Consider the following 143,092-nt stretch of genomic DNA (forward strand, 5'->3'; position numbering starts at 1 on the left):
CAATTGCACTCGTCTCACACGCTAGTAAAGTAATGCTCAAAATTCTCCAAGCCAGGCTTCAGTAATACGTGAACCATGAACTTCCAGATGTTCAAGCTGGTTTTAGAAAAGGCAGAGGAACCAGAGATCAAATTGCCAACATCCCCTGGATCATCGAAAAAGCAAGAGAGTTCCAGAAAAACAGCTATTTCTGCTTTATTGACTACGCCAAAGCCTTTGAGTGTGTGGATCACAATAAACTGTGGAAAATTCTGAAAGAGATGAAAGAGCTAATGAGTGGTAAGTCGTAATTAAGTGGCCGCTATTCTTATCAACAATAGTTACAGGTAACAGTGGTGTTGTGTGGACCTTATTGGCCCTCACCCTCATCTCCCTTATCTCAGTCTCCCGTGGCCCCCGCCAGTGGACCTACTGAGTGGCCATTCAGCCATCCTAACAGATGAACAGACAAGGCACAGCAACAAACAGCAAACTGGTAAGGCATGCTCTGCATCCAGACAATGAGCACAAAGTGCCCCCACTCTAGGAAGGTGTGCTGATGGCGTGGTTTTCAATTAGAGTGACAGAACAAGCTGGGGCAGGCGGGGAGGTTGGAAATATTTGGAAACATTTCTGGCTGCACAGAGCTGAGGAATGCTACTGGCATTTGGCCAGGGTTGATCAATGTCCTCAAATCAATGGAAACCAAAATAGCAATAGCATCCACATCAAGAACAAGTCAGAACAGGACCAGACCCCAGTGTGATGACTAGGCGTAAGACAAGTCACCAGTACACGGACTTGAGAACAAGTACTAAGAGTGAGGACCAGTATCTACTACACTGTGGCCCAGAGAGGGATGTTTATAAAGGACCCTCGAGATGAGCATCTATGGAAGGAAGGGGGCTTAGTCTGTTCAGGCCGCTATAATTAAACACCACCAGATGGGTAGCTCAGAAACAAAAGGAATTTTTCTCACAGTTCTGGAGACTGGAAGTCCAAGATCCAGGCACCAACATGGTCACATCTTTTGGTGAGGACCCTCTTCTGGTTCCTAGCGAAGGCTTCTTACTATGTTCTCACAAGATGGAAGGAGCTAGAGAGCCCTATAGAATCTCTTTTATAAGAGCACTAATCCCCTTCATGAGGGCTCTACCTTCATGATCTAGTCACCTCTCAAAGGCCCTGCCTACTAAAACATTACCTTTGGGGTTATGACTTCAATACACAAACTCTGGGGAGACACAAACATTCAGACCAGAGCAGGGACAGGAGCAAGACTGGGAAATGGGAGAAATCAAGCTGACTCTGTGGGAAGTGCTGGAGCTAGCTGTCGTCTCAAGTTGGGCCAAGATGTCAGTGTTTTCACATTCCCCATTGGTCAGTCATTGGATGTGCGCTGCCCTGTAGAGGGTGACTCTCAGGCAAGGCCATTCTCTTTTGTTAGGAGTTCATGAAGGGGCTAACAGCTGAAGGCCATCTGTTGACAATACTCTTAACAGCTCAGTTATTAATAGTATTAATAAGATCCATTGGAGAAGGAAATGGTAACCCACTCCAGTGTTCTTGCCTGGAGAATCCCAGGGATGGGGGAGCCTGGTGGGCTGCCGTTTATGGGGTCGCGCAGAGTCGGACACAACTGAAGCGACTTAGCAGCAGTAGCAGCAGCAGATCCATTAAAAGAGGATCAGAGTGGCATGTAACAGATGAACAAGTATGTAGAGTAACATGAACTCCCAGTGGCCAGTACCACAACACAGCCTCCTAGATCAACTTTCGGCACAAACACCTTCATCAAACACATTAGTTTCTATGTCTAGAGTTTGGTTGATGATCTATGAAGTAGGGAATTTGCACAATCTCAAGACTATGCCCTGTTAACCTAACTTAGAATGGTCTGAAAGAAAGAATCAGTCAATAGTGATGAAATTACCCCAACTCTCCAGCAAGACCCTAGGTGTCACAGTCTGTTTTGTGTGTTCAAGCCAAGAAATAGGCATTTGACACATTCAACCTTGCAGCTCAGACCGCCATGTTGTTATGCTAAAGAGAACCAAACATGGCTTTGTTTAGGAACTGCTTCTCCTTTCCTCAATCTTGTCTGGAAGGGATGAACAACAGTCTTTTAACATGAATCCCTGTCGTAAATATTCAGTTGGAAGGAAGGAGTTTTGACACTAGCTCTGGTTTATCCAGTGGTCCAGCATTGCCCTGAGTGTGTTTGCTCAGCGGGAACTCTCTCAGTCTACTTCATTCTAGTCAATCTGGTTTTCCCAAGATTTGGATCATGTTCTTATCTCCCTCCACATGCTGTCTGGGATCTTGTTTTCATCAGAACCTAAGTGATACCAGCCATTGAGTATCACCAGCATAGCTTCCGCTCAGAGAATCTTGCCACAGGATCCCAGTTCACCTTGCCTGATACCTTAATTTGGATTTTGTGATTTGGACTTCTGGTCCAGCTTCCTTGAAAACTCATCAAGTCAGTTCTCCAACCCCTGCCCCTTAAGTAAAGTTTAAGCTTACTCTCATCTCCTCATAGACCCCACACTGTCGAGGGTCCAAAATAACCACTAGAAAATGATATGGTCTATGACATTTAGAAGCCTCTTAGAGGGATGTTTCCAAAGTACAGACTTCAGGAATCAAATTAGTATAAGTCAACTCTAGCCACGTAGAGATGGCAGACTTTAACCCACAATTTCCTTGGCCTCTTTTCTTCCCAGGTCTCGGTCTTTCCCCCACAAGCAAGGTTATTTTACTTCATACATCAAGGAGTATTCCTCTAAACACACCACCCCCTTTGCTAGAACATGACTAAAGACATCGCTCAACATCTCAGACGCCCTTGGGGCTTCCTACTCGGGTTTGGTTTCCTGTCTGATTGGTATTCCTTCTGCAGTTAACTGACTGCACACAATCAATAGTCGACATTTCCCAGGCTCTTTGGGATAACTCCAGCTCCCCCCAAACTCTGAGCAGTGGCTTTGTCCAGATAAATAATAATACCTTAGCCCTTTAAGTAATTAAGATAAATATCTTAACCATAAATGATATGTATACTATGCATACCTGCATAATATTATAACAAATGTAATGTTAGATAAAATGTCTTAACCACTTAATAATATCAATAATGTGAGTAATATCTTAACTGTCTGATACTAATATTGTAAATAAGTCCTAGCCATTTAATATAAATACAATTCATATAAATCATAATATCTGAACAGTTTATACCAATATTATTCATTTGAAAGGGACTTTGCACAAATTCGTACAGACTGAAGGTAGAATAGTGGTTGCTGGGGGCTGCATGCGGTGACAGGAGGAGTTATTGTTTAATGGGTACAGAGTTAGGGGTGATGAAAACGTTCTGCAGATGGACAGTGCGATAGTCGCACAACAATGTGAATGTGCTTAATGATTCTGGACTGTGCCAGTCAGTCAGTCCCATCACTCAGTCGTGTGCCACTCTTTGCGACTTCACAGACTGCAGCACGCCAGGCCTCCCTGCCCATCATCAATTCCCAGAGTGTACTGAAACTCTTGTCCATTGAGTTGGTGATGCCATCCAACCATTTCCTCATCTGTCATCCCCTTTTCCTCCCGCCTTCAATCTCTCCCAGCATCAGGGTCTTTTCTAGTGAGTCAGTTCTTTGCATTAGGCGGCCAAAGTATTGGAGCTTCAGCTTCAGCATCAGTCCTTCCAATGAATATTTAGGACTGATCTCCTTTAGGATGGGCTGGTTAGATCTCCTTGCAGTCCAAGGGACTCTCAGGAGTCTTCTCCAACACCACAGTTCAAAAACATCAACTCTTTGGAGCTCAGCTTTCTTTATAGTCCAACTCTCACATTCATACATGACTACTGGGAAACATAGAGCTTTGACTAGACGGACCTTTGTTGGCAAAGTAATGTCTCTGCTTTTTAATATGCTGTCTAGATTGGTCATAACTTTTCTTCCAAGGAGCAAGTGTCTTTTAATTTCATGGCTGCAGTCACTATCTACAGGAATTTTGGAGTCCCCCAAAATAAAGTCTGTCACTGTTTCCACTGTTTCCCCATCTGTTTGCCATGAAGTGATGGGACTGGATGTCATGATCTTTGTTTTCTGAATGTTGAGTTTTAAGCCAACCTTTTCACTCTCTTCTTTCACTTTTGTCAAGAGGCTCTTTAGTCCTTCTCCACTTTCTGCCATAAGGGTGGTGTCATCTGCATATCTGAGGTTATTGATATTTCTCCCAGCTATCTTGATTCCAGCTTGTGCTTCCTCCAGCCCAGCATTTCTCATGATGTATTCTGCATATAAGTTAAATAAGCAGGGTGACAATATACAGCCTTGACGGACTCCTTTCCCTATTTGGAACCAGTCTGTTGTTCCATGTCCAGTTCTAACTGTTGCTTCCTGACCTCCATACAGGTTTCTCAGGAGGCAGGTCATGTGGTCTGGTATTAGTGGGTAGCTGTTCCCTTCTCCAGGGGATCTTCCCAACCCAGGGATCAAACCCAGATCTCCCACATTGTAGGCAGATTCTTTGCCAGCTGAGCCATCAGGGAAGCCCTCTGAACTGTATACTTAAAAATTATTACAATAGTGAATTTTATATTATGTATATTTTACCACATTTTTTCAAAAAGGACTCTGGAAACTAATATTTTTCTTTCACATCACTCCTAGTTAGTTACCTTGGTTGGAAGGGGACAGATATTCACTCAAATCCCCACAATTATGGCTGTTTATTGTAAGACTCAGGATGGAGCCAGAATCTCATGACAGTCAAGGAACGAGGATCAGGTTGGATGAGAAACTGCACTGCAAAAGAGAGCTGCAACTCTTCCCTCGAGTGCTCCATCTCCACAGGGCTCAGCGCTCTCCCTCTCCCTACTTCTCCTCACACTTCTTGCTACTCCTCCCACAAAAGACTGGATTTCTCTTCTCCATCTTTTCTCCTTCTCATAGGTTCCTCTTAATTATTGTCTTGGGCTTCCTTGGTGCCTCAGACGGTGAAGAATCTGCCTGCAATGCGGGAGACCCAGATTCGATCCCTGGGTCAGAAAGATCTCCTGGAGAAGGAAATGGCAACCCACTCCAGTATTCATGCCTGGAAAATCCCATGGACAGAGGAGCCTGGCGGGCTACAGTCCATGAGGTTGCAATGAGTCAGACGCGACAGCAACCAATACACTAATCATTGTCTCAGCCTCTTTACAGCTTAGCTTCCTCATACCTGGCTTTGCTCTTGGCCTCTATTGTGCATTGTACCCCCCTCTCTACTTTCATACCAGCTCCTACTGTTACCCACCTCATGTTCTATTTCCCAGATTGGATTCCCACAAGCGAGCCTATGATTGGACCAGCTTGTAGTAGTGCTTTTTGAGCCAGGTCACCCTATAAGCTGCTCTCCAGTCAATATTTTGGCTCCCTCTAGTGCAATCAGCCATATATAGGAAAGGAAGATTTATATGGTACAGAACATGGCCGCTTCATCTCCTCTTTAGCAGAGACCGTAGCTATAACTGACACTGTGATAGCCATGTCCAGTACAACCTCATTCCCCATATCTTCGCTCCTTATGCTGTGGATGATAATCCCTTTCCAGGCACCCATGGCAATGGGTCAATGACATATCTGGGTCCATGACATCTTTGACATCAGTAAATTTCAGGAATATCTCTACTATCAGATGGAACTAAAGACCAGATCCCTGACTTATGTTAGCTAGAAGCCCTCCTTGCTTTAGGGATCACCAGAGAGCACACCTCAGGTGAGAACACATAACCAATTTGAAACACTTAGCTTGATTTTAGGACACGTTTTTACCCCCTGCTGGTTAATTATTAGGTTCCTAATGTTGGCATAACTTAAATCCGAAAACTCCTTTGGACAAATATATCATTTTTAATCAGCAAATTATTTTTAGTTCTTGGTTTTGGTCATTAAGTTCTAATAATGGCCCATAGCAAATGTACTAAGTATTAATGTTTTAAATAGCACATAATCACAATTTATTGTGCAGGCAACATGCTAAGGAAAATATTCCTCCCAGTTGGAGATATGGGAGGCGCTTCCTTGAGACATCAGATGTGGCTGTCTGAGTCCTGTAGAGCAGCCTGAGCTATCAGCTGGCTCACCTGCAGCTCTGCAAGGCTTACAGCTTCTGGACAGCAGAACAAGCCGAAAAGCTGCATTGTGGGTGCCCCCAAGTGGGTACATTTTGATGTGCATGCTGAGGATTTTCTGGCCAGCAACTCTAGCATTAGGTCATGTCTGGGGAAGGTTTTTAAAGATGGGAAAAAGCTATATTTTGTGTATGTTTTTTAGCATGCACCTCTTATAACCTAGTATTTACTGAAATAATATTTAATACTTCAGGTTATCACAGATCATTTATTTTCTAACTAATATCTTATGGGAAAGGTTTCAAGTTATAGCCATATAAGAGTGTGGAAGTGAAGATGATGGACTTTAATGTCAGACACAACTTGACTTTGAACACTCAGTCCCTTATTACTTGTATGACCTTGGGCAAGCTACTTAATCCCCCTAATCATAATCGTCTCATTTTAAAAATGGGATTCAGGAGTATTTGAAAGAGCATTTATCTTAGAGGTCATGTTTTATAATATGGACAGTGTCTGACACACTAGAAGTGCTCAGTAAATATTATTTTTGTTTATAGACAAAAATAGTTCTGTATGTATATAAAACAATATTTGCATATATATGCAAAATAAAGTGTATTTATTGAGATATGTCAAGGAGCTCCCCAGTGCCTTTTTAATAAGTTCCTTTCCTGGTCAGTCAGACATAGGAAATTTCTGTAATTTATGACTGAGAACTGAGCAATGTATCTGGTTATGGCAAGATAAAATGAATGAAGTTGACCTGGTTCCTCAAAAATGTCAGTGTCATGACAGACCAAGAAAGGCTGAGGAAATGTTCTAGATAATAACAGATTAAAAGACACAGTGACTAAATACAATAAGTGACTTTGGACTGGGTCCTGTATGAGAGGGGAAAAATTTCCATAAAGGACCGTATTGGGACAACTGATGAAACTGAAGCATACGATGTAGGTTAAATAAAAATATTTTGTTAATGATAAATTTTCTGAATTGATTGCTGTGATTATGTAAGAAAATCTTCTTGTTCTTAGGAAATATGCAGAGAAATATTAAGGGACATGATGTGTGCAACCTACTCTCAAATGATTTAGAAAAAATAAAAATATAACATCTGTGTACATATACAGATAGATATAGAGACATATTTATGTATAAAGATAATACCATACATACACCATACATGTATATAAACAAAAGGTATAAGAGAGAATATGAAAAAGTGTAGAAAGTGATAAAATTGGTGCCAGAGTAAAGGGTTAACAGTACTTCTTTATTCTCTTTTTGCAATTTTTCTTTAATACTTAAAATTTTAAAATTTAGGTGAATTTTTTTTTGCAAAAAATATTTTTAAAATAATGGAGTAGTTTCTTCCCCAAATATGAGCTACCTATCCAGTATTTTGACACAAACCCACAAAATTATTGCAAATTATTTGGCAAACAAGGTATGCTATATGTTAAAGGGCTATCTTACACCCTGAAGAACCCTAGAACATGTTAACTGATTCCTTTGAAAATTGAGAAATAGAGCATAAGTGTTGTTATGAATAAGAAAAATTATGAGCTGTAAGCACTCAAAGAGACCTTAGAGAACACCTAGAAACAGGCTTTTTTCAAACAAAGAAATCACCCAAATTTCCTTAAAGATTTATCACCCACTCTAAATCACTCTAACTCATTTCCTGATCATTTAAAATTACCTATGATTCATTATTCTGAAAACTGTAATAAAGGTAAACAATTAACAATTTATTCTGCCTTTTCTATCCTAACTAATACAAGATAATAAAAATAGTTGCCATGGGAAAGATTTTCCTTGTAGAATAATCCAAGCTAATAAGTGAAGAAGAAAAGATTGAAAAAGACCATGGCCATGTTTCAGTCCTAATGAAATAATGGATCTACGAAGTAATCATCAGTTCAGCTCAGCTCAGTCGTTCAGTCGTGTCCGACTCTCTGTGACCCTGTGAATTACAGCACGCCAGGCCTCCCTGTCCATCACCAACTCCCAGAGTTCACCCAAACTCATGTGCATCGAGTCGGTAATGCCATCCAGCCATCTCATCCTCTGTCGTCCCCTTCTCCTCCTGCCCCCAATCCCTCCCAGCATCAGGGTCTTTTCCAATGAGTCAACTCTTCGCATGAGGTGGTCAAAGTATTGGAGTTTCAGCTTCAGCATCAAAAGAAATCCCAGGGCTGATCTCCTTCAGAATGGACTTAATTGGATCTCATTATGGTCCAAGGGACTCTCAAGAGTCTTCTCCAACACCACAGTTCAAAAGCATCAATTCCTCAGCACTCCGCTTTCTTCACAGTCCAACTCTCACATCCATACATGACCACTGGAAAAACCATAGCCTTGACTAGACGGAATTTTGTTGGCAAAGTAATGTCTCTGCTTTTGAATATGCTATCTAGGTTGGTCACAACTTTCCTTCCAAGGAGTAAGCATCTTTTAATTTCATGGCTGTAATCACTGTCTGCAGTGATTTTGGAGTCCAGAAAAATAAAGTCTGACACTGTTTCCCCGTCTATTTGCCATGAAGTGATAGGACCGGATGCCATAATCTTAGTTTTCTGAATGTTGAGCTTTAAGCCAACTTCACTCTCCTCTTTCACTTTCATCAAGAGGCTCTTTAGTTCTTCTTCACTTTCTGCCATAAGGGTGGTGTCATCTGCATATCTGAGGTTATTGATATTTCTCCCAGCAAATCTCCACTATTCATCTCCAGAATTTTTTCAGCATTCTAAAGAGACACTCTGTAACCACTAACAACAACTCTCCATTTCCCTTCTTCTCAGTCCTGGTAGCCTCTACTGTAGTAATATTTCCTATCTCTACAAATTTGCCTATTCTAAGTACATCATAAAGGAGGAATCATACAATATTTATCCTTTTGCATGTGCCTTATTTTTACTGTTTTTTAATTTCATCCATGTTATTGCATGTATCAAATTATTTTGCTGAGATACAATCATTTTTTTCAGTCATAATTTTTGTTTCTATTTTTAAAAATCTCAATTATCTAAAGCCTACTTCTGTCTCTCTTTTTTTGCAACCGAAGTATAGTTGATTTACAATGTTTGAGGTATACTGTAAAGTGATTCAATTATATATAAGTATATATACATATTCATTTTCAGATTCTTTTCCATTATAGGTTACTACAAAATATTAAATATAGTTCCCTGTGCTATACAATAGGTCCTTGTTGTTTATCTATTTTATATACACTAGTGTGTATCTGTTAATCCCAAATTCCCAATTTACCCATCCCTATATCTTTCCCTGAAGAACTATGGATGGAGGCTTGTAGCATTGTCCAGGAGGCAGTGACCAAAACCATCCCAAAGAAAAAGAAATGCAAGCAGGCAAATGGTTGTCTAAGGAGGCTTTACAAACTGCTGAGGAAAGAAGAGAGATCAAAGGCAAGGGAGAAAGGGAAAGATATACCTAACTGAATGCAGAGTTCCAGAGAATAGCAAGGAGAGATATGAAGGCAAAAATGAACAATGCAAAAAAATAAAGGAAAACAATAGAATGGGAAATCTTCAAGAAAATTGGAGATATCAAGGGAACGTTTCACACAATAAAGGACAGAAACAGTGAGGACCTAATAGGAGCGAAGATATTAAGAAGAGGTGGCAAGAATCACAGAAGAACTGTACAAGAAAGTCTTAATGACCTGTATAACCACAATGATGTAGTCACTCACCTAGAGCCAGACATTGTGGAATGTGAATTTAAGTGAGCCTTAGGAAGCATTACTGTGAACAAAATTAGTGGATTTGAGCTAGTTCAAATCCTAAAAATGATACTGTTAGAGTGCTGCACTCAATATGTCAGCAAATTTGGAAAACTCAGCAATGGCCACAGAATTGGAAAATGTCCGTTTTCATTCCAATCCCAAAGAAGGGCAATGGCAAAGAATGCTCAGACTACCGTAGAGTTGCACTCATTTCATATGATAGCAAGGTTATGCTCAAAATCCTTCAAGCTAGGTTTCAGTAGTACATGAACTGAGAACTTCCATATCTTCAAGGCGGGTTTCAAAGAGGCAGAGGAACCAGAGATCATATTGCCAACATTCATCAGATCATGGAGAAAGCAAGCAAGTTCCAGAAAAAACATCTACTTCTATTCCACTGACTATGTGAAAGTCTTGACTGTGTGGATCACAACAGACTGTGGAAAATTCTTAAAGAAATAGGAATACCAGACCACTTTACCTGTCTCCTGAGAAACATATATGCAGGTCAAGAAGCAACAGTTAGAACCAGACATGGAACAACGGACTGGTTCAAAATTGGGAAAGGAGTACCACAAGGTTGTATATTGACACCCTGCATTTCACATGAGTACATCATGTGAAATGCCAATCTGGATGAATCCCAAGCTTGCTTGTGATTGAAATCAAGATGGCTGGGGAAAATATCAACAACCTTTGATATGCAGATGTTACCACTGTGATGGCAGAAAGTGAAGAAGAACTAAAGAGCCTCTTGATGAGTGTGAAAGAGGAGAGTGAAAAAGCTAGCTTGAAACCCAGCATTTTCAAAAAACTAAGATCGTGGCATCCAGTCCCATTACTTCATGGCAAATAGAAGGGGGAAAAGAGGAAACAGTGCCAGATTTTATTTTCTGGCTCCAGAATGACTGCAGATGGTGCCTGCACCCACAAAATTAAAAGACACTTCCTCCTCGAAAGGAAAACTATGACAAACCTAGATAGCATGTTGAAAAGCAGAGATATCGACTAGAGTGAGGAGGTTGTGGTGTCAGTCAGTTCTAGGCAATTTAAGCGTCAGCCAGGATGACTGAAGTTGTTTGCAATGATCATCTGGGGAAGAAGGTCTTCATTTCATGCAATTCTGATGACACCACTGGGGACCTTAAGAAGCTTATCACAGCCCAAACTGGCACCCATTGGAACAAGATTGTATTGAAGAAGTGGTACATGATTTTTAAGGACCAGGTTTCTCTGGGGGACTATGAAATCCATGATGGATGAATCTTGGAGCTTTATTATCAGTAGAGCAGAATTCCTTCTCCCTGCCCTTCCCTCTCGTCCCACACTAATATGGGTGCTTGTTTTTGGAAACTCATGTTAATAAAAACTTAGGGACTGCAAAAAAAAAAAAAGAGAGAGACATCACTTTGCCAACACAGGTCCATAGAGTCAAAGATATTTTCTAATAGTCATAGATTATTTTTCTATAGTGAAAGACTATTTTTCTAATAGTCATGTACAGCTGTGAGAGTTGTACCAGAAAGAAGGCTGAATGCCGAAGAATTGATGCTTTCATACTGTGGTGCTGGAGAAGACTTGGTACTTGAGAGTCCCTTGGACTGTATGGAGATGAAACCAGCCAATCCTAAGGGAAATCAAACCTGAATATTCATTGAAAGGACTGATGCTACAGGTGAAGCTTCAATACTTTGGCCACCTGATACAAAGAGCTGACTCATTGAAAAAGCTCCTGATGCTGGGAAAGAATGAAGACAAAAGGAGAACGGGGTGGCAGAGGATGAGATGGTTTAATAACATCACTGACTCAATGGACATGAATTTGAGCAAACTCCAGGAGATAGCAGAGGACAGAGGAGCCTGGCATGCTGCAGTCCATGGGGTTGCAAAGAGTTAGACATGACTTAGCTACAAAACAGCAATACTCCCTTTCCCCATTAAGTTTGCTTTCTATGACTGTTTCTGTTTTGTACATAAGTTTACTAGTATCACTTTTTTTTTGGATTCCACATATACGTGATATCATATGATACTTGTTTTTCCCTGTCTGACTTGATTTCATTTAGTATGAGAATCTCTAGGTCCATCCATGTTGTTGCAAATGGCAATATTTCATCCTTTATTATGACTAAGTAATATTCTGTTGTAATATTCCATTTATGAATGGATAAAGAAGGCATATCTTCTTTATCCATTCATCTGTTGATGGACACTTAGGTTGGTTCCATGTCTTAGCTATTGTAAATAGTGCTGCTATGAACACTGAGGTACATACATCTTTTCGATTTAGAGCTTGCTTCAGAGATATGCCCAGGAATGGGATTCCTAGATCATACGTATCTCTATATTCCTTAGTATTTAAGGAAACTTCATGCTGTTTCTCATAGTGGCTGCACCAACTTACATTCCCACCAACAGTATAGGAGTGTTCCCTTTTCTCCACACCTTCTCTAGCATACATATCCCATTGTATGGGATACACCACACTTTGCTTATCCATTCATTTGTTGATGGACATTTGTATTATTTACACCTTTTGGAATATGCTGAAGAATGCTGCTATAAACAGATGTACAAGTATCTGAGTCCCTGCTTTCAATTATTTTGAGTATATACTTAGAAGTGTAATTGTGGATCATATGGTAATTCTTTATTTAGCTTTTTAGAAGAGACATCACATTGTCTTCAACAGCAGCTACACCATTTTACATTCCAATGATCACTGCACCAGGATTCCAGTGTGTCTGCCGCCTAATCAACTATTGTTATTTTTCATTGTTTTGGATCATAGGCTTTCTTATTGGTATGAAATGGTATCTTATTGTGGTTTTGACTTGCATTTCCCTAATGACTAGTGATGTTATATATCTTTTTATGTGCTTATTGGCCATTTGTATATCTAGTTTAGCAAAACATCTATTGAATTCCTTTTTTCATATTTAGATTAGGTTGTTTGAGGAGTTTGTTGTTTAGTTGTAAGAGTTCTTTACATATTCTGAATATTAATACCTTATCAGAGATATGATTTTTAATATTTTCTTCCATTATGTGGGTTGTCCTTTCACTCTCTAGATAATGTCCTTTGATGCATATATTTTTTTAATTTTGATGAAGCCCAATTTATCTTTTTCTTTTGTTGCCTGGCTTTTGGTTTCATATCCAAGAAATCATTATAATATCCATTGTCATGGAGATTTTTTCTAAGGGTTTTATAGTTTCAGAGCTTACATTTATGTCTTTGATTCATTTTGAGTTAATTTTTGTATAAATGTATATGGTAAGATTTGTATATGGTATAAATTATATGGTATAAATGTATATGGTAAGATTTGCAGTATTTCACATGCAAATATCCAATTTTCCCAGCACTATTCATTGAAAATAAGATATAAATTTTTAAGAAAATTAAAAACTCTATTCATGTATATCAATATCCCTATATTCTCAGATGCTCAGTCATGTCCAATTCTTTCCATGTAAAAATATAGTGAAAGTTTGCAACTCCATGGACTACAGCCTGCCAGCCTCCTCTGTCCATGGAATTACCCAGGCAAGAATACTGGTAGCTATTTCCTTCTCCAGGGGATTTTCCCCACCCAGGGCTTGAACCCAGATCTCCTACATTGCAGGCAGATTCTTTTCCATCTGAGCCACCAAGAAAGCCCAGAAAGGAACACACTATACTGTTAATAATTTTTATTTTTAAGGAGGAAACCAATATTAGGGAGGAGGATAAACAACAGTTATAATTTTGCTGGCTATAATTTTATATTGTTTAGATTATTTATAAGCCTGTAGTTATACATTACTTATATTATTTTGGAAAGACAATTTTGATGGGATTCTTTTCCTGATGGTTTTTAAGAGAAAATTGGTTGGATGTCAAAGCATGTGATGAGTAAGCCAAAAGGGTTACTATTCTGGTAGGTTAGAGGTCCAAATTAAATAAAAACTCCAAGGCAAGAGAAGTGTAATGTGGGAAGGAATTATCAGATCTCAAGTGAAATACTATTTGTCTAGATAATCTTGGAGCAACTATAGTAAATAGAGACACTTAACAAAACTTGGTCCTAATTCTTAACACTGCACTTAGTCTGCCCCCCCTCCATTTGTTCTGTTTTTAACCTTCAGCTGAATTTGAGTAGCATGTATTTTGTTGACATATATAAGAGGTAACTGAACACTCAGAAGTCCCCCTGTGCTTTGCCAGGCAAAGCGGCCAAAGTTACAAGGGTGGGATGCATTGAGAGAGTAGCATGAAAACCTATAGAAGACCAGAGGATTTTAATAGCAACGTAGTAGGGAGCCAGGGGGGGAGAAAAAGGCTTTTAATTTTACCTTAATTACTACATATTTTATTCTAGAATTCTCAGCAAAGAAAATCCTTATAGAAAGCAGGCTCACAATTTTATAAAAGAAATAAATAAAATGCCGGTTGAATGAATGATTGACACATGAATCTGAAGGGAAAAAATGTGAAAAACTAAATAAAAGAGTAATACGAGAGTTGCTTGCTGGTCAAGGTTAGGATTCAGTACTTTCACTTCCATGGCCCAGGTTCAATCCTTGGTTGGAGAACTGAGATCCCACAAGCCGCATGGCATGTATGTGTGTGTGTAAATGTATATACACACACATATAGCTGAAACTGACAATATACCTTCCTATCACATAAAAGAATACAAGAAACTCCAACCAATATATAGATAAGAAGGTGTACACACCCACATCCACACATACATGATGCTTTAAAACGGGAATAGCCTTACCATGAATAGATTAGAGTTTGAATATAATTTGAAATATATTGGATAGGGCTACTGCCTAAAAGTACACCCAAGCCCATCACCAAGAACTGAAATTCAACATTTAATAATACTTCCCTTTGGTTTCATTAATGCAGGTGCCACAGAGGGGATAATATAATACATTTATCAGTTATCATAAATTAAAACTTTTCTAACATATTGCTTTTTTAATTGTTGAAGTTCATGCTTATGGTAACATATCAAATAAGGCAGAGGTAAGCACGCATATCCACATGTGAAGAAAATTTAACAGTTTCTCCTTTCCTTCTCCAATCTCATTGCTTAAAAATGGAGTGAGTGCCTATAAATAGGTAAAGCAAGTTCTAGGCTATGTAGAACTAGCAATAAACAAAACAAAGTCCCTGCTCTCATATCAGTTCAGTTCAGTCACTCAGTTGTGTCCGATTCTTTGCGACTCCATGGACTGCAGCACGCCAGGCCTCCCTGTCCATCACCAACTCCTGGAGTTTACTCAGACTCATGACCCTTCAGTTGGTGATGCCATCCAACCATCTCATCCTCTGTCATCCCCTTCTCTTCCCACCTTCAATCTTTCCCAGCATCAGGGTCTTTTCAAATGAGTCAGTTCTTCGCATCAGGTGGCCAAAGTATTGGAGTTTCAGCCTCAGCATCAGTCCTTCCAATGAATATTCAGGACTGATTTCCTTTAGGATGAACTGGTTGGATCTCCTTGCAGTCCAAGGGACTCTCAGGAGTCTTCTCCAACACCACAGTTCAAAAGCATCAATTCTTTGGAGCTCAGCTTTCTTTATGATCCAACTCTCACATCCATACATGACTACTGGAAAAACCAGAGCTTTGACTAGATGGACCTTTGTTGGCAAAGTAATGTCTCTGCTTTTTAATATGCTGTCTAGGTTTCTCATAGCTTTTCTTCCAAGGAGCAAGTGTCTTTTAATTTCATGGCTGCAGTCACCATCTGAAGTGATTTTGGAGCCCCAGTAAATAAAGTCTGTCACTGTTTCCATTGTTATCCCATCTATTTCCCATGAAGTGATGGGACCAGATGTCATGATCTTAGTTTTCTGAGTGTTGAGTTTTAAGCCAACTTTTTCACTCTCCTCTCTCACTTTCCTCAAGAGGCTCTTTAGTTCTTCACTTTCTGCTGTAAGTGTGGTGTCATCTGCATATCTGAGATTATTGATATTTCTCCCAGCTATCTTGATTCCAGCTTGTGCTTCCTCCAGCCCAGTGTTTCTCATGATATACTCTGCATATAAGTTAAGTAAGCAGGGTGATAATATACAGCCTTGATGTACTCCTTTCCCTATTTGGAACCAGTCTGCTGTGCCATGTCCAGTTCTAACTGTTGCTTTTTGATCTGCATACAGATTTCTCAGGAGGCAGGTCAGGTGGTCTGGTATTCCCATCTCTTTAAGAAGTTAGAGTCTAATGTGAGATACAAATAAACCGGCTATATATGATGCCAAGGTAACAATAACAGCCATGGAGAAATATAAAGTTAGGTAAAGGATCCAGGAAAGCCACACTTAAGAGGTGCCTTGAGCAAAAACTTGAATGAAGTGGAGGTTAAGCCAAGAAAACATAAGGTGTTCCAAATTAAGTAGCAAAACATGTAGTTCTACAGGGCAGTATGGTTGGGGTGCTGGAGGAACAACAAAGGGGCCAGGGAGCATGAACGTGATGATCAAGGAGTTGTTTGTTCTTTTTATCCATTTCTGGACTCTTTGTACCTACAAAGAGTAAATTGTGGTTATGCTACCAACTAGATACAGTAGAATTCATTTGTTTCCATTTGTAGGAGATTTAATTTTCTTTTCACCTTTTTAAATGAGTTGCATGGTTCCAAATCCAAATCCAGAAAACAAAGTATATTCAAAGAGGGTTAGCAGCAGCAGCAGCAGCAGCGTCTATTCCTGTTCCCTTCTATCCATTCCTTCTCATATTAGGAACCATTTTTGAACCTTCTATTTTTAAAACATAGGAAATGTATTTGTAACTCTCTCCCCTTCTTAGCTGCATTCGCATTCCTTCTCCGCTTGTGAGGTAAATAGTAGCAGACTATAAAAATATGAAATACATGATGGATTTGCGTGTCACCCTTGCACAGGTGCCATGCTAGTTTTCTCTGTATCATTATAATTTTGGTATATGCACTGCTGAAGCAAGCAATAAGTTAGATTTTACATGGGTAAGAACTCAGAAGCAGAAACTATCTGGAAGAGATAGCTTCAGTAGCTGTTGCCATGGAGAGCCTAATGTAGCCACGAGACGCCAAGAAAGTACAAGGTGCGGGCAGAGAGAGTCAGTTGCCCACTGACAGACCAGCGGCTTTGAGAACAAAGTCGAGGACTAATCACCGACAGACCTTGCCTGCCTCACAAGCCAGCCAGGGCCTATTCTGCTTCTGCTCGTGTCCCATTTCTGCCAGTATTCTGCTGTATCACGTGTGCTGTGTGTGCTCGGTCATGCATGCATGCACATGTGCACGTTCAGTCGCTTCAATCACGTCTTAGTCTTTGCTGCCCTAAGGACTGTAGCCCTCCATTCTCCTCTATCCAAGGGATTCTCCAGGCAAGCTCAGTTGTGTCCAACTCTTTGTGGCACCCTGGACTGTAGCCCACCAGGCTCCTCTGTCCATGGGATTCTCCAGGCAATGATACTGAAACGGGTTACCATTTCCTTCTCCAGGGATCTTCCAGACCCAGGGATCGAAACTGCATCTCCTGCAACGGCAAGTGGATTCTTTACTACTGAGCCACCTGGGCAGCCCCTTTGTATCATAGAACAGGTCAATAAAGGGCTCTATTGTTTTGTTTTGTTTTTTAAATAAATTCTTTAGGTACATAAGACTATAAATACAGAATCCTTCTTAGGTACACACACAGAATGTTTATTTGAACAAACTCATGCCACAAATTTAAAAAAAAAGAAAAGAAAATGTTCCTTGAGTTCTCTAAGTTTGAACTTTGCAATACAAGTAAGAAAAAGAAATTCTAGAGGTCATTCCAATTTGTCCCAACAGCCTAAAATTTTAGTTAGAAGAATAAGTTTTTGCAAATCACTTCAACCATACTAAGTACCTTAGTTACTACTGAGCAAACATTTATTGAGTGACTACTATGTTTAATACTCTATGTTAGCTGCTGTGGAAGACATAAACATGAATTAGGCCTAATTCCTGCCCTTAAAAATCTTACCATCTCCGCTAGTTAGTAACTTATGACTCTCAGCTAGAAATCCATGCTTCTTTGCCTTGTTTCTATTCTACAACTGGACCCTATAGGCATTTCCGCTATGACAACTGGCAGAATGTTCGGCTTGGCCAATAGAGGGTGCTGGAAAGACACTGTGAAGCCAGACCAAGAGGAAGGACTTTCCTTTCTTCTTCAGGTGGATTGGCTTGCAGCAGAGGCCTGGTTGTGTTCACCTCAGCAGTCCTCATGGTTCACTGTGCGGGCCCTGCCTCCAGCAAGTTTCTTCACCACAAGTGGACTGTGGACTGCAAGTTCCTGTGACAGCGATGCCCTCGCCTCTAGATTTCTAAATTCCTCCTTACTGTTCATTGTTCCTCAGCCAAGGGTAGCAGCTATTCTTATAGTTCCTGCTTCTGGACCCTTTAGAATCTACTCTCCCATTTTTAGTAGTGAGATACCTTTTACTGGTTAACAAAGTTTATATCAAATTTTCCCTGTTCAAATTACTAATATGATTTCTGTCTTGTGGTTGGTCCCAGCAGAAATACCTAGCAGATAAGGGGAAAAAGACAAATGTAAGTTAATGTAAATTCTCTGAGAGAATAGGCCACTATAATCACAGCCCCAAATCCAAAAAAGTTCCAGGTGTAAATCTATGGAATTATGTATCAGTTTGGATTGTGTTCAGCTGCACATAAGAGAAAACTGACTTCAGTGGCTTGACCAAATAGATTGACTTTCTCCTGTACCATGAAGTCCATAAATAGGCAGTTAAGGGCTGCTGTAGCTACTCTAAAAAGAAGTTAACTCAGACTCCTTATTTATTTATGTTTTAATTGAAACATGGTTGATGCATAGTAAAGTTCCAGGTGTACAACATAGTGATTAACAATTTTTCAGGATTATGCTCCATTTACAGTCATACAAAATATTGGCTATATTCCCTGTGCTGTACAGTATACCCTTGTAGCTTATTTATTTTATACATAACTGTTTGTGCTTTTTCATCCCCGACCCCTGTCTTCCCCATTCTCCTTCCCCTCTTCCCAGTGGTAACCACTAGGTTGTTCTCTGTATCTCTGCTGCTGCTGCTGCTAAGTCACTTCAGTCGTGTCCGACTCTGTGCGACCCCACAGACAGCAGCTCACCAGGCTCCCCCATCCCTGGGGATTCTCCAGGCAAGAATACTGGAGTGGGTTGCCATTTCCTTCTCCAATGCATGAAAGTGAAAAATGAAAGTGAAGTCGCTCAGTCGTGTCCGACTCTTCGCGACCCCATGGACTGCAGCCCACCAGCCTCCTCTGTCCATGGGGTTTTCCAGGCAAGAGTACTGGAGTGGGTGCTACCTTGTTTTATTTTATATTCCACATATAAGTGATATAATATAGTATTTGTCTTTCTCTGCCTGACTTATTTCACCTTGTATAATGACCTCCAAGTCCATCCATGTTGTTTCAAATGGCAAAATTTCATTCTTTTTTATGGTTGAGTGTTATCTGGCTCCGTTTCTTTCCCAGCTTCTCCATACTTAATGTGTTGCTTCTGTAATCATGGTTGCAAGACTGCTGCTTCACCTCCAAACACTGGGTTCATATTCCAGGCAGGAAAAAGAAAAGAAAAAAAAAATAAACCAGTTGCCTCTAACTTCTTTCCAAGCATTCTTAGAGGCACTGCCAAGTAACTTCAACTCACAAACCACTGATAATTCCTAACTGTAAATGAGCCTGGGAAGCTCAGTATTTTTTTTAACTGGGAGCAGGATCCTGTAAGTAAGAGAGAAGGGGAGAATTAAGCTGAATAGGTAACTAGCAGCAGCTGGCATATTAATTGGAAAAGGAGTAAGTTACTTACTTCGAGATGGGTTAGAGTCAGCAGAGGAACATGATCTCATATTTATATATGTATTCATTTTCTTTTAATATTAATGATCAAGCAGTAGATTAGATGAGATGAGTAGCAAAGTCACATTGCACAGGAGCATGCAGGATAGGGAAGGATTTATTTAGAAATTATAGTTCATACTTCTTTTTACTGCCCCATTCCTTTCTTCCTCATGCCATCATCACCCAGTTATCAGATATTACCTAATTCTAATTCCCATAACTTAACATGATTGACTCCACAGTCTAAGAAAAAATGTAGACAGGATTAACTACTTATGACTAACTTATTATTTGACTTTCTCTGTGTCTCTGTCTCTATGTTTTAAACACGCGTGCACACACACACACACACCGTTCTCAAAGGTAGAACATCTGTTCTTTGAACACCTAAAATTCTTTGTAAATAGTTAAACTCTAACTCACAGAACCCACAAAGGATCTATTCTCTTCTAGGCCAACTCATCTGCTCCTTGACATGCTGACACATGTTAGGAGGGAGTCTGGACACAGAGGGTACCTCTCACTCCTATAGGCAACTAACCTATATGCACCATGGAAGTGAGACTGTTAGGGGGCCTGGCTTTTCTCCTGCCTCTTCTCAACAGTTACTGCTACTGATTTATGGCTGGAGAGGAAGGGCTTTTCTCTAAGCCATTTCCATACACAAATTCATTTAGAATAATTTTTCCCTTAAGATAATCTATTACTGAAGTATAAGGCCTGTGATGATTAATTTTATGTGTCAACTTGACTGGGCACAGGAGTATGTATATTAAACATTATTTCTAGTGTCTGTGAAGGTGTTTCTGGATGAGATTTTTTTTTAACTGGAGGATAATTGCTTTATAGTGTTGTAGTGGTCACTGTCATACATCAATGTGGATCAGTCATAATTATATATAATTATATATACATATAAATATATATTTTTATATTTTACATTTTATGTATTTTATATAAATATATCATATATATATATATATATATATATCTCCCCTCCCTAGTGGGCCTCCCTCCCCACCAAGATCAGCATTTGAATCTGTGGACTCAGTAAAGTAAATTGCCCTCCCCAGTGTGGGAAGCCATCATCCAGTCCATTGAGGAATAGAACAAAAATCAGAGAAAGGAAGAATTCACTTTTTTCCTCCCTGTCTCACTACTGAAGTGGGCCATTCCATCTTATTTTCTCAGACTGGGATTTATATCATTGGCCTCAGTGATTCTCAGGCCTTTAGATCCAGTTCAATTATACCATCAGCTTTCCTGAGTCTCCAGCAATCAGTTCATGGAACTTCTCAGTCTCTATAACCACATAAGTCAATTAATTCCATATGGTCATTGTGTGTGTGTGTGCGCGCGCGCGTGTGCATGCGCATGCACGCGTGCAGGTACACACACACACTAAGTCGTTTTAGTTGTGTCTGATTTTTTGCGATTCTATGAACTGCAGCCCTCCAGGCGCCTCTGTCCATGGGATTCTTCAGGCAAGAACACTAGAGTGAGTTGCCACGCCCTCCTGCAGGGGATCTTCCATATCTCCTGCATTGGCAGGTGGGTTCTTTACCACTAGTGCCACCTGGGAAGCCTATAGATATATGTAAACAATAATGCTTAATGTAATAATGCTCTGTGTTAGTCCAGGTTCTCCACAGAAACAGAACCAGTAGGATCCTGCCAAGAGAGGTCAAATTTTTCTTCCAGCTAGTTTTGTTTCTCTGGTGAACCCTGACTATGACACAGCATTATTGTTTCTTCAACTTTAGACATCAAAGGACATCTTACCACATACTTCAGGCAAGAATTGAGTGCTTCAGAAAATATACTAATAAGTTTTCCTTGAACTGCACATGTGAATTAACTCTTTTATGTGCTAAAGATTGAGCCTAAAATGATTAGCTCGCATGTGAGTTTGAAGCATTTGCCTCTGAAGCTGGATCAGTGTCTTAATTGCCTATGAAGTAGATCAGTCTTAACTCGTTCTTCAAGTTTTAGTTCTGAGGGCTTCTCCCCAGGATTACTGCTAGATGATACTACACCGTTGTGCCAACTAGAAAAAAAGTGATCCTCTGGGTCCATGTTGTTTCAGGGCTCTAGGCCAAGTAGGTCAGATTTCAGTCCCTAGACATCCCTAGATACTTAATCTTTCATGTTGACTTGTACCACTTTCACAGCCACTTGTTAGAACTACTAAATCTGATTTACAGAATTCAAGACCTGACAGAAGTCCAGTAAGAGTGATTTTTTCCCTAAGATATTTCTGTATTCATCTGAAGCCCAAAGATACCCACAAATGTTAAAGTTGGGTCAGTTTTGAAAATACTCGGACTTTCTTTAGTCCCTGGCCCTACAGGAAAAAACATTTACAATCCCTTAATTCTCCCAATCACAGGGATGGGAGAAAAACCAACCTCCCTCTCTTTACCAAGAAGTAACTTTGTGCCCAAGTCACAAAGCTCTTAGATCTATTCATTTGCTTATTCTTTTGTGCCAGTACTTTTTTGGGGGGAGGAGCTTATTCCTTTGTCCCAGTATTATTTTGGGGGGGCTCCAAAATCACTGTAGATAGTGACTGCAGCCATGAAATTAAGACACTTGCTCCTTGGAAGAAAAGCTATGAGAAACCTAGACAGCATATTAAAAAGCAGAGACATTACTTTGTCAACAAAGGTCCGTCTAGTCAAAGCTCTGGTTTTTCCAGTAGTCATGTATGGATGTGAGAGTTGGATCATAAAGAAAGCTGAGCTCCGAAGAATTGATGCTTTTGAACTGTAGTGTTGGAGAAGACTCTTGAGAGTCCCTTGGACTGCAAGGAGATCCAACCAGCCAATCCTAAAGGAAATCAGTCCTGAATATTCATTGGAAGGACTGATGCTGAACCTGAAACTCCAATACTTTGGCCACCTGATGCGAAGAACTGACTCATTTGAAAAGACCGATACTGGGAAAGAGTGAAGGCGGGAGAAGAAGGCGACAACAGAGGATGAGATGGTTGGACAGCATCACCAAATCAATGGACATGAGTTTGAGTAAGCTCTGGGAGTTGGTGATGGACAGGGAGGCCTGGCTTGCTGCAGTACATGGGCTTGCAAAGAGTCGGACAGGACTGAGCAACTGAACTGAACTTGTCCCAGAAGGTCAGGCCCACTTTCCCCCAGAAGATTATTCCAGACTTCTGGAACTCTTTTTCAGATTCCTTTACAGAAATGTATTTTCACTTTCCGCTAAGCAGTGAATAAAACGTTTTCCCACAGAGTCCTATTTCACAGAGAAGAATGACCAGGAAGGATCTCTTTTACGAAAGAAACCTACCAACTGATAAAAGGCAAAATCTCATTAAGAAAGTCAACTGAAAGATTATGTCCCACTATCCTGCGACCAACTTAGATCAAAGGTGAAATAATCCGTTCGGTTCCCTCTCCCTGGGCTAGTTTTCAATATCTACTTTTTGTCTCTCCTTCACCCTTCTTCCCGCCACTCCATCTTGGGGCGGCTGTCTCTGTCCTTCCGGACTGGTTACCAATAAAGTTGTTACAAAGTGACCTTGAGCGTTTTCCGGGCTGCACCCAATTCCCCGCCTTCTCCATCCGGGTGCTGCGGTGCGGATAAGAGCGGGACTGCGCGTGCGCGCCCAGCCCCATTCCTTCGACCTCTGCCGCCGCGGCCGCCGCCACCTCGGTGGAAGGTAAGCGGAGGGCGCGGAAGCTGGGTCTGGCCGTGGTGAAGCCGCGCCCTAGAGGGACCCATTCATTCTGCCGGCACCTCGTTTGGCGCTGGGCCCGAGCTGACCGCGTGCACGGGAACCCGAGGGACTTGGGTGGAAGTACGGGCCCTCGGAGGACACTTGACCTTAAGCCTCTTTGCCTCCGCAGAGAGGAAGCGGGAGAGGAGCCCACGTCTCCTGTCACCCAAGTCCTCCAGCTGCGCTGTCCCGAAGAGTGCAAGATGTTCGCCTGCGCCAAGCTTGCCTGCACCCCAGCTCTGGTGCGTAACCCAGACTGGGCCTGGAGCTCGAGGTCCAGACCTCTTGGCCCGGACGTCCACGTTGTTGAATGGGTCACCTCCGCGTGGAACTCACGGCCCTTTCAGGACAGTTCCCTCACGCCTCTTAACCTCTGTGTCTTTTTATCCCTTTCCTGGGGTTTCTTACTTCGCTCCTCCCCTCCACTCTGGCTATGGAGAACCGCCGAGGCCTAGTTCCTAGTTGTCAGGTCCAGCTCGGTGTAGGTCAAACCCTCCTTGCTCCTTGTCCTGGAACGGCCCCTCCCCCACCTCCTCCGACACCCAGTTGGATCCGGGCACGCGAGGGTTAGGGTGCAGAGAAGGGTGGAAGGGGCCTCGAGGCCTACATTCGCTACTGCTGCGGTCTCCATTACGATTTGTAGGTCAAACTCGATGCTGCAGAGGAACTTTGCCTCACCCTGTGTGGGCGGAGGCGGCTAGTGCAGGAGCCGAAAGTTTCTACTGCCTTTGGGGTGTTATTTCCAAAACCATTTTTGGGCACTTTGTGTGAAGATCTGGGGGGTTTATCTTAGAGAATCAGGTATTGGTTCTGAAGGAATTTTCTGTGACCTTAGTGGACACTCAAGGGCAGGAATATGTCCTTATGGTCAGACTGTTGAAAAGATTGTTCTTCCACCAATGTGAAATTGTTTAAACTGCTTTTTAATTTTATGATTAATGGACATATAGGAATAATCTTAGAAATAGCGGGAGCTCATGTTAACTAATGGGCTATTTAAAATGACAAGCGTTTATAGTACTTGTTGATCCACTTGTCAGAGAATGTGGGGTATTTATTGCTGGTTTTCTGATCTGAATTGTACTACAACAATTGAAATTTTAAAAGCAATACTTACTCTTTCTAACTAATTGTTCTTAAAACTTTTGTTTAGGGTATTACAAATACATTATGAATAAGTTCTAAAATTTCATTAACAGTTTTGTTAAAATTGCTTCATTCATTGAAACATGATCAAATAGCCAGGATAAGAATCAATAGAGAAAAGTCGTGATGTTTCTGACTCATTTTTGCAACTTGCCGTTTTAGAATTCATGGTGTGGGAAGGGTCCTTGAAGTCATTTCTGTTGTCTTAATACATGGAATCTTTTTCATGAACAGATCAGAGCTGGATCCAGAGTTGCATACAGACCAATTTCTGCATCAGTGTTATCTCGACCAGAGAATAGGACTGGAGAGGTAAAATTAACTAATGCTACCAAAGAAGTTTTAGGGTCTTTATCAAAGCAAAGGGGGAAAACCTCGTTAATGAATGGTTTTAGGCAGGCCTTTCCACCCTTTCATGCAAAAAATTTGCAGAGGATGAGCCAATGAAAAAAACTTTATCCAAAACTTAGTCCCCTGAATTTTGGCCAGGAAGTATAATTAATATATATGTTTAAGTGTTTTGAATTGCTGGTATTTATGATTTTGATAACAGTTACTGAAGAGCCTACTCTATTAAAAAGCATATGCACATACACTTTCTTAATTTTCAAAGACCTTATGTGGTGTAGAACCTGTTGTTCCTTTTCTGCAAGACTGGAATTATTCTAAGCCCTAGAGGTTTCCATTGTGCCACACCATCTTCTATTCAAACTCAGCTACAAATATAGAGAAGTGGTTATCATTTTGACAGTACCATGATTAAAATCGCTAACTATGATTACTGATTTGACCTTTGCCTTTATTTCCTGCTCTCCAGGGCTCTACGGTATTTAATGGCACCCAGAGTGGTGTGTCTCAGTTAATCCAAAGGGAGTTTCAGACCACTGCGGTCAACAGAGACATTGATACTGCAGCCAAATTTATCGGTGCAGGTGCTGCCACAGTAGGAGTGGCTGGTTCTGGTGCTGGTATTGGAACAGTCTTTGGCAGTCTCATCATTGGTTATGCCAGGTAATTTATATTGCCAAATAAATAGTTTGAAACATGTTTGAAATAGTTGGAAACTTAGAAAACTAGTGAAATAATAATAGCTACTTTCTATTAAGCGCCTTTCTGTGTCTTGCATTACATTTTGAGTACTTTGTATGCATTATCACTGGTCCCAAAACCCCTTGGAGAGACTCCAGTTTACCTATTAAGGACTAGAGAAACTCCTTGTCTAAAGTCAGAGCAAGAGAGCTCGTGCTTTAAAAAAATACCAGTTTCTATTTTATTATTTAAGACCTTTTATTTAAACTATCAAATCTTAAACATCCTTTTATAGGGATAAGAAGGTCAGAATCCTTCATAATGGATGAAGACTGACCATTGACATAGGGAGATAATGCCTCCCTTTTCCCATATGATTAGGAATGAAGGGAAAGGAATGTCACAGGCAGAACCAAGAGAGATCTGGGCAGAATGCTGTGCCAGTACTTTTGAGCTTACAAAGAACCCAACACTAATAATCTGGTTCTTTAACATCTATCAACCATGCTAAAATTTGAATAATATGATATGTGTTGTCTCTTTTAGAAACCCTTCACTGAAGCAGCAGCTGTTCTCATATGCTATCCTGGGATTTGCCTTGTCTGAAGCTATGGGTCTCTTTTGTTTGATGGTTGCTTTCTTGATTTTGTTTGCCATGTAACAGAAATTACTGCTTGAAATGTTGGCATTCATATTAATTACGGATATAATTCTGTGTATCTTACTGTGACTCCGAAAACTGTAGTGTTGGTGTCATGGAAATGTCTGTTATTTCCAAAGTCATTTCATTAAAGATGAAAACTTTAATTTTTGCTGTGATTTGTATTTACCTAAATTTAAATTTATATCATCACTGAGAAGAACGTGTATTCAGGCAGAGGCTGTATCAGTCCCTGATGATGGAAAATATGCTAATATAATTTTTATGGGAATTATTTTAATGTTTTGCACATTGTAAATTATAGGGCTTTAGTTTATTCATATAAAGGGGAAATGTTTGCTTTGAGCTTCTATGAAATATGATTAAATCAGATTAGTTAATTACTTAAGATGGTCTTATGTTTTGAAGGGCTAACATGAATTACAATACTTGGAAGCAGTATTACCTTCCAGGACTAACCTGGCTGGTCTTACACACCTGGATCTAAAAATAAATCATGTCAGGTTTTTAGGAATTGAAACTTTATTAAATGGGTGTTGGGATTAGGGAGGCAATTTTTGATTGTCAGTAAGTCTCACATTAAGCAATTGTGTGTCTGTAGTGAATCTTATCTGTCTTCTTAGAAGAAACTCAATATCAAAAAGTAAACTGAATTGGCTGCAATTTAAAGCCAAAAGTTGCTAAAGCCTTGCTTATCTTTGTTACTAACAAATGCTTATAATAGGAGTCTTGGGAATGACAGCTAGTTCAGTTACGGGCTTCCCTGGTGGCTTAGGTGATAAAGCATCTGCCTGCAATGTGGGAGACCCAGGTTCGATCCCTAGATCGGAAAGATCCCCTGGAGAAGGAAATGGCAACCCACTCCAGTACTCTTGACTGGAAAATGCCATGGATGGAGGGGACTGGTAGGCTACAGTCCATGGGGTTGCAAAGAGTCGTACACAACTGAGCGACTTTGGTTTCTTTCACTTTCAGTAGTAGTTTATTTGTAATACTATGTGTTGCTTATTGGTCAAGTTTTGCCTATTAAAATGAAGAAAGTCTACTATAGAAAGACTTGAGTTTTCCTCGTAGCAGATATATACTTCCTCAGCAGACACATTATTTGTCATCACAGTTGCATTGTTTCTGTAAAAGATCAAGATGACAGTTGGGAAAGCTTCATTTTACTCCTTTAATCCCTTCTGCCTAATCTGATTGCAGTTGAGAAAAAGCCATCAGTTTCAAGGGTAAGTACAGTGGTGGAAAGACCATCTCCATCAGAATCATCTAGGATGTCTATAAAGTACAAATTGCTAGGCTTCAGACCTACTGAGTTAGAGTATCTGGCCTTGAGACTCAGCCATCTGCATTTTTAAAAACATTTGCCAGGTCATTTTTGTGCACACTATTTGAGAATCACTAACTTTTCCATATCCTTCCCACTGCTGCTGCTACTGCTAAGTCACTTCAGTCATGTCCAACTCTTCGCGACTCCATGGACTGCAGCCTACCAGGCTCCTCCATCCATGGGATTTTCCAGGCAAGAGTACTGGAGTGGGGTGCCATTGCCTTCTCCGATCCTTCCCACTACCTAGTGTCAAAACCTATAGAGCTAGAGCTACTGCCACTTTTTGGTTAATCATCTAATGTGTGTTACATAATTTCCTGGAGCCTTCACTATTTTCATAAATAGTACCACTCAGTATTTGAATTCAGCAATTTAAATGAGAAGTATTATATGACCCAGCAATTCCACACCTTGGTATATATCCAAAAAAATTACAAGCATTCAAGCAAAAGCTTTATATACGGATGTTCACAGTTGCACTGTTCACAGCAGCCAGAAGGTGGAAACAACCAAATTGATGTTTGGATGAACAAATGATGGTGTTTGCATAAACTGATGATAAGATGTGGTATATCCATGTAATGGAATATTCAGCCATAGAAAGGAAGGAGGTACTGATAAGTGTTACAACATGAATAAACCTTGGAAACAGACTAAGTCAAAGAACCCAGACACAGTAAGACTGCATATTATATGATTCTATTTATATGAAATACTCAGAATAGGCAGATCCATAGAGTCACGGAATTCCTGGTGGTCCAGTAGTTAGGACTCTGGACTTTGACTGCTGAGAACCCAGCTTTGATCCCTGGTTGGGGAACTAAACCCCACAAGCCTTGCAGTGCATCAAAAAACAGTCCACAGAGACAAAGCAGATTGGTGGTTACTAAAGGCTAGTGGGAGATTGGGAAGTGCCTGCTTAATAGTTGGGATTCTTTTTGGGGTAATCAGTGTTCTGGTGATGGTTGTACAACACTGTAATTGTACCAAGTGCCACTGAATTATACACTTTAAAATCGTTGAAAGAATATGTATTTTACAACTTAAGTACTGTCCAATTAACATAAAGAAGTCATACCAAAGTTTTTAAGTCCTAGGGAAATACTTAGATTAACCAATCCTTTGTAACAACTTCATTTTGTTTACTTTGTTAATTTTTAAAGGCATAATTCATTTATTTTTAAACTGTTTGGCTGTGCCAGGTTGTCTTTGCAGCATGCAGTATCTTTAGTTATGGCATGCGAACTCTTAGTAGAGGTATATAGGATCTAGTCCCTGAGCAGCAATCTAACCTGGATCCTCTGCATTGGGAGCCCGGAGTCTTCACCACTGGACCACCAGCAAAGTCCCCAATTCATTTTAAATAAGATCAACTTAAGTCAGACAAACCAAAACCTGCTCTTAGTGCTGGTTTGGTATTAAAGAGGCCTGAAACATTAATTATGGAACAGGTTTCTTAAAAGATGCCCTTAGCTGAGGAAATCCCCTGAGAATGAAAAGGAAATTGTGCTATGGCTACTTGGCTTCTAAATTACTGAACAAAAAAATTCTTAGAAAATAAGTATAACTTAGCAGTGTGACCACAGGCAATTTTATCTTAATTACAATAACAAGTTTCCAACACTGCAATGTATCTTTAACAGCAGAAATGTTTATTGTACAACATTTTTGCAGCAAGTGCTACCAACCTTACTAGCAAATATTAATGGTGTTTGCTTTTCACTAACTTTTTAGTTTCTGAACAGAGGCCAATAAAGATGTTTTCACATCAAAGACCAAATGAATTTTCCATGTCAATAAGAGTTTGGCCTGTTTAAATACTCCAAGAGACACCATCACCCAACGGTGGTAGAAGAATGTTGTTCCTGATGGTATTTCAGATTTCCGTGTATACTTACTTAGTGACACGTTACCTTTCCTCATTGCAAAAATGTATTTTTGATGCCTTTGGGATTAACCTCAAATGCAGATTTGAATATAAAGTATAACTAAAGAGAATCTTGTCATCTAGCCACAAACACTAGACACTTAGGGAAATAACTGAAACAAACTAGAATGGTGAGTTCCAGAAGAGTGGCAGAAAGTACTATGATGTTCAGAAGGGGTAGGAAGAGTTTTCTAGTGATGGAATTACATGAAGAAGAGTTAATTTTCTACAAATTAAACCTTGAACTGGTGGAATGAAGAAAGCCCAGATTAAGAGGATATCTTAGGCAGTGAATAGCATGAGGTAAAGTTTATGAGAAACAACTGCCAGGGTAGGGAAATAGTATAGGCTACAAAGGTAAACTGAGGCCAAATTATGTAATCTGGCAGATGTAATTCATTTGCCCACAGCCAGCTATTGAAGGTCTAGATCTGCTTAAAGTTTAATACAAGAACAGTGTGTAGGATGGACTGGAGCCAGTTATGGTCAAGATTGAAGCATACTCTTATTAAAAGACTTGTGGGCTCAAAAACGGGAGATGTAGTCCATTCTGAAGGAGATCAGCCCTGGGATTTCTTTTGGAAGGAATGATGCTAAAGCTGAAACTCCAGTACTTTGGCCACCTCATTCGAAGAGTTATTGGAAAAGACTTTGATGCTGGGAGGGATTGTGGGCAGGAGGAGAAGGGGACAACAGAGGATGAGATGGCTGGATGGCATCACTGACTCAGTGGATGTGAACTCTGGGAGTTGGTGATGGACAGGGAGGCCTGGCATGCTGCGATTCATGGGGTTGCAAAGAGTCGGACACAACTGAGCAACTGAACTGAACTGAAGGTATATGATATGGAGTGTATGTGAATAAAAGAAGTGCAGAGCAGGGGTAAGGACAGTGACCATGGACTCAAAAAGACCTGGGAATACCTTAAGTTTACACATCAGGCTGATTGATCCTTGGCACAAGAGCCCACAACAATCAAAAAATTAAATCTTACAGAAGGAAGATAATCTGATTTCCAGAGATCAACATTATTAAATTCAAATGTCCAGTTTTCAACCCCCCAGAAAAAACAATCACAAAATACTTAAAGGAACAGGAAAGTATGGCTCATTCAAAGGGAAAAAAAAAATCATCAGAATCTTCCTGATAAAGACCTGATGGCAGATCTACTAGACAAAGACTTAAACAACTATCTTAAAGATGCTTGAGGAGCTAAAGGAAAATGTGGAGAAAGTTTTAAAAAAAAAATGAATTCCCTGATTTAAAAAAATTTTAAATTACAGTAATCAAAACCATGTGATACTGGCCTAAAAATGGATACAATAGACCAATGTAATAGAGAGCCCCAAAGTAAACCCTTCCATATATGGCCAAATAATCTTCACACTTTTTAAAAGTATAGTATAGTTGATTTATAATATAGTCTTGGTTTCAAATGTATGGCAAAGTGATTCAAATATTTTTTCAGATTATATTCCATCATGGTTATCACAAGGTATTGAATATAATTCCATGTGCTAACAGTAAGTCCTTATTGCTTATCTGTTTTATGTACAGTAGTTTGTTAATTCCATACTCCTAGTAATTTGTCCCTCCTCTCTCCCTTTTGGTAACAATATGTTTGTTGTCTGTGTATCTGTTTTGTATGTAAATTCATTTGTACAGTTTTTGAATTCTACATATAAGTGGTTCAGTTCAGTCGCTCAGTCGTGTCCGACTCTTTGTGACCCCATGAATTGCAGCACACTAGGCCTCCCTGTCCATCACCAACTCCTGGAGTTGATCCAAACTCATGTCCGTCAAGTCAGTGATGCCATCCAGCCATCTCATCCTCTGTCGTCCCCTTCTCCTCCTGCCCCCGATCCCTCCCAGCATCAGTGTCTTTTCCAATGAGTCAACTCTTCACATGAGGTGGCCAAAGTATTGGTTTCAGCTTCAACATCAGTCCTTCCAATGAACACCCAGGGCTGATCTCCTTCAGAATGGACTGGTTGGATTTCCTTGCAGTCCAAGGGACTCTTAAGAGTCTTCTCCAACACCACAGTTCAAAAGCATCAATTCTTAAGCACTCAGCCTTCTTCACAGTCCAACTCTCACATCCACACATGACCACAGGAAAAACCATAGCCTTGACTAGACGGACTTTAGTCGGCAAAGTAATGTCTCTGCTTTTTAATATGCTATCTAGGTTGGTCATAACTTTCCTTCCAAGGAGTAAGTGTCTTTTAATTTCATGGCTGCAGTCACCATCTGCAGTGATTTTGGAGCCCAAAAAAAGTCTGACACTGTTTCCACTGTTTCCCCATCTGTTTCCCATGAAGTGATGGGACCAGATGCCGTGACCTTTGTTTTCTGAATGTTGAGCTTTAAGCCAGCTTTTTCACTCTACTCTTTCAGTTCCATCAAGAAGCTTTTTATCATATAGTATTTGTCTTTCTCTGAATTCACCACATATAATATCCTCTAGGTCCATTCATGTTGCTATAAAAGGCAATATTTCATTCATTTTTATGAGTGAATAAATTTTTTTGTAAAATAACTTTTTATAAAAATGCTAAACTGTTCAATGGGGAAAGGACAGTCTTCAGCAAATGATATTGGGAAAACTGGATATGCTCATGCACAAGAAAAAAGTTGGACCCTTATTAACAATCTACAAAAATTAACTCAAATTGGATTAAAGATTTGAACATGAGACTTAAAACTATAAAACTCATGGAAGAAAACAGGGCAAAGTTTGCAGACAGTTGGATGTGGCAGATTTCTTGGATTTGACACCACAGGTACAGGCAACAAAAGAAAAAGATAAGTTGGACATCATGAAAATTTTTTAATTTGTGCAATAAAAAAATAATGGGAGAAAATATTTGTAAATCATAAGATTAAGTTCCATATAGAGTAGTCTTAAAACTCAACAACAAAACAATTTAAGAATGATCAAAGGACTTAAAAAGATATTTCTCCAAAGAAGACACTCAAAAGGCTAACAAGGATACGAAAAGATGCTCAACGTCACTAATTATTAGGGGAATGCAAATAGCCCACGAGAATAGCTACATCAAAAAATAACAAAAGTTGACATGGATAGGGAGACAATGGAATCCTTAAGCACAGTAAGTAGAAATGTAAAATAGTATGGCTGCTGTAAAAAATAGTATGATGTTCCTCAAAAAAAAAAAAATGAGAGTAGTCAAAATCATGGAGACAAAAAGAATCATGGTTGCTAGGGGCTGAGGTAGGGGGAGTTGGGGAGGTGCTATAAAATAATGAGTGTAGAGTTCAAATTTTACCAGATGGAAAGAGTTATGGAGATGGATGGTGGTGATGCTTGCACAGTACTATGAATGTATTTAATGACTGGAATGTATACTTAAAATGGTTAAGATGGCAAATTTTATGTGTATTTTATCAAAAACTTTTCAAAGGGAGGGATTAAGGGCCTAGAGATTTCAATAAGGTTGAAGATCCTTTCAATGTTTAGACAAGTTCTTTTAAATTTCAGTGTTCAAGATCTCAGAAGTAAGGTAGGTCCAAGGAATGATGAAATTTTGTGGGTAAGTTGCTGAATGGCTAAAGTTGGGTAGAAAATAATGTTATTGAAGTTAAGCTTAAGGAAGAATTGTAGAGAAATGGGAAATAACATTTAAGAATCAAACTATCTCATGCTTCTACTGTAAGCTTAAAATTCTGTTTGATCATTTTAGCTAATATGGTTTTGTTTGCATGATAAGTAAAGAAAAGTTTGTTTTATTGCAGTACTGTCCTCTGCAAAACCTTTTAAAAATGTGGTTTCTACACATGAAATAATGAATGAGTTGCTGAATTTCTGTACATGCTGAGAATATATAAATTTCATAATTTCATGGTATTACTCTATTGATAATACTATGAACTTCAGAGACGGTCTATCACTACTTGCCCAATTATTAGGGGCAAAAAAATTTTTTTTCAGATCTAATACCATTCTCCTCTGCCTCAACAAACATAGCAACATTATGCCTTAGCTTGCTTTGATAGTTAACTAGTAGTAGTGAAAATCTGTCATAGTATAGGATTTACTCATTGGAAGGACTGATGCTGAAGCTGAAACTCGAATACTTTGGCCACCTGATGTGAAGAATTGACTCATTGGAAAAGACCCCAATGCTGGGAAAGATTGAAGGTAAGAGGAGAAGGGGATGACAGAGGATGAGATGGTTGGATGGCATCACCAACACGATAGACATGAGTTTGAGGTTGAGTTGGTGATGGACAGGGAAGTTGGTGATGGACAGGGAGTTCTGGCATGCTGTAGTCCATGGGATCACAGAGTCAGACGTGACCGAGCAACTGAACTGAATAGGATTTATAAGAAACAATAGCATCTTAATAGTTTATTTTTAAAGTATTAAGCATGAGTTTGTTTATACTTCTCTGTTTCCTCCACTTGTCCCCATCCTACACTTCCCTCACACACAGAAGCTCACTTGTGCATAGTCCTAAAGGTTTTCTGGTGATGTGGATATCATAATTTACTTGAACAGTGCTACTCAAAGTGATGTCCGTGCATCAACACCATTAGTATCATCTGGGAGCTTGTTAGAACTATAGGTTCTGGAGCCTCACAGCAGATCTTTTGAGTCAGAATCCGAAGTTTAACAAGGGACCCAGGTTATCTGTATATATTAATACATTAAACTCAAAGCTTATAGTGCTTCTCAAAGAAGCACTACCAGAATACTACAATTGCCAGCATGCCACGACTCAGACTCCTTTATCTTTCAAAAAGCTATCAACTCACTCATTGGGAGACTTGTTTTCTCCTCCCTAATGCAGTGTACCAGTTGCAGTGATACATTATGCAGTGATACACTGCAGTGATTCTTAAAGTGTGGTCTGAGAATTCTGAGAGCCCTTCAGGAAGTTCATGAGGTCCTCTCTTCCATTTACATAACTCCGTGGGGCTAGATTTTCATCATATACTTCAACTGCAAATCAAGTGCAGAAGAAGATACAATAATGCAACTATCTTCTCTTAAGCATGACAAAATAATTTGCAAAAATTTTATTCCTTTTGCTTTGGAAAATATTATTTTTCCCCAAAATGTTACTTATGTTAACATGTGGTTATGAGGTACAGGGTCCCAAAGTCAGGAAGTTGAGAAACACTGGTCTAATTTGTCAGAGAGCAAACAGCCTTCAATACACATCTCAAAAATCTATAGAAATGTCAATTTTGTAAATTGGGAGTAACCTGTCTCCCTAGGTCATATCCTTTTAGCTATCAATCTCGTTATAATCTTTAAAAATTGGCATAGGTTCTTGGCAAGAATCTATACTTCTTTCTCCCAAATGAAGTAAGTAATCTGTCTCTTAGATATTTTGTAATTTAGAGCTTCTTTCTCAACAATAATGAAGGGAAGAACTGACCTAAGATCAACAGGGACTCGTAAATCTAAGAGCTCCTGATTGTTCTGCCTATTAGCGTTAGCTATCATCCTGCAGCAGATCTTGGTAGAGACTCCTACAAGGACTCATGGTTGTTGTCAGTGGCTGCTTTTGAACAAAAACCATTTAGTCAGCAATTCCCAGCTGTGGAAATTCCAGGATCTGCTCCTCTTACAAAAAAGTCACAGGATTTGCTTCCTCAAATAGCTGCATAGGTTGGCTAAGTCTCTCGGATGCTGGACAGCTCAGTATTATTCCCTCAAGACTTGTATCTAAAGGACAGTTCAAAGCATTTATCTTCTTCTCTAGAGAGGTCTAAACTATCTGTAGTTCTCAAGTCCTGTAAAGCTGTATAAAAGGAGTAAGCTTATAATACTGCATGTTATCACACTCCTGCTTTATTTTTCTCCATAGCACTTAACAACCACTGAGTTATCTTACTATTTATATACACACTGTGTTGCCCCTCCTCCCACCATGAGGATCTGCTTAGAGGACTTTGCCTTGTTTAATGTGGTCTTAGGGCCAGGAACAGTGCCTGACATATTGAGCATGTTTTATGCTCCATAAATATTGACACTTGATGAAAAATAGACAAAGCATCTGGTTGACAGTGAACCTGAGAGACTGTCCAAGGTAAGAAGGTAACTGGAAAGAGCTAGGTAGTAGCTAGGGCCCAGGAGAGTCCATATGACTAGACCTACCTTGGTTTCTGATAAATAAGGAACTCATGGTTTTGGTCTTTTGGGGCCTCAGGTTGATCAGTAGACTAGATATGGGAGCCAGGCAGGGTAGACACAAAGGACAGATAAAAGTCTTTATTCTGGGAATAGTGCTACTTTACTGGTAATTTAATAGTGTGTGGAAAGCAGACCATAATGATGACAAACCCTCTCTGTAGGGAGTGGGATGAGAGAGATAAGAGAAGTCATTGAGATGAAGGATGAAAATGAGGCCTTAAATTACATTCTCTCTCTTTGGGCTGGTGTCACTGAAGCTGGCATAAGCTAATTGGTGTAATTTGAAGATAAATACAGCTCCACAATGCCACACACAATGATAAATTCTTTTGAGAACCAAAGACTGGGGGTGGGAGGTGTGTAGTGGTCTTTCTTGCACTTGAAATGTTCAGAATGGAAATTTCCATGGTGAGAACAGGCGCTAAGAGCTAACTATATCATAGGTCATGGCTGTCAGTGTACAAGAAAACTCTGGCACTGTACAAGAGAGAGAATCTGCTACGAGAGAGAAGCTACCCCCAAAATCAACTAAAGTATCTTAGGCTATGCAGTCTTCATCTTTCAGATATCAGGTGGGTGGGTAATTATTCTGCTTCACACCACACAGACACACATAAACACACCCTTCCTGATTCCACAGGCAAAATCTAAACCACTGTACTGAGCTGCACCTTGAGGATACCTGTGAAAATGTACAGACTCTTTCCCCTAGTCCAAGGCAGACATAAGGAATGCCCTGGACTATGCTATGTTTTGTTTAGTTACAAACAGAAACTACATCTTAGAAATTAAATCTTCCCATTTTACTCTGTATAGACAGATATTTATCTATCTGTATATATAGTAGGGTTTTAGTAGCATTCTTATGAGCAATAACAAGAGTTATGGATTAATAATCTCATAAATACTTCTAAATAAGATGGAAACACAACATTCTGTGGCATTGGGAAGGTTTTGAGAGCATTTAGAGGCCACCATTGTTTCTTGTGTTTATTTAGTAACGGACGCTTTTTTCAACAGAAAGATGTTTTCTTCAAACAGTCTCTGCTTGTATCGAATGAACACCAGTTTTATTCAGAAGTCATGCCAGTTTCTTAAAGGTGGTTCACCAGGTCCTCACTAATTTTCCTAGGAGTAAGTTAGATAGATACATGTGGGGAATAATAAGACAGGCAAAAAAACAGTCCAGAAGTTTCCTGCCCGTAAAAAAAAACTTGGAGTGAGCTTACAAGTTCACAGGATCCGAACTGAAAATACTGACTGCATTTTGTACACACCGAATGTTTTCTCCATTGCAGAAGAGCTACAGTGAAGGACCTGTTGAACTAGATGTAGATGAAGCAAGCTACTTTGCTATGCCAAACTGCTGCATGTATTTATAACAGATTTGCATTCATTCCACCCGTTTTTCCCTCTGACCTCCTTCATTTTTAAAAAAGGTTTTAATTTTTTGGCTGCATGGCATGTGGGATCTTAGCTCCCCAACCAGGAACTGAACCCAGATTCCCTGCATTAGAAGCATGGAGTACTGGACGGCCAGGCAAGTCCTCCTCTGACCTCTTTAATGCTTTTCAGTTTTGATATATTTTCTCTTTAGAAAATTAGCAGAATGTATCCTCACAACTGGAGAAGGCAATGGCAACCCACTCCAGTACTCTTGCCTGGAAAATCTCATGGACGGAGGAGCCTGAAAGGCTGCAGTCGATGGGATCGCTGAGGGTCGGACACGACTGAGCGACTTCACTTTGACTTTTCACTTTCATGCATTGGAGAAGGAAATGGCAACCCACTCCAGTGTTCTTGCCTGGAGAATCCCAGGGACAGGGGAGCCTGGTGGGCTGCCGTCTATGGGGTCGCACAGAGTCGGACATGACTGAAGGGACTTAGCAGCAGTAGCAGCATCCTCACAACAGATCAGGGTACCATCTGTATTACTAATGATTCTTCTCTTGTCTAAAAGGACTCCCAAAGACTTTTTTAAAAAATGTTTTAACCCATTATGTAGATAATTATCAACTTGGCAAAGTCCTGGAGGAGGAGGGATGAAGAGGAGAAATTTAAAACCAAACCTACTGCCAACTGAAAATGAATCAAAACTAGAGAAAAGAATTTCAAATTTTTGACATAAGTGAATGGAAAATGTTTTTTTTTAATTCATCTAATTTGAAATGCTGTAACTTTTATAACTCACTTATAAATGAGTGACATGTGACAGTATGCAGTAAACAGGGTGACATAAACACGTTGTACTCCTTTCCCAATTTTGAACCAGTCCATTGTTCTATGTCTGTTCTGACTGTGCTTCCTATCTGCATACAGGTTTCTCAGGAGGCAGGCAAGGTGGTCTGGTATTCTCTTTAAGAATTTTCTATAGTTTGTTGTGATCCACTCAGTCGATTTAGGATTTGAAATAGCTCAGCTGGAATTCCATCACCTCCACTAGGTTTGTTCGTAGTTATGTGTTCACACTCCAGGATGTCTGGGTCTAGGTGACTGATCAAACACACCATTGTGGTTATTCGGGTCATTAAGATCTTGTTTTAGTTCTGTGTATTCCTGACACCTCTTCTTAATATCTTCTGCTCCTGTTAGGTCCATTACTGTTTATGTCCTTTATTGTGCCCATCTTTGCATGAAATGTTCCCTCGGTATTTCTGATTTGCTTGAAGAGATTTCTAGTCTTTCCCATTTTATTGTTTTTCTCTATTTCTTTGCATTGTTCACTTAGGAAGGCTTTATTATCTCCCTTTGCTATTCTTTGGAACTCTGCATTCAGATGGGTATATCTTTCTTTTTTTCCTTTGCCTTTCACTTCTTTCTTTCCTCAACTATTTGCCTCCTCAGACAACCAGTTTGCCTTTTGCATTTCTTTTTCTTGGGGATGGTTTTGATCACTGCCTCCTGTACAGTGTTACGAACTTCCACTCATAGTTCTTCAGGTACTCTATCAGATCTAATCCCTGAGCTCCTGAGGTTTTAACAATCAATGTTACGCTACACTAACAGTACTACAGTGTTACTAACATATAGGGATGGTACTTTCATTTTAAGTTGAGACATAAACTGTGTCAATACTTTGGCTTCTTTCAGGTCTCTTGAGTAATGATATTAGTTTTAAAAGAGGGGTTTGTTGACTCACGTACAGGCATACAGGCCGGAAACCTGCTAAATGCCAGATACCGTTACTGAACTGCAGTTCTTTTACTGTCAAATACATGCCCCACAATCTTCCAACAGTTTCTGTTTCACTTGAGTTTGGAGATGTTCGAGAGTACCGTTTGTGCTCATGAAAGTGAAAGTGTTAGTTGCTCAGTTTTGTCTGACTCTTTGGGACCCCATGGACTAAAGCTCGCCAGGCTCCTCTGTCCATGGAATTCTCCAAGCAAGAATATTAAAGTGGTTTGCCATTCTCTTCTCCAGGGGATCTTCCCAACCCAGGGATTGAACCCATGTTTCTTATGTCTCCTGCATTAGCAGGTGAAGTTTTTATTGTCGAGCAAATATGTTCATATGTAAACTGAATTCATAATTTTGCTACAGACTAGAAATGATCATGTAATAAGCAGAAAAAAAGGCACTGGAAAAAATGTGCTTTTAAAAAACTAATGCAGATTTTTGCAGGGGTCCCTATCATACTTTTCAGTGGTGCTAGTGTGCATTTATTGAACAACCAATATCCCTACAGTTAACATTTGAAACATTTAAGTTGTAAAAAGAATTACAGATTTCTACTTCTGCTTGTTGGGAGTGTATTTGTGTCAACTGTGGCACAATAAATATGATCTCTTCTGTTTTTCATGTTAATCAAATGACCCCCCCCCCCCACACACACACTTTTTAAACAGGTACCTTCAAAGTTTGACAGATATTTTCTTGGTATTGCATCGACCTGTGAAGCAGTAGGATAGTAAGGTGGAATAAGCGCTATTTCTATGCCCTGTTAAGTGTCCTTTGGTTTTTCTCTAAAGTGTTAACACGGAGTTGTTCATGTTCTAAAGATCTGAAATTATTTCTACTAAAATTGATGTATTTTTGCCTATAACTACTTAGTAAAGGAAAATTGATAAAATAGGATACACCATAATATGGAAGATTTTCTCTTATTAAAAAGTCCCTGTTACTATTTTAAGTTAGGGAGATATAGTGTAAAGCACTGTATTTCCCTTTGGTAAGTTACTTTGAACATAATTATATGCTAACATCACGTACAGGGCGCTAAGAGCCGGAGGAATCAGTTTCACCTATAGCTTAGTAAAATTCGAAAAAATGCCATTCATAGTAAAGGCTTTCTCGTTTATCTTCAGAAGTGACATCTTGCTTTCCCATTTCAGACGTGTTGGGGGCTCTAGAGTTAATTTCCAGCACACTCTGCTTCTTCTAAACCGAAGCTCTGCGTCTCAGGGTTCAGTTGTAGCTGGAAGGTGGGTTTTGGTGAGCGCCTCCCTACGCTTTACTCTCCTTTCTACCTAGGACCGGGAAGTGACAGCAACGGAAATACCAGGTTTCCGGAGCTGGGCTCAGAGGACTCCTGCTTTCTCTGCCGCCGCACGCAACCTTCCCAGAGTTCACCTTTCCTTCCTGCACACCATCAACCTCACGCGACCTCAAGATCCACCTGCTCCAGCGCCCCACACTCGCGCCCGCCTCCCAGCCGTCTGCCAATCACAGTCTTCAGCTGCTCGCGGGTTACAGACACACAGCTCGTTTGACTCTCTGGTCCCGCCCCCTCCATAACTGCTTCCCGCCCTTCGAGTTCTTTATCCAATAATCAGCGCCCGAGTATCCCTTGGTTCCCGCCCCACTTTCCCTGCCCTCCTGAAGTCCCACCCCCTTCCTTAAGCCGGACGGAACCACCTGACCCGGAGGCGCTCCGTCTGAAGGAAGGCTAGAAGGGGAGTGTGCGTGTAGGGGAGGGGCGCGAGAAGAAAGGAGGGATGCCGGGAGTGGGGCGGAGAGAAGGGTTGTCAGTCCGATCTCGCGAGAGAGGACGGAAGCCTGTGGGAGCCCGTGGCCTTTAAAGTGCGGTTCAGCCCTTTCCTCTAGGGGTAGTTTGTAAACACCGCGGAGCTTGGGTCTTCCCAACGACCGAAAAGAGCATGAACTAGTGAGCTGGAAAGGTGAGTAGTGATGAGGAGAGGGCCGCAGGACTGGAGACTGTAGGGATACGGAGAAAGAAGGCACTAACATGGCGACGTCGCTCACCATAGTCCCCACCCCCCGCTTCCCATCACCTCGGGCTCTCCTGCCTCTGTGCCTAGCCCTCGGGGCAGCTGTGGCTGCGCTGCCGCCTCTGCGGCCCGCGCGGCGTCGGCTTCAGGAGCCGGACTGGCCAGGCCGGACCGTTAGGTAACTGGCATTTGTTGTTCCGGCCCCTCCCCGCTCGCGCGCTTTCCTAACGAGGAGGAAAAAGGAATAACGGCTTCTCTTAGACCCCTCCCCCGATGTACCTTCCCCTTCTCTGGTCAGTTCAGAGGTCCCGGGGGCACGTGTCGGAGTCGCAGAGGGCGCAGGGAAACCCCCCTTCAGTTCTGGGATGGAACAGGAAGAGGGCCGGCTCTGGTCTCTGCACTCAGTGGTTGGGCACTGTATATGATGGTGGCGTGGGGAGGAACTGGAGGCGCCGTTGAAAATAGGGTCAGGGTCTCTGGCTGCGGGGGAAGCTGACGGAACAAATGGAATGGAGAACCTGGGAGTTGGAAGTCTTTGCCTTTTCTGTCCTTTCTGCTCCTTTTCACTCCCGCCACCCCCCACTTTTTCCCGATGGGGCGGGGCTGAGGTGCGGGTGCAGATTGATTCTAGTATTTTCCCTCATTTTTTTTTTTGGTTAAATTTAAGCCTTCCTGGGTAGACTGCAGAGAATCTGTAGGGTATAACCTTTTTTTTTTTTTTCAATTGATGCCCTGGGGACCATTACCGAGAGTATGTGTGTGTGTGTGTGTCGGGGGCGGGGCGGGGGGGGTTCTGTGTTCACTGGTTCAACTGACGCTAGAAGGAGGGAGAGAGCGAAAGAGATGGGGACTATTTTTGTGCCCTTATATCGTATAAAATTATCTTTGCCTTTCCTTAATGAAGAGTTTTAAAACTGGCCAGGCCAAGAGCAAAACTACTGTGAATATGATGAAGTAAAAGGGGTTACTCCTGATGGACTTTAGGCCATTGACTAATACCTATTATTGTGTGAAAGTAACAATTTCTAGGGAATATTAAAATTTGGAGACAGTAACAGTAGATACACTTAATGTATAGATTTGAAATCAGAACAAAAACTGTTGCACTGAGCACATTTTTTGTCTTACCTGAAGAAATTTATAACCACTGTCAGTCTCTCTAGGCATTATCTTAAAACCTCTATCTTTGGTCTTTTGTACCAAAACTATGAAGGTGAGAAGCTTCTTAGAAAGTCATCTCTGTATGGTTAAGTGCCCTGAAAGACAAATGTAATAGCAGTTACATTTTGTTATTTAATTGATTACACTGACTTCAATAATCTACTAAAAACACTGTTCTCAAAACTGCAGGAACATCATTGTAAAGTATGTTAAAAAAAAAATAGAGATGCCTTTCTTCATATCAAACAATTAAGGCCATCGATAATTGAATCCTAATCTTTGTAAAATAATCTGTAAGAATAGTCCACGTTTACAGTGCTGTGTATGCTGCTTCCCCAAGACATGTTTAATCTTATTCTGAGAGGATGCTGGCACCATTAGGTTTTTAACTAAAATATAATATTGTGGTAATTTAGAACATAAGTGCTTGTTTTTTAATTGTCGTTAAGGATGGAGCTTTCAGGTGCTTTTGTGCTTATGTTTTTAAGGTACATAATACCTTCTGCAGATTTGATTGTATTTTCTAGAAGTTCTTTTTAAAACATTGTATTAGAATGTTTATTTCATATTTGGGGCACTATATTATCTATTAGATAATGTAATCCAGAAATTCCTACATTTACTTTACTTGGAATGTTTGTTTCATGTTTTAAAACTAAGATTAACAGTAAAAATGATTGTGTCAGCTCTTTCATAAATTGGAGTATTTGTGTTTAGGATTTAGAAGCTATATAAATTTCGTTTTTAAAAACGATATACTCTGCCTCAAATTTCTACTACCTATAATTAGCATTAACTTTCAATTAATCATCTACATTTTTTCTACTTAAATTTTTGAATTTTGGAAAAGTTGGGGTTTAATGACTTGTATGTTCTCAATGCTGGTAAATTGTTGTTAGATCATATTAGATCAAGTAAACAGTCGCACTATACATGCTGTTTCCACTCATTTTTGTTTTCAATCTCTTCCTTCCATTATAAAATAAAGACTATAAGCTGGTACTTCTTTCTCTTTAATAGTCTTACTGTAATGTCCTCCGACAAAGTAGTTGAAGTCTCCCTATTTAAAACCAGATTTTCACCAGTCTCTCATTGAAAACCCAGTGAGTAGCAATAATTTATTTTTTTAAATTAATACATAAAATGTTATTCTAGGCTCTAATTAAAATGTACTGTAAATAAAACAAATTAGCAGTTATAGTCAGTAGTTTAACTTACTATATTTCTGTTTATCTTATTCTCACACCTATTCCTTAAGACTAAGAACGTACATAAAATTCCTCATGTTCTCTTAATGTAACTTAATGAGGAGGTAGTAGTAATAGTATTCACCCGTTCATATCTAGGGGCCAATCCCACAGAACATCTTATTTTTGTTTTTTAAGGTTAAAAAGTTAGTGTAAGGTATAGTTTCAAAGAAATTTAAGGAAGTTTGTGGATCTTTAAGGCCAACAGTAATTGGAATTATTTTACATATATATTGTAATTGTAAATAGATAATTATTACTTTCACTTCTTTTTAACAAGCTTGAAACTGATACATTCATTTTTATTTTTAGTGATGCTTTTTCTCTTGGCATTTTGGTAATTGTAGTAATTAAAAACATTTTTTGCAACAAGAAGGGATGTAAATAAATGCTTTGGGAGCTAGGCCTATTCACCCATATCTGCAGTCTGTGTCTTAACAAAGATAGTGATTCTCAGTCATTTTTTCTGTCACAATATCCAAGGAATAGAAAGCACTCCCAACAGCTGTTGTTGTTTAGTTGCTAAGTTGTGTCCAACTCTTTGCAACCCCATGGACTGCCAGGCTCCTCTCTCCTTGGGATTTCCCAGGCAGGAATACTGGAGTGGGTTACAATTTCCTTTTCCAGGGGATCTTCGAAATACAGGGGTCAAACTTGTCTCTCCTGCTTGGCAGGCTGATTCTGTACCACTGAGCCACCTGAGAGGCCTAGTCCCAACAGTAATAGTAGCTTATTATTGGAGAGATTCTCAAGATTAGTTGAGAAAGACAGGTGGGAATGATTGTAATTGGCAAAAGCCAGTTGGTAAATCAATAGGTATATTTTGGTATTATATGGCTACCTTAATAATGACCTTAAGTTTATAAATAATGTTCCCTAAACATTCTTTAGTTTGCCTCATGGAACCTGAATCTTTTTGACATTCCAGGTTTGTAACTTAGTGTTTTTCTAATTCTATTGTTTGGATTAGTGAGTTTCCTTTTGTTTATTGGATACTTGCTAGGATAGTGTTACCAGAAATCACTGAAATGATAAAATTGTGATACTGTGATTTCTATGCAATCCAGTTATCATTTTCTTCTACTTCACCAATCCCACTATAAACATTTCAGTGAGACCTTTTATTTCTTCCTCTCCTCAGTGGAAGAGATGATTCAGTTTAAAAGACCATATTTCTAATATTTGTGCTTTTGATTTCTTTACTAATTATTTACTATAAGTACAACATCATGTCTCAATCACAGTGTTGAGAGTCACTGGTATCTTTTATCTTTTGTAAGATAGATTTTAATGATTGTGAAATATGGATGTTGGAATGAGGGTTACTTCTGAGGTAATATCGTTCATTTGCTTGAATTTTGACATACTTTGTATGGTGTAGGAGGAGGTAAGCTTACTAGTGTTATGGGAATTGTACATAATCTATATCTTATTTGTGCCCTCTTCATAATGAAAAGTTATTATTGATGTACTCCTGAGTGGTGATTATGAATTATTTTAATTCTTGCTGAGCTGTGAATTTTCTATTTAAACAGAGATAAGTTTTTAGTGAGGAAAAGCAGTGATCAAGAAGTGCATTTTGTTCATCTGCCTTGAGCAAAAACAATGCTGGAGATGTTATTTCACATAACTGATATGATTACCAAGTCTAAAATAATGTTATTGGTAAAAACTTGGATTAGCACTGTTCATATTCATAACCACTAATCTGTAAGTTCTTTGTGTTTATATATTTCTAATCTTGTTCTATTGTAATTTTAAACTTTAAGAACTTGCTTACCTTGTATCACCTAGGAAGTAGAGGTCTGGGAATAATCAAGACTCACTTGAGAAAAGAAGTTTGACTTAAAAATTGGACTGTTATTTTTATTAAAGATTATTTTGAGACATTGGGCTGATTTCACTATTCACATACAGCTATCCCTCAATATCCATGGAAGTTTGGTTCCAGGATCCCCTGTGGATACCAAAATTTATTGATACTCAAGTCCCATATATAAAATGGCATGGTATTTGCATATAACCTAAGTATATCCTCCCATGTTCTTTAAGTCATCGCTACATTACTTATGATACCTAATACAGTGTAAATGCTGTGTAAATGGTTGCCAGCAGGAGACAAACACAAGATTTGCTTTTTAGAACTTTCTAAAATTTCTTCCCCTCAATTTTTTTTTTTTTTTTTTTTGGCCACACTGCTTGGGATATTGGAACTTCCCTGACCAGAGATTGAACCTGTTCCCCCAAATATTTTTGATTCAAGGTTGTTTGAATCCATAGGGCCATCTGCACTCAAAATGTACTTTCATGAATATAGTATTGAGAAAAGTCTGTGATGTTCTTCATGTATCTCATCAACTTTGAGGAATTTCATCAAAACTTTGGTATACTCTTGAGAGTGGTGATATGTATGAAAAACATCTGTCATGTGTGCTGTGCATATGGATGTGGAATTTTCCAGGCAAGAATACTGGAGTGGGTTGCCATTTCCTACTCCAAGGAATCTTTCTGACTCAGGAATCGAACCTGTGTCTATTGCGTCTCCTGCTTTTGCAGACAGATTCTTTACCACTGTGCCACCTGGCAAGTCCCATGTCTGCTGGGAGTGGGCAACAATTAAAAACTACTGCTTTCATCCTTACAGCTGAGCTTATATTTTTCTCACTTCCTTACACTGATGAACTAAACATGTACCAGATAACTTGAGGGGATAACATCAAATTCATGGGTTAAAGATTAGTTAAAAAAAAACTTCTGTCTAAAAATTTAACTAGTTCTCACCTTCAGACTTAAAGGAGGTAGTAAGATTAGGATTATTAGGAAAAAGTACATTTAAAGTCAAAATAAAACAGTAAAATTTATAATAAACTAAACATACTGTATGAGTGCTATGCACTGTACTTAATGTATTTTACATAGACAGTAATTTCACTTTTTTTGGACAATCCTAAAATTAGTATATTTTTCTTACTGGAGAGGATAGTAGTGATATACCATTTAAATTTTTCCTAGCTTAGAAACTCAAAGAATCTTAAACCTTGAAAGGGGAATGAAGTCCTTCTAGCTTACAGCTTCAGGTTTTCAGCTTCTTTGGTTTAAGTTTATTATGACTATACTGCTGTTCCCAGTATGAGCTCTAGGATCATTTCTTGGCTTTTTTTTTTTTTTTTTTTTTTTTTGGTGCTTACCAAGATATGAGAAGGAAATTAGAGCACAGAGAAAACTCTAATAAATCTATGCAGTTCCTTGATCTGCAAGCCTGTCCTCCTGAGTCCCTACGATTTTTGCTTTGTTAATTTTCTATTCCTCATCAAAAATAACCACATACTTTGCATTATAGAACAACCGAAATTTATCTCACAACTTTTGTCAGAAGTCCAGCTGGGCCCTCTTTTTAGGGCCTTACAAAGTCTAAATCGGTATGTTCACAGAGCTGCATTTTTTTGGGGAGGTGGGGAGTCTCTTGAAGAATCCACTTTCCAGTTCATTTGGATTGTTGACTGCATACAGTTACAGGACTGCTGATCCTCTTTCCTTGTTGACTGTCAGTTGGAGCTGGTCTTCACTCATAGAAGCTAAAATGCTTTCAGTATTGCTGCCTCCAGTAATGGCAAGTAAAGTCTATCTCTTGCTTATCTCTGACTTCTGCTACTGTCAAAATCTGACAAAGTTCTCTGCTTTCACTGGGTCATATGGTCAGATTGGCCCATTTGGATAACCCAGGATAACCTTTCTGTTTTAGAATCTGTGACCATTTTTATATCTGCAAAGTCCATTTTGCTCTGTAACATAACCTATTGATAGATTCCAGGGGGATTGGGGTTTGGACATCTTTGGGCAGCCATTCTGCCTGTATACTCATACATATACTCCTGAAAATAAGTTTGATGAACTATGTACTCTTGCACATTTCTAAGTTTATTCCTAAAATTTTTCTTTGTAAGTTTAATTTTAGTTGGCTTAAAACTCATCATTCAGAAAATGAAGATCTTAGCATCCAATCCCATCACTTCATGGCAAATAGATGGGGAAAAAGTAGAAACGGTGTCAGATTTCATTTACTTGGGTTCCAAAATTACTGTGGACCGTGACTGCAGCCATGAAACTGAAAGATGCTTGCTCCTTGGAGGAAAAGTTTTGATAAACTTAGACGGTGTATTAAAAAGCAGAGACATCACTTTGCTGACAAAGGTCTGTATATCAAAGCTATGGTTTTTCCAGTAGTCGTGTATGAATGTGAGAGTTGGACCATAAAGAAGGCTGAGTGCCAAAGAATTTCACTTTCAAACTGTGGTGTTGGAGATGACTCTTGAGAGTCCCTTGGACAGCAAGGAGATCAAACCAGTCAATCTTAAATCAGTCCTGAATATTCTTTGGAAGGACTGATGATGAAGCTTCAGTACTTTGGCCGCCTAATGTGATGAGACAGCCCATTGAGAAAGACCCTGATGCTGGAAAAGATTGAGGGCAAGAGGAGAAGGGAGCAACAGAGGATGAGATGTTTGGATGGCATCACTGACTCAATGGACATGAGTTTGAGCAAACTCTGGGAGATAGTGAAGGACAGGGAAGCCTGGCATGCTGCAGTCCATGGGGTTACTAAGAGTCGGACACAACTTAGTGACTAAACAACGAGTTGAAAAAAAGAATGATTTCTGACTTTTCAAGATGTTGACACCATTCTAAGTACAGTTGATTTTTGAAGAACCCAGGTTTGAACTGCATGGGTTGACCTATGTGGATTTTTTTCAGTAGTATATACATTACTGAGTCACCTGCCAGTAGTTCAATCTGTGGGAGCAGAACTGCGAAAGTGGAGAATCCACAGATACAGAGGACATCTCTTAAGTTACATTCGGGTTTTGGACTGTATGGAAGATTGGTGCCTGGAGTCGTTCGAGTGTCAACTGTGATCCTTAGTGATTCGATCTGTCATTGGTTTAAAAAAACAAATGACTTAATTCACCTTTACCAATTGAGCATTTTTATTGTTCCTTTTTCTTACTGAACGTATAATTAATAATTATATTTGAATCCAGGGTATTTTAATGCTTTAAACTATTTTGATCACATCACCTTATCCTACTTCTTTGTAACAAATATAAATTGAACTTTACAAAGTTTCCTATTGATTTCCTCTTTGCTTTGTTCTCATGAAGCTCACTCTCAGGACAATGCATTTTTCCACAGTATTTTGAGAATAGAAGAGGCAATCATTAAATGAAAGGGTTTTTGTTCCTGTCATCACATTGTTCAATACAAAATATTCCTCAACACAAGGCACAACACCATTCTTAAAAAGCCGTGCTTTGATTTAACAGCACTATTTATAAAGGTGCCTTGATTAATGGAGGCTTGAAGACACTCTTATTTTAAGTCAGCCCCTTGTTTTGGTCCATGGAGATTTTTACAATCCAGAGCAATGCATTGTAATAATTGGTATGGCTAAGAGGTATGGGTTTCTTTTCAAATACGGAATTATGAACACTTAGGGAAAGCAGGCAGATTATTATTAGGAAAGCAAACATAGGGAAGTTGAAGATACAGGAATTAATTTTCTTAAAACATGTCTGTCTTATGAGTCTGTTGAAAAGTCTTAGTGTATCTGCAGTGATACAAATACCTGTCTGAACGTTGCTGCCTTGAAAGTCTATTCCCCCACCCACCTAGCTCTTCTGCTTCCACAAAGCCGGGCGCTAGCTTCTCTCCCAGAATCACCCTTAAGTAGTTAATTCCTTTCTCACACAAATGTCTACCTTTTTGGGCCCTGTTCCTTGGCACAATTTCTCTTTCCTGAATACTTCCATTTGTAGTGTTTGTCCCCTTGAGCAGGCAGAGATCCTACCCCTTACCTACAAGTTGATTTTATCCAAGTATAAGACACACATAGCTGGGGTAGGATAGTGTAAAGGAAAGAGTCCTTACCTTTGTGTCCTTCAAGTTACAAACAAATAAACCTTTATTTTTCATGTTTTTCAAAGGCTAGATAATTAGATTAACCTTGTATGCATTAAACATGAGCTCTGTTTGGCAGGTTCAGCTGGCTGGCTTAATGTTGTTGCTTTTGCTAGAAGTAAAGATCAGAAGGCTATCTTCCTGCTTTCTAGATATAAGTTCCTGGTCTTTTGTAAGCAGCTGCTGAACTAAATGGAAATATTCAATAGGAAAATCTGAAGCCATATTTAACCATTTCCATGAAAGAAATAATTTGCAGAAATTTATCTCTCTCTGGAGGATGTGAACCTTTGAGCTATCCCACAGAGCCATTTGTCCTTTGAATTGCTGCTCCTTTCATAGTCCCCATTTTGCATTTGTCTAGCAGAATACCCTCTTCTGGTCCCTTTTCCTTTAAGGAACAGTCTGTATATAAAACAGAATTTTCTTGCCAGCTTTGAAATTGGAGTCATTATCACTTTTGGTATTTGCATCAGAAGTTTTAAACATATTAAGGCCTTTTCAGCCAACTTTATTCAAGGTAAAGTACAAGTTCTCCTTTCAACAGTTTGTACAATAAGGAAATGGAGCTCCAAATTCACACTTGGCTGTCACGTATGGGAGCTCAGCACTCAAGTGTAGGGAAAAGTTGACTTTCCCTTTAACTTTGTTCCTGGCATCACTGCCTTTTCCTAATGCAGTTAGTAACTGAGCTTTCTGGCAAGTTCTTACCCAATCCCACCTTCAGTTCAGTTGCTCAGTCGTGTCCAACTCTTTGCGACTGCATGAATCGCAGCACGCCAGGCCTCCCTGTCCATCACCAACTCCTGGAGTTCACTCAAACTCACGTCCGTCGAGTCGGTGATGCCATCCAGCCATCTCATCCTCGGTCGTCCCCTTCTCCTCCTGCTCCCAATCCCTCCCAGCATCAAAGTCTTTTCCAATGAGTCAACTCTTCGCATGAGGTGGCCAAAGTAGTGGAGTTTCAGCTTTAGCATCATTCCTTCCAAAGAAATCCCAGGGCTGATCTCCTTCAGAATGGACTGGCTGGATCTCCTTGCAGTCCAAGGGACTCTCAAGAGTCTTCTCCAACACCACAGTTCAAAAGCATCAATTCTTTGGCTCTCAGCTTTCTTCGCAGTCGAACTCTCACATCCATACATGACCACTGGAAAAACCATAGCCTTGACTAGGGCACTCCATGACTTACCTAACGGTCCTGTGTAATCATTTTTATGGAAAGTTTATGGAAAACCTAGTGAGATTATCCTTCCAAACCTTAACTATTTAGGTTGTTTCTTTACTCTGGTCTTCAGATACAGATTGGTCTTGCATATTTAGAGAAGTCCTTATTAACATTGGTCTTGCTCGTTGGCTACTGGCAGAACTATCTACTTTTTAAAGCTCCCATCAGTGGACTGATAAGGCACCTCTACAAAGTATCAACCATCTTCCATTTTAGAATGACCAGAGTATGATGACAGACAAAACTAATTATCCACCAATATTCATTCTCATCTTTTTTCCTTATTGTAGATGCTCCATTTCCCCCCACCCCCACCTTGAGCATATGGAAATAAAGAATGTATTTCCCAGCTTCCCTGCTAGCTCTAGCCATGTGACTTAAGTTCTGACCAGAATAGAGGTTTCCTGTAAAATTTCTGAAAAGTGTCCTTGAAAGGAGGCTATCACTCATCTCCCCATTTCCTTCTTCTCATCTGCTGTGACAGTTAGACCTTGAGTTATTTTAAGCCATGATGGAGATGCTACATGTTGAGAATGGCAAAACTGCAAAATAGAAGGAACCTGGGTTCCTAATGGTCATGAGGACTGCCTGTTTTCATGTGAGAGAAATAAACTTTTGATTCACTTAAGCCATTGTTATTTTGAGTTTTCTCACAGCTAAACCTAATCCTAGCTGATAGAGGTGTAAAAAAGTCAAGTTGTTTCCAAATAAGAACCACATAGACTTTTGTGTAAAGCACACTGACGCAGGAGGAACTATTAATGTTCAGTCTAAGAATTTTGCTGCTCAGATTCAGCACTGCCATTTTACAGTAATCAGCTTCTGTTACATTAAAAAGTTTCTCTTTTCACCAAGACTCCATTGCCATGCTTCCATCCTTGAAACTACTGCACCTCTAATAGGTGGCAGTGTGCCAGGAGTTGTGGGCAGCCACAGGATAGGTATCTTCTGGAAGATTTTTGAGGGAACCTTAATATTAAATAATGGAATGGAAGGCAAAATTCACGTGCACTTTAAAATGTAAAATAACAATTTATAAATTTTTGTAGTGAAGTTATTTAGCTCTTGCAGAGTAATGACATTTCTCTTTTCTGCCTCTCCTTTGCCCTAAGGATATTTAGATGGAAGCTTGAGAAGCACCACTTACTTAATAAGAGCTGACAGATACCTGGCAGCAGAGTAGATAAAGCTCATGGCCTACCAGCTAGAAAGGTAAGAGATTTTAAGTTTTTACTGCAAAGGTGGCCTTTTATTTTGTGATTGTCTCTCAAATATTATTAAATTAAAGAGATATTTCCAGACAGCAATCCTCAGAATGTTAGTGTCCTACCGTATTGACTATTGTTTAATAAAAAAAAAATTCTGAGGTTTGGCAGATTTGGAGATGTCCTTTTGGAGCTACAATGCGTATCAGCATATAAAAGCACACCAAAGACTTTCCATAAAAGTACATAATTTTAATTCAAAGGGTCCTAACTTGTCTGACTAGGGAGTCCTCTATAGCAGAGTCCCAGTATGAAAGTCGCAACTCTTGTAGGACTTTATAAGGATAGTAACACGAGTTAATCCTTGAGATATTTTCTATGTTTTAAAAACATTTTGGACAGAAAGTCCTACTCTCTTGGATGTGCTCAATAACTGGATTACTAAAAGAGACATTCGAAATTACAAGGTAGGGGGATAGTGGAGGGAGGAAGATCAGTGGTGAGTGGCATTAACCAAGAAACAGATGAGTGGGAAGTAATAGCACTCTACGATGAGAGAGTGAGCTGATTAAAGTTTGCATTATTATAGTCAAAAAATCTAGGTATCATAAGAATACGGTGGGTGTCAGAGGCCAGTCCATGCAAGGGTCTGCAGACACCGTTAAGGATTAGAGACCTAATCATAAGAGCGTAACGTATCCTTTCCTCATTTTGACTGGTGTTGCTTGAGTATAAATCATCATTCTCTTTCCTGAATCTAGAAAGTTTATAACTGATTTTCTTATGCATGGTGTTACTCTCACTAATCATCCTCCACACTTCTATTAGTGATGTTGCAAAAATGCCCCTTTGATTACCTAAATCACCTATTTAAAATCTTTATGTTTTTTATTATTCTTTAAATTTTTTTAATTTATTTTTTAATTGCTTACAGAATTTCATTATTTTCTGTGAAACCTCAACGTGAATCTTCCCATTTTAATAGCAAGATTAAGCAAACTTCTTTGAAGAGCCAAATAGTAAGATTTTAGGCTTTATCGGGGTCACATATAGTCTCTATTGCTTCTTTTTCTCCTCCGCCCCTCCCACCCCACACACACTCCTCAATATTTAGAAAGTTGAAAGACTTTCTTAACATTTTTGCACAGGGCCATAGTTTATAACCTCAGTTTAGGGGTCAGAAAAGGGAATGAGGTTGGACTCCAGACTCTTTGCTTGGGTACTAAAGGCCCTTTGAAATTTGCTTCCTGCTCTGGTCCCAGCTCTCTTCTTCAATCACATATCCCATAGTTTAGCCATTAGAAGTTCTTGGAGATCCTTCTGTGTATTCTGCTATTTCCTCTGCCCAAAACATCATCTCTTTTTTCTTTGAGAAGACTTAAGTCCAGGCATTACTTCCATTAGTACCCTTCGCAGATCCTTTGTCTCTCCAGGGTTGGCTAGGTACTTGTCTTAATGACAGGGTAGAAGATCAGATAAATTTAACTTTAGAGAAAAGAAGAGCTCATACTCAGTATACAAAAGATTCTCACTTCACCCAGTCACAGAAAGTATCAGGCTTCATAGAAACTTTCGCTCATCTTGGCTACATGGTTTTTTGTCCCTGTTTTTTGTGTCTACTCCATTCTGGCTTTCATTAATTTCTTATCAGTATGAACATGACAGAGGTTTCTATGAATCCTGAGTATGATTTTAAATGTCTGATGTATAGCTCTGGTTGACTTTTTTTTTTTAACACATTTCTTGAAGAGGTGATCTGATTGGCCTAACTTATTCAGATATCTTTCCTGGTTTACCTGAATGAAACAGGTATGTCGGGTAATGGAAATATAGGATTGCCCTTTGCTGGCCACCTGGCTCTAAGAGGGGATTATGGGTGGGGAAGAAAGGTAACCAGCTCTAGTATACTCCTGTTCCCCTATGTTCCCATAGCACCTGTGTATATCTTTATTATTGTATGTACATCACTAAATTAGTATTACTATTTTCACTTGTTTGCCTTCCTTATTAAACTAATTTTGAAGTCAGGAAACATATCTTATTCTTAATGCAGTATCAGGTACAAATAGTCAAATATTTTTAAATAAATTTCATAAAATACATTTGTATTAGAAATGTTTGAGAGTTCTGCACATCATAGGTAACATTAAATATTATGTGTATTTTAGAAATCTGCTTTGAAGCTTGAGTACATGCTTTAAATGGAGATGTTACAACATTTGTAGTTCTGTAACTAGAAGATCAGTAAAATTCATATTTTAGAATGTAGTGATTTCTGAAATTAACCACCAGAAATTGATTCATTTCCCCCACTTCTGTTTTCAAAGATTCATTTGCTTATACTAGTTTCTATGAAGTGATTTCCTTTTTACTTGTTTTTGATAGATGTAAGAAAAGCAAATATTTTTATCAGTTGTATCATTTGAATGATATAATTCAAAATGGCACGGGAATATTGATATTACAGTGGAAAGGATTGTCTATCTTAATATGGTTAATATTGTCTATCTTAAAATGTTTAACCCACGTTTCATGTTTTAAATAAGGGAGTTGCCTATAGGACAGCTAATTGCCTAAACTTTAGTCACCTCTCAAGTCTTTATTCAGAAACAGAAATTATTATTCTGTTTGCTCTTAACTTTCACTACAGAACATAGTTTTTCTGTTCTTTGATACAATATGAAAGTTATAATCCAGAAACAATCAGAGAATTGTTAAGAGAATCTGTATATTTTAGTATATTCAGTATATATTTTATATATACTGTATATGTACATATAAATTTATATGTACATATATAAATGTGTATATTTATATACTATATGAATATGTATGCATATTTTTATATATTTATATATAAATGTATATATTTTAGTATCTACATGATGCTAATTATATAATGGTTATATGTGAATTATGATAGTGCATGTTATTTCTCTACACTTTAAGCTCCTATAAGTTTTTCCATTTTTATTTTTAAATTTTTTTAGTTCGGAACCGTTTAAGATAAGTTGCTAGCATGATGTCCCATTCCCCCAAATACTTTATTTTCTACAATCGTACATTCTCCTCTTAAATCATAATACAACCATGAAAATCAAGAAGTTAACTTCAAAATATTGCTACCATCTAATCTATATATTTAAGTATTGCCAGTTATTCCCATAATGTCTTTTCTTTATAGCAAACAGGTTCGGTCTAGAATCTCATGTTGCAGTTAGCCGTCACGACTCATTGGTCTTTTTTGATCTGAAACAGTTCTTGATCTTTCTTTGACTTGGACACTTTGAAAATTATGGGCCAGTTGTTTTGAGGGGATTTACCTCAATTTGGGGTTGTGTAGTATTTCTTCATGATTAGATTCAGATTATGGGTCTTTGGCATGACTATCATGAAAGTGATGCTGTGACCTCCTCATTGCAACAATGATATGGATACTGATTTTTCTTATTTTTAGTATTGTTAACTTGTATCATTTGAGTAAAGTGATGTTTGCCAGGCATTTGTAATATATATTACTCTTTTGCCTTTAGTAATTAAAAATGTATTTTATGGGGAGATAGTTTGAGAGGATGTAAGTATCCTGTCTAATCAAACTTTCAGTTTATTCTTCTATATTGGTATGTATCTTTTATATCAGATTAATGAAATCCTATTTTATTTATAATATCTATTGTCATTTTTTTTGATTCTGAAATTGTCTGAGATCTAGCCACTTTCTGGCTAAATCCATAGTAAGTCCATCTTTCTTGCACAAGATTTCAAGGCCCATCATGTATTTTTCCTGCTTCAGCCCTGGAATCAACCAATTCTTCAAGGATCCCAGGTTCCTTTTGGTTGAAAATGGCATTTTGACATCAAGGTCTGGGTGCCAAGTGGGCTTCTTGCTTATGTGATATCAGTGTTCCTAGGCCCTCTCAGTGACACAGCTAGGGAAGTATGTGCATGTATGTGCATATTTATACACATATTATCATCTCTGTTTCTATATGTTTACATTGAAAATCATGAGTTCATACCAGTATCTCTAAATCTCATCATCAGGATTTATTCTGTGTAATTATTTTCATCCTCTGTATAGTGTTGCCTGTTTTCATCCACTGTATCCTTGAGAAATTCACTTATTCATTCATTACCTGTGTTACATGTAATGAATTGCCTGTTGCCACCGGACCTTCTCCTCTCAGCAGGTAGGTATCCTCTTGCTTGGCCCTGATATCCTGTCCTGGGCTGATGCCATCCCTGTTCTTCACCTCACGTGGATGCCTCCTCACCCTTCTGGGGCACCGACATCCCACATCAGACTGCTTCCCCCTGCTTGCATAGACAGATCTTTCTTCACCTAACAGTCTCCTGTCCAGCTCAAGCCCCCTCCCCCCATGAGCACCTTTCTCTTCTTGTCCAGGTACTTAGACAGGCTGAACTTAGGCTGCTCCCTCAATGGCCTGACTAATCTGTCTCCCGTGAAGATACCCTTATATATGTTTTTCCTTGGAAGATTGTCTTTTATATTCATTTTAAGTTACAAGAAATGGTTTGGTGGTTAATTTCAACCACTTCCTTCCTTTCATCTTTCCTTAAAGTATTTTCCGTTACTGTTTTTTAATTGGCGTCTTATATTATGTGTGGTTTTATTTGACAATGGGTCTGTTGAGTAACTCTGCAAGTCCCCAGAGAGTCTTTCTGTACTTTTTTTTTTTAAAGTGGCTTACAGAAAACAGGTGTATAGTTGGTAAGCAAAGAATTGTAACGCAAGACAGTTCATATGCACAGTATAGCAAAGCTTGCCAGCTGGCAGGCACAGTATAGCAGGAGAAATTTCTTGTACCATTTTTTACCTTGAGTAAGTCATTTCACTGTTTGGGGCATCATTTGTAGTTTGCATAGTTAGGACTAGATCAGGAATACAATGAGGTAAATAATTAGAAAATCCATGTTATAAGAAAGAGCCTCTGACCTGTATTCAAGAGAGAATTTTGGATTAACATTTTATTTATTTGAATGGGCAAAAGGCACAGATAAAGTTGATGTTTAAGGATACAGATTTGAAAGGAGTAAGCTATGGTGATCTAATGTATAGTATAACGGATATAGACAACAATATTGTGCTATAATTAGGTAATGTAAAATAAATATACAATGTCAGTTTTGTTACAACATACAAATGTATCAAGGTAGCATATTTTACACCTTGAATTTACACAATGTTGTATGTCAGATATCTCTCATTTTTTAAAAAAGATTGGGCAAAGGAAGCATTTTCGAGACTACAAAGAACCATTATATATATGAAAAGGTTCAACCTCATTTGTGTGTCAATATATGCAACTTAAAAATTTTTTTTCCACTAATTTAACTAAAATGTTAAATATTCACTGTTGGTGTGGGCATTGAGAAATTAGGTCTTTCTGTACACTACAGGTAAAGTAGAAGTCAGTGTTATGTATCTGAAGAGTTTAGCAATATAAATTAAGTCTTAAAAATGTGCCTTCACTTTGATATAGTAGTTTCCATTCTAGAAGTTCATCTAATGAAAATAATTATAGATATTACACAAAGATTTGTCCTCAAAAGTAGTCACTGATGATAAAAACAGTAAGAGAATAGTTATAATAGAGCTCAGACGGTGTCACCTGCACTGCAGGAGACCTGGTTTCAATCCCTGGGTTGGGACTATCCCCCAGAGAAGGGAATGGCAACCCATACCAGTATTCTTGCCTGGAGAAACCCTCAGACAGAGGAGCCTGATGGGTGACAGTCCATAGGGTCACAGAGAGTCAACACAACTGAGCCACTAAGACACACACATAATGGAGTAATAGAGAACTAGTTATAAATATGTTGTATCTGTATGACACTGTAGATCTATATGGAATACTGTATAGCCATTAAAATGACATTTAATAGTTAATGATTCTATCAGGGGTCCCTAACGCCCCAACTGCAGACCAGCCTGTTAGGAACTGGACTGCACAGCAGGAGATGAGCGTCGGGGCAAGTGAGTGAAGCTTTGTGCCATTCACCGATCCCCATTGCTCTCCTCATGGGTTCAGATTACCACCTGAACCATCCACTCCCACCCCAATCCTTCACCTCCCTCCGTGAAACAGTTGTTTTCCACAAAACTGGTCCCTGGTGCCAATAAAAGCTGGGGACTGCTGATACTATTTAATAATGTGGCAGAATTGCAGTTCAGTTCAGTTGCTCAGTTGTGTCCAACTCTTTGTAACTCCATGAACTGCAGCACACCAGAATTCCTTGTCCATCACCAGCTCACTGAGCTTGCTCAAACTCATGTCCATCGAGTCAATGCCATCCAGCCAACTCATCCTCTGTTGTCCCCTTTTCCTCCTGCCTTCAGTCTTTCCAGCATCAGGGTCTTTTCCAATGAGTCAGTTCTTCGCAGCAGGTTGCCAAATTATTGGAGCTTCAGCATCAGTCCTTGTGATGAATATTCAGGACTGATTTCCTTTAGGATTGAAAGTTTGATCTCCTTGCAGTTCAAGGAACTCTCAGGACTCTTCTCCAACACCACAGTTCAAAGCATCAATTCTTTGCATTCAGCTTTCATTATAGTCCAAGTCTGACATCATGATATGACTGCTAGAAAAACCATACCTATGACTAGACAGACCTTTGTTGGCAAAGTAATGTCTCTACATTTTAACAGGCTGTCTAGGTTTGTCATAGCTTTTCTTTCAAGGAGCAAGCGTATTTTAATTTCATGGCTGCAGTCACCATCTGCAGTGATTTGGAAGCCCAAGAAAATAAAGTGTCACTGTTTCCATTGTTTCCCCCATCTATTTACCATAAAATGATGGGACTGGATGCCATGATCTTAGTTTTTTGAATGTTGAGTTTTAAGCTAGGTTTTTCACTGCAGATGGTGACTGCAGCCATGAAATCAAGACGCTTGCTCCTTGGAAGAAACACTATGGCAAACCTTGACAGCTCAGCATTTCACATGATGTACTCTCCATATAAATTAAATAAGTGGGGTGACAATGTAAAGCCTTGACATACTCCTTTCCAATTTGGAACCAGTCCATTGTTCCATGTCCCATTCTAACTGTTGCTTCTTGACCTGCATACAGATTTCTCAGAAGGTAGGTAAGGTGATCTGGTATTCCCATCTCTTTAAGAATTTTCCACAGTTTGTTGTCATCCACACAGTCAAAGGATTTAGCATATACAATGAAGCGGAAATAGATGTTTTTCTGCAATTCTCTTGCTTTTTCTATGATCCAGCCTATGCTGGCAATTTGATCTCTGGTTCCTCTTACCTTTTCTAAATCCACCTTAAACATCTGGAAGTTCTCAGTTGCACACTGTTGAAGCCTAGTTGGAGAATTTTGAGCATTATTCTTCTAGTGTGTGAGATGAGTGCAATTGTGCTGTAGTTTGAGTATTCTTTGGCTTTGCCTTTCTTTGGGTTTGGAATGAAAACTGACCTTTTCCAGCCCTGTGGCCACTGCTGAGTTTTCCAGATTTGCTGACATATTGCTGACATTTTAACAGCATCATCTTTCAGGATTTGAAATAGCTCAGCTGGAATTCCATCACCTCCAGTAGCTTTGTTCATAGTAATGCTTCCTAAGGCCCACTTGACTTCGAATTCCAGGATGTCTGGCTCTAGGTGAGTGATCACAACATCGTGGTTATCTGGGTCATGAAGATCTTTTTTGTATACTTCTTCTGTGTATTCTTGCCACCTCTTCTTAATATCTTCTGCTTCTGTTAGGTCCATACCATTTATTTAGATAATTGCATTTTAAAGGAAATTGTAATACTCTTTTTTTAAAATTAAAAAAATATAGGATCAAGACCATCCCCATGGAAAAGAAATGCAAAAAAGCAAAATGGCTGTGTGGGGAGGGCTTACAAATAGCTGTGAAAAGAAGCGAAAAGCAAAGGAGAAAAGGAAAGATATAAGCATCTGAATGCAGAGTTCCAAAGAACAGCAAGAAGAGATGAGAAGCCTTCTTTAGCGATCAATGCAAAGAAATAGAGAAAAAGAGCAGAATGGGAAAAGACTAGAGATCTCTTCAAGAAAATTAGAGATACCAAGGGAACATTTCATGCAAAGATGGGCTCGATAAAGGACAGAAATGGTATGGACCTAACAGAAGCAGAAGATATTAAGAAGAGATGGCAAGAATACACAGAAGAACTGTACAAAAAAGATATTCACGACCTGGATAATCACAATGGTGTGATCACTCATCTAGAGCCAGACATCCTGAAGTGTGAAGTCAAGTAGGCCTTAGAAAGCATCACTATGAACAAAGCTAGTGGAGGTGATGGAATTCCCGTAGAGCTATTTCAAATCCTGAAAGATGATGCTATGAAAGTGCTGCACTCAATATGCCAGCAAATTTGGAAAACTCAGCAGTGGCCACAGGACTGGAAAAGATCCGTTTTCATTCCAATCCCAAAGAAAGGCAATGCCAAAGAATACTCAAACTACAGCACAGTTGCACTTATCTCACGCAAGAGAGTTCTAGGAAAACATCTATTTCTGTTTTATTGACTGTGTCAAAGCCTTTGACTGTGTGGATCACAATAAACTCTGGAAAATTCTGAAAGAGATGGGAATACCAAACCACCTGACCTGCCTCTTGAGAAATCTATATGCAGGTCAGGAAGCAACAGTTAGAGCTGGAAATGGAACAACAGACTGGTTCCAAAAGGAAAAGGAGTACGTCGAGGCTGTATATTGTCACCCTGCTTATTTAACTTCTATGCAGAGTACATCATGAGAAACGCAGGGCTGGATGAAGCACAAGCTGGAATCAAGATAGCTGGGAGAAATGTCAATAACCTCAGATATGCAGATGACAGCACCCTTATGACAGAAAATGAAGAAGACCTAAAGGGCTTCTTGATGAAAGTGAAAGAAGAGAGTGAAAAGGTTGGCTTAAAATTCAACATTCAGAAAACAAAGATCAGAAAACAAGCATCCCATCCCATCATTTCATAGCAGTTAGATGGGGAAACAGTGTCAGACTTTATTTTTGGGGGCTCCCAAATCACTGCAGATGATGATTGCAGCCATGAAATTAAACAACGCTTGCTCCTTGGAGAAAAGTTATGACCAACCTAGGCAGCATATTAAAAAGCAGAGACATGATTTTGCCTACAAAGTTCCATCTAGTCAAGGGTATGGTTTTTCCAGTAGTCATGTATGGATGTGAGAGTTGGACTATAAAAAAAGCTGAGCATTGAAGAATTGATGCTTTTAAACTGTGTTGTTGGAGAAGACTCCTGAGAGTCCTTTGGACTGCAAGGAGAGCAAACCAGTCCATCCTAAAGGAGATCAGTCCTGAATATTCATTGGAAAGACTGAGGTTGAAGCTGAAGCTCCAATACGTTGGCCACCTGATTGGAAGAGCTGACTCACTGGAAAAGACCCTGATGCTGGGAAAGATGTAGGCAGGAGGAGAAGGGGATGACAGAGGATGAGATGGTTGGATGGCATCACCAACTCAATGGAGATGAGTTTGAGTAAACTCCAGGAGTTGGTGATGGACAGGGAGGCCTGGCGTTGCCGCAGTCCATGGGGTCGCAAAGAGTCAGACACAGCTGAGTGACTGAACTGAATTGATAGGTTGTAGATGCTTGCCAGAGAGCGGTGTGCTATAGTAACAGTTCTGTGTCTGCAGTCATTGTCTTCTCTGGCAGTTTAGAGTTGAACAAAGCCTCCTTCCCGTGCTTTCCTAGGAGCATATTTCCACCCTTGATGTGAAAGGGAGATAAACCTGGATTTAGAGGTTTGAGATTAGCATTTAAGCCTAATTAGGAATTATAATATAATTCCTATATAATTGAGGAATTATAATCATTTATGTCTCAAGGTGCTTTGTCTGTTGTCTTTACAACCACCTCAGCTAGATATTAGGAAATAGTATAAGGAATGGGAATTGTTATTGGTTGGCTAGAAAATAATCTGCTGTGTAGGTAAGGAACTTCTTTTTTAGAATGAGACAGTAGTAGTCATGGGCAGGTAGAAAAGAATACCAAGGGTTAATTCTTTCAGAAAGCTTTTCAGTAAGTATTGGATTGGTTCCCTGCACTACTTCTATATTTTTAATATTTTAACTCTTATTCTTAACCAGATTGTATTGAAATTTCTGTTTTCTTTCTTCTGCTTGAACAAAAGTTTCTCAGAGTGGAGGGTCTGTTTGTTTTTTCACCTTTGTGTCTTTGTATGTTTGATGTTTAAATGTTTCCTGAACTCAACTGAGTTTAAATATTGCTTTGATTTTTCAAAGCAGTATGAACTGCATCTTCTTACTAGTTTTAGGAGTTTAATTTGATAGGTAACATAATCTAAACTTATCTGGTCCATATCATATAGCAATTTATTCATTTCTTAGTATTTAATGGGGTCTTCCCAGGTGTCACTAGTGGTTAAAGAATCTACCTGCCAGTGCAGGGGACACGAGAGGAACAGGTTCCGTCCCTTGTTAGGGAAGATTCCCTGGAGTAGAAAGTGGCAACCCACTCTAGTATTCTTCCCTGGAGAATCCCAGAGACAGAGAAGCCTGGCAGGCAATAGTCCGTGAGGCTGTAAGGAGTCAAGATGACTGAGGAGCTAACATGTTCTCTTTCTTTCAGGAGAACTTTCTTCTTCGTATCTCTTATATCATCTCTGATTCCGGGACTCAGAACTGTAGCTATTTGCACATTTCTCCACAGGAATTACCCAATTCTGTTGAGCAGGACATTCTTCACCACATTTATAAGCAAAACTATTTAAAAACAAATTTTTTTCTCTTATGTACCATTGGCTTTTATGGATAATCATATAGTTAACGCTGTTCGCCACTAGATGGGGTTTCAGTGAATGTAATGGAGTATTGCTGCTGCTGCTGCTAAGTCGCTTCAGTCGTGTCCGACTCTGTGCAACCCCAGAGATGGCAGCCCACCAGGCTCCCCCATCCCTGGGATTCTCCAGGCAAGAACACCGGAGTGGGTTGCCATTTCCTTCTCCAGTGCGTGAAAGTAAAAAGTCAAAGTGAAATCGCTCAGTCGTGTCCAACTCTTAGCGACCTCATGGACTGCAGCCCACCAGGCTCCTCCGTCCATGAGCCATTGCCTTCTCCGATTAGCTGGGTTTAAAAATGAGGCACTCACCTAAGTAGTTTAAGTATGTTGTACTTGTCCTTAAGCTAATATCAGATAAGTAAGCTATGAAGTTAGGGAAGAGAGAGCTCCTTCAACTACATTGTGAGACAAATAGACTTTGATGAATTAGCCTGAAAACCAGACCACACTGACTGCATTTGAAAAAATTTAAAGCTTTCTGAATAGGTATTTTAAAATACGAGGTCTCATCTTTTCACCAGACTTCAAAAGTCAGGATTTTCACTCTTTTAATTATTGACCTTCAACCATAACCTTAAGGGCTAAGCTAAATGTTTCTCTTTTACCTTCTTTATGGTAGAGTTGGATATATTTTGCATTTATATGGCTGTTTTATTTTAGGAGCAGAGCTCTATTGTAAAGATTCTTAATAGTGAGTGGGTTTTTGGATGACAGTAGTTACAGAGAGTATAATTATCTGAGTGTTTTTATTTTTTACTATGTTTCAAGAAGTGTTTCAAAACTAAATACTTAATAGTGTGAAACCACTTCATTTTTCAGTATCCTTGCCATGAAAAAGAGGACGTGATAAGTTGTTCAGCTTATGAAATTCAAGTTACATGTGAATTCTGCCAGGTGTGTATGCAATAATTTGGTATTTTGGGCTATTTTTAAAATTGTTTTTATTTTTCATATTGTAGATTATAAGTATTTTCATAGGTTATTTCTAGATCATGTTTTTTTTAATAAATAAGGAATGTTTACAAGTATGTAGTTTAGCTGATATTCCTATTGTATTTTTAAATTATTAAATAGAGCATCAAAATACACTTAACTATGACAGAGATAAATACATATATTTTAGGGTTTTGATTTCTCCTTAAATGAGTTCCAGATAATACTAGTCCCATGAGGTGAAAAAAGGTTAAGATAGAAGATGGGTGTGGCAGATATGCTGTATTCTAGGTGCTCTTCTGTCAGTTCCCTTGAACATATTAAGTCTTTGAAAAGTCCTGCCTCCCAGAAGAAATATTCTAGCACTTCCCAAATCTGACTATTATAGCGATTGTCATCTCTGTTTGTGAAGGGCTTTTTCTGAAAGGTTTTTGAAGGTTACATATTTCTGAAAGGCTAACAAACTAGTGTTGAAAAAGAAATAATTTTACAGAATTGTTAGTTCAGTCAAATATAGTTGTTACATGTAATTTGTAGGAAGAAAGCAAAAAAAAACCCTGCAAGTTAATGGAAGAACTAATGAATGGAAGAACTAATTAGGAACTTTCAAGTCTAAATCAAAAAGTAGGAAAATAATGTTGACTTGAAAATGTCTTTTTTGTAGTTTTTGGTTTAAATCAGGATCCAGGAAAGTCCCCATATTGTATTCTGTTTAATATAGTTTATTCAACCTCTTTTAACCTAAAGCAATTCCCCTCTACTTTCTCTTTTCTTTTGTTCCCCATGACATTTATTTTTGAGGAGACCAGGTCTTTTGTGCTGTAGAATTTCTCTAATTGTATCTGAGTAGTGGTATTTGACCTTTTTTTTCTATCTCCTTTATTTCCTGTAGTATAATCTAGAAAAGCTTGATTAGATTTCAGGTTTGGATACAGCCGCACCCCCTGCCCCCCACCACGAATACATAATGTGCTTTCCGCTGTCTCATCAGGGGACTCACAATATTTGTCCCACTTTTGGTGATGTTAATTTAACACTGACCCATGAGTTCAGATGCTGTCGATGTGACCCAGCCATTATGAAACTCCCATCACCTTTGCTCCTGATGGTTTTATCAGACATTGATGAGAGTTGCCTGTCCATTATTTCATTGGTATTTAAAGTAGTGATCTTCAAATTATTTCATTCTTTCCACACATATGCTACTGAACAGGAAAGGTTTAACCTAATAGATCAGAGTTCTTAACATTTTTTTCTATAATGTGAAATCTGCATGTTGCATGTCTTTATTCATAATAAGAAAGTGGAAGATGGGGTTAAAATGTCAGTAAAACTTTTACTTCACATTCAGATAGAAAAGGTAAAAAGCTTAATGAAAATCAAGTAATATTACATTTTAAGTTGTTTATTTAAAACTCTGTACTGTAAAATGTTTAACTACCTCTGAATGTTTTATTATAGGCAATACAAGGACCTGTGGAATATGAGTGATGACAAACCCTTTCTATGTACTGCCCCTGGATGTGGCCAGGTAATACATAAATTATTTGGTATGTTCACATTTATTAAACACTTATGACAGTGAATGTTGTCATTCAGGGGATTCCTTTACTATATTTTGTACAACTTTGGAGTTAGAAAGAAAATAACCCAGAAAAATTTGGAGAAAAAAATTCATTTTCCTCAGCAGCATATCTGAATTTTAAAGAAGACAATCTAATATGGAAAAAAAAAAGTTAAATCTTGTAAGGGAAAGATGGAAAACCTGGAGAAAACACAAGGTTTAAAAGTATTTTCATTTGACCATTATTAGTTGAAAATCATTGTAAACTGCCCAGTTGGAAATCAGATACATTATCTTGTATAAAAATTGTTTTGTTTGCTGAACTCTTGTGAAATTAACTAATTTTTACCTCTGAGCAAACCACTAATGTACAGCATATCACTAATATACTAATGTTAGTAAGTCTAAAATCTTTAATATAGGCTTGTGTGAAAGCATTTTCAGAAAATAATATTTTATTGTTTCAGAAGATATTTCAGTGTTTTTCAATAGGCCATTAAATAATTTAATGTTGTTATAATAATCTTAAAATAACTATAGACACTGAGGAATGAGAAAATAAATTTAATGTGTAGTGAAATTATAGAATACTTAAATATACAAACTATAAATCATAAATATTAAAATGTTTCTTTGGTTCTCATTGTTTTCTTTAGTTGATACTTTCAGATATAATTTATATATAGTAAACTGCATATTATAAGTGTACAGTTTGATACATTTTAACATATGTATGTACCCATAAAACCATCACAATTCAGATAGTGAGTGTATCATCATCATCTGAAGTTTCCTGTGCTTGTTATGCCTCCCTCTCACCCCTCCCAACCCTGTCAACCTCTGTTCTGCCTTCTGTCACTATAGGTTAGTTTTTATTTCTAGAATTTTATGTAAGTGAAATCATACAGTATGTACTTTTGACTGGATTCTTTCATTCCACATTATTTACAGTTTCTCCATACTATCTGATCAATAGTTAATTCCTTTTCATTGAGGAATAATATTTCCTTAATTCACAAGCAGTTATTTATCCACTTGTTTATGAACTTTTGGCTTATTTCCAATTTTTAGTTGTTAGAAATAAAGCTATTGTGAATATTTAAGTACCAGCCTTTGTATGAACACATTCTTTCTTTTCTCTTGGGTGACTACCTAGAAGGGTAGTGGTGGGATCATATGTTACATATAATAGGAGACTGTCAAACTGCTTCTAAAAGGGAGATACCACTTAATATTTCCACCAGCTGTCTGTGAGCAGTCCTGTTGTATAATACCCTTGCCAATATTTGGTGTGATTCTTTTAATTTTAGCCATTTTCATTGGGTGTATACTGATTTATTGTGTGTTAATTTGCATTTCATTGATGAAAAGATGAGCACTTTTTCATTTGTGTATTGGCCATTTTTATACCTTATTTTTTGTGAAATATTTTCAAATCTTATGCTTGTTTTTTAAAATTGAGTTGTCTTTTAATTATTGAGTTGTATGAGTTCTTTAAATATTCTGGATACCAGTCCATCTTCAATTTTTTATTTATGTCTCTGGTTTCCAACTTGATTTTCATAATATGAAAATAATCTGTCCATCAAAAGATGGACAGATGTTTCTAATTTTGATGAAGTCTGATGTGTTAATTTTTTCTCTTTGATTGTTGCTTTCTGTGACTTATCTAAGAAACTGTTGCTTACCTTTAAGACACAAAAATACTCTCCTTCATGTTCCTCTGAAAGTTTGGCTTTTCATTTAGGTCTCTTGCCTTTTGAATTAATATTTGTGCATAAGTATGAGGTAGGAGTTGAAGCTCACTTTTTTTCCCCATATGGCTTTTCAAAGATTCTAGTGTCATTTGTTGAAAAGATTTTTTCCTTTCTCCGTTAAATTGCTTTATCCCTTTTCTTGAAAACCAAATGATTTGTAAAGCATGGATCTATTTCTGAGCTCCTATTGTGTTTTTTCATCAATCTGTCAATTTTTATGCCAGTATAGTGAGCCTTCCAGTCACTTAGGGTAAGTTCTGTGATCTACTTCTCCTTTTTCAGGATTGTTTTAGATAGTCTTTTAATTGTAGACCTTCTGGTGAGGGTGTAGTGGTATATAAAGATTTTAGTTTACATGATGTCCAGTGATACTGAGCAGGATAAAAGTGGGGCTTCCCTAGTGGCTCAGACGGTAAAGAATTCACCTGCTATGCAGGAGACCCAGGTTCAATCCCTGGGTTAGGAAGATCCCCTGAAGAAGGAAATAGCTACCCTCTCCAGTATTCTTGCCTGGAGAATTCTATGGACAGAGGAGCCTGGTCTTGGGGTCGCAAATAATCAGACACAGCTGAGCAACTGACGCTTTCACTTTCAGAGGATAAAGGTAGAAGTTACCAGAGTCGGTGACATTTTAAATGGATTGGTCAGTGAATGCCTCTGTAATAAGGTGACACTTGAATAAAGACGTGGAAGCAAACCCTACACATACCTTGGGGAAGAGTTTTTCACAGTGAAAGAATAACAAGTTTAAGGCCAAGAGGGAAGAAATGGATTTGGTGTGTTTAAGAACAGAAAAATGACTGCTGTAATTGGAATGTTATAGTGATTAACTAGGATAAGGGTAGGAGATGAGGTCAGAAAGGTAGGGAAATAAAAAGAGCCCATAACCTGTAGAGCTTTTTTGTTGACTATGGTCTAAGGTGTTTGGGTTTTATTCCCAGAGGAATGAAAAGCCATTGCTGAGCTAATAGTGGAAGCTGGGAAAGTAGAGACTGGCAGCAGTCAGGTGAGAGATAATGGTGGCTTTGACTGGTTGGTAGTAATGGACATATAGAGAAATAGAGTGATTTGACATATATTTTGGAGATAAGTTTTGTATATATTTTTCTATAAATTCAAGAAAGCAAATTTCAAAATCCTTTTCCATTAAAATTTTGGATATGATTTACTCCTTGGATTTGGGACTAAGTTAAATAGAAAGGTGGTCCATTTTGCTGAAATGGACTGTACAGAGAAAGCATAATTCTGTAACCCCTGGATGATAGCTAATACAGTATGTTTCTCAAGCCAGCCTTTGGACCATGACTAATTTTGCTGTGTTGTTCTAGGAATCACTCTTGAAAACTCAGTCTCAGACAAGTCCCTGATTCTTTGTCTGATTCTTTTCTGCTTAAAATAGTTGGAATTGTCATCTTGTGATTGACTCTTTAGTAATATATATGCCACTTTTAATAAAAAGCATTGTATTTAAATTTACTTAAGAAATAAGGTTAAATGAAGGTTAGCTCTCATTTGACATTTAACCAAATGAAGATTAAATGCCAACAAAAGATCAGAGAGGATGAGAACCCAAGATCAAATTAGTAATGTCTAACTTTCCCGGTTTTTGGTACCTCAACCCCAAAACTGGGAGATAGAACCAGTGAGAGAATGAATTCAGTAAAATTACGGGAATTAAGGTAAATGGAAATGAGATAATTTTCAGGTCGAGAAAATATTTTAAAATTGCTGAGGAAAATTACACAATCTGTTCAAGCACATCCATACTGTTTATAGACACTATTAATGCTTCCTTAGCTGACGAGATGAGGCAAATGGAACACTACACAACACATCCCAGGGGTAAAGCCAGAGCTTATTCACCTCAGTACCAGATCCAGGAAGTCTGGGAACTTTCTGATATTCATTATTTGAGTTCTCGTAGCAGACTGCCTTGTACATGCCCAATCCGTGGCACAAATAGCCAAGAGACTGAGAGGAGACTGCCCCTCAGGCCACAAAGAATAGGAAGGAGAGCCTTTGTAGAGTCTTCTGCAGATAGCAAGGGCATTCCAGCGCTTTATCAGGCCTACAAGTCACCCCACTGTTCTTCCTCAGTAAATATATCAGCAGCATCTCCATCTAATGATGCTGTCTATAAATCAATCTATTATTAGTTTGACGTTTTCAACCATTAGAATGTTTATATTTTTGGCAAAGCAGCAGCCATTTTACTTCATTCATATTAAAAATACTCCTTCTGCACTCTCCTTCATTGCTGGCAAAAGTGCAAGACGGCAAATGCATTTACACTTTGACCCAGCAATCCCACTTCTGGGATTCTGTCCCACAAATGTTATGTCAAAACTATGAAAAGACATATGCCAAGGTTATTAAATATATGTTCAATATATTTTGGTACCTGGGAATCTTTGGACAGTGGTTTTCCATGGGAATAGAAGCTGAAAACTGCAAAGCTCCTTTGCAGCTTTAGTTTGGAAGTGACACGGCATCAGTTCTGTAGCATTCTGTTGATCATGCAAGTCACCGGACCAGCTCAGACTCAAGGGGTGGAGAATAGGTACCATCCTCTGGATGGGAGGACCAACATTAACCACACGGCAAAGGAAGGAGGGTATATATCCTACCAAAAGGAATTTGTGGCCATGTTTTACAATATGCCACATATGAATACTGCAATATTTCTAGGGAGAATAATTCTTGGGATTGGTCTCAAAAAAAAAAAAAAATGCATTGGGTGAATTGTGAGTAGAGGTGAAATGAGACAGACCATAGGTTGATAATTGCTAAAGCTGAGTGAAGTGTACCAAGGGTGTTTATTACACTATTTTTTAAAAATTTACTTAAATTCAACAGAAGAAAAAGCAACCTATGGCTGAATATAAGAACATGTATGTATCAGAGATTGCTTAAAAGACTTAATATTTTTAGAAAATATGAAAAAATATTGTTAGAATAGTTTTTTAATATGAAAGGATATAACACTTATTTTTCTTACTTCTCCTTTCCTCCTCCCTTGATGTCTGGTAATAATTATTTTTCCATTGGTAGAGTTAGGAATACAGTTTGATAATCCATAATCCCCATATGTCTTCAGTTTTTCTTCTGTATTTAAGTAGTATAGAGAGGAAGGGTGAGAACTAAGTTTGAAGGCACTCCAGTGTTTAGCAGTCAGAAAGAGGGGAAGGACACAGAGGAGGCAGAGAAGCAGCAGACAACGAAGACAACTGTGTTCTAGAAGTCAAGTAGAAAAAGTATTTCAAAATGTGGAGAAACAGTGTAGTCATACAGTTGATAGGATAATTCAGTATTTACTATTGAATTTAGAAATATGAGGACTGTTAAGACACCCTGATAAGAGTAGTTTCAGTGAAAGAGCAGTGACGACAGTGAGATTGGGGTTAGCCTGAAGAGCAAATGTGGAGAATCAGAAGTGGAGACATCGTAAGATACTTTTTATTTGTATTTAGCTTAAAGGGAAATACTGCTGAGGAAGGATTAAAGATGGAGCTTTTTTGTTTGTTTTGAATTTTAAGGTGCGACTATCATAGCACACTTTACACTGCAGAGAGAGGAACTGTTGTAGAAATGGAGTCCTTAAGAGAGGATGGGATCCAGTGTTCAAGCGGAAGGACTGGCCTTAGATAGGACCATGGACAATTTATCCATAGTACCTGGGAATGAAAAGTCGGGAAGAGGTGTGGAAGGTTTGAATAGAGAAAAGGAACCATATCAAAACTTAGACATACAAGCATGTTTCTTCGATATGGTCACCATAAAAAACTACATTTCTGTATATTCTGTTGCACAAAAGAAATTATCTTTAGAGGCTATGGCATATTGTTATTAAGAGATTTGTATTACTTAGGATGCAGGCTGAGACAAAGAATCAACCTTAACAACAGACTGATGGGCTTGTTTTTTAATATAATAACCAGAAAGTAGGAGCCCCAGGTTGGCTGATTCTGTAATCCTCATCATGCTACTTCCATTTTTAGGTCCAAAATGGCTTTTCAGCTCCTGACATGAAGTCCACATTCCAGCAGTAAGGGAGGGAGAAGGGGAAGCAGAGAGGAGCGTGTATACACGCATCATTTTAGGAGCATTCACTGGAAGTAATGCAAATGATTTTTACTCATTCTTTTGATCCAAAAGAATATGGCCACCTAACTGCAGAGAAAGCTAGAAAATGTGGTCTTTGTTCTGGGCAGCCAAGTGCTCACCTAAAATTTAGAAATTCTTAATTTGAAGGAAAAAGAGTAATAGATATTAAGGGATAGCTGGCAGCCCTTGACATAATTTTCAGAGATGATTTTGAATTTGGGAACATAACAAAAATTCATTTGGAGCCAGAATCTGTTTAAGGTGGGCAATACTAAAGCTACCAGTTGTGAGTTTAGTTAATAGTAATATATCAGGGTTGGTTTCTTAGTTTTGATAAATGTGCCACAATAATATGAGAACATTAGGGGAAACAAACTGAGTAAGGAGTGTATAGGAACTCTGTGTACAATTTTTGCAACTTTTCTGTAAATTAAAAGTTTTCCAAAATAAAAATTTTATTCAAAACAGTAACGAAAAAGGTCTACCTGAGAAACTCAAAAGTTGCTTGTGAACCATAGAATAGAGCTTTCAAATATTTATCAAGTGTGTAGCATACCATGTCTCAATTTGTGCTCCAACTTGTTTCAAAAGAGATCGGAGGAATTAAAGTTCCATATAATATTTGTTATAGTAATAAAAGCAATTATAATGATACTAACGTTTTTAAACTTAGTCACTGTGCTACGAAGCTTATGTGGGTTATGTTATTTAATCCTGCACCAGTCCTATGAAATTGATGCTGCTGGCCTCATTTTATACATGCACAATCAAATATACATTATTGAATCCCTCTCAGTCACAGAACCTGTGAATACTGGAGGTAAGTGTGAACCCAAGCCTACTTTTGTGTTATGTTTATAGCAAAATATCCCAAAATAAAATGTTTAGCCTTCAAGGTATATTTCAGTAGGGGTCTTTGTATATGTATCTTTTTCAGTAAACATTAAAAGTTTTTCTTTTTTCTTAATTACAGAAGTATCACTGAGAACACTGACAAAGTAAAATCTAGAGAGGATGTCTGTTAACATTTGGTGCATTTCCTAAGTTCTTCCCCCCTTTTATTTTTCAAACAAAATTGGGATCATACCGCATGTATTAATGTGTATTCTATTTGTATGCCGATGACATTATATAGTATTATCCTATACATTATACAGTGTAGCACTATACTATATTACATAGTATCTTATACATTATATAGTATGACATGTTGTATGTTAATTGAAAACATGAGTTTGAGTTGCTATGTAGTGTTCTGTTGCCAGAATATGTCCCCAAATCTATTTACCTATTCCTCTTTTATGGCCTAAAAATTAATTATTATGGCCTAAAAAAATCACAACATTGTGATGAATATTCTGTATAACCCCTTATGTACATCTCCCTAATTCCTCAAAATACATTTTTAGAAACCAAATTATCGGATCAAAAGGTGTACACATTTTTAAGGCTCCTCATACATTTTTTCGTATTGTTTTTAAAAACAAACAATTTTTTAGTTTCACTAATAACTTTAAGTATTTTTCTCATCATGAACACTTCATTCCTATGTATTAATAACTTTTTTGGCATATATTTGTTCTCTGAGATACTTAAAATAGTCTAATCTATGTTATAGTAATACCTTATAACTGTTACTGGCCAAGTGATAACTGGGCCAAGGTCAGCATCATCCATTTGTTAAATCTTGCTTGGACTTGGAATGGTTATGGTCTCTCTCTAGATTCAAATAGTAATTTCCTAGGAAATCAAAAATTCTATTAAGCATTGATTTTAGAAGCACCAATCTGATGGTGGTAGTACAAATTATGTTTTGTCACTAGTTAACAACATTCTTCCAGATTTAAATTTTAGCTTTAAAATACTTAATGGACTTAAATGTCAAATAGGTTTTTAAAATTGTAAGTATATTTTGTTGATAATGTTATTTCAGAGAGACCTAAAGAAATCAGTGCAAAATTTTTAACTGCTGGCTCTTTCTAGTAAATTTTTTCAGTCTCTATTAGGTATTTCATAGATTGACTTGATAATTTCATTTAGTTTAACATGATGTTCCATTGAATTTGGTAAAAGAGACGAAGTTGAGATAATTTAGTGAAAGAGTCTTTTAACATTGAAATTCTTACATTTTACTGATAATAGCTTTGCTTTTGGTGATGCTCTCATTGAAAATTTTTTCTTTGGTGAAATATTAATACATTATAACTGTTTTTTAAAGGAGATTAAGATTTCATTTTATTTAATCTGAAGTTCCAATGAAAGTGTGGGAGAGTGTGTGTATGTGTGTGTGTGATCAGTAACTCCCTGGTGTTAAATTAGAGTACTTAAATTCGTGAAAGAAGTAGTAAAATGGGCTATTGGCCTAATGACCTTATAATTTAATACCTATCAGTATTTTAAATTAGGAATAATCATCTGTATCATGGATATAAATGCATGTGTTAAATGCAGAATGATTGATTTAAGTTAATTCTGATAAGAGTGTTCACACTTTGGAAACACAAATTTCTCCCAATATCTGAGCTTAAATTAATTTTTTATGGAAGCAACTATTTCACCCCCTCCTATATTTGTCAGGTTACCCTTACTTTTTAACCTTGTAAGAGATTGTTGGCCTATTCTGACTTTCTTGACTGCCTTTCCCATTGTTTATTCAGCTGTATGTTCAAAGTCTTTCTTATTTAACAAAACACTGCACATGTATAACATTTTCATTGGAGTAGTGCTCACAATTGCCTAGAAGAAAGAAATTGTATTAATTCAATATATTATTACTAGCAGTATCATTATTTTTCTACAAAACTTATTTTTAGAATAAACCTTTTAATTTCTCTGGAAAAACAGTTCAAATAGATTCTTGCAAAAATATTAGCTTGTAGTAGCTGTTTTGTATTTGTTGAAAAAATAATGCATTTTACATATATATATCTTTTACTGGTGACTGCCTTTTGATGCTGTTTTAAGTTTCTCGTTAGAGGTAAATAAGTCTTCTCAGATGATAGGCAAGGTTATAGATAATATCTATATCATGATATAGATCCATGATAAATTGATACTTGTATCAAGTACCAATTTCAGTGTATTTTACTCATGTATAAAAATATTATATGATTAACAACTCCTTTATAAATAGCATTTAGATAAACTTGATCTCTGTGTTCTCTTTGAAACTTTGTGAATTCATATTCCTGGCATTTCTCCTTTTACTATTCATATGATCTTAAATGTATTTTAGGGTCCTTTTACCTGCTATTTTTCACTTAAAATCAATCTTGTTGGTATTTTCACATATTTTGTACAAAACATAATGTAATTTATTGTATATGTAGTTGCTGTTTGATTTGAATATTTGTGTTCAAACCAGTAACTAAGCACAGGATACCGTTGGGATAAAATTCCTAGGAGATAACTTTCTAAGCTTGTCTGTTAATTATGCTGACTTTGCTGTTTTAAAATCTAAGACCTCTACTAAAATGCATTTTTTTGCAAATGTTTAATGATTGCCTTCAGTGGAGAAGCCACATTGTTGGGTTCTTTGGAACGTAAAGTGAATCTTGCTTTAAGATGCTTGTAAGACATTCAAAACTGTAATGCAAAGTAAAAAGCAATGAAGTAGTGCTGGTAAATGCTATCACTGTTTATTCTCCAAAAGCTTCATATTGGAAACTCTTATCAAAGGATGACTATTTTTTATTTTTCCAAATTTCGAAAGGATTCTTATACGTAATGACAGAGCAGTAGGAAAATAGCACTTGCGTAGGGCAGAGCTAGATTATGATTGCTCAATGATTGTTTCAATTGTAAATGAGTAAGTCAAGGGATAAAGTTACTCTTTGCACCTATATACTCATCTTCAGTGGGAATATAAACAGGTTATAAAGAGGGGACATTAATAATTTTCCACTGGTGTACAGTAACTTAAAAACAATATAACCAAATTAAATTAACGCTTAATTCACCTTTAGGAACAATCTGTGGTTTGATGGTTTTTGTTTCTTTTAGATTGGGCTTAAAGATTCAGTTCTTTACTTGTAAGGAGATCATTCTTTCAGTTAGCATTTATTGACTACTTACTATATGTTAAATTTAGGGAAACTGAAATAGTAGGAGCTCAGTCTACTTGAAATATGAAAGCATCAATAAAATATTGCTAGGTGCTATAAACATATACTGTGCAGAGCAAAATCAGATATAAATGACAGGAATTAACTTTTTACAGTGGGCTTGTGGGCTGGACTAAGGATGATACAGGTCACACTTTTAATATTGAGAAAAGAAAGCATAATAGATAGAAATATTTCTTTCTTTTACATTGTTTTAAGGTTAACCCTAAAGCTGCTATCATTAGTTGCATGAGAGGATTTATGTACTGAGTTGAATAGGGAATGGTAAGACCACAGGATAAGGAATCCATTTTTTGGTGGTTCGGAAAAACCATGTTCATTATTTTAACATCCCATTTTTAAGGATATAGCCTAGAGAGTGAGTATAGATCTCTTAATTTGACATCTTATAATTATTTCTTTGAAATTAAAAAGTGCGTGCTCTATATTTCAGTTGTAAATGTTGGTAAAGATAAGGAGCATCTTCATAAAGATTGATATCCAGACACAGGAGATATTTAAACAATGTATTTATTATATTGTAATCGTAAATGTCACCTTTAGCATGTAGGACCTATCAAAGTTAAGTGTAGCTTTAGAAATAATTTTGCTTCATTTTTTTTATATGAGTATGATAAAAAATGTAAAACCACTTTATTCTAAGTTAAATTTTTTATTTTAAAATGAATTGCTTTATTGTATTCACTGCTATTTCTTTGCTGGATTATAATCAAGGCATTCTTTTTTTATGTGGTAACATAAAGCACCTGATTTACTTCTTAATTTGTCCAGGAGTAATATTTTTATAAGAAAGTTCTCATTTTAAAAGTGGTAAGTAACCTGAAATCTAAGTAAAATAACAATACTTTCTTCAAAAGTCATTATACCATGGAGTATATATTTCTACTATGATATGGCAAAAATTAACAGTGATCTATTTTTAGTGTCCAAATGAAATTTATGTAAAGTTTCTTTGCCTCAGGTTTTTTTTAAATGCTCTCAAATGAGTTACATGACCTAGTATCATCTTTATTGCTCATTCTTGGGTAATGAGTTTCTCTATGATTAAGACCTAATATGTTTATCTATACTAACAGTAGATTCTTTATTGTTAACAAACTGCTATGTCTTTGTTAATGGTGGTTTTACATGTTGTGGAAATGAAAATTTCCTTATCATTTAACTTATTTGATCAAATTGAAAATCTTAACTATATTTTAAAACTTTTTGCCACAGCGTTTTACCAACGAGGATCATTTGGCTGTCCATAAACATAAACATGAGATGACACTGAAATTTGGTCCAGCACGTAATGACAGTGTCATTGTGGCTGGTTAGTATATGCTTTTATTAATAGTTTATATACATATTTCACCTGGAATGTGCACAATTTTTGTGTATTCTCTGTAAATAATATAGTCTGGTGATATTCCAATAGCTTCATTTACAATAAATGTTGGCAACATGTATTTTACCCATTACATTTTCATGTTTCCTTCTGACCATTCATTTCACTTTTTTGTATAGTTTTCGAATGTAGACTTCAATATCATTTTTTGTGGAAGTTAATTAGGATCTGGGAGCATTCATACCATTTCCAGAATTTACATTTAACTGATAATTCAATTAACATGATGTTTAGTCATTGTTTCTTTTAGCTGTTTACATCTGCTTTACAGTGCTATGTAAAGCTAGAAAATGATCAGGCTCCTCCTGTTGGAGAAAGCAGTTAGCAGACTTGTTCATTAGGATTTTGTTTATGTTTCTGTTTGGACTAAACATCTGTGTTAATAAACCGGGCTTAAATTCAATCAATGCTTTTTATTTTTAGATGTTGCTCCTATGAACATACTGTATCACCTAAATGGATGATTATCTTTCAGTATGTGAAGAGAGAAGCCCAGTGCATGCACTGATTTATTGTCCTTCCATGCTGTCAGCTACTTCTTTTTTGGGTATTTATAGATGCATACCTCTCTGTATATGTATACACATAGAAGTATTGTGATAAAATGATTTTATATAAAATTTAATATATAAATTTCAGCGCTTTTGTCATAACCACAGTCATATATTACAAATATTCAAATTAATGTTTTAATTTTTTCTCTTGTAAAGCTTAGGTTATACTATTTGTAAGTCTAGAATTATACCTAAATACTGAATATTATTAATACTTCAAATTATTACCCAGCTTGAAATCAAATTATCTCTCTTAAGCATTGTATATGATAATGAGGAAAAAAGATAATTCTTATTATTCAGTATCAAGATTTTTGTCTTGAAAAAACTGGAGGTAACAGATAATTCACCAAAAAAACAATTTGTTTAGGAAAAATGTAGGGGAACACTCAGCACATCTTCATTTCTATAAGTAAAAGGAAGCAGGTAAGAGTGTGGTATGTATTTCTTTAAAATACCGTGTATCAGATATTGAGAGAGAAAACCAAAAATGCAAACAAAATAACTACAGCCTGGAAGTTTCACTCCCCTGGGCATGAAGGTCTTTCCTTCTCTGGAACTTCTTGCCTTAGAGCCATATCTCTCTCTGTAACCTTTAACTCAAAAATATTTTGAGATTGGTTTCTAGAACTTACTTTCCTTTCTGTTTACATTTAATGTGCTAGAAAAGTAGAACACATCTAAACATAGCACTTGACTTTTTTTCTTTAACTAAATATATTTGAGTAGTACAGCGTAACTGTGTAAATATAGTGCATGATGCGTGTGATATATATTTGATGATCAATAGCCAAAAACCATATGCATGTTTAAACAATTGTGCCTGTGTTGACGTTTTTCTTTCCAAGCCTGATCATTACAGTAATTGCTGATAAAACATGATTTTTGCATATGTATTTTATTTTTAAGACTCCTCTCCCTTTAATTGGAGAAGGCAATGGCACCCCACCCCAGTACTCTTGCCTGGAAAATCCCATGGACGGTGGAGCCTGGTGGGCTGCAGTCCATGGGGTTGCGAAGAGTCGGACATGACTGAGCGATTTCACTTTGACTTTTCACTTTCATGTATTGGAGAAGGAAATGGCAACCCGCTCCAGTATTCTTGCCTAGAGAATCCCAGGGATGGGGGAGCCTGGTGGGCTGCTGTCTATGGGGTCGCACAGAGTCGGACACGACTGAAGCGACTTAAGAGCAGCAGCAGCTCCCTTTAATACAAAATAGGAACCTTCTCTTAGGCATAGACAAATCTTTTGAGCATGAACAGAAGAGTCAAATTTAGGTTCAGTCTACTATTGCAATCATGATGGATGGACCTAGGTTGATACAATAATGGTATTATTATAATACCATTTTGTATGTCTTTCCGGGAGTATAGGTTATGTACATTGCAGACTATTAGGTAAAAAGATGACAAAAAGTCCTTCAGTAAGTTTGATACTACTACTACTGTCTGAGGTAGGCCTATATTATATCTAATGTGTATAACAAATAGATAATTTTAGTGTAAAATATTTATATGTAGTAAACACATTAATACTCTGTGTATACGTTGGGTTGAGGGTGATGATAAAACAGTAAGTGATGCCCACTCTAGGGATCCAGTAATTAACAAATACATATTTTAATTTCACAGAAGGTTTTATGAGTATTATATCTTAAACCAGGAGTCAGTCTTATACTTTTATTTAGTTTAAGCTAGATCCTTGATGTAACTTATAAAGTTGATGCCCTAAAGTATATAAAATGTGAATAGAATTGAATGTGCTATTAATCATAATCAGTGTGAGCAAACAGCCTTGAAAATAATAAAACTAAACAGGCAAAATTCATAACTTAGCTGTTTTTCATTCAGTGTAGACCTTAACTAGCTATTGTTTTGTAATTGATATGTGCTCACGTGTACACCCAGTTTGTGTTTTAGTGCAACACTGTTTTATCTTAAGCCTGCTTTCATAATAGATTATGAACACTAGTGGAAGGACCAAGTTAAAGCAAATATACATGTTCTTGTCTTAGTTCTCCCCAAATTGCATGTATTTTAAGTATTTGTAAGTTTTAATAGTGTAAATTTTAAAAAAAATTTGTGTTAGATAATGATAATAGTTTATCTCTGAATAGAGGATGCTTATGTCCCTCTACTCAGAACATGTGGAATAAGGAACAAGAAGGAATTCTTTTCATACTTTTATTGTTCATAAAGTTGGAGGAAATACCTTTAACTGCAACAAGAACTTAACCAAATTTTGTTTGCTTTAAAGGAAGAGGTCTTTCCAAAGAGAATTAACAGCTGACTGAACCAGTCCTGCTAATTCATTAATTTACTTGCTAAAATACTTTAGAGTCCGGTATGATACTTAAATCTGTGTAATTACTTATTGACATTTATTTCAGATCAGACCCCAACACCAACAAGATTCTTGAAGAACTGTGAAGAAGTGGGTTTGTTTAATGAGTTGGCAAGTCCATTTGAGAATGAGTTCAAGAAAGCCTCGGAAGATGACATTAAAAAAGTATGTTATCAGCCATGAAATTAAGAGTGCTTCTGACAGAACAGTTTTCACTTGTTGCTTTCTTATTTTAGATATACTGATTGGCTGTTTTTAAACTCCTAACACTTTGTTTAATTTGCATTTTTAGATGCCTCTAGATTTATCTCCTCTTGCAACACCCATCATAAGAAGCAAAATTGAGGAGCCGTCTGTTGTAGAAACAACTCACCAGGATAGTCCTTTACCTCACCCAGAGTCTACTACCAGTGATGAGAAGGTTAGAAGTTTGTATTTACAGAAGAAACTCAAACTAAGTGGGAAAAAAAATCAGCATTCTCAGTAAAGTCTAATATTTGATCTAGATAAAATTTTAATGTAATGCATTAATCAGCATCAGGTTGTACTTGCCTTACATGTGAAACCCTGTGAATCCTAAGAAATTTTAGGGAAAGAAGATAATTTGTTTATCTATAATTTTTTATGACAAATTATTGGAGAGAATAGCAGTCATTTAAGATAAACCTGTTATTTTTTTAGAGGATACATAAATTTATAAATTTAATTTCTCTGGGTTTTGCTTTTTTTTTTTTTTGCTACTTTTGTACAGTGACAGCTTAATTAAGAATCTTTGCAACTAAAAATTGTTTGAACAAAGGTTATATAGACTTTTAAAAGGTTAAAGGAATAGCTACTTACTTCAGCAGTGATCTTTGGTAATAGCAACTAATAGGATGACGATTACACTGTCTTACTTGTTATAGTCTTTTTGTAGTAATTTAGTGCCTCATTCCTAGATCTGACTACTTTGGTACCAGGGACCAACTGGGGTATATTATGTGCTGAGTTACCATTATTACAGATATTTCTCAATTAATGGTCATTCATTAGCACATCTACTAAACACATTTATTTGGAGGCATGGGGCACAATAAAAGGCAATGACAGTGTTCTTTTGTAGGTTATGTTACTCTAAAATCATAGCCTAACTAATGGACTTTTGCCATGGCAGAGGAGCTAGAAGTAAGGCAGGAAAGGTAACTATTCATTGATGCCTAGGAATAAATGCTTTGACCATTAGGTGTTTTGTATTTTTTTTATTTACTTATAATAGTACATTCTCATTATTAAAAAACTTTAAGAATCCAGAAAAATATAAGAAAGAAATTACCTTTTACCCCATAACTGAGTTGTAAGAATTACTAGTATTTTGAAACATTTTTCCTAGATATATGCATAACCTTTATACGTAGAAATATACATATATATATTGGGCTTCTGTAGTGGCTCAGATAGTAATGAATCTGCCTGCAGTGCAGGAAACCCGAATTCAATCCCTGGGTTGGGAAGATCACCTGGAGGAAGGAGTGACTACCCACTGGAGGATTCTTACCTGAAGAATTCCATGGACAGAGAGGAGTCTGGCAGGCTACAGTCCATGAGGTTGCAAAGAGCTGCCTAACACTTTCACACATATACAAGTGAATAGTTACATAGAAGTATAAAGGGATAAAAAGATAAATATCAAGAAGAATCATAGTTTACTTTTTTATATCATGTTTTAGACAGTCAGCATTAATGAAGATTTTCCCATGCCATTGGAAAATTTTCCAAAGTCATTATTTTTAATGGTTGCACTTTATTTTGTCATTATCATAATGTATTTACAGATCTTGAATGTAAATATTGTTTCCACATTATCACAGTTATAAGAAATGCTGTTAAATCTTTGATATAAATATCTTTTACCTAGAGAATATTCCAGTCCCTTCACAGTCAACAGTTTTTTCCTGCTGGTTGCTGCTTTAGCCCTCTTAGGGGTACTTCTTCTTCCTGCATTCTTCAGTCATTAGCTCACACTGGGCAGGGCATAGTTATTGGAATAGTTGTAAGAAGTAAATTCTGAGCCCCCTTCTTTCTCAATTTTTTCCTTCTTAAATGCACTCATCCAGACCTGTAACTTTAAAAACCATCTACCTGGTTTCCAAATTTGTATCAACCCAGATATTTCCCAGATTTCCATATTCATATGCAGCTCTGTCTTGACATTTCCCTTTATGTGTCATGTTAAACGTAGTATGTCTAAATTAGAGCCCTTCACCACCACCACCCCCCCCCCCCCCCCCCCCCCCCCCCCCCGCCAATCTTCTTCGTCTCAGTAAATTTCCTCTCCATCCACCTAGTTGCTCTGGCCAAAAATAAAGAATACTTAATTCCCTCTTTTTCTTCTCAATGAAACCAGTAGCATATCTTACCAAACCTACTTCCTGAATATATCCTTAATTTATCTCTTTCATCTTCACTGTCGCAACTGTAGTCCAAATCATCTTTTACTTGGATTATTGTTACCTTCTAATAATTGTTAATAATTATTTGTTAATATATTGTTCAGTTAATAAAACTTTTAACAATTACCAGGACTTTCTACTTCCATCTCCAACCTATTTTTCATTAGCTGTATATTTTTCTTAATTGGTGGCTTTGTTTTTCTTTTTTAAATTCTTTTTAATTGAAATGTAACAAACATGCAGAAAGTGTCCAAACACAAGCATATACAGAATACTTAGATTTATGTAGATGTATATCTGAATATATATGTATGTGAGTGAAAGTCACTCACCAGAATACTGGAGTGGGTAGCTGTTCCCCTCCAGGGAATCTTCCCAACCCAGGGATCAAACCCAGGTCTCTTGCATTGCGGGTGGATTCTTTACCAGCTGAGCCACCAGGGAAGCTAGACTGTATATTTTTAATATGTCACTTCCGTGCTTAAAATCCTTCAGTGGTTTGCCTTTGCATTTAAGGTAATTCACACTTCTCCGTAAGCCATCATTGATTTAGACTTGTATTCTTATCCAACCTCACCTCATTCCTTTCCTATGAAAGTGTTCATCAGATATTCTAAGCTTTTCCCTCCCTCAAAGACATTGCTCTTGGTATTGCTTCCTTCTCCCTAGAATGCGCTCCTCATCTTTTCAGTACCAGTTCAAATGCCATTTTTCAAAGAAGCTCACTTTACCTCACTATGCTATCTAAAGTAGCCAACTCCAACTTTCCCTCAGTTAATCTCTCATGATTTATTGATATTATGTTATACTGTTAGTCTGTAAGACATTACTGTCCAAAATTTTCTGGTTTGTTTTACTTGTTTACTGTCTCTTTTCCTCCTAGTCCTTCAGGGCATGTTGTAATTTCTCAAACTTGTCAAGTAAACGAAATTCCAATAGTACTAGTTTATTTTTCTTCCTGTGTAGCTTAATAAAATTGTGAGAATAAATGGCAGTATAAAGGCAAATTCAAGGAACATGGTGGACCAATTTTTATACTAGTTATGGAGTTCTGGATAATCTGTTTTCTAATCTGTAAATTGGGGAAAAGACCATCTATAAGGTTCCGTGTTTTTCTTTACTTTGGAAAGATCTTACTACAATAGTTTAGTTTTACATTCAAGGTATTAATATTACTTCACCTTTTGATACTGAGAAATTATTGGTAATGTAGAGATAGTTATCTGAAATTGGCAAACATTTGTATTACTTAAAAAAAAATTTTAACATTTTTATTATTGAATTGATATCAACTATAAAAGAGTCTCCTGGACCTACTTCTTCTTTATACAATATAATGATGGAGTAGGACAAGGAAGTCCCATCTGGATTTTAAGTTCTGTACTTCCATGAGAATGGAATTGTAGTTTTATTTTTTACTAGAATTCTCATGGAGTTATATAACCAAGTTGCCCAGCCTAAGTTATTTCTAGATTGATGGTAAAACAAGTTGTACTGAAAAAAACCACTCAGATGTTTTTTAAATTAAAATATTAACACTGCATTTGAAACAATTTTCTCATAATTAACTTTAAATAAATATTAATATATTTTGGGGTGATACTTAGTACTGAGTTTGTGGGGTTTTTTTAAGACATGTCATTCTATTCATTAAGGTACATGAATTGACTTGGATTTTTAAATTTCATTGTTTCTCCATCTCATTATTAAATAGGAAGTACCATTGGCACAAACTGCACAGCCTACATCAGCTATCGTTCGTCCAGCATCTTTACAAGTTCCCAATGTGCTGCTTACAAGTTCTGACTCAAGTGTCATTATTCAGCAGGCAGTACCTTCACCAACGTCAAGTACTGTAATCACCCAGGCACCGTCCTCCAACAGGCCAATTGTGTAAGTGATTTGGGCCAGTCATTGAATTTTCTGAATTGTTAAGTTTTTGTTTTCATGGTTTTCCTAAGACATTTAATTATTCTAATTGTGGCATTAGTTTTGTGTGTTAATCATTTTTGCATGCTTTTATTTTTGGAAAAAATGCTTGGGTAATTTTTTTTTTAATGTGAATGTTTTCTAACACATTAGAAAACATATACAGAGCTTAATTTTAAAGACAACGCAGATTGTGATTTTAAGATGGTCTCTTATTTTCATGCTATTTTACACAAAACACATAAGATTATCTTTATCACTAGATAACATTTCTTTCAGGGCTTCCCTGGTGGCTCAGATGGTAAAGAATGTGCCTGCAATGTGGGAGACCTGGGTCAGGAAGATCCCCTGGAGAAGGGAATGGCTACCCACTCCAGTATTCTTGCCTGGAGGAATCCCATGGACAGTGGAGCCTGGCAGGCTATTGTCCATGGTGTTGCAAAGAGTAAGACTCAACTGAGTGACTGACACAAAACATTTCTTTCAGTTTTTACAGGGAGCTCTCAAGAGCTTTCTGATAAGAATTTCTCTCAATTAATATATTGCAGTTTGTTCTCTAAGTAAATTCGTAGCTTTCCCCATTTTTTTTCCTTTTTTCCTATACTGCTTGCATACATTGTGCATTTAAGATGCAATTAAAACTAATTAAATTTTACAATGTGCTTTGCAGTGGTTCAGAAATGTTGGTTTAATTACTTGAGCAGCATATATACACCATGTATGATTTTTTGTGGGTATTTTGTTCATTTTATAAGAAATGGTATCAAGTTTGTATCTGTCACATGGGCATTTTCCTTGGGCTGGACCTCTTGTTCTTTTTTTTTTCTTCCAGTTTTATTGAGATATACAGTGAACGTTTAGGGCTTCCCAAGTGGCGCTAGTGGTAGAGAACCCACCTGCCAGTGCAGGAGACATAAGAGATGCTGGTTCGATCCTTGGGCCCGGAAGATCCTCTGGAGAAGGAAGTGGAAACCCACTCCAGGATTCTTGCCTGGAAAATTCCATGGACAGAGGAGCCTGGCAAGCAGCTGTAGTCCATGGGGTTGCAAAGAGTCAGACATGACTGAGCACACCACACACATACACATTACATCCCTAGTACTTATGTGTCTTCCAACTATAAGTTAGTATCTTCTGACCACCTTTGTTACCATACAGGGATGATATTACATTGTTAATGATTATATTCTTCACATTGCGAATTCATTCCTGTGACTCATTTACTTTGCAACTGGAAGTTTGTACCTCTTAATTTCTCTCATCCCTCCATTCCCTTCCCTCTGACAACCACCTGTCTGTTCTCTGTTTCTCTTCTGTTTTGTTTATTAATTTTTTAGATGTCTCCAGAAAATTTATTTTTAAATTATAATAGTAAAAATACTTTTATATTTTTTAGACATCATTGATACGGATTTCCTTTTTCTAATTGCCCTTCTTTTGTTTTCCTTAGTCCTGTACCAGGCCCATTTCCTCTTCTGTTACATCTTCCTAATGGACAAACCATGCCTGTTGCGATTCCTGCATCAATCACAAGTTCTAATGTGCATGTTCCAGCTGCAGTCCCAGTAAGTTTTTAGACTATTTAATATTTTCTTTATAGAAAACTGATCTTTATAATCAGAAAATACACTTGGGGCTGCTTGATTAGTTTATGAAACTGAATTCAACAAAATACTTAGTGTTAAGTAATATTTACTCATTGATATTTACTGTGATAGCATAAATCTTTCGAGGCAAACATAACTGGATAAATAACATTTTTCAATCCTCGAAATCTTAATTGTTTTCCTTTTATTTTTAATATTAAGAACTAATTCCTAAGGTTCAAGAGGGAGAGGACATATGTATACCTATGACTGATTTATGTTGCTGTTTGGCAGAAACCAGCAAAATTCTGTAAAGCAATTATCCTTCAATTAAAAAATAAATTAAAAAAATAAACATAAGGTTGAATTAAAAAAAAAAACTAATTCCTTATTCAACCCATTTCAATTTGCTAGATTTGTAGAATTCAAATATTAACATAGGGGACTTCCCTGGTGGTGCAGTGGCTAAGACTCTGCGCTCACATGCAGTGGGCCCGAGTTCAGTCCCTGGTTAGGGAACTAGATCCCACGTGCCTCAACAAAGATCAAAGATTCCATGTACCGCAACCAAGACCCAGCACAGCCAAACAAATAAAAATAAATGTATTAAAAAAAAATATTAACATAGATCTCTGTTTTGTAAGAAGATATTTATACTGGAACATTTATCAGGTAACTATGTTATTTTGATTATTAGAGAAATTGTTTATAAAAGCATTCTGAACTTCTGTGGTCATGTTGGGTTTATGGAATTCCTTTGCTGTCCCAAGCATGTGAAAATCTAAATGGTCTACTAGAATGGACAATAGATAGTTACCATTTTTCCTAATGAGAAGATCAAAAAGAAGTTTTTTGAGGGGCATGTTAATTATATAAATGTTGAAAGACATAGTAGTTAAATATCTACTTATACTATTCAGTAACTTAGTATTTAAAGGCACATTCTTTGGAATAATATATTATAAATAATTCTTTTTTTCTATTCTCACATTTCATAAAATAACAGAATCTTCAAATGTGTCTTTAATATTCAAGTTTTTGTCATTAGAACCACTTTGTAAGGAACCTCACAAAGTTTTCCAAAACACGTTATTTTCATCCTCATCTAAATAATTTCAGTGTAACACTTTTTGAATCTACTATTATAATCCTGGAAATCTTACATTAAGTCCTAATACTCAAAAATACAGTCTCTTTTTTTCACCTTGTAGATAGATATTTCTGGTCAGTACAATATAATCATTGTATAGTTTTTAAAAATTATTTTTAAAATCCTCCTTACACTTTTGGTGAGATTATATCCTCAGAACACTTTTGGTGAGATTATATTCTCATGAATATTAACTAAAATTAATATTAAATACTTACTTTATTAACTAAAGTGACCTTTCTAAGTATCCAAAATTAGCATTGATTGTAATATTTCAGATATTTCCACAAAATCAAGGTAATGTGTTGTCTTCAAATGGAACTTTGTAGTTCAAAATGCATTATTTGAGAGTTTTATAAGGACTCAAATATAAGGTGACTACTCTCTCTTTTCTCCGGATATTTTTGATGGGGAAACATTCTTGTATCTGGGTTTATATGGTATCCTGTTAAATGTAACTGCAGTGAGAGAAACTGAAATGAAAAAGAGATATACTTCAGTATACAATAACTAATCATTCAGTGTTGATATTACGTTCTTTTAAAAGAAGGCAAAAGACAATGGAAAATCTGTTAAGTAGTATTATTAGTGAAATTACTAGAGGTGATCAGGTTCTCCTTTGTCATTATGCTTTATTTAATGTATTAAAGAACTTTCATGTATATATTTTATAAATTTTATATGTATATATTTTAGAAAAGCATAGTTCACATGTATATATTTTAGAAAAGCAAAGTTCATTGTTGAAATTACTTTTTATGCCTAGTTATACAAGTTTTAACATTCTTTCTCATTCAAAATGGGGGTGTGACAGATCTGTGAGAAATTTTGCATCACTCTGAATATTATTCATTTCTATAAGAAGGAATTATTAAAAAAGTAAATTATGAAAATTGAAGATTAAAAATGAATGTCTCAGAAAAATTGACAATTTTTGAAGGATAAATCAGGATTAAGATCATTAAGGGTTCAGATACATTTTTCTGATTCTGCAGTCTCAAATAATTTTATCAATGATTACATTTATATTAACAATAGAAATAGTAATATATTGGGTTGGCCAAAAAGTTCATTCAGTCCCGCCCCATAAGATGGCTCTAGTGGCACTCAGTTGTCTTTAATTTCATTTGAAACAATTTTGTTAGATTGTATTGTGACAGCTGTCATATCAGTGTAAAAAAAATTGTAATCAGTGAGTTATTTATAGCCATTTTAATATTGAAGATGAAAGAAAAAGCAACATTTTCAACACATTTATGCTTTATTATTTCAAGAAAGGTAAAAACGCAATGAAATGCAAAAAAAAAAAAGTGTAGTAAATGAAGAAGGTGCTGTGTCTGATACAACGTGTCAAAAGTGGTTTGTGAAGTTCGTGCTGGAGATTTCTTGCTGGACGATGCCCCATGGTTGGGTAGTCCTGTTGAAATTGATAGTGATCAAATCGAGGCATTAATTAAGAACACTCAATCTTACATCATGAGTTTGATAGCTGACATACTCAAAATATCCAAATCAAGCACTAAAAATCATTTGTACCAGCTTGATTAATCATCACTTTGATATTTGGGTCCCATGTAAGTGAAGTGAAAAAAACCTTCTTGACTGTTATTTCTACATGTGATTAGAAAGGTAATGAAACCATTCCATTTTTTAAACAAATTATAACGGGAACCTAGAACAGTTCTTTGCTCAAAAAGATAAAAAAGTTTTGGGAAGACAGAATCATTAACTTGTCTGAAAAATGGCAGAAGGTAGTGGAACAAAACAGTGAATATGTTGTTCAGTACAGTTCTTGATGAAAATGAAAAATGTGTCTTATTTTTACTTTAAAAACAGAAGGAACTTTTTGGCCAACACAATATATACTTTCTGTTAATGTATAATATATTTTCATATACATATTAATATATACTTATTATGTAAGTTATTATAGCAGCCATTTTGCAAATAAAGTACAAGTCTCATTTTGAATATATTCTCTAGTAATTATTTTTCAATATCTTCTGATAGCTTGTTCGACCAGTCACCATGGTGCCTAGTGTTCCAGGAATTCCAGGTCCTTCCTCTCCTCAACCAGTGCAGTCAGAAGCAAAAATGGTAGGCAAGATTTTGTTTGTTCTGTACATATCTTGACCCTGTTTTGAATTAGCTTTTTCAGTTAAAGCCCACTTCAGATGTACAATTTAGATCAAATTTTATAAATTTGTGGGTTGTATTACATTATAGGGGCACCAGAAAGTTTGGAAAAGGAAAGTTTTAATTAGCATAGTGATAGGGTACTGGTACTTGAAAGCAAATAAATCGATTGGGAGTAAAGTTCTAGTTTTTATCATTGGTTTGTCTGATGTTTGATGTGGCTTTTTAGGCAAACTCCTCCTGCTGGAGGCTAGGGATATTGCAGCTGAAACTAGAAGTAATGAAGGCAGCGCTGACATAATGAATGACTTTAAACAGTCATACAAATGAATAGAACACTATTAAGAAAAAATTCTGAAATAGTGTACAGTATATATAAAGGAAAACCATATTTTTGACTTATGTTTCAGGCACTAAGAAATCAGTGTTAAGGGGTAAACTATAGAGTAGGAAGCAGAAGACATATTTTCATTTTACTCATAATTCTTCTGTTCACTACCCCCAAACAAGCCACTTTAATTTTTCTGAGACTCAATTTTCCTCATCTGTAAAATAAAGGGATTAAACTTTGATTCCTGGGGTCTTTCTTAGCCTCAAATCTTTCTCACTTGCTAATTATCTTAGTAGATGACCTGAAGCTGCTGCTATGAGTGGGAGGATCAGTGGGGTAATTTTCTTTTAAATCAAAATAATTCTCCCTTCTACAATTTAATGTACTTTAGAGCTAATTTTTAACTAAAATCAATCAATAGTTGTTAGACACCTATTATTTGTTTCAGTTATATGCTAGGCACTACACTGACATTATAAATTTGTACCCATAAAAACCATTATGTATTATTGCAAGGCTTTAAATTTTTTACTGCTATTCTCCATTAATGCAAATAATCAGTCTGAATTTGGCATGTGAGAACTTTTTTTTAAACAGTAAAACTTATATACTGTCTGAATAAATAATAGTTGGTTGAAGAGTATTAAAATTAGCTGGTTATTGATGATAGTGAAAAAACTTGAAAATCCAAGAGGAGAATTTTTCATGTGACACCATGTTTAGGTCAAAGCCATGGAACTAACTAAGATGAATCTTTTTCACCTGATAGCAGAAGGCCTTCACTGGGAATGTGTTTTGCACTTCCTACTTAATGTAACTAGTATAATGAAAAATTGAATTAGCGAGAACTGTGTAGAAGAGAATAGAAGTTAAAGAGATCCTGTTGTTCTCTGCATCTCAGAATACTTTTACATATTCAGTGGACTTTTCCCTCCACAGTTTGTAAAGAACAGATCAGATTTAAAGAAATACTTTTGGCTATAAGATAGAAACTAGTAAGCTTCCCTGAATAACTGAATAAATTTGAGAAATTTAATTAGTAAGAATAAAAATACTTTGTATACTTGTACACTGAAAAGTACCAAAGCTGTATTTCACATGTTTATGTATGAAACACAGTGATAGGTTGAAGGCCCCCTAAATTGCATGGGGAGTCACAAATTGCGTCACTTAAATTTAACAGTCCAATTAAATTTCTTAGTAAAATATTGCTAACATATAAAATAGCCATATTTAGGTGATTACCTGTTTAAATTGGGATAGTAAATAAGATTGTCCTATTTTTTAATTAAATAAAAAGATTCAGAAATTAGCCTCCCCCCTCCTTTTTTTTTTTAAGCTTTTTGTTATGGAAGATTTCAAGTATTACATACAAACTAAATAAGATTCTGTAATGAATCCCCATGTACTCATCACCCAACTTCAGTTATTAGCAGTGTAACTGTTAGTTCTTCCTCAGACCACTCCTTAACCTCACTGAATTATTTTTTAATAAGCCTTTCTTAAATGTAAAATTTACATAGATTGAAACGGACCAATTTAAACTGTGCAATTTGAGTGCATTCATGTAACTCACCTCTATTATGGTACAGAACATTAACATCTACCCACGTTTCTTTATGTCCCTTCCCTCAGTCCATGTCCCGCAGCTGTTAATATTTATCAACAGCAATGTAAATAAAATCAATGTATACTCTTGCGTTCAGCTAAGTATATGTCTGTGAAACTTATCCGTGTTGTTGTGTGTATTGTAGTTTCTTTCTGTTGCTGAGTAGTCTGCTGTGAGTATACCACAATTTCTTTATCCATTCTTCTGTTGGTAGGACTTTGATTGGTTTGGTTTGATTGTTTCTAAACTTGAATTAAAATGTCAGTGTCATTGATTTTCTTACTTTATTAAGCATCAGGGGGCTAAAAAGATTTACTAAATAAATAATTGTATAATTCTAATGGAAGAAAGTTGAGACTAGGTTCATATCCTAGTGCACAGAGGTTTTTTAATGATCAGATAAATGATCATGGGATTGGATTCTTTTCTCTGTCAGTGATAGAACTCTGAATTCCATTCTCTCCAAATGAATGGTCCCCAGCTCACATCCCCTAGATTCATGTTACATGTTAAATAATTTTTCTGACTTTTTACCAGTCTGAAGTCCCCTAGCAAACATTGTAATTTCTTCTTTCACTGCTTCAATTGGATTTTGCTTTGTTGTTTTCAGCTCTGAAAATATTTAAACATCCTCCCTGTTTGATTTTGCATCTCTGTTAAGGATTTATTTGACCTTTGTGGTCACAGTCTGTTAATGTTAAATAGTACAACAATAGTAACTCTGCTAAAATGTGGTTAAAAAATAATGTATGAGAAATGGCACCATTGGAACACAGAACAATAAGTAGTACACTATAGCTGAAGAGAAACTTATTTGTATCCTAAGATAGCCAAGGATGCTTTTGCGGTGGCCTGGTTTTCATGTGCCCAGTGCTTACTGGAAGATTTATATGCATTGTGTTTGTTACAAATATTTAAAGAAGATCTTTCTTTTTTTATGAAGAAATTCTTTCAGGACAAGTTGTACTTGTTTTGTTTTTTAAGAACTTAAAGTCTTTGGAAAAGTAAAAACTTAGTTTAAGTAAAAATGTATGGGGGGTCCACAAATAAAAGATTACCTAGTATTGTTTAATACTCTAGGAAAATTCCTGGGATCTACTGTTTTCTACAAAATTTCACTGGCTCTCACCAAATGTAGATATAGTTTAGGGGTTTTGTTTGTCATTAAGCACATTAAATCATAGATATTTGCTACCTGTGTTACTCTTTTAAAAAAAAACAAAAACAAATTTCCTATGTAATATTTGTAATCAAAAAGTAACTCATCTGAATAAGAAAATGTTAACCATCCAGGAATTTCATTTAAGAAGATTTAGTTAAGTATTTAAGTTGTATTCCCCAGAATCATTTCTTTAAGACTTATGTGACAAACTGAGAGATATCTTTGCACGAAGTGGGTAGCTGGTAGGTCTTCTGCAGGGGGTTTCTACTGAGAGCTGACAGAGGGCATCTTGGCAAATGTTCAGAATCCTACATTAACTTAGTTGGGCCCTGCATGGAGTCTCATGTTCAGCAGAATTCTTCTGACCTCCCTCTGCATGCCAAGCTAATCAGCAAACACCAAATGAGCCCACTCCAACAAAACAGACTCTCTCCCAACCTACTTCGTTTTCATATGTTCTCTGGGGGTGGGGAGCAAGATTTCACAAGGACTGATGATGCTGCAAAGACCACAATAATGATAATTAACTTGCTGAATTTAGAAGATTATACTGTTAATTAGTTGCAAAATAAAGATAAGTAATAGAGCAGCAGATGGTAGGATAACACCCAGGAGAAGGAGGGTTATTACTCTGATGAGCTTTTGTGGTGCTTATGAAATATGGATCTGACTTTTTCATAAATTGTTTCTAGAGAACATTGTGTTTTTCTTTGAACTATGATCGAGTAATTTATTCCTACCAGGTACTGACAGATGTGATAAAAATTTGCTTTCATGGGTACAACATATAACATAGAATTTGAATAACATTATTTTTAGCAGATTACCTCTTAAGATGGATCTCAGATTGGTCAGCACAACAAGACTATATTCACTTTTTTTTTTTCCTACATTTACTCTTCAATTGACACAGTCTTTAAGACAAAAAGTTTTCAACATAGTAGCTGAATTTTACAACACTAAAATTTAACTCTAACATTAAAGCACTAGTCTGCTTAGAAAATAGTAATAAAGATTTTCGCTTTCTTTCCTTTAGTTTAAAATTAAAATTATGCCTAGCTTTTATTGTACATACATATTAGAGAATATAGACTTGTTAAATCTTATATAATTTCTCTGAGTACTTAATCTTCATTTACTTATATTAGATTTCTCTATTGATAGAATTTTGATCCAGTAATGGACAGACCAGTGTCTGATACTCTTAATGGTTACTAAAATATACTTAGATACTTAATGTGAGGACTTCCCTGGTGGTCCAGTGCCAAAAACTCTGTCCCCCTAATGCAGTGGGCTGGGGTTTGATCTCTGGTCAGGGAACTAGATTCCACATGCTGCAACTAAGACCCAGCACAGCTAAATAAATAAATATTTTTTTTAAAAAAAGAATACTTAATGTGAGACAGAAGCTCTAGTTTGAAAAACCTTTTGTTTAAAATATGTTTGTTCAGTGAACCAGGAGTCAACAGACAGAATTTCTGGTCCTGGATCTGCTTCTAACTTGCTCTGTGATCCTAGGAAGTAACTTCACTCTTGGGGCCTTAATTTCTTTATCTATAAGATGGTAATTGGACTAATTGAGTAGCTCCAAAATTCTGTTGTAAAATAAATATCTATCATATTTATAGATGTTTTCATTAATTTGGGGGACCAAATTACGCTTCTTTAAAATGTCTCAACATATATGTGGGTGGATTGTAGATATCCTTACATTAGTTGTAAAACGTATATGAATCACCGTTTAAACAACTTTCTTCTCCTAACCCACTGTAATTTTTTTAGCATACATTTGTTTTTAAATATGTTTGTTTAAAAAAGTTTATAGTTAAAAAAAATCTGTAGTTCAGAGCAGTGTTAATTAACCCTTGAAAATCTTTTTCTTGCATTTTGTATCCAGTGGCACACTTCCAAGTTAGACCCATTGTAATCAATGTAACAGCATGGAGCAAACATTAGAGCTTCCTCACTGGATGAGTACTGTATACCCTAGGGCAGTCAAGAGAGGATAATGAATGAATACTGATGCTGCTTTTAAGTGCTCTATAAGGTAGTAACTTGCCCTACTAAAGATTATTCAAGAGAGTGATGTTTATGTACTTCAGACTCCCCTATGTGCAGTTACTGTATTTCATTAATTCTAAGAGCTAAGCTCTTTACTATAAAAACTTTAAATGCTCTTCAATTCTATGTTTTCTACCTAAGGACTTAAAAATGTTTACCAACAAATAATTTACCAAGCTTCACATTTCAACCAGTACTTATATTTTTATACATTTTATATCCAGAAATGAAAGCCCTAACCTAACGCTATTATAGATTGGCTTTTAAAAGATGTAATTATGCACACTGACCACCTCCCCAGATCCTCCTCCTTCTGTTTATATGACCCACACTTTCAAATTCCTCTCTTTTTGCTTTCACTTCTTTGACCATTTAGTTTAAGTATTCCTTCCTGATTACAGCCAAGTACTGCTTTGGTCACCTACCTAATGAGTTTTAATCCATCTACTTCCACACATTATCCCATCAGTTATGAGTGTCCCAATTTCCTGAATCTTAGCTGCTAATGTGGTTATTTCTGCTTGTTTTTAAGAGAAGGAAGAAAAAATGGAACTGGGAATCTTAACCTGGATTCTGAAAGATGCAGTGTACCATGTGGTCTTGAGAATATATTTTCCAAAATAAAATACATCTGGAGGAGTTCATGGTGGTCCAGTAGCTAAGACTCTGCGCTCCCGATGCAGGGGACCCAAGTTTATCCCTGGTCAGATCCCACATGCCACAACTAAGAGTTTGCATGCTGCAACTAAGACCTGGCACAGTCAAATAAATTAAATATTTTTTAAAATTTTTAATATACTAAATATTAAAAATTTAAAATTTTAAATATTTAGCTTCAGGCTGAGCTAAACCTGTCCTTAAAATGATCCCAGAGTACTTTTTTTCCTAAGTATATTTTGAAAATACAAAAGTAAAGGAACTCTTGTGATTCTTTGGTGTCCATACTCTAACACCTGAACTGTGAAAATAGAGGGCTCAATTTTTGAAAAAGGTTAGGAAGCTGATAAAAAATTAAGAAATCCTTATATAACTCAGGTAAGTTTTACTAGGTTGGTCATAACTTTCCTTCCAAGGAGTAAGCATCTTTTAATTTCATGGCTGCAATCACCACCTGCAGTGATTTTGGAGGCCCCCTCAAAAAATCTGACACTGTTTCCCCATCTATTTACCATGAAGTGATGGGACCAGATGCCATGATCTTTGTTTTCTGAATGTTGAGCTTTAAGTCAACTTTTTCACTCTCCTCTTTCACTTTCATCAAGAGGCTTTTTAGTTCCTCTTCACTTTCTGCCATAAGGGTGGTGTCATCTGCATATCTGCATATTCAAAAGCAGAGACATTACTTTGCCAACAAAGGTCCGTCTAGTCAAGGCTGTGGTTTTTCCAGTGGTCATGTATGGATGTGAGAGTTGGACTGTGAAGAAACTGAGCGCCAAAGAATTGATGCTTTTGAACTGTGGTGTTGGAGAAGACTTTTGAGAGTCCCTTGGACTGCAAGGAGATCCAACCAGTCCCTTCTAAAGGAGATCAGTCCTGGATGTTCTTTGGAAGGAATGATGCTAAAGCTGAAACTCCAGTACTTTGGCCACCTCATGTGAAGAGTTGACTCATTGGAAAAGACTCTGATGCTGGAAGGGATTGGGGGCAGGAGGAGAAGGGGACGACAGAGGATGAGATGGCTGGATGGCATCACTGACTCAATGGACGTGAGTCTGAGTGAACTCTGGGAGTTGGTGATGGACAGGGAGGCCTGGCGTGCTGCAGTTCATGGGGTTGCAGAGTCGGACACGACTGAGCAACTGAACTGAAGTTTTATATATTTAATCTTTACCTCAGCACTACAAGGAAGTTTTCATTTTTCCCAGTTTTACAGATAGTTTGTTCAGATAGTTTGAGACAGAGTTAATTTCTAAACAGTAAAGTATCTTCTCAGCTGTACACATTTTGTATGCTAATATATATATCCAGTATATCTTATATATGCTAACCAGTGAAGAAACTAGGACTTTATGAACTGCTGTTTGCAGTTCATAAAGAAGTACTCAGTCAGAAAAGATGGGGAAAACATACCTAATCTGGGGTGATATGGCTTTAGCGGTTACAGTATCAGACTTGGCATTCTGAATCCTTCATGGTTGTCTTTCGCACCACTTGGCTTGCAGGATCTTAGGTCCCTGACTAGGGATTGAACTTGGGCCTATGACAGGGACAGAGCGAAGTCCTAACCACTGGACCACCAGGGGATTCCCTTGGAGTTGTCTTTTGAAACGTCAAGCTACCCAGCCTTAGATTATCTTTCTTGATTTTTCCATTTTCTTTTTTTTCCCTTCTTTTTTTGGTGGGGGGAGGTAGGATAATATACATAACATGTGCCATGGAAAAATTGCACTTTGAAAAGAAGGAGATCCAGATTTAAATCTAGGATCTTAGCTAGCTTAATGGCTGTGTGACCTTGGGCTAATGATCTCTAGTGTCCTAATCTGCCAAATTCAGACTGAAATTGAAGAAAGTGGAGAAAACCACTAGACCATTCAGGTATGACCTAAATCAAATCCCTTATGACTATACAGTGGAAGTGAGAAATAGATTTAAGGCACTAGATCTGATAGACAGAGCGCCTGATGAACTATGGATGGAGATTCGTGACGTTGTACAGGAGACAGTAATCAGGACCATCCCCAAGAAAAAGAAATGCAAAAAAGCAAGATGGCTGTCTGAGGAGGCCTTACATATAGCTGTGAAAGGAGAAGCAAAAGAGAAAAGGAGATACACCCATTTGAATGCAGACTTCCAAAGAATAGCAAGGAGATATAAGAAAGCCTTCTTCAGCGATCAATGCAAAGAAATAGAGGGAAACAATAGAATGGGAAAGATCAGAGATCTCTCCAAGAAAACTAGAGATACCAAGGGAACATTTCATGCAAAGATGGGCTTGATAAAGGACAGAAATGGTATGGACCTAACAGAAGCAGAAGATATTAAGAAGAGGTGGCAAGAATACACAGAAGAACTGTACAAAAAAGATCTTCATGACCCAGATAATCAGGATGGTGTGATCACTCACCTAGAGCCAGACATCCTGGAATGTGAAGTCAAGTGGGCCTTAGGAAGCATCACTACAAAAAAGCTGGTGGAGGTGATGGAATTCCAGTTGAGCTACTTCAAGTCCTGAAAGATGACGCTGTGAAAGTGCTGCACTCAATATGCCAGCAAATATGGAAAACTCAGCAGTGGCCACAGGACTGGAAAAGGTCCGTTTTCATTCCAATCCCAAAGAAAGGCAATGCCAAAGAATGATCAAACTACCACACAATTGCACTCATCTCACACAGTAGTAAAGTAATGCTTAAAATTCTCCAAGCCAGGCTTCAGCAATACGTGAACCGTGAACTTCCAGATTTTCAAGCTGGTTTTAGAAAAGGCAGAGGAACCAGAGATCAAATTGCCAACATCTGCTGGATCATGGAAAAAGCAAGAGAGTTCCAGAAAACATCTATTTTTGCTTTATTGACTATGCCAAAGCCTTTGACTGTGTGGATCACAATAAACTGGAAAATTCTACAAGAGATGGGAATACCAGACCACCTGATCTGCCTCTTGAGAAACCTGTATACAGGTCAAGAAGCAACAGTTAGAACTGGAAATGGAACAACAGACTGGTTCCAAGTAGGAAAAGGAGTCCGTCAAGGCTGTATATTGTCACCCTGCTTATTTAACTTATATGTAGAGTACCTCATGAGAAACACTGAGCTGGAGGAAGTGCAAGCTGGAATCAAGATTGCCAGGAGAAATATCAATAACCTCAGATATGCAGATGACACCACCCTATGGCAGAAAGTGAAGAAGAACTAAAGAGCCTCTTGATGAAAGTGAAAGAGGAAAGTGAAAAAGTTGGCTTAACAAAAGCTCAACATTCAGAAAACGAAGATCATGGCATCTGGTCACATCACTTCATGGCAAATAAATGGGGAAACAGTGGAAACAGTGTCAGACTTAATTTTTCTGGGCTCCAAAATCACTGCAGATGGTGATTGCAGCCATGGAATTAAAAGATGCTTACTCCTTGGAAGGAAAGTTATGACCAACCTAGATTGGCGTATTAAAAAGCAGAGACATTACTTAGCCAACAAAGGTCCATCTAGTCAAGGCTGTGGGTTTTTCCAGTGGTCATGTATGGATGTGAGAGTTGGACTATAAAGAAAGCTGAGTGCTGAAGAATTGATGCTTTTGAACTGTGGTGTTGGAGAAGACTCTTGAGAGTCCCTTGGACTGAAAGGAGATCCAACCAGTCCATCCTAAAGGAGATCAGTCCTAGGTGTTCATTGGAAGGACTGATGTTGAAGCTGAACCTCCAGTACTTTGGCCACCTCATGCAAAGTGTTGACTCATTGGAAAAGACTAATGCTGGGAAAGATTGAGGGCAGGAGGAGAAGGGGACGAAAGAGGATGAGATGGTTGGATGGCATCATTGACTCAATGGACATGGGTTTGGGTGGACTCTGGGAGTTGGTGATGGACAGGGAGGCCTGGCATGCTATGGTTCATGAGATCACAGAGTCAGACATGATTGAGCAACTGAACTGAACTGAATCTGTAAAATCAACACAGTGTTTATTAGAAACTGATTTAAAAACTACTGATGGTGGATCTCAGGTACATTATGCTATAGGAAAGAATCCAGATTCAAAAGGCTTATTATATACACTGTATGGTTCCATTTATATGATATTCGGAGAAGGCAAAACTTTGAGAATCAAAAAACGGATGGGATTTTCAGGGACTGTGTTGGGAGGTAGTCATGTGTGGATGTGAGAGTTGGACTGTAAAGCTGAGCGCCAAAGAATTGATGCTTTTGAGCTGTTGTGTTGGAGAAGACCCTTGAGAGTCCCTTGGACTGCAGGGAGATCAAACCAGTCATTCCTGAAGGAAATCAGTCCTGAATATTCATTGGAAGGACTGATGCTGAAGCTCTAATACTTCGGCCACCTGATGTGAAGAACTGACTCACTGGAAAAGACCCTGATGCTGGGAAAGATTGAAGGTAGGAGAAGGGGGATGACAGAGGACGAGATGGTTGGATGGCATCACCAACTCGTTGGACAAGAGTTTGAGCAAGTTCTGGGAGTTGGTGATGGACAGGGAAGCCTGGGGTGCTGCAGTCGATGGGATCTTAAAGAGTTGGACATGACTGAGTGACTGAACTGTGGTGGGAGGAGAGAGTGACAAGAAAGAATCATGAAGAAGTTTTGGTGCATGATAGGACTGTTCTGTATCCTGATTGTAGGAGGAGGTTGCACAACTGTATGTGCTTGTTAAAACTCACAGAAATATATGCTGAAAAGACTTTGTTTTACTGTATGTAACTTATACCTCAACAAAACATTTTTTACACTACTGACCTTGTTTTTAAAATCATACCCAGAATCTACAATGATTAGCAGTGGAAAATGTCTACTAACACTTGCTTAAGCAGATTGGTGGTCTTTTCATATATACCTCATTTCTAAGGTATCTGGATCAGTTATAGATATTAAGATATGCACAGATGAAAATAAATTACAAATTTTCTAAATTATTCTTAGTTGAAGTAAATGAAAACAATTGTATTAGAATCATGTAGGGGACTTTTGTCTAAAGCTCTTCTCTAGTATCTACCCCTTTACGCTATTTCCAAAGAAAGAAGAGAGGAAAAGTTGCCAAAAAAGACTCAGGAAAGCTTCCCAAAGGTCCTTTGAGGTCTTACTGATATTTAGGAATGCAGTGGAATATAATAAGTCAAAAAAAACTAAGTTTAAAGCCTGTGTATTCATTAACAGATGTCTCATTTGGTTAACTAAAAGTGTGTTGGGAGTTAGATTTGGGTAGAAAGCAGGGAGCATTTTTTTTTTAATTGGTATTTGCATTTCAGAGATTAAAAGCTGCTTTGACCCAACAACATCCTCCAGTTACCAACGGCGATACTGTCAAAGGTCACAGTAGTGGTTTGGTTAGGACTCAGTCAGAGGAATCTCGACCACAGTCATTACAACAGCCAGCCACATCCACCACAGAAACTCCGGTATGTGTGTTTTTATCATCATCACCCAGTTTTCCTTAAAAAAAAAAACAAAAAAACAAAACTATACAGTGTGACTTCAATGACTGTACACTTTGAAAAGATTTTCTGGTCAATTTTTTTTAATTTAAATTTATTTTAATTGGAGGCTAATCACTTTACAGTATTGTATTGGTTTTGCCATACATCAACATGAATCTGCCACAGGTGTACATGTGTTCCCAATCCTGAACCCTACTCCCACCTCCCTCCCCATACCATCCCTCTGGGTCATCCCAGTGCATCTGGTCAAATTTTTATTCCAAAAGTGTATTTAAAAAGCCTTAAGAAAAGGTAATTCAACATAAAAGTTGAGCATATAAAAAATAAACAAGCAGTTACTACTGCTGAGGGCACTCTGTAAATGTTTCTCAGAGTATCTGTATGTTGGTTTAAAATGGTACAGTATCCATCAGTAGTATTTAAAGAAAACTTTTTTACTATTGGTTGTATTCAACAAGTAATTTATATATGAACCATATTACTGATATAAGACAGTTCTTGAATTAACACTTGTGAAATGTCACCAAAGTAGCAGATAGGTTTAACGGCAGCTGTTTATACTAGAGGCCCATTTCACTCTAATTTGTGTCTGGCCATTAGATGATTGCTATTTCTATATAACTGCAATAAAGTGTTACTGTATTTCTGTTAAATGTTACAGAGCTCTATTTAGATGTTTTTCTTCTCTACTTAAAGAATATTAGCATTTAAAAGTAAAACTTTCCAATTAAAGAAACACAGCTGAACAATAAGTTTAATACTACCTCCTAAGCATAGGTGTTTAGATAACAGTATTTTACCTTTGTGAAACTTAAGATAAAGTGAAATAGTTGTGGCTGTCATCCACCAAGGAACTTTACCTAGGGGCCAAAAGAGAGGAAAAGTGAGTGTGTTCTTATGTCTTAATTCAGGGTTAGCCAACTGGCTCCTGAGCCTAATGCAGCTCACGGCTGTTGATCTATGGCTGGCAAGTTCAGTATGGCTTTTACATACTTAAAAGTTTATTTAAAAGAAAATGAATGTAATTTATTTTCTTGTACTAACTATAGTTTACCTGGATCTCATTTTTATTTATATTTTTATACTTTATTGTATTGGAATGAAACTCCAGGACAGCAGGACTTTTATCTGCTCTGTCACTGCTATATCACTAAAATAGTTCCTGCATATTTTTCAGTGAAGTAGAATGAATGAATCAATAGAAAAGGGAGAGAAGGAAGAAAATATGCTTCTAAGTAGCCTCAAATCCTTGTTAGAGGTAGAGATATATATAATTCAGGTTAATTACCTGCAGAACGTAAAGATTTCTGCCTATGGTGTAGATGAAGAGAATGTAGAAATTTTTGTTTACATCATTTTAAAATATCATTAAAGTAGAGGCAAGAGATTTGTTTTCAGGCTGCTACTTTGGATCATGTGTCTATGGCCACAAAGTGCTTTCTTTTGCACTGTTTCCAAGGGTTTATATCCCATCTCCTGTATTCAGGTGTTCTGTGGCACAATTTTGGGATTTGTGAGAGACATGAAGATATTCTATAATCCTAAACACCGGACAGTATCACTAATGACTGAAGATTTCTGTCTGGCTGATTTTGCAGGGCAGGTGGACCAATTAAAATGAAAATCTAGACTCTGGGATTCTACCTACAAGGAAAATGAGCATTAATAATTACACAAACCTGACCCTTAGAAAAAGACTGACCCCAAATTTCAGAAACTGAAGAAAAGCTGAATACACTAAAATGTGTATGTACTTTCAACTCCTTAATTTTAGAGAAACCAATTTTTTTAAAAACATTTACAGTTTAATGCTGTTTTTTAATTGCAAAAATAGCATAGAAACCATGGTGTCCCATAGTGAATTTAAATAAAAAGTTATTTTTATTAGTACCTTAATAATTATCAAAGGATTGAATAATAACATAGTGTTTGCTTAAAAGTGCACTTGGAAAAATGTCTGTACATCATCATTTGTATTGCATTTTTAAGTTTCTTTGTATTCTCTCTATAAACATGAAAATATTATTTATACAAATGTTAAAGAATAGAATACAATCCTAAAGGAAATCAACTCTGAATATTCATTGTATGAATATTGATGCTGTAGCTCCAATACTTTGGCCACCTGATGCAAATAGCTCACTCATTGGAAAAGACCTTGATACTGGGAAAGATTGAAGGCAGGAGGAGAAGGGGGTGATAGAAGATGAGATGGTTGGATGTCATCACCGCCTCAATGGACATGAGTTTGAGCAAACTCCAGGAGATAGTGAAAGATAGAGAGGTCTGGCTTGTTGTAGTCCATGGGGTCACAAAGGGTCAGACACAACTTAGCGACTGAACAACAACAAAGAATACATTCGTGTGACAGTTAGTGAGAATCTAGGTTTAGCAATGCTTATTTATTTCGAGGAATTTGTTAAACAACAGGGTGATTTGCACATTGCTTCAGAATATTGATGTATACAATGAGACTTAGAAATAAAATTAGTACCTGTCACCTTTGCAAGGGGCTTCCCTGATAGTTCAGTTGATAAAGAATCCAGCTGCAATGCAGGAGAGCCCGGTTCGATTGCTCGGTCGGGAAGATCCACTGGAGAAGGGAAAGGCTATCCATTCCAGTATTTTGGCCTGGAGAATTCCATGGAATGTATAGTTCATGGGGTCACAAAGAGTTGGTACAACTGAGTGACTTTCACTTTCACCTTTGCAATCCTTTACTGCCTATTATATTAATTTTAATCACTAGGTACAAATATAAAAAGCTTTCATTTGTGTCTATTATAGGCTTCTCCAGCTCACACAACTCCACAGACCCAAAATACAACTGGTCGTCGAAGAAGAGCAGCTAATGAAGATCCCGATGAAAAAAGGAGGAAGTTTCTGGAAAGAAATAGAGCAGCAGCTTCAAGATGCCGACAAAAGAGAAAAGTCTGGGTTCAGTCTTTAGAGAAGAAAGCAGAAGACTTGAGTTCATTAAATGGTCAGCTACAGGTATGGTGCATATATGTAAATTGTTTATTTATTTTTAATAATTACGAACACATATTTTCCTTATTTTTTCCTAGTTAGCCATTCAGACATTTTAGGACACAATATTGGGTGTGTATGGAATCTGTAGTAAAGTGTAGTTTAATAAACCTATTTGAATACCAAGATGAAGTAATATAACTTTCGATACTGATACAGTGAAGAAATTTTTAAATGTAAGTGTTTACTTGCATAGTACAAAAGTACCTAAACTATCTGGTTTAAACTTTATAAAGTTATGATATAGAGTTCAACAGAATCTTAAACTGTAAAATATTACTGGTACTTCATTTTTCTTATTTTTTGGTTCATGTCACAACTGTAGAGTTGGTTCAATTTGCAGTTTTTGTTTTTAAGTTCTTTTGTTCTTTGAATTATAAATTTTGTTTTGTTTTGTTTGTTTTATTTAAAGTGAATATAGTGCTCGTGAAAGGTGCCAGATTGACAGCTTTGGAACTGAAGGACTAATTATCCACAGAACAGGTACAATATGGCCAGTGGCAGTAGAAAACATTTCATACTGCCCTGCCAGTGTGCCTCAGATTTATTTCTTAGGAACCCTATGTGGTATAAAGGTTTTAAGGCTCCTTCCTATTCAGTCTTTGGTAAGATTTTCAGTGATGGCATTTGGCAGCACTAAGTCTATTTCCTTCCTTCTGTTTTTTCTTCCTTTTTTGGTGGTGTTTTTAATGTTGTAAATATTCTCGAGTAAAATCTTCTAAACTACCAATTGATGAGCATCAGTGAGAAAAATCAATGAATTTATGAATTAAATTGATGAATTTAAATTCATTATGAATTTAATGAATTATAGTTATTATTGGTCAATCCTCTGAGCTATCCATTCCTACTTAAAAATTAATCATGATTGATGATTGTTCTCATCTTACATCTTTAAAGATGTCACCAGTATCAGTGTCTTGTTTAAACACTTAGGAGAAAGCTTTCTAGCTTTTTTAGCTCCAGGGATAGCATTTCACCTAATGTAAATTATAATAACTTAACACTTTTTCATATGTGAGACAGACATCTTTTAAAACTCTGTGTTGGGCTTTGAATATTGACATATTAGCTTTAGAACAAATAAATTATCTTGCAAAACTTACTTTTAACCATTTCAAAAAAATTAAATATGATTTTAATTTTACCATATTACAGAGACTTCAAATATGTACTTATATACTAGGATATGTTAAATAATATATTACCTAATAAATTCTTCAAGAACGATTTTCATATCATAATTTTTCAAAACAAACTTTTGAATTTTTTTCTTTAAAGTGAAACATTATAGATACAAATTTATGTACTATAAAAATGGTTATCAGATTTCTGAATATTAACTATTACTTAAATGTTTGAGTATTCATATTAATACATTAACAAACTAATAAAATCATTCTTCTGAATGACTTGGCTTCTTAACAGTTACATGGTATTAGAAATAACATTCTTTGTTAGCCTCAGTTGTCTTACCCATGGAATAGAGATAATAATACTTGCTGGTCCTCCTGCTCTGGATTGTTATTTACATCAAATGAGAATTTTTGCAGGCATTTTAAAATATATTAATTTTAATAGGATAAATTGATCAATGTTTTCTTCTGTAATTTGGCTAATTATGCCTTTTTAAGAAGTGAAAATGTTTCAAAACTATAAAGTGGTATATAAATATATGGTTATATTCTCAAGGTACTGGGCTTCAGGTTGGGCCAGTTTTCTGTTCTGACCCAAGTTATAACAATATTAACAACTTTTAATGAGATTGTTGTTCAGTGGCTAAGTCATGTCCATCTGTTTGTGACCCTGTGGACTGCAGCATGCCAGGATTCCCTGTCCTTCACTATCTCCCAGAGTTTGCTCAAACTCATGTTAATCATATTGCTATTTCCTTAATTATACTGCAGCCCTGGTCACCACTATGAACACCAACAGTGCTTTATTATTTCAGAAAACTTCGGAGAATTCAGTATTCACAATAAATGTAATATTTACTTCCCCCTTAATTTCATGTTTTTTCCATCATGCAAACTATAAAAATATCATTATTGTAAAATTATTCATTTTTATATTTCCTAATTTGAGTAGAAGTTTCTTGATTGGAGGAATAAAGGCAAGATTTATCACCTAGGTAAAAGTTAGCTAACACTTCAGTTTTGAAGCAGGCATGAAACTTTTAAAATAGAAGTCACAATCAAGAAATCACTGTAGTTGAACATAACTACTTAATACCTCAAATTAAAACAGAACCAGTTTTTTTTTAATTGAGGTATAGTTGATATATAGTATATAATTGCATGTTTCCATGTACATGTCCTGATTCACAGTTGTTAAAAGTTATACTCCATTTACAACTTACTTTATTCCTTGTGCTATACAATGTGTCCTTGTTTATTTTATACATAGCAGGTTTGTTAAATGTTTGTTTATATATTTGTCTGTTCTGGATCTTAGTTGTGGCATGTGAACTCATAGTTGAAGTATGTGGGATTTAGTTCTCTGACCAGGAATCAAACCCTGGGCGCTCTACATTGGGAGTGCAGACACACAGCCACTGGACCACCAGGGAAGTCCCTACATACAGCAGGTTTTAATCTCTTAATCCCCTATCTCTGTCTTGCCCACTGGTAAGCACTGTTTTTTCTCAGTATCTGTTTCGTTTTTGGTTATTCACTATATTCACTAGTTTTATGTTTCAGAACCAAGATACAGGTGATATCATACACTGTTTGTCTTTCTCTGATTTATTTTACTAAGCATAAAAATCAGTATTTTTAATCGTTAATAATTGAGGAATGGATAGCATCATGGTTAGAAAGAAAGTGTTCTTAGTTTTAAAGATGTATACCAAAACATGAAGCTAGGTGAGATGATGTGTTATCGGGTATTTAAAAAAAACTTTTGCAAAAAAGAAAGAGAATAAGGTCCTTTTGAATATATTAACCTGGAAAATGTCTAATACTGTGGGCAAAAAGTAAGTTGCTTGAAAACAGCCCAGATGTCCATCAGTAGATAAATTGTGGCATATACATCCAATGCAATACTTTTCGGCCACAAAAAGGAATGAAATTACATGCTACAAAGTGAGTAAATCTCAAAACATTATGCTTAAGTGAAAGAAGCCATAAAGTCACATACTGTATGACTCCATTTATATGAAATATATAGAACAGATTAATCCATAGAGACAAAATGCAAATGGGTAGTTTCCAGAGATGGGGGGGAGGAAGAGGAAAATAGGAAGAAACTGGTTAATGGATAAGAGGTTTTACTCTTGAATGGTCAGATAGAGGGTGGTGGTGGCACAGCACTGCAGATGTGTACTAAATGCTACTGGATTTTTCAGTTTAAAATGGTTAGTTCTATATTATGGAAATTTCACCTCAACAAATTACTCAGAAGTCACATACTAAAAATGTATAGCATAATTCTTTGTCATTAATGAAAGCTTTATAGTTAAAATGTGTAAATGTGTAGGTATGGAAATCAGTATAGAAATGAATCTTTAAATAGAGGTAAAATTTTAAGAATGACATGTATTAGTTTGTAGCAGTGATAAAGGGGGTTTGGGAAGAAAGGGTACTTCAACTATGACTTTCTCTATTGTTTCAAGTGGATATATGATTTTTTGCTGTTTTTTACTTACATATCATAAAAAATAAGCTTTAAAAAAGTAAGTGACACATTCTAGTTTTCAGAATATGAAGAGTTAATATGCTTATAATAGATTCTGGAGAAAAAATTTCAGTCTGCCAACAGCAAAACTGTTAACTGTGAAGAACAGAATGACTTGTAAAGAAAATTGAATGTCGAAGAAATAATTAAACTCTACTTTATGTGAAAACATTCATCAGTTCTACATTTCCTTAATAATTCTTCATGTGACATACACATTTAGCTGATCAGGGCAGTAATGACCCATGGTTACTTATATATAATAAAAGGTTTAATGAGTGTTGAGGTGTGACTGTTCATATTTTTACCAAATACATATTAGGTTTTAAGAAAATACTAATTATTCAACTTTACTGTCCCACTCACTGAATTTAATTATATTTTAGCTTTCTAGAATCATTGCTTTAAAAACAAGCTCATCAAATTGTATTAGAGACATTTATGGTACTCTAGACCAAGAATTGGATGCTGTTGGTTATAATCTATTATATTTTCAAAGGTAATATATGATTTTGTCTTTTACTTGAAATGGTTTTAACACCGTTTATGTCTTTGTCTTTTATACTCATCTTGTGGGTTAGTTTTCAGTTTAGAATTGCAGCATTTCCTTTATGAACAAAAGGCAGACTCATAGGAGCTCTTAACAATCTATAATAATACCTGTAGAATTTGTTGTGGATTTTGCTTTTAAAACTTAGGCACTGCAAATGTGTGTGGACTGGAAGCTCGGTAAATTAATAGAAGCATTCTTTGATAACAAGATATGTGAGGAGTTTTCACTAATAAGTTAATGATACGGAAAAGGTTTTGTTTACTGGTCCATTGACTTAGGGGGAATGGGATCGGTTTTTTAATCCTGGTACCTAAACCGTATTTTACTTAAGTATTTATCACTTGAAATAGGAATGGCAACAACTGGGAGATGGTATCCAATACCTGAAAATTTAAAAAAATGTTAATTCCTGAAAAACTCTAGAACTGTCTTTCTTCTCCACTCCCAGACTGAGTTTTTCACTATATTCTAGAGGGGAAAAGGGTAATAGTGATGCCACTTCTATCTCACGTATTTTATTCTGCGTACTTCTTTTTACTGTTGTTGCTCAATCGCTAGGTTGTCTGACTCTGCGACCCCATGAACTACAGCACACCAGACTTCCCTGTCCTTCACTGTCTCCCGGAGTTTGCTCAGACTCATGTCCATTGAGTCAATGATGCCATCCAATCATCTCTTCCTCTGTTGTTCCCTTCTTCTCTTGCCCTCAATCTTTCAAAGTATCTGGGTCTTTGCCAGTGAGCCAACTCTTTGCATCAGGTGGCCAAAGTATTGGAGCTTCAGCCTCAGTCCTTCCAATGAATATTCAGGACTGATTTCCTTTAGCATTGACTAGTTTGATCTCCTTGGCTGTCCAAGGGACTCTCAAGAGTCTTCTCCAGCACCACAGTTTGAAAGCATCGATTCTTCAGTGCTCAGCCTTCTTTATAGTCCAGCTCTCACATCCATACATGACTATTGGCAAAACCATAGCTTTGACTATATGGACCTTTGTTGGCAAGGTGATGTCTCTGCTTTTTGATATGCTGTCTAGGTTTGTCATAGCTATTCTTCCAAGGAGCAAGCGTCTTTTAATTTCATGGCTGTAGTTTTTACTAGTCTTTACTAAAATCTTCCCAAGCCTTTACCTCCCCATCTGTCAAACTCACAGAATAAGTACTATTTTAAAGATCAAATAAGAGAAGTAATAGAGAAGTTAGGTTACTTAAGCTACTCTTCACAAAAATCAGTGGTAATAGCAATGAGAAACTCCCCAAAGAAGAAACTATCCAATATTATTTCTTTAATTTGGGGGATAGTAGCTGAACTAGAAAGTCAAAGATCATGAATTTATGGAACCTGATCATCAATCTGTGGCCAAATATCAGGGAAATGTTTTGATTGGTTAATCAGTTAGCTAGCCTGTTATTATTTCATCAGTCTAATCTGCTTCAGACAAACTGTAATATATATATATAAAATTTGTTCATCAGTATGTAATTAACCTTTGAGTAGATACAAATAGATTAGAGCAATGGTATAGGCAGTGCCAAATAATTACATTTTCTCTTAGACCATAACTAGCATCTGCTTTATCTTACCAAATACATTTTACTTTGACCCCCCCCCAAAAAAAAAATCAGTAATTGGTCACATTTGAATGGGACTTTAATGTTTTCAGAAAGACAGTTAATATATTCTGCAAATAAACTAATAACAGATGAACCAGAAAGGTTTTGGAGGCTGAATCCAATTATAATCAGTCTAAAATACTCCACAGATATAGAGGTATAAATACTTCTTTTTTCATTTAATATTAAATCTGTTTATGGCTTAACATTTATTTCTTTCAGATTCACTATGACTTAAGCAAACTGGTTCTGTTAAGCAAACTGGTTCTGTTATGGCTTTAAGTCATGGTTTATGGAACTGCCTTGTCTAAATACTGTCCGTCTTTTTAAGTTCTTTCCTTTATATATATAATTATGTGACTATAATTCTTGAATGTTTTGTTTAATTTGTTGAATTTTCTGCATTTGTAATAAATGATTTTAAAAATACTGGCCAGGCTTTGGCAAACTCTTCTAATTTTGCCTAATGTAAAGGTTATATATCAGGATAAGCCTCCTTTTATCAACTCCTACCTGGAACCTGATGTAGACCATAAGCATATGCTTATACTTAGGGCTCTCCAGCTCAACTAAATCCATTTCTTGAAGGTTTGGCCTCTCTTATCTGGTTGTGTTTACTTTGCAGTATTTCTTACAGTCCCAGTTCTTTGCTAGCAACCATGTCCCATTGGCTGCTTTCAGTCTAGTGCTGATAACCAGTTTTTAAAGAAATTGAGTATTAGGATACAATAAAATACAAACTATTGATTTAGTTTAACCTTTTGATCAAAAATCATTTGAGCTTCAGGATTACCATTAGGAAAATCTCTTTATCATTATAAAATATTTTAGATCAGGATGATGTAAAAGATTGGACTAAATTTGTATAGAGCACACCTTGAGTTTGTTGGGGTTTTTTTTCCTTGTCATTTAAAGGTATAAGGGGGAAATTACATTATTTACATTTTGGATAAAGAACAGCATACTTCTGTACTGTATCACTTCAGTTCAGTCGCTCAGTCGTGTCCGACTCTTTGCGACCCCATGAATCGCAGCACACCAGGTCTCCCTGTCCATCACCGACTCCTGTAGTTTACCCAAACTCAAGTCCATCGAGTCAGTGATGCCATCCAACCATCTCATCCTCTGTCATCCCCTTCTCCTCCTGCCCCCAGTCCCTCCCAGCATCAGGGTCTTTTCTAATGAGTCAGCGCTTTGCATGAGGTGGCCAAAATATTGGAGTTTCAGCTTCAGCATCAGTCCTTCCAGTGAACACCCAGGACTGATCTCCTTTTTAGTATATGGAAATTATAATATTTAAACATTTTTAAATTTCCTCCTCTCTTCCAGTTTTTGCCCCTGATTAGAATTAAAGTCAGTTAACACAAATATAAGTTGTGAAAGTGTTAGTCGCTCAGTCATGTCCAACTCTTTGCGACCCCAGGGACTATATAGACCACCAGGCTCCTCTGTCCATGGAATTCTCCAGGCAAGAAAACTGCAGTGAGTAGTCATTCTCTTCTCCAGGGCATCTTCCCAACCCAGGTCTTCCACATTGCAGGCGGATTCTTTACCATCTGAGCCACCAGGGAAGCCTTATAACAGGAGTCAGATACCTTCTCTTTAAAGTCCTTAATGTTCATTACCCATTTTTAGCTAGTGGCATCTTTACATTTGTTGACTTGTTCATGGACCAGGTAGTCTGATTAGGTGAACAACCATAATACCACCAACTGTTAGATGGAATATCAGTTTCTGTATTCAAACTTATCAGTTTCAAACCTATCATTTAAAGAGAGATTTTTTAATATATTTATTTTTGAGTGCATAGGAATATTGTTTAAACACCCAAAATTTTATTTAAACTATTTTGTATCAGATTATCAACTTGTGACTGCTCAGGAATTTTATCTAATACATCATTTCCTTTCATAATATTGTTTATGATGAATGTCCATATAGAGTATTTAGTTGAGAAGGCATTTGTGATTTTTTAAATTCTGTAATTGAGATGATGCTATTAAGTATGTCAATCTTCCTTTTCTAAGAAAATGAACAGGGTGACTATGTGGTGAGGTTGTTGACAAAAATAATGAAATTAGAACCACTGACCAGTTTTATATTATTTAAGCTATTTCATTTCACCCTCTTTAGTGGGGTTTTGTTTGTTTTTTTACCTGCTGGAAATAGATTTTAGAGAAGACCATGGTAATTCAGTGTACTCAGTTTATGCTAGGCCATGGGCTGTGATCTGGGGATATAGAAAGCAAGGTGATCCCTGCTCTTGAGAAACCCCAATCTAACAGAGGTGGCAAAGTAAACAAAAAACAATCCAGTGTGATAAGTGCTATCACACTATCAAACACACATACGTACATTTATGTAATTATGGCTGTGGAAGCACAGAAATACATCATGTGTATTTACACTGTCCTGAGTTGACTTTTAAAGATAGTGAAATAATTAACAAGGCAAAAAGGAAAGGTTTTCTAGATGGAAATAACTATATTTAGCCATACAAAATTTCTGTTTATAGGTCAAAATGATTAAATATTAATAGGTTCAAACTAATGAGAAGGGTGGTTATAGGTGCTCGATTATAAAAGATTGTGTATTCTTGACATCAGTTCAGTTCAGTCGCTCAGTCGTGTCCGACTCTTTGCGACCCCATGAATTGCAGCACGCCAGGCCTCCCTGTTTATCACCATCTCCCAGAGTTCACTCAGACTCACGTCCATCGAGTCAGTGATGCCATCCAGCCATCTCATCCTCTGTCGTCCCCTTCTCCTCCTGCCCCCAATCCCTCCCAGCATCAGAGTCTTTTCCAATGAGTCAACTCTTCTCATGAGGTGGCCAAAGTACTGGAGTTTCAGCTTTAGCATCATTCCTTCCAAAGAAATCCCAGGGTTGATCTCCTTCAGAATGGACTGGTTGGATCTCCTCGCAGTCCAAGAGACTCTCAAGAGTCTTCTCCAACACCACAGTTCAAAAGCATCAATTCTTCGGCACTCAGCCTTCTTCACAGTCCAACTCTCACATCCATACATGACCACAGGAAAAACCATAGCCTTGACTAGACGGACCTTAGTCGGCAAAGTAATGTCTCTGCTTTTGAATATACTATCTAGGTTGGTCATAACTTTTCTTCCAAGGAGTAAGTGTCTTTTAATTTCGTGGCTGAAATCACCAATACATATCCAGCCCTATTTCATGTTAGAGAAATTAATGAGAGAAACTTGTAAATGGGAGTCTCAAAATCAAGCTGACAGCAGAAAGAGGGAGAAACATTTTGGATTATATATGTTGGATTATTCATAATATGGTTTCTCATAAGTACTGTCATTAATAGAGATAATTAGGAGTATTGACACTAGTGAGTTCAGTATTCCATAGAAATTAATTTTGTAAATAACAGCTGGTTTTTTAAAGCAAAACTTTAAACCTTTTCTTTCGTACTTCAATCACTATACACCCATTCTTGTCTCAAACACAATGTTCTAAACATAATTTAACTTTTTTTTTTTAACAGTTCAGAGTTCTTGTAAAGCATCAGTTTTCGTTTTGTGCTTTCACACAGCATTTACAGTTCGTTGTTATTGGGGTGTGAGGAACTGTTTGACTCGGCAAACTTGCCTTTGGATTACTGAACTTTTATTCTTCTTGTGTGTTCCTATCATCAGTCACTTAAGGAGACCTAATAAGTCTAATCTACTAAAGTATTTTACATTCAGCTTTCTGGGTAAGAGATTTAGGGAGGGAAAAAGAAGTGCTTTAGCTTTTATGTATACCTTTTTGCTGTATTTCTTCATTTAATTTTGGGTTCATGGATGAAATGTGAATAGTTAATGTAAGCCCAAATAAGTAGAGGTATTTGTAAGTTAAGATTTTTTAATGTTATTAATCTATTACATTCATATTATTTGTAGCTCTTGAGTATTGGTAATTATCACTAATTTATGTATTAAGGTTTGGGGGTGATCCAAAGGAATTGGGCTTTCTCAACTTGGAACTTCAACATAGAATCTACCAGATTAATGCATCCAAAACAGACTGAACTGCTCATTCTGTAATAAGAAGGACAAATCATCATTGATTATCAGATTTAAATTTAGATGTGTGCAAATGGTTTAGGTCAAAGGCAACTAAGCCGTTTAGACATTATGTCTACTTTCATTGGTTCCGTGTCCAAAAACACAGTGCCTTGTGATGTATTTTAGATAGCTGTGATTCTCCAGTTACTGTGTTTTCCCCTATGGAGATTTTCCTGGTTTCTAGAAAGCTGTTTAATTAGTTTCCAGGATAAATTTTTTTTATTTCCAAGTGAATAGAGTCAGTGAAATTTTATCCTGACTCCCTTGATACTTCTAGTTGTTCATATAATCAAAAGAGCATGTAACGTGTAAAATAAAAATACCTTTGATAGGTAACCTGTGTAGTATATAAGCAGTTCCAAGGCAAATGATAATGTAAAAAACTGAAATATGCTATCCAGTTGTGATTTAAATTTTTATGTAAGTTGCAGGTTTTATGTAAATATTAAAATATAAAAGCTAATGTGTAACGATTAAATAAATTTAAACAGCACATTTTTGTTTATTCCTTGGCATTTTAAAGATATCTGATTTTCATATCTTAATCTTCACTTGTTTTAAACAGTGAAAATTATTTAGTCTGATGTTGGTAAGGTACCTAAGTTGTTTCTCCTCCAGAGTGAAGTCACCCTGCTGAGAAATGAAGTGGCACAGCTGAAACAGCTTCTTCTGGCTCATAAAGATTGCCCTGTAACCGCCATGCAGAAGAAATCTGGCTATCATAGTGAGTAATGTTCCATTACCTATAGCCTTAGGCTGTATCAGTGAAATACTGCCAGAGTGAACCAAGTTACCATTAAAAAAACGGAGACTGCAATTCTAATATTTAATATTAAATATCAGAAGTTCTGCAGGGTTATGGAATGGAGGATATACTTCTCAGAATCTAGAGTTTAATTTTCCTATATCTAGCTTTTTCCTAGAGATTACTATAGATCAGCAAAATGAGTTGGTTAATAATTTAAAATATAGTGAAAGTACTTATGATATTTTGTTTATATTCTCAGAGTAATAGTTTTCTTGGATTGACAGACTGAACACTTCTTTTCCAGCCTCCATTTAGTAATTTTTTTTTTAATTAACTATCTTTACTTAACAATCAGTAACAGATCCTACTGTTACAGTAGCAGATCCTGGGTATTCTTCCTTAGATAATCAGCATTGTGCACTTTTATCATTCTGAATGTTTATATTGAGCCTTCTAGTTACAAAAATACTAAACTAGAACAGTATTGAAATTATCTGCTTGTAAGTTTCCTCTTAAATATTTCCCTTTAAAATGAGGTGTTTTTTTTTTCTCTTTTCAGCATTTTAGAGGTTAATTGTGCTTTCCTTCTTGTAATGTCCTATTTTGATGAGATGCACAATGTTGGAACCAGCTGTTAGTCTTGAATAAATGGCCAATTTTGTCCATCGTACACAAATTTGTAACAAATAACATAGCTGGGAATGCATTAGGAACATTCATAATATATAACCCATAGCTTTCATTTTTATGATTTAGTGATATTTCAGGATATTTGTAAATGTGAAGATTGTTTCAACCATATGTATCCACTTCATTTTAATTTGCCAGTGTCAGTAATTCAAAGGAAAGAAACATTTTGTATTGGATGCAAACAGTTCCTCAGGTGCTCACGATAAAACTTAATGGCCACCATCTTTACTTGTAGTCATTGTAAGCAGTTTCATCAGAATGGGCAATATTTTTTAATTTAAAAGATTCAGTAGATTTAGCAACTCTCTATGCCATGTATATTTAGAACATTGATTTTTGTCAGTTTTGAGCAAATATATCTCAGTCCTTTGATATCTCATCATTTTGACAGGATTGTGAAACACATTGTGGAGTAAATTGGAACCATATAGAATTATGTTTGGGGTTGTATTAGCAATGACTGCTGCGGGGATGAGGCCATTATGGTTCCCATCTGACTTAACAACATAATTTCCTTTAGAAGCTACTGAGTTCAGCATTATGCATACATGATTTTCTTAACAAGAGAGCTCTCCTGAATTTTAATATTCAAAAAGAAATATACAAACAATTCTATAAAAGTAGAAGGAAAATTAACTCTTTAGTTGCATTCAGTTTATAATTATCTTCAATTTTTTAATCTAAATTTATTGGATAACCCCAACAGTTCCCTGTTATCCAGGCAGTATATACTCAGCAAATGCAAACCAGTTCTTTATTTGAAGCCATAAAGATTTTTTAAAGTGTACAGATATATAGGTTTGCATGCTGTATCCTCAAACTGACTGAAAATCTAGATTAATAAGTTTTTCGTGAAGATATACAAGGTTGTGAAAAATGTAAAAAAATAAGATATTTTGAAGTTTTGGAACAGTTCCCATCTTTTTTCCTGTCTAGTTATCTTTATGTCAGACTGATTGGCGTCAGTATAGTTCTTGTATAAAATTAGTTCTCTTCAGCTCTACAAATTGGATTTTGTAGAAAACTCAAAATTTTTATTTCAAATTGAAGTCTGGGAAAAAATGTGACTTCTCTGTTTAATAGTCAAGGTAAAGATTGCTTAAGTTAATGTTTAAATCTCAGAAAAAATCTGGAGAAATTTACAAATACATAACTGCTCATCATACTATAGCACATAGCAATTGCTAATGATAATGAGCTGTCATACTAGTTAGCTCTTTCAAAACAATGTGATATAAAACTCAGGTTTAGATTGAGTAATATCACAAAATATTGCAGGTAAAAGTGACAATATAAAGTCACACAGTCATAGAGTCTCTTTTTTAACAGAAAGTCCCATATCCTAGGAAACCTTTCAGTCATGAGAAAACCATGACATTGATTTTAAGGGTCAAAACGAGTGGAAATATGAAAACATTTTTAATGTTTGGATTCCATGAAGAATAAAACATAAGAGTAATTTTACTAACATTAATTCATCTTCTGTAAACCTCTGGGCATAATTAACATAACAAACATAGTTGTTTCTGTAATCATAAGAGAGAAGCAAAGCTTATTAGACCCTAAATGTGAGCTTATATTTTCACTAATGAAAATATGTATACACATTAGTGGAACTTCAGAGAGTGAATTGTCAGATAATGGTTTCTTTTGGTTTAAGCAGTGCTAAAAATGGCTCTTAGAGTAATAAGATCTCTTGTGTCTTTCTATTGTTTGTGATTTACACTAGCAATTTTTCTCCCCTTACCATCTCGAACTGGACATAGATACAGCTGTATGACATTACAGAGGTATTTTATACGTAATTTATAAGTGAGTACCTGATTCTTTGTACAACCTAAAGATTTGTTTTACTTAATTCTGAAAGCTTGGAGAAAGATACACCTGTTCCTTATCACTTTTCATTTTGAGTCCATCTCCCCCATTATATATTTACATGTCCTCATACCACTTGTCACAGGTCTCTCTATTTCTGAAAGCTGTTACATCCCTAGAACTTACATTGAGAGGAAGGTCATTTTGTTATCATGTTGAATAGTGGTGAAATAGAGGGCTTTTTACTGTGCTCTCCAGTTAAACTGTTATTTGCCAGTGTTTTCTTTGAATGCATTATTATTGTATTGGCTATTTAACTGAATTGTAAATATTTTATAACATTCATTGTTGCTTAATCAGAAAAGTACCTTTATGCTTCACATAATTTTAAAAAGGATTACTGATTGTGGTGTTTTGTTTTTTTTTTAATTTTTTTTTTTTTTTTACTGTATCTTGACATCAAATTTTTATCCAGTGGTGCAGTTTTATATTTAAAGCAGATTATTAGAGATGGTGAGATTCTTTCAAAAATGCATGGATTTGAGGCAAAAGTATCAAAATTCTGTAAGGGTTACTATATTTCAGAAAACCCTCAAAAGGAAGAATTATATTTGAACTAAAGTTATGCTTGCCAGATTCCTCCCCCTCTATCTTCTACATTACAAATCACTGGGTAAGTCCTGCTTCATGGGGTCCACAGTCTTAATAATTGACTTTCAGAATGAGCACCTGGCCGTCAGTAAGCAGGCCAGTATGTACTCTCAGATTTCACAGAAAGCCAGCTAATTGTCATTTCTGAACACCAAATAAAAATTATTTTAATACCAAATGCAAAGTGCAAAAGAACACATCCTGTATAACACTGTTTTTAAAGTGTTCAAAATGAAGCTGAAAGATCTGTTTAGAGATTTGTACTTATCTGGTAAAACTTCAAAGGAAAAACAAGGGAATTATAACAGGAATACATATAGAATGGTGATTACCTTTGGTGGAGAGAGGACCGTCCAGGAAGCACCAGTGTTAATTGCAGTCTTTAAGTTGGGAAGCTGAGTTCACAGGTGTTGATGCGATCAGTTGTCTCATAACTTGCATGCACTGTAACTAGTTGTGGGTGTTATACAAATGGAATTACTGGTTTCTCTTCGGTTAAAATAAGAAAGATGTAGATTTGTTCAAGCCAAAAAATTGGTTATTTATTTTCATAAATATTTAGAATGCCCTATCTCCAGTTTTATATGGATTTTTATTTGAATCTCAATGCATGCAACTATAACAGCTGGTGGCATTTAGATTCTAAATATTGCTTATTCTCATGTGTATAAATCATTAGAATCAGGTGTTATAATCATCCATTGCTGCAGTAGATAGAAAGTCAGAATAAATATAGTTCTGCAGAGGGAATTATTTGAAGACATAATTTGTATGTTAGAATTCATTTTGATTATATTTTCTAACCTTTTAATAACAAAACCAGTCTATTGGCCTACATGTCAAATGTGTTGCTGGGTGTTTCATTTTATCTATAAGAAACTTATCTCGCAAATTCCTACTTAATTTTCTTTCTTAACACTATTTAACAAATAATTCTTCAGCTCTGTCTTACTGGGCATTGAGGTGTTTCCATGTGCATGCCTGTGCCTTCATTTGGCTTGTTGCAGGCAAAATTGCCTATCACGACTTAGAGCCACCTTTCAGTTACTCAGTTACCATCATACTAACTTCTCTAAACTGATTCTGTAAAATGTCATCTAACTTTTTATTCTGTACATTGACTCAGCCTGATAAATTTTTACAACTATTCTAAGAAACTGAGTAGTTTTCTTTTTTCCACTCAGCTGCTGATAAAGATGATAGTTCAGAAGATTTGTCAGTGCCGAGTAGTCCACATACCGAAGCTATACAACATAGTTCTGTCAGCACATCCAATGGAGTCAGTTCAACTTCCAAGGCAGAAGCTGTAGCCACTTCAGTCCTCACCCAGATGGCGGACCAGAGTACAGAGCCTGTGCTTTCGCAGATTGTCATGGCTCCTTCCTCCCAGTCACAGCCCTCAGGAAGTTGATTAAAAACCTGCAGTGCAGCAGCTTTAGATACTCATTAGTGACTTCAAAGGGAAATCAAGGAAAGACCAGTTTCCATTTATGCGAAATCTGTGGTTGTAAATTTTTTTTTGTTTTTTACTTGAAATTAAATTTGACTCTAAAGTTGGTGTAGCAGCAGTTGATGATCAGACTGAACAAGTTTTTAGTCTCTGGAAAAAGACTGATTTTGCTTTTTTTATAAATATTGTTAGATTTATTAATTTTTCTGTGCTCAATGTGTAAATTGTATTATAATTCATTGTGGTTTATTTCACTTTTAATTTGGGGGTGTTTTAATAAATGGGGGTGTTACTGAATCTCTCTTCCTACTTCCATTTCTTTTGACCACCTCTTAACCCTCAACTATGATGGTAGTTTTGTTATATCATTTATACCAAAGTTCTGCATAGTCCCTATTGACTTTGTAACGTTAACAAGGTCATAAAGCACTAGCAAGAGAAAGAAATTTGCTTTTAATCTTTTGCCTTTTATTTTGCACATTATGCAAAAGGAAGAACATTACCGGACACTTTTTAAGTGAGTGAAATGTGGTAAAAGACATACAGTGCTTTTATGCACACTCTTAGTGAAGATCAGTATAGTGCATTTTCTTTAGGATTTTAAATAAGCATGAATATTGGAATCCTTTATCATTTCAATAATGACTGTTTTTCAAGTCTTAAATTCAGTATTTTAAATCCTATGTTTTGAGGCTAACAAAATATGAAATTATATAAAGTACAATACAGGGTTATCGGATACCTAATAATTTTTTGATATTAGATTTTTGGTTTTGTTTATTTTTTACAGATTTCAGGTTTTAAACTGAGAAGTTTATGCATAATCAAGTAAGGTATGGTTGCCAGAAAAGCCTAAAAATTACTACTTAGAAAATTTAAGACTGTTTACCCCCATTGTCTTGTACTTGCAAGCTAACTTGTACTTATTCTTGTGGAAGCACTGTCATCTTTTAGTAGCAAATTTTGATAACGTTTCTCGTGGGAAAAAATCAGTATCTATCTTTAGAACAATGTAACTATAATGTGGGACACAAGAGTGAGTGGGAGAGTGTGCGTATGTGTGTATGTGTGTGTCTTTCAATAGTTTATGCCAGCAATCTTTGCTTGAATGTTTAATGATGCCTTCGGTGTGATGCTGGCCAATAGATGATTGCAATTTAAGATGTCATTACTGTGCAGGCTTGGATAACTAACATTCCATGATGTAGTTTGTTTCTGATGAGATGATTGTAGGTACACTTTTCTCATTATCCAATCATCTGTGGGATACTGAGTTTTCTAATGTGCCATTATCTATTTTTATTCTGCAGTTATGTTCAAAATACAGTACAATATTTTAAAATAGACAAAATTGTTAAAAATAAAGTAGTAGATGTGTGTAAGAAAACTTTGTAAAATAGTTATGAGTCCTCCCCAGTAGCAACTTCTGGCATTCAAGCAGGATTCCATTATGTAAATATCTGTAACACATTTATAATAAGTTGTGTAGTTTGTTCTGCATCCATACTACACTATTTGCTAAAGTCTCAGTGCCATCTCTGAATGAGACTGACATTTTAAAAATCTGTATGGAATATCCTTGACAATTCAAGGAAATATCCCACCTTGCCTAAGTTCCGAACTGGGAAACATTCAGATTATACAAAGGACAATTCAGGACTTTTAAGTATGAAGATAATAGGAATTTTATTATTTGGCTTATAAAAAATGAGAGCATTTTTTGTTGATAATTCTACTTCTAAAGTTTTTTTTTTTTTTAACTGATTTTATAATTTTCAGGTACTCAATTTCTAATCATGACTTTGCCATAGTTATGCTAAGGAGTTGATCTCAAAGGCACAAAATATGAATTCTTCAAGAAGGCTGTTTTTTATTGTAGTTTGGATGGGTTAGGAAAAGCCTCCGTTTTTCATTCTCCTAGGTCAGTCAGTGCATTTTTCTTAAATTTTATTATTTATGCAAGTTAAAGTTCTTTGGTAACAGGAATTCTTGCAACTGTAAAATAAAACTACATAGATGTAAGAAGTCATGTAAACGGTTAATGAGCTTATTACCAAGGTTAGCAAAACTCATTGTAAATCAGTCTGTACTCAGCAAATAAAAATCATTATTAGTTGTATAAACACAAATTCCATTTTGACTTTCAGGATGTCACACTACTTCTGTACCTAGCATTTTGGGTCCTTATATTTGCAATGTTACACAAACTGTACTATTTTCTTTTATGTGCAGTTTGCATGAGTAAACCATCAAAGAATAAATTCTATCTTTAAATTATGTTCATAATTTGCTTGTTCTTACCTGTCTTTCCTAAAGTAAGATTACATGATAATGGTGTTTTTCTCCTTCAGAATGTTTTTTACCTGAGAAGAACCTAATATTCTGTTTCCTGTGATAAAATTAATTTCTTCTTAGAGACCTTTCTGCTGCAAGGTCACTCAGGCCTCTTTCTTCTTCTCTGCATTCACTTTAACCCCTATCCATACAAAATGAACCTTTAATTTATGTCTGCAGCCCAGAATATTCCCTTACCCACATATACAGCTACTATACACAGATGCACCAGCCTTTGGTTTATCTTGGTAACTGCCTGCCAAAACAACTCTATCTTTTACTCTGAACTGTATAATCTTCCCTTACCCTACCTTCAAACACACTGCTCCCATAATGTTTCATAAATCGATTACCACACCATCCTTCCAGTTGCTGAAGTCAGAACAACCTTGTTCTCACCTTGATTCCTCACTTCTCACTACTCACATCCAACACATCAGGAAATGCTGTTACTTTCAAAATAATACAGAATTCAACCACTCATCCAGTGCTGTCACCCTGATGTGTGCCCTCGTTGTTCCTCACCCAGATTACTGTATACCTTACACCCACCTCCTTTCTTTCACCCTGGCTGCTACAGCCCATCCTCAATACAGGAGCGCCACTGAAGCTTCCCAAACATGCATCAGGTTAGGGCACTCCTCTGCTCCGAGTTCCAGAGCGGCTCCTCATTACACTCAGAGCTGGAGCCCTTCCGGGGGCCCACAAGGTCTGTTCCCCAACCGCATCCCATTATACCTCTGGCCTCGTCTCCTACCACACTGAGCACTAAAGGTGTCCGTTTTTCTTCTAGGCACTGGGTATACACTAACAGCCAGAACACAAAAACCCCTGCTTTGGGGAAGCTTACATTCTAAGTGGGGAGAGGGGTCTTAGGGAAACACAACACAGTATCAGTACATCATCTTCCTATGTTATAAAAGAAGCCAGAAGTGCTAAGTGAAGAAAGACACACCAGATGTGCTGAAGAGCACTGGAGTGATGATAAGTCTTCTCTCTCAGAGCCAATCTGAAAACATATAAAGAAACACGTGGTTATTGTTTCATTTTAAGGTATACATTTCATAAATGTGCTTCATGTAATTACATGATATCAAAGACTTCATGAAGACAAACTGATGTGTTTCTGTAACAAAGTTTGACCAATGATACACTGAGAAACTACACATTTGCTTTATTTCAGAGGATAGGAAAGATAAGAAAATTCCACACAAGAGTTTAAGTGTAGTTCTGCTAATTATCCATCTCTGAAACTATAGTTTGATGTCTGACAATAATAATTTATTTGTGAGAATGTAATTATGAGAGAATCCATTTACTGCTGGGACTTCATCATAAAAATATATACATGTACACACACAGAGACATGTATACACTAAATACCTAAAGAACACAGTTATAAAACCAAGTAGAAAAAAATTTTAATCTGATATTTCTAGATTACCTTGACCATACCACAAGATAATATTTAACTTGTGAAGCAATTAAAATTATACCATTTTATGTTTGATATAATTGTGAAAAATCACTTCTTTAAACTTTCAATAAATACAAATACATTTTTTCTGTGATTCTCATACATTTTTAAGTGAAGATCTTTCTAGCCATCTAAAATTAGACTAAGAATTGGGTTTTCACTGAAGCAAAGTATTAAGATCCGTCTGTGTGGGAGAAAAAAACTCACAAAAAGTAGAATAAGGATTTTTCTGGAGAAATAAATAGTTCTACCATTTAAGTAAATGGTGAATTGCCAATTATACATTGCCACAGAAGTAAAATTAAGGGAAATGTTTCCAGAAGTAAACATTTTTTAATTCTGAAATAACCAACGCCATGTGACATTGGGACCTGCTGTAGCAGTCCAATGCACCAAATATTGTAAAATTTTCAAAAATGTCATAGCACTCAGACTAGAAGAGTTCTGATATTCATCAATGGGCCAGTAAGCTGTATCTTTTTTTCCTCAAATGGACATGCAAATTTTTCCAATGACTATGAGAAGAGGATGGCATGAGCACACCATTGTCATGATCATGGTGCTTCTCTTGCTTTATTTTGCATTAGGTTTTAGATTTCAGAAATAATTCATTGAGCTAGAACCATGGTTTTATCATGCATTACCTCAGTTATTTGGGAAAGTACTTAACGATTATGAATTTCATTTTTAACTATCAAGTCAAATGTAGTTTTACTTTATTAATTTTACAGTAGGCTTTGCTTTCTATGAAAGTAGACAAAAGGGACTGTTCCCTCAAAAGAGGTCTTTTTAAAATTATTTTTGCTTTAATGATTTTTTAAAAGCATGTAAATTAAGAAATGCTGTTTTCCATAACCTGACACAAAAAGGATTTAAATGAAGTTTACCTAACAGAATTTAAGATGATAGAGTTGTCTGAGTTTCTCATAACTGGAAGGAAAGAAATGCATTATGTGATGCTTGAGAAAATGCAAAAATATGTCACTGCCATTATCCTCAAAAAGAAACCCTTTTGCACAGTACAGTATTAATTGATAATTTTTTTTCTTACCAATACTTTTTAAAAATCTCTCGTGTAATTAAACAATAGCTAAATTTCTCTATTTTTAGGAGATGTCCTTGTTAAAATTCTGTTAATAGGATCTAATAATATCATTGAAAAATAAAATGAGTTAGGTAATATAGCTATCAGCATAATTAATTTGAGCATTTAAAACTTATTCAACAGATAATTATTGACTTTCCCCAGTTGCTAAACTCTAGCATTACATCTTAATCTGTTCAGCTCAGCTAATGGATTCTGAGGTAGCTTCCAACATTGAGGTAAACTGCTAAATTATGAACAATCATATCAATAGTCTAAATTAACATATTACAAAGATCTTCAGATATTTTTCATGACAGAAGATCAAAACTGGAAATTCTTTTTTATAGACTAGAGATTATTTATGACAAGAATATTAGATGACAGTTTTGAAAATATCTTTCTATTGTCATTTTCATTGTGGTCTATTTATCTGTAGAAGTTATATAAGTGGCTCAAAAGTAGTAAGCGCTTGAACATATTACTGATCTATAAGAACTTGCATAAAATATTTGTGTGTTTGCTATAACAGTGCATAGATATATATAATTTTTAAATCACTTATCATTTAACAATGCTTTAATCTCTTCCTTAAAGATTTCCCCCAATTTTCTTCTGAATTTCTAACATAAAAATATTAATTTAGGTGTCTCATTTCTCTTGCTGGTGAAAACACTTATGAATATTGGCCCATTAAATGAAGTACCTAATAAGCACGGACTTTGCACTGAGGTGTTGTACTGTAGGGACCACAGTAAAAATAAAGACCAGGATCTTACCGTCAAGGAGAATCCATTTGGAAAGACAAAATATTTGTTACATCTATGACAGTTCAGTTCAGTTGCTCAGTCTTGTCCGACTCTGCGACCCCATGAATCGCAGCACGCAGGCCTCCCTGTCCATCACCAGCTCCTGGAGTTCACTGAGATTGACGTCCATCGAGTCAATGATGCCATCCAGCCATCTCATCCTCTGTCGTCCCCTTCTCCTCCTGCCCCCAATCCCTCCCAGCATCAGAGTCTTTTCCAATGAGTCAACTCTTCGCATGAGGTGGCCAAAGTACTGGAATTTCAGCTTTAGCATCATTCCTTCCAAAGAATTCCAGGGTTGATCTCCTTCAGAATGGACTGGTTGGATCTCCTTGCAGTCCAAGGGACTCTCAAGAGTCTTCTCCAACACCACAGTTCAAAAGCATCAATTCTTCGGCGCTCAGCCTTCTTCACAGTCCAACTATCTAGGTTGGTCATAACTTTTCTTCCAAGGAGTAAGCATCTTTTAATTTCATGGCTGCAGTCACCATCTGCAGTGATTTTGGAGCCCCCAAAATAAAAGTCTGACACTGTTTCCACTGTTTCCCCATCTGTTTCCCATGAAATGATGGGACCGGGTGCCATGATCTTCATTTTCTGAATGATGAGCTTTAAGCCAACTTTTTCACACTCCACTTTGACCTTCATCCAGAGGCTTTTTAGTTCCTCTTCACTTTCTGCCATAAGGGTGGTGTCATCTGCATATCTGAGGTTATTGATATTTCTCCTGGCAATCTTGATTCCAGCTTGTGTTTCTTCCAGTCCAGCGTTTCTCATGATGTACTCTGCATAGAAGTTAAATAAGCAGGGTGACAATATATAGCCTTGACGTACTCCTTTTCCTATTTGAAGCCAGTCTGTTGTTCCATGTCCAGCTGTAACTGTTGCTTCCTGACCTGCATACAGATTTCTCAAGAGGCAGGTCAGGTGGTCTGTATTCCCATCTCTTGAAGAATTTTCCACAGTTTATTGGGATCCACACAAAGGCTTGGCATAGTCAATAAAGCAGAAGTAGATATTTTTCTGAAACTCTCTTGCTTTTTCCATGATCCAGCAGATGTTGGCAATTTGATCTCTGGTTCCTCTGCCTTTTCTAAAACCAGCTTGAACATCAGGAAGTTCATGATTCACATATTGCTGAAGCCTGGCTTGGAGAATTTTGAGCATTACTTGACTAGCGTGTGAGATGAGTGCAATTGTGCGGTAGTTTGAGCATTCTTTGGCATTGCCTTTCTTTGGGATTGGAATGAAAATAGACCTTTTCCAGTCCTGTGGCCACTGCTGAGTTTTCCAAATTTGCTGGTATATTGAGTGCAGCACTTTCACAGCATCATCTTTCAGGATTTGAAATAGCTCAACTGGCATTCCATCACCTCCACTAGCTTTGTTCGTAGTGATGCTTTCTAAGGCCCACTTGACTTCACATTCCAGGATGTCTGGCTCTAGATGAGTGGTCACACCATCGTGATTATCTGGGTCGTGAAGAGCTCTTTTGTACAGTTCTTCTGACAGGAAATAATCAAAAACTACAACTTCTGAAACAGGATTTATAAGTTCACAAAAGGCGGCAAACCATATTTTATTTGAACTTCACTTTTTTTTTTTTTTTTAGTTTTTTATTTTTTAAATTTTAAAATCTTTAATTCTTACATGCGTTCCCAAACATGAACCCCCCTCCCACCTCCCTCCCCATAACATCTCTCTGGGTCATCCCCATGCACCAGCCCCAAGAATGCTGCATCCTGCGTCAGACATAGACTGGCAATTCAATTCTTACATGATAGTATACATGTTAGAATGTCATTCTCCCAAATCATCCCACCCTCTCCCTCTCCCTCTGAGTCCAAAAGTCCGTTATACACATCTGTGTCTCTTTCCCTGTCTTGCATACAGGGTCGTCATTGCCATCTTCCTAAATTCCATATATATGTGTTAGTATACTGTATTGGTGTTTTTCTTTCTGGCTTACTTCACTCTGTGTAATCGGCTCCAGTTTCATCCATCTCATCAGAACTGATTCAAATGAATTCTTTTTTACGGCTGAGTAATACTCCATTGTGTATATGTACCACAGCTTTCTTATCCATTCATCTGCTGATGGACATCTAGGTTGTTTCCATGTCCTGGCTATTATAAACAGTGCTGCGATGAACATTGGGGTACATGTGTCTCTTTCAATTCTGGTTTCCTTGGTGTGTATGCCCAGCAGTGACTTCACCTTAAATTATGAATGAGATGGGTAGAAAGGAAACAAAAGTCACAACAAAAGACCACATAAACGAGTTATGTTTATAGGACAATGGAAAGATAGGAAGAAGAGGGTTAGCAATGAGCAAAACTGCATAGCTGGAATAGGGCTAGTTTATAGAGGGTCCTAAGGCAAAGAGTCAGACATGACTGAGCAACTGAACTGACTGACTGAGTAAGGTATATGTCACCTTCCTTATTTAACTTCTGTGCAGAGTACATCATGAGAAACGCTGGGCTGGAAGAAGCACAAGCTAGAATCAAGATTGCTGGGAGGAACATCAATAACCTCAGATATGCAGATCTGCCACCCTTACGGCAGAAAGTGAAGAGGAACTAAAAAGCCTCTTGATGAAAGTGAAAGAGGAGAGTGAAAAAGTTGGCTTAAAGCTCAACGTTCAGAAAACTAAGATCATGGCATCTGGTCTCATCACTTCATGGCAAATAGATGGGGAAACAGCATCAGACTTTATTTTGCAGGGCCTCCAAAATCACTGCATATGGTGACTGCAGCCATGAAATTAAAAGACGCTTACTCCTTGGAAGAAAAGTTATGACCAACCTAGATAGCGTATTGAAAAGCAGAGACATTACTTTGCCAACAGTGGTCCATCTAGTCAAGGCTGTGGTTTTTCCAGTGGTCATGTATGGATGTGAGATTTGGACTGTGAAGAAGGCTGAGTGCCGAAGAATTGATGCTTTTGAACTGTGGTGTTGGAGAAGACTCTTGGGAGTCCCTTGGACTGCGAGGAGATCCAGCCAGTCCATCCTAAAGGAGATCAGTCCTGGGTGTTCATTGGAAGGACTGATGCTGGAGCTGAAACTCCAATACTTTGGCCAACTCATGCAAAGAGTTGATTTATTGGAAAAGACTAATGCTGAGAGGGATTGAGGGCAAGAAGAGAAGGGGACGACAGAGGATGAGATAGTTGGATGGCATCACCAACTCGATGGACATGAGTTTGAGTAAACTCTCGGAGTTGGTGATGGACAGGGAGACCTGGCGTGCTGCGATTCACTGGGTCGCAAAGAGTCGGACACGACTGAGCAACTGAACTGAACTGAAGGGATTTAGAAAACAGGCAACTATTGACTTGGCTTTAAAAATGCACAACAATAGAAGTCTGGCCCATGTGGCAATCAGCCTGCAAATTGCACTAATCCAAGCATGAGTTGTAACCAGCACTAAGTGGAGAAGAGCCAATTCAGAGCAAAAGGAATAGGAATATCACTCAGCCATTAAAAAGAATGCCTGCAATGCAGGAGATCTGGATTCGATCCCTGGGTCAGGAAGATCCCCTGGAGAACAGAATGGCAACCCACTCCAATATTCTTGCCTGGAGAATTCCATGGACAGATGAGCCTGGTGGGCTACATATACATAGTCCCTGGTCGCAAAGAGTTGGACACGACTGAGTGACTAACACTTTAATTTTCTAATGCCATTTGCAGCAACATGGATGGAGATTATCATACTAAATGAAGCAAGACGGATGTGCAACACTGTGTGATAGCCCTTATACACAGAATCTAAAAAGAAATTATACAAATGAACTTATTTACAGACAGACTCACTGACTTAGAGAACTTACGAACTTAAGGTTACCAGGGGGAAAGGGTTGGGGTGGGGATAGTTAGGGAGTTTGCAATGGACATGGACACACTGCTATATTCTAAATGGATAACCAACAAGGACCTATTGATTAGCACAGGAAACTGCACAATGTTATGTGGCAGACTGGATGGGAGGGGACTTTGGGACAGATTGGGCACAGGTATATGTATGACTAAGTCCCTCTGCGCTGCACCTGAAACCATCACATTACTAATCAGCTATACTCCAATATGGGCTTCCCCAGTGGCTCAGCAGGAAAGAATCTGTCAGCAGTGCAGGAGACAGGTTCAGTCCCTCGGTCGAGAAGGTCCTTGGAGGAGGGCATGGCAGCCCACTCCAGTATTCTTGCCTGGAGAATATCATGGACAAAGGAGCCTAGCAGGCTACAGTCCACAGGGTCACTGACTGCAGCGACTGAGCGCACACGCACGTGCACATACTCCAATATACAATAAAATAGTTGTTTTTTAAAAGACTTCCTAGTCAGACAAAAATTAATTACAGAGGAAAAAATGTAAAAGCAGCGACATACAAGGAAATCCCCATAGGATTATCAGCCGATTTTTTCAGCAGAAACTCTGCAGGCAAGAAGAGCGTGGCATGATACACTTAGAGTGGTGAAAAGGGAGAACCTACAACCAAGACTACTACCTAGGCAGGCTCTCATTCATATTCGACAGAGAAATCAAAAGCTAAGAAAATTAAGCACTACCAAACCAGCTTCACAACAAATTCTAAGGGAATTTCTCTAGGAGAGTGGGAGGGAGGGAAGGCCACAGCTAGAAATAAAATTACAAATGGGAAAGGTCATCAGTAAAGAAAAACATACAATAAGAGTAGGAAATTATCCATACACAAAAATGATGAAACCAATGACTAGGAGAAGAGAGTACAAACACCAGAAATGGGAATGCATTTGAAATTAAGAGACCAGCAACTTAACCTTCAGGCAGCCTGAATATCAAATAGCTCATGCAATTCAATATTTTAAATAAGAGTCAAAAAACGGGAAGACCTAAATGACATTTCTCCAAAGAAGACATACAGATAGCCAAGAGACACATGAAAAGATGCTCAGCATCACTAATTATTAGAGAAATGCATATCAAAACAAAATAAGGTATCACTTCATACTGGTCATAATGGCCATCAAAAAATCGACAAACAATAAATGCTGGAGAGGATGTGGAAAAAAGGGAACCCTCTTGCACTGTTGCTGGGAATGTAAATTGATACAGCTACTATGGAGAGGTGGACTGTGAAGAAAGCTGACCGCCAAAGAACTGATGCTTTTGAACTGTGGTGTTAGAGAAGACTGTTGAGAGTCCCTTGGACTGCAAGGAGATCCAACCAGTCCATCCTAAAGATCAGCCCTGGGTGTTCTTTGGAAGGAATGATGCTAAAGTTGAAACTCCAGTTCTTTGGCCACCTCATGGGAAGAGTTGACTCATTGGAAAAGACTCTGATGCTGGGAGGGATTGGGGGCAGGAGGAGAAGGGGACGACAGAGGATGAGATGGCTGGATGGCATCACCAACTCGATGGACATGAGTTTGAGTGAACTCTGGGAGTTGGTGATGGACAGGGAGGCCTGTTGTGCTGCAGTTCATGGGGTTGCAAAGAGTCGGACACGACTGAGCAACTGAACTGAACTATGGAGAACAGTTTGGCGATTCCTTAAAAAAAAAAAAACTAAAAATAGATCTACCATATCACCCAGCAATCCCCCTTGAAAAAAAAAACATATACCTTGAAAAAAAACATCCTTTGAGAAGACACATGCACCCTAGTGTTCACCGCAGCACTATTTACAAGAGCTAGAAGCCACCAAAATGTCCATCAACAGGTGAATGGATAAAGAAGTTGTGGTACATATATAATGGAATATTACTCATTCATAAAAAATAACAAAATTGGGTCATTTGTAGAGACAATTGACAATTGACATTTGAATGGACCTAGAGCCTGTCATACAAAGTAAGTCAGAAAGAGAAAAATAAATATCCTATATTAACACATGTATGTCGAATCTAGTAAAATGGTATGGAGATGCAGGCATAGAAACAGATGGGTGGACGTGGTGGGGGCAGGGGCAGGCTGGAAGGGCGGATGAATTGGGAGACTGGGATCGGCATGAATACACTACTATATGTAAAATAGATGGCTAGTGGGAACCTGCTATGTAGTGCAGGGGGTTCAGCTTGATGCTCTGTGATAACTAGATTGGTGGGATGACGTGGGCTGGGAGGGAGGGCCAAGAGGGAGGGGATATATGTATACATACAGTCAATTCACTGTGTTGGACAGCAGAAACCAACACAACTACACCCCATTTAAAAAAATAAAACCTTATGGGAACTGCACACCAAAAAACTACATTAGATAACACACAAGACAAAGAAACCTAAACACAACACTAAGAATAGATAGTCATCAAATCACAAAAGAACAAAAGAGGGGAGGGAGGAAAAAACACCTGCAAAAAACAAATCCAAAACAAAATGGTAATAGGATATACATATTGTATGTATGTTAATAGATGTAAATAGATTAAATGCTCCAAACAAAAGATATAGACTAGCTAATGGATACGAAAACAAGACCTGTATATATGCTGTCCACAAGGAACCCACCCACTTCAGATCTAGGGACACATACAGACTGAAAGGGAATGAAAAAAGGTATTCTATACAAATGGAAATCCAAAGAAAGCTGGAGTAGCAATACAAATCAGACAAAAATAGACTTAAAGACTGCTGTAAGAAACAAGGAAGGGCACTATAGGATGAACAAGGGATCAGTACCAGAAGACAATCTAACAATTTTAAACACACATGCACTCAACACAGGAGCACCTTAATATATAAGGCAAACACTAACAGCCATAAAAGGAGAAATCGAAAGTAACACAGTAATAGTGGGGGACTTTAACACCTCACTTACACCAATGGACAGGTTACTGTATGGTCTTGGCACAAAAACAGATCAACAGAACAGGAAAGTCCAGAGACAAAACCATGCACCTATGGTCAACTAATCTATGTCAAAGGAGGCAAGACTATACAACAGAGAAAAGATAGTCCCTTCAGTAAGTGGTGCTGGGAACATTGGACAGCTACATGCAAAAGAATGAAATTAGAACTCTTAACACCATGCACAAATGACTGTGTCAAAATGGATTACAGACCTAATCCTAATCTCAAAATGGATTAAAGACCTAAATATAAGGCTGGATAATATAAAACTCTTAGAGGAAAATATAGAAGACCACTCTGACATTTATTCTAGCAATATCTTTTTTAATCCACCTCCTGAAGGAAATAAAAAGACAATTGGGACCTAATTAAATGTAAAAGCTTTTGCATAGCAAAGGAAACCATAAACAAAATGAAAAGACAACCTACAGAATGGGAGAAAATATTTGCAAAGTGACCGATAAGAGGTTAACCTCCAAAATATAGAAACAGCTCATGCAGCTCAATAACAACAACAACAAAAATGGGCAAAAGATCTAAATAGACATTTCTCCAAAAGACATACAGATGGCCAACAAGCACATGTAAAGATGCTAGGAATCACCAATACAATAAGGTATCACCTCACACTGGTCAGAATGTGTGCATGCTAAGTTGCTTCAGTCATGTCTGACTTCTGTGACCCCATGGACTGTAGCCTGTGAGGCTCCTCTGTCCATGGGATTCTCCAGGCAAGAATACTGGAGTGAGTTGCCATTTCCTCCTCCAGGGATCGTCCTGACCCTGGGATTGAGCCCGCGTCTCTTACGTTTCCTGCATTGGCAGGCAAGTTCTTCACCACTAGCGCCACCAGAATGGCCATCATCAAAAACTCTACAAACAATAAATGCTGAAGAGGATATGGAGAAAGGGGAACCCCTCCTACACTGTTTGTGGGAATGTAAATTGGCACAACCATCATGGACAGTTGTCCTCAAAAAAATAAATATGATCCAGCAATCCTACTCTCAAAAAGATACACACACCCCAATATTTATTGCAGCACTATTTACAATAGCTAAGACATGGATGAAATCTAAATGTCCATCAACAGAGAAATAGATAAAGATGTGATACTTACACAAAATGGATTTTAGCCATAAAAAAGAATGAAATAATGCCATTTACAGCAACATGGATGGACCTAGAGGTTATCATACTAAGAGAAGTAAATCAGACAGAGGAAATCAAATATCACATGGTATTGCTTATATATATGGAATCTTAAACATGGTACAAATGAGCTTATTTACAAAATAGAAAGAGTCACAGATGCAAAAAACAAACGTGGTTACCAGAGGGGAAAGGGGGAGGGGGCTAAATTAGGAGATCGGGATTGAAAAATACACACTACTTTATACAAAATAGATAACTAAGCAGTACCTATTGTATAGCACAGGAAACTACTCAATATTCTGTAATAACCTATATGGGAAAAGAATCTAAAAAGAATGGCTGTATGCATAACTGATTCACTTTGCTGTACACCTGAAACAGCATTGTAAATCAACCATACACCATTAATTTAAAAAAAAAAAAAACATAAAATGGAGAAAGAACAATCTCTTCAATAAACAGTGTTGAAAAACTGGACAGCCATATGCAAAAGAATGAAGCTGGACCACCATCTTATACCATACACAGAGATTAACTCAAAGTTGATTAAAGACTTGAACATTAGCCCTGAAACCATAAAACTCAAAAACAGGAGGTAAACACCATGAAGTTGGTATTGGAAACAATTTTTTGGATTTGATACTGAAAGGCAACAAAAGCAAAGATAAATAAGTAGGAGTACATCAGACTAAAAAGGTTCTGTACAGCAAAAGAAATCAACAAAATGAAAAGGCAACATACCAAATGGAAAATGTTTGAAAGTCATATATCTGATATGGGACTAATAGCCATACTAGATAAAGAACTCACACAACAGAAAAAAATAAATAATAAAGCCTATTCAATTGAAAAATTACATACAGAAGAAAATGGTAAATTTCACCACAGATTTCTTATCCAAATAAGCAAGTCTCTTTTGTGTCTCCTTAAAATGGCTGGAGAAGACTGACGAATCTAGATTTCTATATTCAGTGAAAATACTTTTCAAAGATGAAAGACAAATAAGGATTTGTTAGACAAGCAAATACTGAAAGAATTTATTAATTTCAGAATTGCACTGCAAGAAATGTCAAAAGAAGTCTTTCAAGCAGTGTTGACAGACAAAAACTCAGATTGACAAAAAGGAAATTTTCTAGAAATGGTTAAAATGAAAGTAAATATAAAAGTTTTTATGTCTAATCACATTTTTTCTAATGTCTAATCACATTTACAATGTTGTATTAGTTTCAGGTGTATGGCAAAGTGAATCACTAACTGTCTAAAGCAAAAATAAGAGCAATAGATAGCATAGGCAAAAGTTATATATATGACCACAGTTACATATATGACACAAGGCGGAAGGAGAGATTGAAATAATACTGTTGTAAGATTCTCATACTGTATGTGAAGTATATGGTACCATTTAAAGATACAGTATGATTAAGATAAATGTTGTAAATCCTAGGTCTACTACTAAGAAAAATGTATAAATAATATCCTCTTTAAACAAATTATATAAACCACAAATTAATATGAAAAAACAATGATACAGAAATTTCTCATCAGATTAGAAAAATAGGTCAGATGTGACCAGGTATTGGGGGAGCATGTGAGAACATTAGAACAGGTGGAAGCATATATTGGTGCCATGACTTCAAAGAGCAACTTGATAACACTTTATAAAGCTGATGACAGTGTCACGTCTCTTGTCTAATTTTCTATAAATGTTTCATAAAGTATAATTTTAAAATAAAATATTGCATTAAATAATTCTACTAAAATCACACTAAATTTTTCAGAGTAGCACATTGCCAGTTTTTCACGGAACATCATGCATCCACGTGTGTTGTCGCATCCAATCCTTTAGGACCCCATGGACTGCAGGCTGCCAGGCGCCTCTGTTCATGGAATTTTTCAGGCAAGAATACTGGAGTTAGTTGCCATTTCCTTCTCCAGAGGATCCTCCCGACCCAGGGATTGAACATGCATCTCCTACACTGGCAGGTGGACTCTTTACCAGTGAGCCACTTCAGAGATTCAGTTCAGTTCAGTTTCTCAGTCGTGTCTGACTCTTTGCGATCTCATGGACTGCAGCACCCCAGGCTTCCCTGTCCATCACCAACTCCCGGAACTTACTCAAGCTCATGTCCATCGAGTCGGTGATGCCATCAAACCATCTCATCCTCTGTCGTCCCCTTCTCCTCCCACCTTCAATCTTTCCCAGCATCAGGGTCTTTTCCAGTGAGTCAGTTCTTCACATCAGGTGGCCAAAGTATTGGAGTTTCAGCTTCACCAATGAATATTCAGGACTGATTCCCTTTAGGATTGACTGGTTGTATCTCCTTGCAGTTCAAGGGACTCTCAAGAGTCTTCTCCAACATCACAGTTCAAAAGCATCAATTCTTTGTCGCTCAGCTTTCTTTATGGTCCAACTCTTACACCTGTACGTGACTACTGGAAAAACCATAGCTTTGACTAAACGGACCTTTGTTGGCAAAGTAATGTCTCTGCTTTTTAATATTCCATCTAGGTTTGTCATAGCTTTTCTTCCAAGGAGCAAGCGTCTTTTAATTTCATGGCTGCAGTCACCATCTACAGTTGATTCTGGAGCCCAAGAAAATAAAGTATCTCACTGTTTCCATTGTTTCCCCATCTTTTTGCCATGAAGTGATGCCATGATCTTAGTTTTCTGAATGTTTTACCTGCGAGGTAAAACCTGCTTTTTAAAACACCATGATCAAATCCCAATTCCTACATGTTGCTTCTTTTGAAGGTATTCAAAATCTTAAATATAGACAAATAGGTACAACAAGAGCAGCAAATTTGAAACAAGTAGCCAGTGATTTTTTACCCTAAAATGCCACTGCTGACCAGCTTTTGATATATTCAATGTGCTTCTGAGATTTTATGTCCTACATTTGTGTGAAATACTCTTTTGGACAGAGAAAAGATATTGATATAGCACTAGGTCATTCTCCTTCAAGACAAAGCAAAATGGACCCAATTTACGCAATGCATACCAGAACCTCTTTCTGAAACTAAAAGAACAAATGTTGTATCTTCCCAAATGGAAAGTCTATTAGGAAAATGACATTTAGAAGGAAAGTCAATAGTTAGGAGTTTTTTAAAAAGCTTTTTTTTCCTGATCTTAAGATCAGATGTGGGGGTGAAGGAGAGACTGGGGTGAATTGAGAGAGTAGCATTGAAAATACACATTACCAAATGCAAAATTAGATGGCCAGTGGAAATTTACTGTATGATGCAGACAGCTCAAATTCAGTGCCCAGTGATGACCTAGAGGGGTGGAATGGGGTGGGAGTTTGAAGAGAGAGGGGACATACATATACCTGTGACTGATTCATGTTGATGTATGGCAGAAACCAACACAATATTGTAAGGCAATTATCCTCCAATCAAAATAAAGTGACAACTATACTTCAATAAATTTTTTAAAAATATATCTAACTGTAAACTGGTATATTTATGTTCTACTTAATGACTAGCAAGCAGAAGCCACTAAGAAATTCACTACAAAAATACTGTATGGAACCTAATAAATATTGTGAAAATATTAAAATCTTGATTTACATGCTAATTACAACTATGTAAAGAGATGTACAGGATAAGATGAAGTAAACATATTTTCAAAGAAAAATGTATCTGTTTTCCCAATGATTTAACTTTTTTTTTTTTTTGGAATTTTGCATTTTCATTTTGGATGTTTGCTGTTTTGGGAGAACTTGAGGATGGAGATAATGTGGAATGTAACCCTACCTCCTCCAAACAAATAAAAATGCTGTATATAATATTTGAAATATTTCAATATACAGCTGAGCTATAAAGCAAGAGGAGTGCCATAAATAAAGAGGACACCCACAGCAGAGAGTTGGATTTGAAGTTAGGTGTCCTTGGCCAGTGAGAGACTGCCCTGCACTCCCATTATAAAGCCAGAGCCAGGAAAGCATGACACCAATAAAACTAATCCCTGGCAGAAGAACTGATTCTATGTCTTTCCAGCAATATCTGTACACTATAGAGAAGAGCACAGTTTTCAGTGGAAGACGGTGATCTCTACAGCAATCTACTCCCTTGCTTTGGCTATGTTTTGTTGTGGGTTTTTTTTTCAGACAAGCAAGGGTTCTATTTGGGGAAATGCCTGTGAGAGAAAAGGTGAAGGAGCCTGATAAAGCTGACCCCTCATAAAATAGAGAAGGGAAGGTAGAGAGGAGGCTAAAGAAGGGTCATCAGGGCCATGGGATTGGGGATATCCTTGAGCCAAAGTTCACTCTCAGAGGGGCCCCCATATCCCAGCCACACCCAGGCTTTGGTTAGAAGCAGCTGGGAAGAGGGGTGTGTGGCCACAGCGCAAACGTGGCCATGGATTTCAGAGGCGGCAGCTGGGGCCCTCAGTCAGTGATGCTCCCTGTACTTGAAGGTCTGTCTCCCGCTCCCTCACTGGGCTGTTGCAAAGATCCAAAGAAAAAATGACATGCAAGGACACTGAGAAGAGGCTAAGGTGATTGCTAAACTCGGAATCCTGCCTTCCTGCTTGAGTCTTGACTGCATTTCCCCCCTTCTCTGGCTATCAAATATTGAGCATACTCTTCTTCCCATACTGAACAGACTCTCATCTTCCAAAGGAAGAAAACCGGAAGTCCCATCAAGTGACTACATCCAGTTCAAAGTCCAGGGCTGATGCAGCACACACCTCTCTCTGAGATCTGGATTTGGCTCTGTGTGACCTCATAACACATGAACTAGTGGACATGTTATCTTCCCTCAGACCCCCCAGTACTCTTACTGCTGCTGCTGCTAAGTCGCTTCAGTCGTGTCCGACTCTGTGCGACGCCATAGACGGCAGCCCACCAGGCTGCCCCGTCCCTGGGATTCTCCAGGGAAGAACACTGGAGTGCGTTGCCATTTCCTTCTCCAATGCAGGAAAGTGAAAAGTGAAAGTGAAGTCGCTCTGTTGTGTCCAACTCTTCGTGACCCCATGGACTGCAGCCCACCAGGCTCCTCTGTCCATGGGATTTTCCAGGCAAGAGTACTGGAGTGGGTTTAGTACTCTTACTAAACCACTGCAAATTCAGGAGAGGATAACTACTAGAGATACTTCCCTCCAGAAAAAGGACCACCGGAGGGCACACAGCAATCACTGGTCTGCAGCAACTGTGGAATCTGATGGGACAGGCATTGTGAGGATTCTTTTTGCTGGCAGTTGGGTAGTTTCCTGGATGAGACCTGATGCCACTTGTTGGTGGAATTTCCCTTTTCTCTGTGGCCCCGGATCACCTTTCTGGAGGTTCTTCCACGTTCTGTATCCTCTTTGGCCACATCATGGGCGATGTTGTTGATTTCACAGCCTAGTTCCTGCCTCTGCAAGCTGGGGGGCCAGAGAGTGTTTCAATCTGTCAAAAGCTCTTTATTCTAGGCTCAGAGATTCTTCTGCAATATAATTTTCTCAAAATCTCAACTGGCTTATGATCTCTTTGTTTCAAGTTAGTGTCATGAGCCAGTAGGCACACCCAACTTTCATTCCAATTCTCAGCTTTCCAAAATCATCACTTTACTACATTAATGTCTCACTCCCAGGCCCCTCTCCCTCTCTCTAATCACTGGCAGTTTGATGCCATCAGACTTCAGTGAGAAGACTCAATCCCTTGTTGCTGGGTTTTTTACTGATTGGCTTTTGATATTCAAACTTTTTCTTCAGGTCTCTTATTCTTTGGAGTGTAGGAGTAGGTAGCTTCTCAAATGTGCCACTCTAGTCCCCTCAGACCTAGACAAGACGGACTACTGCCCTCGGCTCCATACTTCAGCGAGTCTCTGTGTCACTCAAGATCTGACAGTCAGCCCCGGCACAGCACCAACAGCTGCTCTCACAACTCACACCATTCAGGCCCCACGAATACACTTGTCTACATCTCTTTCATGTATCATCAAAACAAAGTAACTACATCAGAGTGACATGCACCTTCGTGGGCTGTCACTGCTGATGTCAGAGACGAACACCAATTTGTAGTGGATGGAAGATTCAAGTTATGGAAGTGAAAGGAAAAAGACTAACTTGTCAAATCTCTTCTCTGAACATGAACGCAATAGATTCACACACAAAGTACTACTTCCCAGTAATGTCAAGTGCTCATTTTCTTTTCCTGTTCCAATCTGTAGTATTGTCAGAAGATGTACATCGTGCCAGAGAAACATTGTGCAATATTAATAATTCATGTTACTCTTAAATGTGTAAATATCAGGTCTAGATGCATGCATAAAGTGATGCCAGTTTCCTTTATATTGGCAACTGGATAGACACTGAACACTAAAATTGCAATAAAAATTATAAAATAGCAATAAGATTAACATTTCAAATTTTAAAGTTATTTATGCTTATTAACTTGATTTATAAGTTTAATATCCATATATTACAATTTTATTTTACCTTTGCATAGATTGAAAATTTTGCTATTTATGGGAGAAAATGTTTTTGAAAATAAAATAATTTTAATTTTTTATTTTGACTTTGCATCCATATAATTTTCCACTTTGATAAAATTCTATTTAAATTTTTATACTTTGAATAATTACTTTGCTTTTAACCCCTTATATCACTACTAGCAAAAGAACAGGAGGAATGTAAAATTTTTACTATATCTATAATTAGTGATTTCATAAAAGAATTATATCAAATGTCATAAATTTTATTTCTTAATTTTCTTACTCATGTAATATTATTGGCCCAACAAAGACCACTTAAAATACGTGCAATAATTATCTGTGACATTTTGTTGACTCTCAGTCATAAAAAATAGATTTAAACTAGCTTTTATTTTTTCATTATGGAACTATATTTGTTAAGACAGGAAGGTGGAACATATTTTATTTAATATTTTATCTCCATTTATAACTTTCACATATCTAGACAACTGAATATACATCTTTCTGACCTCAGAAATGTTATGGGCAAGCCTACCTACAAGGCCTCAAATTCCAAGATTCTCTTTATTCCCTTTCATTTGTGTGTGCAAACTGAACAATTCTTAACCATCTTAAACATTGCTTATCACCGTGCCAAAATTGGGGGGAGGGGACTCTTGAAAGTCTCAAATCAACAATTCCATGGATCACAAATGTCATTTCTACTCACAACCAACGATCAGTCACACAGCTTAACCCACCACAAGGGGACTGGAAAGATTTGGTCAGCACAGATGATGTGTTATTTTCCTATTTTACAGATGAGGCAATGAAAGTCTAAGAAAGTCGGGTCACGTGGTTACCCGAGCAACAGAGTCAGAATTTAAACACAGACAATTTAGGTTATGAACCTATTTTTTTCTTTTAACCACTATGCTACAAAAATCCCCTGGGAATCTGAAGAAATCTTGGGTACTGCTCTGAACATGTACAAAATGTGAGGTCAGGGTTCAAGTTGATCTCATACAGTTCTCAAGGATCCAAGAAAGCCACACTAATATCTAAGGGTAATTTTCTTACAGTGTTCTGACCCTAGAACTGCGCACCCAGCCGAATTATCTTTTATATGTATCAGTACCAACATTACTGAGGAGATAAACATCCAAGAGCCTCTTGATGAGGATGAAAGAGGAGAGTGAAAAAGCTGGGGCTTGGAACTCAATAAAACTAAGCTCATGGAATCCAGTCCCATCACTTCATGCAAATAAAAGGGGGAAAACTGAAGGCAGTGACAGATTGTATCTTCTTGGGCTCCAAAATCACTGCAGATGGTGACTACAGCCATGAAACCAGAGCTATGACAAACTACACAGTGTATTAAAAAGCAGAGGCATCACTTTGCCCACAGAGATCCATGTAGTCAAAGCTATGGTTTTTCCAGTAGTCATGTACAGATGAGATGTGAGAGTTGGACCATAAAGAAGGCTGAGCACCGAAGAACTGATGCTTTTGAACCGTGGTGCTGGAGAAGACTCTTGAGAGTTCTTTGGACTGTGAGGAGATCAAACTAGTGAATCCTAAAGGAAATCAACCCTGAATATTCATTGAAAGGACTGATACTGAAGCTTAAGCTCCAATACTTTGGCCATCTAATGTGAAGAGCTGACTCTCTGAAAAAGACTCTGATGCTGGGAAAGAATGAAGGCAAAAGGAGAAGAGGGTGGCAGAGGATGAGATAGTTAGATACCATCACCAACTCAATGGACATGAATTTGAGCAAATTCCAAGAGATAGTGGAGAACAGAGGAGCCTGGTGTGCTGAAGTCCATGGCGTTGCAAAGTCAGAAATGACTTAGTGACTGAACAGCAACTATACATCCAAAGGCGCTGGAGGTTCATTTTCTTACCTCTCTCAGTAGCTTAACAAGAAGCCCATTTAGCAGGTTTAAATGAGCCCAGTAGAAGAACAGGTTAAAACCAAAGGCTGAGCTCTGGAGGCTCTTTATTAGCCTCCTGAACCAGGAAACCCCACTGTTATATCCACTAAGTGTTCCTCCATCTTCCCTATAAATATATAAAGTACTTTGGGGGCCTCCTTTCCCGGCAGCCATTCCACATGCATGCAGTCCACATAGGTCACACCAAGATCACCCTTCTGTGGAGTAATGGGAGCTCCGGGCACAGATGCCTTGTGCTACTTCTCCGTTTTTTTTCCCCTAAATAATCTTAAGTCAATATTACATGACACTACTGACATGCGTGACATTCACGACAAGACACACTTTCAACATCCAGGAATCCAGAATCTAGGCAACATACACACAGTTCATTTTTTTCCTGAAAAAAAAAAACCCAGGGGAGGAAAAGGAATAACATAAAATAAGATCTGTTATACCAAAGAGTTATGAAAATAAAACCAATAAAATGTGGTAAGTCCAAATAATTCTTGTGAATTTAATTAGAACTGTTTAAGAAAGTCTTTAAATGTTATAGGCATAAAAAATTAATCATCTGGAACAAAAGCTTAACATGGTTTCAACAAATCTTGAAAGATACGGTGGGGTGATGCCCCCAACAGAATGAAAGTGTACTAGAGTTCTTGGTCTGTTTTGAAGATAGCTATTCTCAATATCCATTTTCCCCATCCTAAATAGCACTTGGAATCCTTAGTGCCATTTGGCCATCCAGCTACAGATTAATGTGTTGGGCAGGGTCCATTCAGGAAAGCTGAAGCCATACTAAGTAAATAGTAAGAATTTAATATAAGAAATTAGTTTAACAGCTGTTAGGGGACTTCCCCGTTTGTCCAGTGGTTAGGGATCCACCTGCCAATCCAGGTCCCTGGTCTGGGAGGATCCCACATGGTGCTGAGCAACTAAGTCTGTGCTACAACTAATGAGCCCATGCATCGCAACTACTGAAGCCTGTGTGCCTTAGAGCCCACACTCTCCAACAAGAGAAACCACCGCAACAAGAAGCCTGTATAGCACGACGAGCAGCCCCACTCACTGCAACTAAATAAAGCTTAATCACAGCAACAAAGACCCAGTGCAGCGAAAAAAATAAAAAAACAGATGTTGGAAGACTGAAGAATGGGGCGGTAAAACAGAGGTCAATAACTTCAGGAAGAAGCTACAACTCCTAGGGCTCTGGGAACAAAGAGAAGAAATTAAAGTTGTAGAACCTAAAGGTTCAGAGAAAGGGTCTCCCAGAGCTGGGATTCAGACTTCTGAGGTCTGGTTTTGGGAGAGCCAAACGAAAGGAGAATGAAACCAATTGGTGCCACTGGGGTGCACAACAGTTCCCGGCGTGACATGAAGACGGCAGCCAGCAAATGGAGAAGTGCTCCCCTCTCCCCTCTGTCTTCCAGCTTCTCCTACCTCCACCGCATTCTCTTCGTGGAATTTATCACAAAGTCAGCTGACACAGAAGAAACGTAGTCTGCAGAGTCCCAGTTCCAGCATCAAAAAGCAGAATTTAGAAGGGTGGAAATGGATCTGAGAGACAAGCGTCCAACAGCTGCCCCACTGCTTTTTCCCAGCGTCCCTTGCTACGGCGAGGCCGTCTCTAGTTCATTGAACAAATGGGAATCACCTATGCAATTGCTGGCTCATGCCCTGCCCTTGTTCTCTTTCCTTGGGCTGTGATGTCCACGTGGAGGCGAGCCATCGTGGCCACACCTGATGGTGAAGCAATAAGATTTAAAGGAAATTGTGGAGCCCCCGTACTTTAATGCAGAAAATGTTAGTCAGCAGAAATCCTGACATTGACTGAAAAGGTAACAAAACAATACTACATAATAAAAACAAAGTAAAGTGAAAGAGCAACCAGCCCCAATATAATCTCTGTACAAGAGATGCATATAAAGCAAAAAGAGAGAAGGCTGAAAATGAAGAGATGAGAAAAAAGATATGGTAGCAAAATGCAAACTAATAAAACCGGGGGTGGAGCAACACTCCAAGTCTAATGTATTACATGAGACAAAAAACATTTAAAATAGTAAAAATGTATCAAAAATATGAATAAGCCTTCTATTCTGAACTACATATCACCAAAACATGTTGTAACAAAGTGAACCATGGATAAACTGGATTCCAAGAATTTTGATTTCTTAATGAGAGACTGCAAAGGAATTGGACTTAGATTATCACACAACCCAAATTCAATTCAGCTTTTGATGTTCCAAACATATTCTTATATTAGGTAAAACAGCCCAGAATTTGAGAAACATACTTGTAATTATTGAGTAATTATAGGGAGCCTTTGTGAGGAGACTGGGTTTTCCCTTGATGGGGTGGATACTTTCATTGTCAGTCATTCTGGGAATAGCTCAGACCACACAGAAGGACGTTTTGCGCTGGAGTGCGAAGTGTCCCAGGAATGAGAGGCCATGGTCTGGAGCAGGGAGATGTCTGGTGTGAGCTACTCCTTGCTCGGGTGGGCTGGACTGAGGAATGGGCGTCAGGTCAGGAGCCCTGGGAAGGTCTGGCCTGTTCGGAAGTTTTTGTTCTTGTGTCGTTGTTCCTTTGTGGTTCCCCCCTCACCACCCCATATGATATGTTCTCCACAATTGCTATAGACCTTCGGGAAAATCTCAATAAGTCTTTTTAAATGTTCCCACCTGACCTCAGTTTTCACTGTGGGTGATGGAGGCAAAGCTGGTGCAAGGAGACGCAGCTGAAAGCTCAGTGCAGCACCAGCAGGCCGGTGGCCCACGACATCAGCGTCCTTTTGGCCTTGCAGCTCCCCCACCATCTCGGCCCTCTTCAGACTCCCTAACCAGAGGGCGGTTGCCGCTGGCAGCTGGCTGGGCCCACGTGCTCCGCGTCTGCAATGTCCTGCCATCACCCTGGCCAGTGAGGCTTCAGGCCTAGGACCTCATCACCAGCCCACCTCCTACTCCAAGAGGAAAGGCCCTCCAGCTAAGTGCCCACAGTTCT

At 37.3% G+C, this 143,092-nt stretch overlaps 3 protein-coding genes, 1 long non-coding RNA gene and 1 other non-coding gene across 13 annotated transcripts; 3 read left to right on the forward strand and 2 right to left on the reverse strand.

The window, feature by feature from the left end:
- The first annotated feature begins 10,922 nt into the window (after positions 1–10,922).
- LOC114112861 (ubiquitin-like protein 5) lies at positions 10,923–11,120 on the forward strand. The gene has a single exon (XM_027963958.1). It carries the CDS (start codon positions 10,923–10,925, stop codon positions 11,118–11,120), a length of 198 nt encoding a protein of 65 aa, XP_027819759.1.
- Positions 11,121–16,712: 5,592 nt separating this feature from the next.
- On the reverse strand, positions 16,713–16,817 carry LOC114113321 (U6 spliceosomal RNA). Its single transcript, XR_003588380.1, has one exon. It is a non-coding gene; the product is annotated as a U6 spliceosomal RNA (small nuclear RNA).
- A 702-nt stretch (positions 16,818–17,519) lies between these two features.
- On the reverse strand, positions 17,520–41,274 carry LOC121818701 (uncharacterized). Its single transcript, XR_006058738.2, has 3 exons — positions 41,174–41,274; positions 19,264–19,427; positions 17,520–18,392 (listed from the first exon to the last, which is right to left on the reverse strand). It is a non-coding gene; the product is annotated as an uncharacterized LOC121818701 (long non-coding RNA).
- On the forward strand, positions 23,358–26,448 carry ATP5MC3 (ATP synthase membrane subunit c locus 3). Its single transcript, XM_004004569.4, has 5 exons — positions 23,358–23,409; positions 23,597–23,708; positions 24,847–24,924; positions 25,430–25,623; positions 26,188–26,448. Exons 2-5 carry the CDS (start codon positions 23,670–23,672, stop codon positions 26,300–26,302), a joined length of 426 nt encoding a protein of 141 aa, XP_004004618.1. The 5' UTR covers positions 23,358–23,409; positions 23,597–23,669; the 3' UTR covers positions 26,303–26,448.
- Positions 40,693–120,350, forward strand: ATF2 (activating transcription factor 2). 9 transcript variants are annotated; one of them, XM_060409743.1, is made up of 16 exons: positions 40,693–40,843; positions 51,595–51,694; positions 55,769–55,877; positions 59,206–59,323; positions 63,334–63,408; positions 64,909–64,978; positions 76,212–76,308; positions 79,329–79,447; positions 79,575–79,703; positions 83,426–83,604; positions 85,091–85,205; positions 88,387–88,473; positions 99,584–99,733; positions 102,560–102,766; positions 113,329–113,434; positions 117,799–120,350. In XM_060409743.1, exons 5-16 carry the CDS (start codon positions 63,377–63,379, stop codon positions 118,023–118,025), a joined length of 1,518 nt encoding a protein of 505 aa, XP_060265726.1. In that variant the 5' UTR covers positions 40,693–40,843; positions 51,595–51,694; positions 55,769–55,877; positions 59,206–59,323; positions 63,334–63,376; the 3' UTR covers positions 118,026–120,350. The 9 variants fall into 9 exon arrangements, with proteins under 9 accessions (XP_060265726.1, XP_060265727.1, XP_060265724.1 ...); XM_060409744.1 differs by having other exon boundaries at positions 59,219–59,323; XM_060409741.1 differs by lacking the exon at positions 59,206–59,323.
- The last annotated feature ends 22,742 nt before the right edge of the window (positions 120,351–143,092 follow it).

The sequence above is a fragment of the Ovis aries genome, chromosome 2 (assembly GCF_016772045.2).
Source record: "Ovis aries strain OAR_USU_Benz2616 breed Rambouillet chromosome 2, ARS-UI_Ramb_v3.0, whole genome shotgun sequence".
NCBI classification, from domain to species: domain Eukaryota; kingdom Metazoa; phylum Chordata; class Mammalia; order Artiodactyla; family Bovidae; genus Ovis; species Ovis aries.

Excerpts from the sequence above, each read along its gene's own strand:
- LOC114112861 (XM_027963958.1), top strand. The coding sequence starts at position 10,923 with ATGACTGAAGTTGTTTGCAATGATCATCTGGGGAAGAAGGTCTTCATT.
- ATP5MC3 (XM_004004569.4), top strand. The coding sequence starts at position 23,670 with ATGTTCGCCTGCGCCAAGCTTGCCTGCACCCCAGCTCTG. Across the intron at positions 23,709-24,846 it reads TTGCCTGCACCCCAGCTCTG|ATCAGAGCTGGATCCAGAGT; the intron begins GTGCGTAACCCA and ends TTTCATGAACAG. Across the intron at positions 24,925-25,429 it reads CAGAGAATAGGACTGGAGAG|GGCTCTACGGTATTTAATGG; the intron begins GTAAAATTAACT and ends CCTGCTCTCCAG.
- ATF2 (XM_060409743.1), top strand. The coding sequence starts at position 63,377 with ATGAAATTCAAGTTACATGTGAATTCTGCCAG. Across the intron at positions 63,409-64,908 it reads TTACATGTGAATTCTGCCAG|GCAATACAAGGACCTGTGGA; the intron begins GTGTGTATGCAA and ends GTTTTATTATAG. Across the intron at positions 102,767-113,328 it reads CATTAAATGGTCAGCTACAG|AGTGAAGTCACCCTGCTGAG; the intron begins GTATGGTGCATA and ends TTTCTCCTCCAG.